The sequence below is a fragment of the Aegilops tauschii genome, chromosome 3 (genome assembly GCF_002575655.3).
Source record: "Aegilops tauschii subsp. strangulata cultivar AL8/78 chromosome 3, Aet v6.0, whole genome shotgun sequence".
Classification (NCBI taxonomy): Eukaryota; Viridiplantae; Streptophyta; class Magnoliopsida; order Poales; family Poaceae; genus Aegilops; species Aegilops tauschii.
This window is the reverse complement of record NC_053037.3, coordinates 615,816,399-615,960,577: the sequence shown is the minus strand read 5'-3', so window position 1 is coordinate 615,960,577 and position 144,179 is coordinate 615,816,399.

Here is a 144,179-nt window from a genome sequence, read left to right as displayed (position 1 = left end):
ACGTGTTGTGCAATGAAACGAAAGAAAAAAAATCAATCAAAACATGTAGCACATATATAGGGCTCAGTTAAGTAACTTTATACGGGTTGAGAGAGAGAGAGAGAGAGAGAGAGAGAGACTTCGTCGCTCAGTTATATAGAGGAAGTTATTAGGAATCGTTGACATGGAGCATCTCAGGAGTCTCCCGTCTTCCCCTAAAAAAAAGGAGTCTCCCGTCTTATTTTTCAAGCTTTATTTAGAGACTTTACATAGTAACAGATAGGGTATCATGCAATGCGCTGTAGTACTCTTCTGGCTGTTAATTAGCAAAGAGCCATTATTCACATCATATGTACCAGATGTCGAGATAGGAATATATGGTATTTGTGCCTGGAGCATCAAGATATCCCTTTGTTTTATTCTCTAATGTTTTGTTTATGTGGTGTGATGGGTGATTCATTGCCTTTGATACCAAACCCCATTATTTACCGTGTATCTTATTCCATCTTAATGAGAGTGACTACTATAGGATCTCTTCTAAGAAATAATCTATTATGTCAATAGTTTTAATACAAAACAAGCCCACATTCTCTATTTCCTCTATAACCATTGGTCGGGTTTCCCCCCAGAAATGTCATTTTTTTAAAGGTATTTCACAATTTGCAGAAAAATTTACCAAGACTACTTTGGCAGGCATCTATGTGCAATAAAACCAAAAATCACCTCTCTTTTTCTATCTCACAAACCAATCAAACAAAGAATCATGTTGGGTAGTAAAAGACACAAATATAGGGCTTAGTTAAGAACTTTGTGCTATGCGCTTGTGAGGCAAATTCAATCGTTTCAATCAAGGTGCAAACGAGAGACACAGAAAAAACATAGTCAATATCGTTAGCATTGCATAATTAAAAGATGTCACGAATATAAATAGTACATCAACATAAGTGGAAAACAAGAGTCGCCATTGTTGGGAATCGTATCATAATTTAAAATTTTCCTACGCTCACCAAGATGCATCTATGGAGTCTACTAGCAACGAAGGGAAAGGAGTGCATCTACATACCCTTGTAGATCGCGAGCGGAAGCATTCCAATGAACGTGGATGACGGAGTCGTACTCGCCGTGATCCAAATCACCGATGACCGAGGGCCGAACGGACGGCACCTCCGCGTTCAACACACGTACGATGCAGCGACGTCTCCTCCTTCTTGATCCAGCAAGGGGGAAGGAGAGGTTGATGGAGATCCAGCAGCACGACGGCGTGGTGGTGGATGTAGCGGGTCTCCGGCAGGGCTTCGCCAAGCTTCTGCGAGAGAGAGAGAGAGGTGTTGCAGGGGAGGAGGGAGGCGCCCAAGGCTGTAGGTTGCTGCCCTCCCTCCCCCCCTTTATATAGGCCCCTGGGGGGGGGGGTGCGCCAGCCCTGGGAGATGGGATCTCCAAGGGGGGGGGCGGCCAAGGGGGGAAGGGGTTGCCTTGCCCCCCAAGGCAAGGGGGAAGCTCCCCCTAGGGTTCCCAACCCTAGGGGCATGGGGGGAGGCCCAAGGGGGGCGCCCCAGCCCACTAAGGGCTGGTTCCCTTCCACTTTCAGCCCACGGGGCCCTCCGGGATAGGTGGCCCCACCCGGTGGACCCCCAGGACCCTTCCGGTGGTCCCAGTACAATACCGGTAACCCCCGAAACTTTCCCGGTGGCCGAAACTTGACTTCCTATATATAATTCTTCACCCCCGGACCATTCCGGAACCTCTCGTGACGTCCGGGATCTCATCCGGGACTCCGAACAACTTTCGGGTTTCCGCATACATATATCTCTACAACCCTAGCGTCACCGGACCTTAAGTGTGTAGACCCTACGGGTTCGGGAGACATGCAGACATGACCGAGACGCCTCTCCGGTCAATAACCAACAGCGGGATCTGGATACCCATGTTGTCTCCCACATGTTCCACGATGATCTCATCGGATGAACCACGGTGTCGAGGATTCAATCAATCCGTATGCAATTCCCTTTGTCAATCGGTATGTTACTTGCCCGAGATTCGATCGTCGGTATCCCAATACCTTGTTCAATCTCGTTACCGGCAAGTCTCTTTACTTGTACCGCAATGCATGATCCCGTGACTAACGCCTTAGTCACATTGAGCTCATTATGATGATGCATTACCGAGTGGGCCCAGAGATACCTCTCCGTCACACGGAGTGACAAATCCCAGTCTCGATCCGTGCCAACCCAACAGACACTTTCGGAGATACCCGTAATGCACCTTTATAGTCACCCAGTTACGTTGTGACGTTTGGCACACCCAAAGCACTCCTACGGTATCCGGGAGTTGCAGGATCTCATGGTCTAAGGAAAAGATACTTGACATTGGAAAAGCTCTAGCAAACGAAACTACACGATCTTTTATGCTATGCTTAGGATTGGGTCTTGTCCATCACATCATTCTCCTAATGATGTGATCCCGTTATCAATGACATCCAATGTCCATAGTCAGGAAACCATGACTATCTGTTGATCAACGAGCTAGTCAACTAGAGGCTTACTAGGGACACGTTGTGGTCTATGTATTCACACATGTATTACGATTTCCGGACAATACAATTATAGCATGAATAATAGACAATTATCATGAACAAAGAAATATAATAATAACAACCATTTATTATTGCCTCTAGGGCATATTTCCAACAGTCTCCCACTTGCACTAGAGTCAATAATCTAGTTACATTGTGATGAATCGAACACCCATTGCGTCCTGGTGTTGATCATGTTTTGCCCTAGGGAGAGGTTTAGTCAACGGATCTGCTACATTCAGGTCCGTATGTACTTTACAAATATCTATGTCTCCATTTTGAACACTTTCACGAATGGAGTTGAAGTGACGCTTGATATGCCTGGTCTTCCTGTGAAACCTGGGCTCCTTCGCAAGGGCAATAGCTCCAGTGTTGTCACAGAAGAGAGTCATCGGGCCCGACGCATTGGGAATCACCCCTAGGTCGGCAATGAACTCCTTCATCCAGACTGCTTCCTGTGCTGCCTCCGAGGCTGCCATGTACTCCGCTTCACATGTAGATCCCGCCACGACGCTTTGCTTGCAACTGCACCAGCTTACTGCTCCTCCATTCAAAATATACACGTATCCGGTTTGTGACTTCGAGTCATCCAGATCTGTGTCGAAGCTAGCGTCGACGTAACCCTTTACGACGAGCTCTTCGTCACCTCCATAAACGAGAAACATATCCTTAGTCCTCTTCAGGTACTTCAGGATATTCTTGACCGCTGTCCAGTGTTCCTTGCCGGGATTACTTTGGTACCTTCCTACCAAACTTACGGCAAGGTTTACATCAGGTCTGGTACACAGCATGGCATACATAATAGACCCTATGGCCGAGGCATAGGGGATGACACTCATCTCTTCTATATCTTCTGCCGTGGTCGGGCATTGAGCCGTGCTCAATTGCACACCTTGCAATACAGGCAAGAACCCCTTCTTGGACTGATCCATACTGAACTTCTTCAATATCTTGTTAAGGTATGTACTCTGTGAAAGACCAATGAGGCGTCTTGATCTATCTCTATAGATTTTGATGCCTAATATATAAGCAGCTTCTCCAAGGTCCTTCATTGAAAAACACTTATTCAAATAGGCCTTTATACTTTCCAAGAATTCTATATCATTTCCCATCAATAGTATGTCATCCACATATAATATGAGAAATGCTACGGAGCTCCCACTCACTTTCTTGTAAACACAGACTTCTCCATAAGTCTGTGTAAACCCAAACGCTTTGATCATCTCATCAAAGCGAATGTTCCAACTCCGAGATGCTTGCACCAGCCCATAGATTGAGCGCTGGAGCTTGCACACTTTGTTAGCATTCTTAGGATCGACAAAACCTTCCGGCTGCATCATATACAACTCTTCCTTAAGGAAGCCGTTAAGGAATGCCGTTTTGACGTCCATCTGCCATATCTCATAATCATAGTATGCGGCAATTGCTAACATGATTCGGACAGACTTCAGCTTCGCTACGGGTGAAAAAGTCTCATCGTAGTCAACCCCTTGAACTTGTCGATAACCCTTAGCGACAAGTCGAGCTTTGTAGATGGTCACATTACCATCCGCGTCCGTCTTCTTCTTAAAGATCCATTTGTTTTCTATGGCTCGCCGTTCATCGGGCAAGTCAGTCAAAGTCCATACTTTGTTTTCATACATGGATTCTATCTCGGATTTCATGGCTTCTAGCCATTTGTCGGAATCCGGGCCCGCCATCGCTTCTTCATAGTTCGAAGGTTCACCGTTGTCTAACAACATGATTTCCAGGACAGGGTTGCCGTACCACTCTGGTGCGGAACGTGTCCTTGTGGACCTACGAAGTTTAGTAACTTGATCTGAAGCTTCATGATCATCATCATTAACTTCCTCCTCAGTCGGTGTAGGCACCACAGGAACATTTTCCCGCGCTGCACTACTTTCCGGTTCGGAAGGGGTGACTATCACCTCATCAAGTTCCACTTTCCTCCCACTCAATTCTTTCGAGAGAAACTCCTTCTCCAGAAAGGACCCGTTCTTGGCAACGAAGATCTTGCCTTCGGATCTGAGGTAGAAGGTGTACCCAATAGTTTCCTTAGGGTATCCTATGAAGACGCATTTTTCCGATTTGGGTTCGAGCTTTTCAGGTTGAAGTTTCTTGACATAAGCATCGCATCCCCAAATTTTTAGAAACGACAGCTTAGGTTTCTTCCCAAACCATAATTCATACGGTGTCGTCTCAACGGATTTCGACGGAGCCCTATTTAAAGTGAATGCGGCAGTCTCTAAAGCATAGCCCCAAAATGAGAGGGTAAATCGGTAAGAGACATCATAGATCGCACCATATCCAATAGAGTGCGATTACGACGTTCGGACACACCATTTCTCTGAGGTGTTCCAGGCGGCGTGAGTTGTGAAACGATTCCACATTTCCTTAAGTGTGTACCAAATTCGTGACTTAAATATTCTCCACCACGATCTGATCGCAAGAATTTTATTTTCCTGTCACGTTGATTCTCAACCTCACTCTGAAATTCCTTGAACTTTTCAAATGTTTCAGACTTGTGTTTCATCAGGTAGACATATCCATATCTACTTGAATCATCAGTGAGAGTGAGAACATAACGATATCCTCCGCGAGCCTCAACACTCATTGGACCACACACATCGGTATGTATGATTTCCAATAAGTTGGTTGCTCGTTCCATTGTTCCGGAGAACGGAGTCTTGGTCATCTTACCCATGAGGCATGGTTCGCACGTGGCAAATGATTTGTAATCAAGAGACTCCAAAAGTCCATCTGCATGGAGCTTCTTCATGCGCTTGACACCAATGTGACCAAGGCGGCAGTGCCACAAGTATGTGGGACTATCGTTATCAACTTTACATCTTTTGGTATTCACACTATGAACATGTGTAACATCACGTTCGAGATTCATCAAAAATAAACCATTGACCAGCGGGGCATGACCATAAAACATATCTCTCAAATAAATAGAACAACCATTATTCTCGGATTTAAATGAGTAGCCATCTCGAATTAAACGAGATCCAGATACAATGTTCATGCTCAAAGCTGGCACTAAATAACAATTATTGAGGTTTAAAACTAATCCCGTGGGTAGATGCAGAGGTAGCGTGCCGACGGCGATCACATCGACCTTGGAACCATTCCCGACGCGCATCGTCACCTCGTCCTTCGCCAGTCTCCGTTTATTCCGTAGTTCCTGTTTTGAGTTACAAATATGAGCAACCGCACCAGTATCAAATACCCAGGAGCTACTACGAGTACTGGTAAGGTACACATCAATTACTTGTATATCACATATACCTTTGGTGTTGCCGGCCTTCTTCTTGTCCGCTAAGTATTTGGGGCAGTTCCGCTTCTAGTGACCACTTCCCTTGCAATAAAAGCACTCAGTCTCGGGCTTGGGTCCATTCTTTGACTTCTTCCCAGTAACTGGTTTACCGGGCGCGGCAACTCCCTTGCCGTCCTTCTTGAAGTTCTTCTTACCCTTGCCCTTCTTGAACTTCGTGGTTTTATTCACCATCAACACTTGATGTTCTTTTCTGATTTCCACCTCCGCTGATTTCAGCATTGAATATACCTCAGGAATGGTCTTTTCCATCCCCTGCATATTGAAGTTCATCACAAAGCTCTTGTAGCTTGGTGGAAGCGACTGGAGGATTCTGTCAATGACCGCGTCATCCGGGAGATTGACTCCCAGCTGAGACAAGCGGTTATGCAACCCAGACATTCTGAGTATGTGCTCACTAACAGAACTGTTCTCCTCCATTTTACAGTTGAAGAACTTGTCGGAGACTTCATATCTCTCGACCCGGGCATGAGCTTGGAAAACCATTTTCAGCTCCTCGAACATCTCATATGCTCCATGTTTCTCAAAACGCTTTTGGAGACCCGGTTCTAAGCTGTAAAGCATGCCGCACTGAACGAGGGAGTAATCATCAGCACGCTGCTGCCAAGCATTCATAACGTCTTGGTTCTCTGGGATTGGTGCTTCACCTAGCGGTGCTTCTAAGACATAATCTTTCTTGGCTGCTATGAGGATGATCCTCAGGTTCCGGACCCAGTCCGTATAGTTGCTGCCATCATCTTTCAGCTTGGTTTTCTCTAGGAACGCGTTGAAATTGAGGACAACGTGGGCCATTTGATCTACAAGACATAGTGTAAAGATTTTAGACTAAGTTCATGATAATTAAGTTCATCTAATCAAATTATTTAATGAACTCCCACTCAGATAGACATCCCTCTAGTCATCTAAGTGAAACATGATCTGAGTTTAACTAGGCCGTGTCCGATCATCACGTGAGATGGACTAGTCAAGATCGGTGAACATCTCCATGTTGATCGTATCTTCTATACGACTCATGCTCGACCTTTCGGTCCTCCATGTTCCGAGGCCATGTCTGTACATGCTAGGCTCGTCAAGTCAACCTAAGTGTATTGCGTGTGTTCCGAGGCCATGTCTGTACATGCTAGGCTCGTCAACACCCGTTGTATTCGAACGTTAGAATCTATCACACCCGATCATCACGTGGTGCTTCGAAACAACGAACCTTCGCAACGGTGCACAGTTAGGGTGAACACTTTCTTGAAATTATTATAAGGGATCATCCTACTTGCTACCGTCATTCTAAGCAAATAAGATGCAAAAACATGATAAACATCACACGCAATCAAATAGTGACATGATATGGCCAATATCATTATGCTCCTTTGATCTCCATCTTCGGGGCACCATGATCATCTTTGTCACCGGCATGACACCATGATCTCCATCATCATGATCTCCATCATTGTGTCTTCATGAAGTCGTCACGCCAATGATTACTTCTACTTCTATGGCTAACGCGTTTAGCGACAAAGTAAAGTAAATTACATGGCGTTATTTAATGACACGCAGGTCATACAAAATAATAAAGACAACTCCTATGGCTCCTGCCGGTTGTCATACTCATCGAAATGCAAGTCGTGATTCCTATTACAAGAATATGATCAATCTCATACGTCACACATATATCATTCATCACATCTTCTGGCCATATCACATCACATAGCACTTGCTGCAAAAACAAGTTAGATGTCCTCTAATTGTTGTTGCAAGTTTTTACGTGGTTTGTAGGTTTCTAGCAAGAACGTTTTCTTACCTACGTATGACCACAACGTGATTTGCCAATTTCTATTTACCCTTCATAAGGACCCTTTTCATCGAATCCGTTCCGACTAAAGTAGGAGAGACAGACACCCGCTAGCCACCTTATGCATCTAGTGCATGTTAGTCGGTGGAACCTGTCTCACGTAAGCGTACGTGTAAGGTCGGTCCGGGCCGCTTCATCCTACAATGCCGCCGAAACAAGAAACGACTAGTAGCGGCAAGAAGAATTGGCAAACTCAACGCCCACAACTGCTTTGTGTTCTACTCGTGCATAGTAACTACGCATAGGCCTGGCTCATGATGCCACTGTTGGGAATCGTAGCATAATTTAAAATTTTCCTACGCTCACCAAGATGCATCTATGGAGTCTACTAGCAACGAAGGGAAAGGAGTGCATCTACATACCCTTGTAGATCGCGAGCGGAAGCGTTCCAATGAACGTGGATGACGGAGTCGTACTCGCCGTGATCCAAATCACCGATGACCGAGGGCCGAACGGACGGCACCTCCGCGTTCAACACACGTACGGTGCAGCGACGTCTCCTCCTTCTTGATCCAGCAAGGGGGAAGGAGAGGTTGATGGAGATCCAGCAGCACGACGGCGTGGTGGTGGATGTAGCGGGTCTCCGGCAGGGCTTCGCCAAGCTTCTGCGAGAGAGAGAGAGGTGTTGCAGGGGAGGAGGGAGGCGCCCAAGGCTGTAGGTTGCTGCCCTCCCTCCCCCCCTTTATATAGGCCCTTGGGGGGGGGGGTGCGCCAGCCCTGGGAGATGGGATCTCCAAGGGGGGGGGGGGGGCGGCCAAGGGGGGAAGGGGTTGCCTTGCCCCCCAAGGCAAGGGGGAAGCTCCCCCCTAGGGTTCCCAACCCTAGGCGCATGGGGGGAGGCCCAAGGGGGGCGCCCCAGCCCACTAAGGGCTGCTTCCCTTCCACTTTCAGCCCACGGGGCCCTCCGGGATAGGTGGCCCCACCCGATGGACCCCCGGGACCCTTCCGGTGGTCCCGGTACAATACCGGTAACCCCCGAAACTTTCCCGGTGGCCGAAACTTGACTTCCTATATATAATTCTTCACCTCCGGACCATTCCGGAACCTCTCGTGACGTCCGGGATCTCATCCGGGACTCCGAACAACTTTCGGGTTTCCGCATACATATATCTCTACAACCCTAGCGTCACCGGACCTTAAGTGTGTAGACCCTACGGGTTCGGGAGACATGCAGACATGACCGAGACGCCTCTCCGGTCAATAACCAACAGCGGGATCTGGATACCCATGTTGGCTCCCACATGTTCCACGATGATCTCATCGGATGAACCACGGTGTCGAGGATTCAATCAATCCGTATGCAATTCCCTTTGTCAATCGGTATGTTACCACGCCACATGTTCAAGCTGGTTATTACCACGCCACATGGTACTGGGCAACCCATGAACTTGTGGCCGGAGACACTGACGCTTCTGATGGGCTTCTTGAATGTCACCTTTGGAGCCTAGATAAAAGTAGGGGCAAAGGTAATTAGTTAAATCGTTATTCAATATTATCGAGATTTTGTCAAAATTGTCGTGACAAATTTACTGCTTGAAAGTTAACATACCTTACTTGCTTTATAAATGGCATCATAAGACCAGCCAGAGCACCGTCACAATAATTCTCGTGATCCTGTCAAGATCATCAATTGCTCCCTTCACAGTTGTATTTATAAGATTTTCTTTAAAATGGTCAATATCAATTAGATGAGTTTTTATAGGGAGAATACGAACAATTCCATGCGTCTCTCTCTAGTTGGCGAAGTTAAGACGCTAACCAATATTCACATTGACAATGGCAGGTCTCCCTGGGTTCTCCAGCAGATTTGCTCTGAAATTTGCACAGTTCATCTCTCCGGTGACCAGAGTGTCGATCTTGACACACTCAACCCTATACATCATAGCTGCCTTGAAGACAGAGTAATGTGACTCCCAAGATGCGTATATAATTCCATCAGGAAAAAGTTCTCTCCTGTTACAATACATCCACGGTTCTTTCACCCTGTGATGTAATAACTCATTATGATGTAAAAACAATCTCTAAATTGCTGTTGTATGAAAACTTGAATAAATGTGTATGAATACAACATGAAATAAAAGTGAAATACGGAATAATAGTAGTAATGCGGGCTGAGAGAAGCGCTACTAGTAATTACCAGTAGCGCTCTTTGGTGAAAGCACTACTACTAAGTCGATATAGCAGTAGCGTGGGTTGACAGACGCTACTGCTAAGCTTTAGCTGTAGCGCCTTACTAGTAGCGCCGCACCCAGCGCTACTGATAGGCATTATTCCCGCGCTACTGCTACGGTTTTCCCTAGTAGTGTAAGGACACTTAGTCCTCGCCCAATCACTCTGGTAAGTCTTCAAGGTAGACTTCCAAACCTTCACAGACTTCGTTCACTGGCAATCCACAATGACTCTTGGATGCTCAGAACGTGACGCCTAACCGGCTGGAGGATTCACAGTCCTCAAGTGTAATAAGGCTTCAGATCACGCGGACAGAAAGCCTTCAGTGATGCCTAACACTCTTTGGCTCTGGGTGTTTTGGGCTTTGTCCTCGCAAGGATCTCTCTCTCTCTCAAATGCTTCGGAGGTGGGTTGCTCTCAAACGACAAAAGTCGTGCACTAACTCTGAGCAGCCACCAATTTATGGTGTAGGGGGTGGGCTATTTATAGCCAGGAGGCAACCCGACCTGATTTGTCCGAAATGACACTGGGTCACTAAGGAACTGACACATGTCCAACGGTCATATTTCAAACACACGCGTCAGCTTGACTTGGGCTACAAGTAAAGCTGACTCATCCAGCTCTGGATAAGATTTGCTCTCATTGTCTTCGCTCGAAGACATAGGATTTGGTTGAGCATCACTTCAGTCACTCTGGCTTTGTTCAATTGGACCCCACTTAACAGTGCGGTGGTTTCTATGACTCAACAAAGAAGAAAAGGAAACTACGAAACAACTATGTCTTCGCACTCCATAGTCTTCATGTGAATGTCTTCTCAAGTCATAATCTTCGTTGTGAATATCTTCACAGACCACCATTGTCTTCAATGTCTTCACACATTTTTAGGGGTCATCTCTGGTAGGAAAACCGAATCAATGAGGGACTACTACCTGTGTTATCTTGCAATTCTCACAAACACATTAGTCCCTCAACCAAGTTTGTCGTCAATACTCCAAAACCAACTAGGGGTGGCACTAGATGCACTTACAATCTCCCCCTTTTTGGTGATTGATGACAAACTGGTTGAAGTTTTCAACGGGGATTAAAGTATGTGAAAGTTTAGGGATTTAAGGCATTGTCTTCATAAGTAGCAAAAGCTCCCCCTGAAGATGTGCATATAAGTAGTTTTGAAGGAAATATGCCCTAGAGGCAATAATAAAGTTATTATTTATTTCCTTATATCATGATAAATGTTTATTATTCATGCTAGAATTGTATTAACCGGAAACTTGATACATGTGTGAATACATAGACAAACAGAGTGTCACTAGTATGCCTCTACTTGACTAGCTCGTTGATCAAAGATGGTTATGTTTCCTAGCCATTGACATGAGTTGTCATTTGATTAATGGGATCACATCATTAGGAGAATGATGTGATTGACTTGACCCATTCCGTTAGCTTAGCACTCAATCGTTTAGTATGTTGCTATTGCTTTCTTCATGACTTATACATGTTCCTATGACTATGAGATTATGCAACTCCCGTTTACCGGAGAACACTTTGTGTGCTACCAAACGTCACAACGTAACTGGGTGATTATAAAGGTGCTCTACAGGTGTCTCCGAAGGTACTTGTTGGGTTGGCGTATTTCGAGATTAGGATTTGTCACTCCGATTGTCGGAGAGGTATCTCTGGGCCCACTCGGTAATGCACATCACTATAAGCCTTGCAAGCATTGTAACTAATGAGTTAGTTGCGGGATGATGTATTACGGAACGAGTAAAGAGACTTGCCGGTAACGAGATTGAACTAGGTATCGAGATACCGACGATCGAATCTCGGGCAAGTAACATACCGATGACAAAGGGAATAACGTATGTTGTTATGCGGTCTGACTGATAAAGATCTTCGTAGAATATGTGGGAGCCAATATGAGCATCCAGGTTCCGCTATTGGTTATTGACCGGAGAGGTGTCTCGGTCATGTCTACATAGTTCTCGAACCCGTAGGGTCCGCACGCTTAACGTTACGATGACGGTTATATTATGAGTTTATGTGTTTTGATGTACCGAAGGAGTTCGGAGTCCCGGATGAGATCGGGGACATGACGAGGAGTCTCGAAATGGCCGAGACGTAAATATCGATATATTGGACGACTATATTCGGACTTCGGAAAGGTTCCGAGTGATTCGGGTATTTTTCGGAGTACCGGAGAGTTACGGGAATTCGTATTGGGCCTTAATGGGCCATACGGGAAAGGAGAGAAAGGCCCCAAAGGGTTGCCGCACCCCTCCCCATGGACTAGTCCGAATTGGACTAGGGAGGGGGGGCGCCCCATTCCTTCCTTCTCCTTCTCCCTTCCCTACTCCTACTCCAACAAGGAAAGGAGGAGTCCTACTCCCGGTGGGAGTAGGACTCCCCCCTTGGCGCGCCCTCCTCCTAGGCCGGCGGCCTCCCCCCTTGCTCCTTTATATACGGGGGCAGGGGGCACCCCATGGACACAACAATTGATCATTGATCTCTTAGCCGTGTGCGGTGCCCCCCTCCATCATATTACACCTCGATAATATCGTAGCGGTGCTTAGGCGAAGCCCTGTGTTGGTAGAACATCATCATCGTCACCATGCCGTCGTGCTGACGAAACTCTCCCCCAACACTCGGCTGGATCGGAGTTCGAGGGACGTCATCGAGCTGAACGTGTGCTGAACTCGGAGGTGCCGTACGTTCGGTACTTGATCGGTCGGATCATGAAGACGTACGACTACATCAACCTCGTTGTGTTAACGCTTCCGCTTTCGGTCTACGAGGGTACGTGGACAACACTCTCCCCTCTCGTTGCTATGCATCACCCTGATCTTGCGTGTGCGTAGGAATTTTTTTGAAATTACTACGTTCCCCAACAGTGGCATCCGAGCCTGGTTTTATGCGTTGATGTTATATGCACGAGTAGAACACAAGTGAGTTGTGGGCGATATAAGTCATACTGCTTACCAGAATGTCATATTTTGATTCGGCGGTATTGTGAGATGAAGCGGCCCGGACCGACATTACGCTTACGCTTACGCGAGACTGGTTTCACCGTTGCGAGCACTCGTTGCTTAAAGGTGACTGGCGGGTGTCTGTCTCTCTCACTTTAGTTGAACTGAGTGTGGCTACGCCTGGTCCTTGCGAATGTTAAAACAGCACCAACTTGACAAACTATCTTGTGGTTTTGATGCGTAGGTAAGAACGGTTCTTGCTAAGCCCGTAGCAGCCACGTAAAACTTGCAACAACAAAGTAGAGGACGTCTAACTTGTTTTTGCAGGGCATGTTGTGATGTGATATGGTCAAGACATGATGCTGAATTATATTGTATGAGATGATCATGTTTTGTAACCGAGTTATCGGCAACTGGCAGGAGCCATATGGTTGTCGCTTTATGTATGCAATACAATCGCCATGTAATTGTTTTACTTTATCACTAAGCGGTAGCGATAGTCGTAGAAGCAATAGTTGGCGAAACGACAACGATGCTACGATGGAGATCAAGGTGTCGCGCCGGTGAAGATGGTGATCATGACGGTGCTTCGGAGATGGAGATCACAAGCACAAGATGATGATGGCCATATCATATCACTTATATTGATTGCATGTGATGTTTATCTTTTATGCATCTTATCTTGCTTTGATTGACGGTAGCATTATAAGATGATCTCTCACTAAATTTCAAGATCAAAGTGTTCTCCCTGAGTATGCACCGTTGCCAAAGTTCGTCGTGCCCGGACACCACGTGATGATCGGGTGTGATAAGCTCTACGTCCATCTACAATGGGTGCAAGCCAGTTTTGCACACGCAGAATACTCAGGTTAAACTTGACGAGCCTAGCATATGCAGATATGGCCTCGGAACACTAAGACCGAAAGGTCGAGCGTGAATCATATAGTAGATATGATCAACATAGTGATGTTCACCATTGAAAGCTACTCCATTTCACGTGATGATCGGTTATGGTTTAGTTGATATGGATCACGTGATCACTTAGATGATTAGAGGGATGTCTATCTAAGTGGGAGTTCTTAAGTAATATGATTAATTGAACTTAAATTTATCATGAACTTAGTCCTGATAGTATTTTGCAAATTATGTTGTAGATCAATAGCTCGCGTTGTTGCTTCCCTGTGTTTATTTTTGATATGTTCCTAGAGAAAAATTATGTTGAAAGATGTTAGTAGCAAAGATGCGGATTGGATCCGTGATCTGAGGATTATCCTCATTGCTGCACAGAAGAATTATGTCCTTGATGCACCGCTAGGTGACAGACCTATTACAGGAGCTGATGCAGACGTTACGAATGTTTGGCTAGCTCAATATAATGACTACTTGATAGTTTAGTGCACCATGCTTAACGGCTTAGAATCGGGACTTCAAAGACGTTTTGAACGTCATGGACCATATGAGATGTTCCAGGAGTTGAAGTTAATATTTCAAGAAAATACCCGAGTTGAGAGATATGAAGTCTCCAACAAGTTCTATAGCTAAAAGATGGAGGAGAATAGCTCAAGCAGTGAGCATGTGCTCAGATTGTCTGGGTACTACAATCGCTTGAATCAAGTGGGAGTTAATCTTCCAGATAAAATAGTGATTGACAGAATTCTCTAGTCACCATCACCAAGTTAGTAGAACTTCGTGATGAACTATAGTATGCAAGGGATGACGAAAGTAATTCCCGAGCTCTTCATGATGCTGAAATCGACGAAGGTAGAAATCAAGAAAAACATCAAGTGTTGATGGTTGACGAGACCACTAGTTTCAAGAAAAGGGCAAAGGGAAGAAGGGGAACTTCAAGAAGAACGGCAAGCAAGTTGCTGCTCAAGTGAAGAAGCCTAAGTCTGGTCGTAAGCCTGAGACTAAGTGCTTCTACTGCAAAGGGACTGGTCACTGGAAGCGGAACTACCCCAACTATTTGGTGGATAAGAAGGATGGCAAAGTGAACAAAGGTATATTGGATATACATGTTATTGATGTGTACTTTACTAGTGTTTATAGCAACCCCTCGGTATTTGATACTGGTTCAGTTGCTAAGAGTAGTAACTCGAAACGGGAGTTGCAGAATAAACAGAGACTAGTAAAAGGCGAGGTGACAATGTGTGTTGGAAGTAGTTCCAAGATTGATATGATCATCATCGGACACTCCCTATACTTTTGGGATTAGTGTTGAAACTAAATAAGTGTTATTTGGTGTTTGCGTTGAGCATGAATATGATTTGATCATGTTTGTTGCAATACGGTTATTCATTTAAATTAGAGAATAATTGTTGTTCTGTTTACATGAATAAAACCTTCTATGGTCATACACCCAATAAAATGGTTTGTTGGATCTCGATCGTAGTGATACACATATTCATAATAATGAAGCCAAAAGATGCAAAGTTAATAATGATAGTGCAACTTATTTGTGGCACTGCCGTTTAGGTCATACTGGTGTAAAGCGCATGAAGAAACTCTATACTGATGGGATTTTGGAATCACTTGATTATGAATCACTTGATGCTTGCGAACCGTGCCTCATGGGCAAGATGACTAAAATGCCGTTCTCCGGAACTATGGAGAGAGCAACAGATTTGTTGGAAATCATACATATAGATGTATGTGGTCCGATGAATATTGAGGCTCGTAGCAGGTATCATTATTTTCTGACCTTCATAGATGATTTGAGCATATATGGGTATATCTACTTAATGAAACAGAAGTCTGAAACATTTGAAAAGTTCATATAATTTCAGAGTGAAGCGGAAAATCATCGTAACAAGAAAATAAAGTTTCTACGATCTGATCGTGGAGAAGAGTATTTGAGTTACGAGTTTGGCCTTCAGTTAAAACAATGTGAAATAGTTTCACTACTCACGCCACCTGGAACACCACGGTGTAATGGTGTGTCCGAACATCGTAACCGTACTTTATTAGATATGGTGCAATATATGATGTCTCTTACCGATCTACCACTATCGTTTTGGGGTTATGCATTAGAGACAGCTGTATTCACGTTAAATAGGGTACCATCTAAATCCGTTGAGACGACATCTTATGAACTGTGGTTTGGCAAGAAACCAAAGTTGTCGTTTCTTAAAGTTTGGGGTTGTGATGCTTACATGAAAAGTTTCATCCTGATAAGCTCAAACCCAAATCGGAGAAATATGTCTTCATAGGATACCCAAAGGAGACTGTTGGGTACACCTTCTATCACAGATCCGAAGGCAAGACATTCGTTGCTAAGAATGGATCCTTTCTAGAGAAGGAGTTTCTCTTGAAAGAAGTGAGTGGGAGGAAAGTAGAGCTTGATGAGGTAATTGTACCTGCTCCCTTATTGGAAAGTAGTTCATCACTGAAATCAGTTCCAGTGATGCTTACACCAATTAGTGAGGAAGTTAATGATGATGATCATGAAGCTTCGGATCAATTTACTACCGAACCTCGTAGGTCAACCAGAGTGAGATCCGCACCAGAGTGGTACGGTAATTCAGTTCTGGAGGTCATGTTACTTGACCATGATGAACCTACGAACTATGAGGAAGCAATGATGAGCCCAGATTCTGCAAAATGGCTTGAGGCCATGAAATCTGAGATGGGATCCACGTATGAAAACAAAGTGTGGACTTTGGTTGACTTGCCCGATGATCGGCAAGCCATAGAAAATAAATGGATCTTCAAGAGGAAGATGGACGCTGATAGTAGTGATACTATCTACAAAGCTAGACTTGTCGGAAAAAGGTTTTTGACAAAGTTCAAGGTGTTGACTACGATGATATTTTCTCACTCGCAGCGATGCTTAAGTCTGTCCGAATCATGTTAGCAATTTCCGCATTTTATGAAATCTGGCAAATGGATAAACAAAACTGCATTCCTTAATGGATTTATTAAAGAAGAGTTGTATATGATGCAACCAGAAGATTTTGTCAATCCTAAAGGTGCTAACAAAATATGCAAACTCCAGCGATCCATCTATGGACTGGTGCAAGCATCTCGGAGTTGGAATATACGCTTTGATAAGTTGATCAAAGCATATAGTTTTATACATACTTGCGGTGAAGCCTGTATTTACAAGAAAGTGAGTGGGAGCACTACAACATTTCTGATAAGTATATGTGAATGACATATTGTTGATCGGAAATAATTCTGCAAAGCATAAAGGAGTGTTTGAAAGGAGTTTTTCAAAGAAAGACCTCGGTGAATCTGCTTACATATTGAGCATCAAGATCTATAGAGATAGATCAAGACGCTTGATAAGTTTTTTCAATGAGTACATACCTTAACAAGATTTTGAAGTAGTTCAAAATGGAACAGTCAAAGAAAGAGTTTCTTGCCTGTGTTACAAGGTGTGAAATTGAGTAAGACTCAAAGCCCGACCACGGCAGAAGATAGAAAAAGAATGAAAGTCATTCCCTATGCCTCGGCCATAGGTTCTATAAAGTATGCCATGCTGTGTACCAGATCTATTGTATACCCTACACTGATTTTGGCAAGGGAGTAATAGTGATCTAGGAGTAGACCACTGGACAGCGGTCAAAATTATCCTGACTGGAATAAGGATATGTTTCTCGATTATGGAAGTGACAAAAGGCTCGTCGTAAAGAGTTACGTTGATGCAAGTTTTGACACTAATCTAGATGACTCTAAGTCTCGGTCTAGATACATATTGAAAGTGGGAGCAATTAGCTAGAGTAGCTCCATGCAGAGCATTGTAGACATAGAAATTTGCAAAATACTTACGGATCTGAATGTGACAGACCCGTTGACTAAAATTATCTCACAAGCAAAACATGATCACACCTTAGTACTCTTTGGGTGTTAATCACATAGCGATGTGAACTAGATTACTGACTCTAGTAAACCCTTTGGGTAATGGTCACATGACGATGTGAACTATGGGTGTTAATCACATGGTGATGTGAACTATTGATGTTAAATCACATGGCGATGTGAACTAGATTATTGACTCTAGTGCAAGTGGGAGACTGAAGGAAATATGCCCTAGAGGCAATAATAAAGTTATTATTTATTTCCTTATATCATGATAAATGTTTATTATTCATGCTAGAATTGTATTAACCGGAAACTTGATACATGTGTGAATACATAGACAAACAGAGTGTCACTAGTATGCCTCTACTTGACTAGCTCGTTGATCAAAGATGGTTATGTTTCCTAGACATTGACATGAGTTGTCATTTGATTAATGGGATCACATCATTAGGAGAATGATGTGATTGACTTGACCCATTTCGTTAGCTTAGCACTCGATCGTTTAGTATGTTGCTATTGCTTTCTTCATGACTTATACATGTTCCTATGACTATGAGATTATGCAACTCCCGTTTACCGGAGGAACACTTTGTGTGCTACCAAACGTCACAACGTAACTGGGTGATTATAAAGGTGCTCTACAGGTGTCTCCGAAGGTACTTGTTGGGTTGGCGTATTTCGAGATTATGATTTGTCACTCCGATTGTCGGAGAGGTATCTCTGGGCCCACTCGGTAATGCACATCATTATAAGCCTTGCAAGCATTGTAACTAATGAGTTAGTTGCGGGATGATGTATTACGGAACGAGTAAAGAGACTTCCCGGTAACGAGATTGAACTAGGTATCGAGATACCGACGATCGAATCTCGGGCAAGTAACATACCGATGACAAAGGGAATAACGTATGTTGTTATGCGGTCTGACCGATAAAGATCTTCGTAGAATATGTGGGAGCCAATATGAGCATCCAGGTTCCGCTATTGGTTATTGACCGGAGAGGTGTCTTGGTCATGTCTACATAGTTCTCGAACCCGTAGGGTCCGCACGCTTAACGTTACGATGACGGTTATATTATGAGTTTATGTGTTTTGATGTACCGAAGGAGTTCGGAGTCCCGGATGAGATCGGGGACATGACGAGGAGTCTCGAAATGGCCGAGACGTAAAGATCGATATATTGGACGACTATATTCGGATTTCGGAAAGGTTCCGAGTGGTTCGGGTATTTTTCGGAGTACCGGAGAGTTACGGGAATTCGTATTGGGCCTTAATGGGCCATACGGGAAAGGAGAGAAAGGCCCCAAAGGGTGGCCTCACCCCTCCCCATGGACTAGTCCGAATTGGACTAGGGAGGGGGGGGGGCGCCCCATTCCTTCCTTCTCCTTCTCCCTTCCCTACTCCTACTCCAACAAGGAAAGGAGGAGTCCTACTCCCGGTGGGAGTAGGACTCCCCCCTTGGCGTGCCCTCCTCCTAGGCCAGCGGCCTCCCCCCTTGCTCCTTTATATACGGGGGCAGGGGGCACCCCATAGACACAACAATTGATCATTGATCTCTTAGCCGTGTGCGGTGCCCCCCTCGACCATATTACACCTCGATAATATCGTAGCGGTGCTTAGGCGAAGCCCTGCGTCGGTAGAACATCATCATCGTCACCACGCCGTCGTGCTGACGAAACTCTCCCTCAACACTCGGCTGGATCGGAGTTCGAGGGACGTCATCGAGCTGAACGTGTGCTGAACTCGGAGGTGCCGTACGTTCGGTACTTGATCGGTCGGATCGTGAAGACGTACGACTACATCAACCGCGTTGTGTTAACGCTTCCGCTTTCGGTCTACGAGGGTACGTGGACAACACTCTCCCCTCTCGTTGCTATGCATCACCATGATCTTGCGTGTGCGTAGGATTTTTTTTGAAATTACTACGTTCCCCAACAAGTTTGCTCTTGAATGCAAATGCACATGGCAGGTTTTACTTGTGGAGATCCTCTTCAACCTATGAAGACAATTCATCATGCATATAAAGATATAACAAAGATAATGACATGCATAATGAAAAATGGACGTCTGCGGAATGACTTCATGCGTAATTTATCATCGCATCATAGAGTAGCAGAAAACGTAGCAGACGGCCATCAAGTTTATGTGTTACAACCTAGAGAACCAAATGTATCAAAAACGAGAGTTGTAACCACTTGGCAAAAAATATAGCAACCACCCATATGGACCCGCTTGAAGACTATCAACTCATATGCTTCTCCCCCTTTTGTTAGTAAGGACCAAAAAAGGTTTGAAGACATAGAGCATCTACTCGTTCCCATCAGGAGTAGATGAAGGTGCAGGGTCGACGTTGGAGTTCGGTGGTGCAGAGGGGCCTGGTGCAGTGTCAAGACGCGGCAAAGCCATGGTTGGTGAAGTGGCATCGTCTTATTCATCGAGGACTCTCGCAACAACAGTTGTAGCCGAAGATGAATACTCGGAGTCATCTATGGAAGGAGTCCGACGCAAGATTGCATTCTGGGGAGGCTTGGAATCAAATTTGAAGCCCTCTATGAAGCCATCTTCGCGAAGATCGTCTTTAGAGCATAGCAATGCGAGACTCTTCCAAGACCGCCGACAGGCTTCATGAGCTACGAATGAGTTCTTGGTGGCAAGGTTGCGAATGCGATTGACATCCCCCAAGAGGCTCTGCATCTGACGCTTTAGCCAGTCATGGTGTCTATCTTGTTTCTGATGTAAGGCCACAAGAAGCTCTCGGTCATTGAGTACTCGAGATTGTTGGAAATATGCCCTAGAGGCAATAATAAATGGTTATTATTATATTTCTGTGTTCATGATAATAGTCTTTTATTCATGCTATAATTGTATTGTCTGGAAATCGTAATACATGTGTGAATACATAGACCACAACCTGTCCCTAGTAAGCCTCTAGTTGACTAGCTCGTTGATCAACAGATAGTCATGGTTTCCTGACTATGGACATAGGATGTCACTGATAACGGGATCACATCATTAGGAGAATGATGTGATGGACAAGACCCAACCTAAGCATAGCATAAAAGATCGTGTAGTTTCGTTTGCTAGAGCTTTTCCAATGTCAAGTATCTTTTCCTTAGACCATGAGATCGTGCAACTCCCGGATACCGTAGGAGTGCTTTGGGTGTGCCAAACGTCACAACGTAACTGGGTGACTATAAAGGTGCATTACGGGTATCTCCGAAAGTGTCTGTTGGGTTGGCACGGATCGAGACTGGGATTTGTCACTCCGTGTAAACGGAGAGGTATCTCTGGGCCCACTCGGTAATGCATCATCATAATGAGCTCAATGTGACCAAGGCGTTGGTCACGGGATCATGCATTGCGGTACGAGTAAAGAGACTTGCCGGTAACGAGATTGAACAAGGTATTGGGATACCGACGATCGAATCTCGGGCAAGTAACATACCGATTGACAAAGGGAATTGCATACGGATTGATTGAATCCTCGACACCGTGGTTCACCCGATGATATCATCGTGGAACATGTGGGAGCCAACATGGGTATCCAGATCCCGCTGTTGGTTATTGACCGGAGAGGCGTCTCGGTCATGTCTGCATGTCTCCCGAACCCGTAGGGTCTACACACTTAAGGTCCGGTGACGCTAGGGTTGTAGAGATATATGTATGCGGAAACCCGAAAGTTGTTCGGAGTCCCGGATGAGATCCCGGACGTCACGAGAGGTTCCGGAATGGTCCGGAGGTGAAGAATTATATATAGGAAGTCCAGTTTTGGCCACCGGGAAAGTTTCGGGGGTTATCGGTATTGTACCGGGACCACCGGAAGGGTCCCGGGGGTCCACCGGGTGGGGCCACCTGTCCCGGAGGGCCCCGTGGGCTGAAAGTGGAGGGGAACCAGCCCCTAATGGGCTGGGGAGCCACTTTGGGCCTCCCCCCATGCGCCTAGGGTTGGGAACCCTAGGGGGGGGAGTTCCCCCTTGCCTTGGGGGGCAAGGCAACCCCTTCCCCCCTTGGCCGCCGCCCCCTCCCCTTGGAGATCCCATCTCCAAGGGCTGCGCACCCCCCTTGGGGGCCTATATAAAGGGGGGGGGGGAGGGAGGGCAGCACACTACAGCCTTTGGCGCCTCCCTCCTCCCCTGCAACACCTCTCTCTCTCGCGCAGAAGCTCGGCGAAGCCCTGCCGGAGAGCCGCTACATCCACCACCACGCCGTCGTGCTGTTGGATCTCCATCAACCTCTCCTCCCCCCTTGCTGGATCAAGAAAGGAGGAGACGTCGCTGCACCGTACGTGTGTTGAACGCGGAGGTGCCGTACGTTCGGCACTCGGTCATCGGTGATTTGGATCACGGCGAGTACGACTCCGTCATCCACGTTCATTGGAACGCTTCCGCTCGCGATCTACAACGGTATGTAGATGCACTCCCTTCCCTCGTTGCTAGTAGACTCCATAGATGCATCTTGGTGAGCGTAGGAAATTTTTTAAAATTATGCTACGATTCCCAACAATGGCATCATGAGCCAGGCCTATGCGTAGTTACTATGCACGAGTAGAACACAAAGAAGTTGTGGGCGTTGATGTTGCCAATTCTTCTTGCCGCTACTAGTCGTTTCTTGTTTCGGCGGCATTGTAGGATGAAGCGGCCCGGACCGACCTTACACGTACGCTTACGTGAGACAGGTTCCACCGACTGACATGCACTAGTTGCATAAGGTGGCTAGCGGGTGTCTGTCTCTCCTACTTTAGTCGGAACGGATTCGATGAAAAGGGTCCTTATGAAGGGTAAATAGAAATTGGCAAATCACGTGGTGGTCATACGTAGGTAAGAAATCGTTCTTGCTAGAAACCTACAAACCACGTAAAAACTTGCAACAACAATTAGAGGACGTCTAACTTGTTTTTGCAGCAAGTGATATATGTGATATGATATGGCCAGAAGATGTGATGAATGATATATGTGATGTATGAGATTGATCATATTCTTGTAATAGGAATCACGACTTGCATGTCGATGAGTATGACAACCGGCAGGAGCCATAGGAGTTGTCTTTAATATTTTGCATGACCTGCGTGTCATTGAATAACCCATGTAATTTACTTTACTTTGTTGCTAAACGGTTAGCCATAGAAGTAGAAGTAATCATTGGCGTGACAACTTCATGAAGACACAATGATGGAGATCATGGTGTCATGCCGGTGACGAAGATGATCATGGTGCCCCGAAGATGGAGATCAAAGGAGCATGATGATATTGGCCATATCATGTCACTATTTGATTGCATGTGATGTTTATCATGTTTTTGCATCTTATTTGCTTAGAACGACGGTAGCAAATAGGATGATCCCTTATAATAATTTCAAGAAAGTGTTCACCCTAACTGTGCACCGTTGCGAAGGTTCGTCGTTTCGAAGCACCACGTGATGATCGGGTGTGATAGATTCTTACGTTCGAATACAACGGGTGTTGACGAGCCTAGCATGTACAGACATGGCCTCGGAACACACGCAATACACTTAGGTTGACTTGACGAGCCTAGCATGTACAGACATGGCCTCGGAACACGGAGGACCGAAAGGTCGAGCATGAGTCGTATAGAAGATACGATCAACATGGAGATGTTCACCGATCTTGACTAGTCCGTCTCACGTGATGATCGGACACGGCCTAGTTGAGTTCGGATCATGTTTCACTTAGATAACTAGAGGGATGTCTATCTGAGTGGGAGTTCATTAAATAATTTGATTATATGAACTTAGTCTAAAAATCTTTACACTATGTATTGTAGATCAAATGGCCCACGTTGTCCTCAATTTCAACGCGTTCCTAGAGAAAACCAAGCTGAAAGATGATGGCAGCAACTATACGGACTGGGTCCGGAACCTGAGGATCATCCTCATAGCAGCCAAGAAAGATTATGTCTTAGAAGCACCGCTAGGTGAAGCACCAATCCCTGAGAACCAAGACGTTATGAACGCTTGGCAGCAGCGTGCTGATGATTACTCCCTCGTTCAGTGCGGCATGCTTTACAGCTTAGAACCGGGTCTCCAAAAGCGTTTTGAGAAACATGGAGCATATGAGATGTTCGAGGAGCTGAAACTGGTTTTTCAAGCTCATGCCCGGGTCGAGAGATATGATGTCTCCGACAAGTTCTTCAGCTGTAAAATGGAGGAGAACAGTTCTGTTAGTGAGCACATACTCAGAATGTCTGGGTTGCACAACCGCTTGTCTCAGCTGGGAGTTAATCTCCCGGATGACGCGGTCATTGACAGAATCCTCCAGTCGCTTCCACCAAGCTACAAGAGCTTTGTGATGAACTACAATATGCAGGGGATGGAAAAGACCATTCCCGAGGTATATTCAATGCTGAAATCAGCTGAGGTAGAGATCAGAAAAGAACATCAAGTGTTGATGGTGAATAAAACCACTAAGTTCAAGAAGGGCAAGGGTAAGAAGAACTTCAAGAAGGACGGCAAGGGAGTTGCCGCGCACGGTAAGCCAGTTACCGGGAAGAAGTCAAAGAATGGACCCAAGCCCGAGACTGAGTGCTTTTATTGCAAGGGAAGTGGTCACTGGAAGCGGAACTGCCCCAAATATTTAGCGGACAAGAAGAAGGCCGGCAACACCCAAGGTATATGTGATATACAAGTAATTGATGTGTACCTTACCAGTACTCGTAGTAGCTCCTGGGTATTTGATACCGGTGCGGTTGCTCATATTTGTAACTCAAATCAGGAACTACGGAATAAACGGAGACTGGCAAAAGACGAGGTGACGATGCGCGTCGGGAATGGTTCCAAGGTCGATGTGATCGCTGTCGGCACGCTACCTCTGCATCTACCCACGGGATTAGTTATAAACCTCAATAATTGTTATTTAGTGCCAGCTTTGAGCATGAACATTGTATCTGGATCTCGTTTAATTCGAGATGGCTACTCATTTAAATCTGAGAATAATGGTTGTTCTATTTATTTGAGAGATATGTTTTATGGTCATGCCCCGCTGGTCAATGGTTTATTCTTGATGAATCTCGAACGTGATGCTACACATGTTCATAGTGTGAATACCAAAAGATGTAAAGTTGATAACGATAGTCCCACATACTTGTGGCACTGCCGCCTTGGTCACATTGGTGTCAAGCGCATGAAGAAGCTCCATGCAGATGGACTTTTGGAGTCTCTTGATTACGAATCATTTGACACGTGCGAACCATGCCTCATGGGTAAGATGACCAAGACTCCGTTCTCCGGAACAATGGAGCGAGCAACCAACTTATTGGAAATCATACATACCGATGTGTGCGGTCCAATGAGTGTTGAGGCTCGCGGAGGATATCGTTATGTTCTCACTCTCACTGATGATTTAAGTAGATATGGGTATGTCTACCTAATGAAACACAAGTCTGAAACCTTTGAAAAGTTCAAGGAATTTCAGAGTGAAGTCGAGAATCAACGTGACAGGAAAATAAAATTCTTACGATCAGATCGTGGTGGAGAATATTTAAGTCACGAATTTGGTACACACTTAAGGAAATGTGGAATAGTTTCACAACTCACGCCGCCTGGAACACCTCAGAGAAATGGTGTGTCCGAACGTCGTAATCGCACTCTATTGGATATGGTGCGATCTATGATGTCTCTTACCGACTTACCGCTCTCATTTTGGGGTTATGCTTTAGAGACTGCCGCATTCACTTTAAATAGGGCACCGTCTAAATCCGTTGAGACGACACCGTATGAATTATGGTTTGGGAAGAAACCTAAGCTGTCGTTTCTAAAAGTTTGGGGATGCGATGCTTATGTCAAGAAACTTCAACCTGAAAAGCTCGAACCCAAATCGGAAAAATGCGTCTTCATAGGATACCCTAAGGAAACTATTGGGTATACCTTCTACCTCAGATCCGAAGGCAAGATCTTCGTTGCCAAGAACTGGTCCTTTCTAGAGAAGGAGTTTCTCTCGAAAGAATTGAGTGGGAGGAAAGTGGAACTTGATGAGGTGATAGTCACCCCTTCCGAACCGGAAAGTAGCGCAGCGCGGGAAAATGTTCCTGTGGTGCCTACACCGACTGGGGAGGAAGTTAATGATGATGATCATGAAGCTTCAGATCAAGTTACTGAACTTCGTAGGTCCACAAGGACACGTTCCGCACCAGAGTGGTACGGCAACCCTGTCCTGGAAATCATGTTGTTAGACAACGGTGAACCTTCGAACTATGAAGAAGCGATGGCGGGCCCGGATTCCGACAAATGGCTAGAAGCCATGAAATCCGAGATAGAATCCATGTATGAAAACAAAGTATGGACTTTGACTGACTTGCCCGATGAGCGGCAAGCCATAGAAAACAAATGGATCTTTAAGAAGAAGACGGACGCAGATGGTAATGTGACCATCTACAAAGCTCGACTTGTCGCTAAGGGTTATCGGCAAGTTCAAGGGGTTGACTACGATGAGACTTTCTCACCCGTAGCGAAGCTGAAGTCCGTCCGAATCATGTTAGCAATTGCCGCATACTATGATTATGAGATATGGCAGATGGACGTCAAAACGGCATTCCTTAACGGCTTCCTTAAGGAAGAGTTGTATATGATGCAGCGGGAAGGTTTTGTCGATCCTAAAAATGCTAACAAAGTATGCAAGCTCCAGCGCTCAATCTATGGGCTGGTGCAAGCATCTCGGAGTTGGAACATTCGCTTTGATGAGATGATCAAAGCGTTTGGGTTTACACAGACTTATGGAGAAGCCTGTGTTTACAAGAAAGTGAGTGGGATCTCTGTAGCATTTCTCATATTATATGTGGATGACATATTATTGATGGGAAATGATATAGAATTCTTGGAAAGTATAAAGGCCTATTTGAATAAATGTTTTTCAATGAAGGACCTTGGAGAAGCTGCTTATATATTAGGCATCAAGATCTATAGAGATAGATCAAGACGCCTCATTGGTCTTTCACAGAGTACATACCTTGACAAGATATTGAAGAAGTTCAGTATGGATCGGTCCAAGAAGGGGTTCTTGCCTGTATTGCAAGGTGTGCAATTGAGCACGGCTCAATGCCCGACCACGGCAGAAGATATAGAAGAGATGAGTGTCATCCCCTATGCCTCGGCCATAGGGTCTATTATGTATGCCATGCTGTGTACCAGACCTGATGTAAACCTTGCCGTAAGTTTGGTAGGAAGGTACCAAAGTAATCCCGGCAAGGAACACTGGACAGCGGTCAAGAATATCCTGAAGTACCTGAAGAGGACTAAGGATATGTTTCTCGTTTATGGAGGTGACGAAGAGCTCGTCGTAAAGGGTTACGTCGACGCTAGCTTCGACACAGATCCGGATGACTCGAAGTCACAGACCGGATACGTGTATATTTTGAATAGAGGAGCAGTAAGCTGGTGCAGTTGCAAGCAAAGCGTCGTGGCGGGATCTACATGTGAAGCGGAATACATGGCAGCCTCGGAGGCAGCACAGGAAGCAGTCTGGATGAAGGAGTTCATTACCGACCTAGGGGTGATTCCCAATGCGTCGGGCCCAATGACTCTCTTCTGTGATAACACTGGAGCTATTGCCCTTGCGAAGGAGCCCAGGTTTCACAGGAAGACCAGGCATATCAAGCGTCGCTTCAACTCCATTCGTGAAAGTGTTCAAAATGGAGACATAGATATTTGTAAAGTACACACGGACCTGAATGTAGCAGATCCGTTGACTAAACCTCTCCCTAGGGCAAAACATGATCAACACCAGTACGCAATGGGTGTTCGATTCATCACAATGTAACTAGATTATTGACTCTAGTGCAAGTGGGAGACTGTTGGAAATATGCCCTAGAGGCAATAATAAATGGTTATTATTATATTTCTGTGTTCATGATAATAGTCTTTTATTCATGCTATAATTGTATTGTCTGGAAATCGTAATACATGTGCGAATACATAGACCACAACCTGTCCCTAGTAAGCCTCTAGTTGACTAGCTCGTTGATCAACAGATAGTCATGGTTTCCTGACTATGGACATAGGTTGTCACTGATAACGGGATCACATCATTAGGAGAATGATGTGATGGACAAGACCCAACCTAAGCATAGCATAAAAGATCGTGTAGTTTCGTTTGCTAGAGCTTTTCCAATGTCAAGTATCTTTTCCTTAGACCATGAGATCGTGCAACTCCCGGATACCGTAGGAGTGCTTTGGGTGTGCCAAACGTCACAACGTATCTGGGTGACTATAAAGGTGCATTACGGGTATCTCCGAAAGTGTCTGTTGGGTTGGCACGGATCGAGACTGGGATTTGTCACTCCGTGTAAACGGAGAGGTATCTCTGGGCCCACTCGGTAATGCATCATCATAATGAGCTCAATGTGACCAAGGCGTTGGTCACGGGATCATGCATTGCGGTACGAGTAAAGAGACTTGCCGGTAACGAGATTGAACAAGGTATTGGGATACCGACGATCGAATCTCGGGCAAGTAACATACCGATTGACAAAGGGAATTGCATACGGATTGATTGAATCCTCGACACCGTGGTTCACCCGATGATATCATCGTGGAACATGTGGGAGCCAACATGGGTATCCAGATCCCGCTGTTGGTTATTGACCGGAGAGGCGTCTCGGTCATGTCTGCATGTCTCCCGAACCCGTAGGGTCTACACACTTAAGGTCCGGTGACGCTAGGGTTGTAGAGATATATGTATGCGGAAACCCGAAAGTTGTTCGGAGTCCCGGATGAGATCCCGGACGTCACGAGAGGTTCCGGAATGGTCCGGAGGTGAAGAATTATATATAGGAAGTCCAGTTTTGGCCACCGGGAAAGTTTCGGGGGTTATCGGTATTGTACCGGGACCACCGGAAGGGTCCCGGGGGTCCACCGGGTGGGGCCACCTGTCCAGGAGGGCCCCGTGGGCTGAAAGTGGAGGGGAACCAGCCCCTAATGGGCTGGGGCGCCACTTTGGGCCTCCCCCCATGCGCCTAGGGTTGGGAACCCTAGGCGGGGGAGTTCCCCCTTGCCTTGGGGGGCAAGGCAACCCCTTCCCCCCTTGGCCGCCGCCCCCCCCCCCCTTGGAGATCCCATCTCCAAGGGCTGCGCACCCCCCTTGGGGGCCTATATAAAGGGGGGAGGGAGGGCAGCACACTACAGCCTTTGGCGCCTCCCTCCTCCCCTGCAACACCTCTCTCTCTCGCGCAGAAGCTCGGCGAAGCCCTGCCGGAGAGCCGCTACATCCACCACCACGCCGTCGTGCTGTTGGATCTCCATCAACCTCTCCTCCCCCCTTGCTGGATCAAGAAAGGAGGAGACGTCGCTGCACCGTACGTGTGTTGAACGCGGAGGTGCCGTACGTTCGGCACTCGGTCATCGGTGATTTGGATCACGGCGAGTACGACTCCGTCATCCACGTTCATTGGAACGCTTCCGCTCGCGATCTACAACGGTATGTAGATGCACTCCCTTCCCTCGTTGCTAGTAGACTCCATAGATGCATCTTGGTGAGCGTAGGAAATTTTTTAAAATTATGCTACGATTCCCAACAGAGATCGCTTCCGAGGCCTTTGAGCAATGGTGCTTTCAGTGGCTTCAGTGTTTGCACGATGAGGCGCACGCATATTTCCAGCCAGAGGATAGACTCGAGTTGCAGCAAGAACACCCTCCATTGGTTGCGAGAAGCTTTGGTGATCAGCATTATGAAGATAAAGGGGCTCCTTGGCTGGCTCAGGGTAGATGGCTTCGATGGACATATCAACCTCAGGCAAGAAGACAAGATGGTTGCACACTGAGAGCTGATAGTCGACAGAAGAGTGAAGCTTGATTAAGCACATCACCCATGGAGCATAAAACTTCAAGCCAAATAGATCAATTCCAGATGCAGCAAGTTGTCTGATGAAGAAATCCTAAGAATTGAATCTGATGCCATTGCCAGTATAGAACACTAAAGTCTTCATGGCTCCTTCAAGTTTGGCTTCAGCTGAGTGTCCCTTGATGGGCCAGAGAGTACGCCTCAGAATATGATAGATTGTACGGGGAAGGTACTCAAGGTCCTTGACGAAGAATTCCTTGGGATAATCAGCATCTTGAGGCAATGGCTTCATCATGCTGAGCATCTGACTCATATTTGGTTCAGGCCGCTGGAAGGTACTCTGCAGTTCATTTTGGTGTAGCTGACAACCAGGCTCATAGAGTTCACCTAGAGTGGGCAGGGAAGTAAGCTCAATAATGTCTCTAGCTTTGGCTTCATGGTGCACATCACCTGTCATCCACTCAAGGATCCAAGTCTTCGGATCCCTGTTGTAGCCACGAATGTGAAGAGTGGCATAGAACTACAGTAGAAGCTCTTCACTCGAGTGTTCTTTGTCAGTGACGAACTGTAGAAGACCAACCTCTCTGAAACAGTCCAGAGCTTCTTCCAGGCAGGGCAGACCAGCAATGGCTTCACAATCCAGACGCATGTGAGGAAAGATTCACTCTTGATTGTATAAGACAAATGAATAATAGCTACACTGCTGATAGCTCCAGAAGCGATCAGATGAGATCTTTGGCTTTGAGTATGGATTCTTGGCGCTATCGAAGAAGGTGTTGTGGGCTCTGAAGCTGTTGACACTAAAGGATCCTGGTGAAGTAGCAATACCTGGAAGCCTTGGTAGCCTGGGCTTTGGCTTCTGAACTTGTGGCCTCTGCTCCACATGATAGTCATATTGAGGTCCGGGAGTAGTGGGAGGCACCATGATGGGCCACCGAACTGTGACAAGTTCACCACGATTATAGGTCTGTTCAATTGTGTGAGGCCTTGGGGCTGGAACAGTGGCATCGACATCCACATGGGCTTCAGGTTGCACAAGAGCTTCAGGCACAACATTGGCTTCAGGCTCCACATTATCTTCAGCCATGACAACGTCATTGGCTTCAATATCATTGTTGGTGGCAGCCTTAGTGTTCTCAACCTCCGTGTCTTTGATGACAGGAGGGTCGGGCACAGTCACGTTCTCCTCGAGAACGACTTCTTGAGTGACAGGGGGTGTGGCAACTCTTTCTTCTTCTTGTCTTGGTTCTTGTTTGTCATCGGCTGATGCAGCCGGAATGTCTTCAGCAGCTTTTGCTTCAGACTCAGAGACATTCGCAGTAGGAGTGGCTTCAGGAAACACTTCGCGTGCAACTGAGCTTTGTTGCACTTCTCCTTCTGGAATGCTCGACATGGTGACCTGTGGCCTAGGGCCTTTGCGAAGCCTGCGGAATGCGGGCGACGCCTTTGGTGATGGAGTGGTCTGCACCATGTAGTCGTCGTCAAGCACCGGAGTGGTGACTTGAGGTGTTGGTGTTGTGGGAGTTTCATCATGGGCAGGGGTGTCTTGCTGGGGCGATCAGCCCATGAATCATCCTGAGCAATTGGCATCAAAGGACGACCAATGCTGATGAGTTCGCTGTTTGTAAGAACAGGCGATGATACCGGTTGGTGCTCGATTTGAGGAAGGACTTCATCATCTTCTACATTGTCTTCACGACCAACGTCTTCAGCTGTGATGGGGTCAACAGCTGGTACTTCTTCATTTTCAGGAGCCTCTGTGAAAGCAGGCTTGTGGATCACAAGTTGACGCTCTTGGTTGGTGGAGGCAGGACGAGCAACAGAAATGGGCTCGACAACAAAAGGCTCAGAGGCCGCAGCACGCTCTTTCTTTGAAACCATTTTCTGTTTCTTCTTTGATGGAGCATCATCAGAAACATTCTTGTGCTTGCGCTTCTTGGCTTCGGCTTCAGCTGCCCTTGTCTTCTTGAGTTCTGAAGCTACTGTGGGGACCTTAGGCTTCGAGCCTGTCATGCTGGCAGGGAAGACAATGTGAGGTGCTTCCTATCTTGATGCTTCTGCTTGGGCCACAGCAGGCTTCTTCTTCTGTTTGGCAGCCATCTTGGGGTTGATGCCTGGACGCCCAAGAGCCTTGCGCTTTTCTGCCTCATTGTGTGCTTGACATTTCTCTACGAAGTATTTCATCCGCTCTCTTGAACCTTTTGCTTCTTCATGTTTCATGTGAAACTGTTATTTGAGCGCATGCAGCGTTTCCTTGAAGCTTTGAACATTAGCCACACTGAGCTTGGCCATGTTCTTCTTGAATTGAGCCTTTTCATAATCAATTTTGTTCTTCAGCTCGACAATCTTCTGAGCCAAGGCCAACTCATTAGCTATGGCTCCATGGAAGGTGACGCTGATGTCAACTGGCAGCTGGAGATCATCAATGTTGAGGCTCGGGTTGTCAAACCACTCATCGATGAAGTTGTTCAGAATATCCACATCAAAGAGGGGCAGATCGTTGAAGATCTCTGCCTCTTGCTTGCTCTTGATCAGTAGCTCAAGGGCATCATCACCAAGATCTTCGTCGCTTGACAGATCAATGGTTTCATCTTCGTTCCGCAGAACGGCAGCTGGAGTAAGTTCATGCCCAGAAATCTTCATGGGCTTCTTCTTCTTGGGCTTCTCCGTCTTCTTGGAGATACGAGAAAGATCTTCAGATTACACACTGAGTTCAGGAGTGCAGTTGCCAATGGCTTCGCACGCGAAGCTTTTGGTGCGACAGAGGGCTTTGAATCCTTTGATTTCTTCTGCTTCTGCGGCTTAGGTGGAGCTGGCGCTTCATCAGAATCTGCGTCATCAGCTGAGTGCTCCACGGCGGCCCCCTGTATAGCTATGTGAGTGAGAAGGCCGTCGAGTTTATAGAAGGGGCCGATGACATTTGGATTTGCATCGCGGGTGCAATCAGCCCTTGGAGCAGATGGACCAGGGTTGAAGTCGAGTCCAAATTCTTTCTTGTTCTTAGCTACAGACTCCTTTGCAAACTGAAAATTGCGCTTGAAGAGATTGTCTTCACGACACCATAACAGAGATGATGGGTCGGCATTGTCTGGTTGCGGTCCACGGACCATGCAAGGGTAGAAGCCTTGAGTAATGGCTTTAGACTGGGACTTGGGCTGCAGACCTCTGTATATAATATCTCCCCATGGTCGCTTGATGGCGTTCTTTTGAGCATATTCAGCAGTGACAAATCTGTACTTGAACCATTCCTCTGCCCAATATCTTCGAATCCATTGGATTCGAGTCTTGCGCTGATTGTAATTCTCTTCAGGATCTGTCTTCTACATTTCAAAGAGATCTGGTGGCAAGTCCTTGGCTGTATCCCCACAGTGCTGCCTGCCGCCCTTTCTAGCTGATTTCTAAGTGGCCATTATATTCAAGCTGAAAGGCTTCTAGACTGTGAATGGCTCCCGTCTGCTGGTCAGACAGGAACTGGCTTCAGGAGAGTTGATGTGTCGCTATAAGAACTCTGCAAATGAATGCAGACTATGAGAACCAAGGGATTCTCCCACGGACATGTACCTGTGACAGCATTAGAGGTGCGAGGGAAGGGGAAGAGGTCATATGCATTCTCAGAAGATTTTAAAGATAAATCAGTTTGAAGACATTGACCTCATAGTGCAAAGACATTCACTTATTTGGAGAGAGTTGGTTCCAGATTTGTACGAATCCATGAATAAGTACAAGTGAGGAATCTAACTAGTTGTGAAGCATAAGTGAATCTACTTGGCATGATATGAGATGCAGAACAAGATAGATCCAGATTTGGAAGTTTAGAAACCACTTTTGGTTGAAGTGGATGGATCTGACGGATCAAAAAGGCAGTAAAAAGTAAGTTTTAATTACCCTTGACGAACTGCTAGACGAGGCCAAGAGGGAGGCCGAGCAGTTCAATCTCCTGCGCCCTAACTTGGCGACGGAAGACACCTACGGTGGTAGCGGAGAGGACGAGGTCCGCGGCCGGCGTGAGGACGGCGTCGAAGAAGTCGCGGCAGCTAAGCGCTTTGTCTCCGGCGTCGACGTGAGCTAGCGGAGGCGCTAGGGTTTGTGCGAGGTGGCGAGGTGGAAGAAGAGATTGTGACCGCGGTGAGTTGTGTATTTATAAGGAAAGGGACAACACAACGTAATTACGCAGGTGCCCCTGGCAGTTCACATCTGAAGAACATGTGGCACGCATGCAACTCATTGAAAGTTGTTCCATGTTCCCACGCACGCCTGGATTGTCGGGTGGTCGTTCCGGCTTCTCCGGGTTTCAGGCAATAATGATATAGCATTAAAACAGATTCAATTTTTGTCTCTGTGTCTTCTGCTGACAAGGACTCAGAGAAGACAATCGACTTTTTCAATAGAATGCATATGATTTGGAGAGATAGAATCTGAGGTATAAGCATAGAGGGGGTTAGGGTCCGATCACATTCACTTAGATCAAAAGATTCAAACATGAAGACATAGCTATAAGTGAGTGTTGTAGAGGACAGAACACAAATATATGAATATATCGGTATGATACCAAATCAACATTGTGTAGATAAACATGAAGTCAAATCAATGTTGAAGACAAACCAAATGCAAAGATTATGCAAATGTGACGCTAATTAAAACACTTCAAACAAGAGTTTGGTGGTGGCGTTACCCACCGTATAGGAAGTATTAGACCCAGACACAGCACAAAATTATCATGGCGCTCCGAAGTCAAATTTCGCGTTAATGTATTCACACTTAGAGTGTATGTCTTCATTTATTGAAGAGATACTTTACTTCGTGTGTTGCACATCTAAGTCATCAACATGCATAAGCGTTAGGATGCGTGTCCAATCACAGGACATTCGAGGATTCTAAGATATTTAGCTCACACCTCAACTTGCAAAACCTTTTCTCATCCAAGGGCTTTGTGAAGATATCAGCCAATTGATCTTCAGTGTTGACGTGAATGATATCAATATCTTCCTTCATGACATGATCTCTGAGAAAGTGATGACGGATCTGAATGTGCTTTGTCTTCGAATGCTGAACTGGGTTGTTGGCATTCTTGATGGCGCTTTCATTGTCGCGGTATAGTGGCACTTGCTTCAGATGGATGCCATAGTCCTTGAGAGTTTGCTTCATCCATAGAAGCTGAGCGCAACAAGATCCTGCAGCAATGTATTCAGATTCAGCAGTGGAGAGAGACACACAGTTCTGCTTCTTTGAAGACCAACAGACAAGAGATCGTCCAAGAAAGTGACATGTGCCTGATGTGGACTTGTGATGAACCTTGTCAGCAGCATAATCAGCATGTGAGAATCCAGCTGGATCAAACTCTGAGCCCTTTGGATACCATAATCCTAGTGTTGGGGTGTAAGCCAAATATCAAAGAATTCGCTTCACAGCTAAGTGATGCGATTCCTTTGGTGCCGCTTGGAATCGGGCACACATGCAAACGCTAAGCATGATATCTGGCCTAGATGCACATAAATAGAGTAAAGAACCAATCATGGAGCGGTATACCTTTTGATCAAACTCTTTACCATTGTCGTTGGGACCCAATTGACCTTTGGTTGGCATTGGCGTCGTGTACCCTTTGCAGTCTTGCATTCCAAACTTCTTCAGGCAATCTTTGAGGTATTTCTCTTGAGATATGAAGATGCCGTTGCTCTGCTGACGGATTTGAAGACCAAGGAAGAACTTCAGCTCACCCATCATGGACATCTGATATTGCTCTTGCATCATGTGCCCAAACTCATCACTGTATTTTTTGTTAGTGCAGCCGAAGATAATGTCATCCACATAGATCTGGCACACAAATAGTTCACCATCGTATGTCTTCGTGAAGAGAGTGGGATCCAGGGAACCAGGTTTGAAGCCTTTGCTCTTCAGGAAGTCTTTTGAGTGTGTCATACCAAGCACGAGGGGCTTGTTTGAGGCTATACAGTGCCTTGTTGAGCTTGTATACCATATCAGGATGTTTTGGATCTTCAAAGCCAGGTGGTTGTGCAACATACACTTCTTCTTCAATCTTGCCATTGAGAAAGGCACTCTTCACATCCATTTGGTAGAGGAGGATATTGTGATGGTTGGCATAGGCTAGCAGTATGCGAATGGCTTCAAGCCTAGCCACCGGAGCAAATGTTTCATCAAAGTCAATCCCTTCAACTTGAGTGTATCCTTGAGCAACGAGACGAGCCTTGTTTCTGACAACTTGACCATGCTCATCTTGTTTGTTGCGATAGATCCATTTGGTGCCAATGATATTGTGCTTGCGAGGGTCAGGACGCTTGACTAATTCCCACACATTGTTCAGCTCGAACTGTTGAAGCTCTTCTTGCATGGCTTGAATCCATTCAGGTTCCATGAAAGCTTCAGCAACTTTCTTGGGTTCAGATATAGAGTCAAATGCAAAGTGCCCACAGAAATTTGCTAGATGTGTTGCTCTTGAACGAGTGAGTGGACCAGGTGCATTGATGCTATCAATTACCTTCTCAATCTGTACTTCATTTGCAACATGAGGATGAACTGGACGAAGATTTTGCCCTTGCTGACCATTGTCTTCTTCTTCAGCATTGGCTTCAGGCTGAGCAGTGTCTTCAGGTTGATTAGGCGCAGAAATGATAAGTTCCTCTTCAGCCTCAGCCTCTGAAGGTATGATTTCTCCAGTACCCATAAGCTTAATCGATTCACTAGGAGGGACTTCATCTAGCACATTTGGCAGGTGCTCTCTTTGCGAGCCGTTAGTCTCATCGAACCGCATATCCACAGGTTCAACCACTTTATAGTGAAAGAGGTTGAAGACTCTGTAGTTGTGCGAATCCTTTCCGTAACCAAGCATAAAACCTTCATGTGCTTTCGGTGCAAATTTTGAAGTGTGATGTGGATCCTTGATCCAGCACCTAGCACCAAATACTCTGAAGTAACTGACATTTGGCTTCTTACTAGTTAGAAGCTCATAGGATGTCTTCTTTAGAAGCTTGTGAAGATATACACGGTTGATGACGTGGCATGCAGTATCAATGGTTTCAGGCCAGAACTTCCTTGGAGTCTTGTACTCATCAAGCATCGTCCGAGCCATCTCAATGAGTGTTCTGTTCTTGTGTTCCACGATGCCATTTTGCTGAGGTGTGTATGGTGCAGAGAACTCATGAGTGATGCCCAATGTATCAAGATAAGTGTCGAGGCCTGTGTTCTTGAACTCGGTGCCGTTGTCACTTCTGATGCCATAGTTTGTCATGGCATGATTGGCGAATCGTCTGAAGACATCCTGCACTTCATTCTTGTAAAGGATTATATGCACCCATGTGTATCTTGAATAATCATCAACAATGACGAAGCCATATAGGCAAGCAGTGGTAGTAAGAGTAGAGTAGTGAGTAGGGCCAAATAAGTCCATGTGAAGCAGCTCGAAGGGTTGAGATGTTGTCATGATCGTCTTCGAGGGATGCTTGGCCCTTGTCATCTTTCCAGCTTCGCAGGCACCACATAGATGATCCTTCTTGAACTTGACGCCCTCGATGCCTACGACGTGTTTCTTCTTCGCGAGAGTGTACAAGTTCCTCATGCCAACATGCCCTAGCCTCCGATGCCAGAGCCAGCACTCTGAAGCTTTTGCTAGAAGACATACGACCAACCGTGGTCCTGTTGAGAAATCTACCATGTACAAATCGCCCTTTCGATATCCTTCAAAGACTAGATATTTGTCAGACTCCATAAGCACAAGGCAACGATATTTTCCAAATATCACAATCATGTTCAAATCACAAAGCATTGATACAGACATTAAGTTGAAACCAAGGGATTCAACAAGCATCACTTTATCGATGTGCTGATCCTTTGAGATTGCAACTCTACCTAGACTCAATACCTTGCTTTTACCAATGTCAGCAAATGTGATGTGACTCTTGTCAGATGGACGTAAGATTGAGTCCATGAGAAACTTCGATCACCAGTCATGTGGTTAGTGCATCCACTATCCATAATCCACTCAGAAGCCTTTGGTATAGTACCCTACAGTGCAGTTAGGGGGATAGGCTTCACCAAGGGAAATGTGAAGCATAAACATTTGTCGGACAAGCATATTATCAAAGTTCAGATCCTGGTTAGGGTAGATAGGATGAATGTCAAGGAAACCAGGAACAAAATACATAGTAAGACCATTTGGGCATTTTATCTTGCGCCCCACAAGATGTTTTAGGTCCCCAGCAATAGCATCTGACTCCTTTGATTTCCGGCTAGAGACCATTCCCTACAAAGGTGAGTTAATTTTTCTTAACCACCCACATTTTTAGGGGTGGCTTCGAAGCAATGAGTCTAAGTGCAGCATCTGAGAACTTTGGCTTTGGAGCCCTAGCAAATAGCCTTGCAGGAGGTGAATAATACTCATATGAATAAGCAGAATAGTTTTTGGTCTTATGAGCATAGCGGTTTGACGAAACACGCTCATATTCATAAGTCTGAGTATGATTTCCCTGCAAAACATTGGCGTTAGGGTGATTCCGTTGAGTCCTCTGTCTGTATGAAGCCTTTGGACCATATGAAGCCTTTGGTCTGGGGTTTGTCTTCTTCCCTGGTGGTGTCATGATGACATTCACCTGAAGATTCTCAAGACAACTTTTGGGCACCCAGATCTTCTTCAAAGGTGGCCCATTCCTGCAGTTAGTACCAATATACCTGGCAAACACTTCAACATTCTGATTCTTAAATAGTTCAAAGTTTGCATCAAAGGATTCATCAATGATAATCGGGTTAGCACAAGTGAAGCCAGACAAGGTAGACGAATCCACTGAAGGTTCCTTTGCAGCAACCCATGTGGTTTTGGGGTACTACTCAGGCTTCCAGTAGGAACCATCAACATTCATTTTTCTCTCGAACCCAACACCCTCTTTCCTAGGGTTTTGGTTCAGAATCTGCTTTTTGAGGACATCACATAGTGTTTGATGCCCTTTGAGACTTTTGTACATTCCTGTCTCAAGCAATGTCTTCAACCTGGCGTTCTCATCAGCAATAGTAGTGGTATCCTTAGTAGAGGGGTTAGTTACCACATCAATAGTTGAAGATATTGCAACAGAAGCAGCAGTAGAACATTCAGCAATAGAGACAGCGTTATCACGCTCAAGACATTTTAGACATGGTTGTTCAAATCCTTCTTGAGCGGAACTGATCTGTTCAGCATGGAGTGACTCATTCTCTTTTTGAAGATCTTCATGAGCCATTCTCAAGTTCTCAAGTTCTTGCTTCCTTTGAAGATAATCGTAGGAAAGCTTTTCATGAGTTGTTGAGAGCGTTTCATGACGACTTTCATGTTCCTCATACTTAACATGAAGATTTTTGATGTCTTCAATTAAGGACTGAGATCAGGTCATTTCCGCGTCCAACAGGTCATCGCTTTTGTCTAGCAATTTTTGAATATGTTCCATGGCATTCTGTTGTTCAGTTGCAATTTTAGCAAGTGTTTTGTAGCTAGGTTTAGATTCACATTCAGAGTCATCTACACTTGATGTTTGAAAGTAAGCATCGCGTGAGTTTACCTTGGCACCACGTGCCATGAAGTAGTAGGTGGGAGCAGAGTTGTCCTTGTCATTAGCATCAGCGTTGGTGACGGAGCCATTGTCTTCAGTGTTGAAGATGGACTTGGCAACGTAGGCTGTAGCTAAAGCCAGACATGCAACACCAGAGTTGGACTCCTCCTCAGACTCCACCTCTGCCTCCTTAGCAGCAGACTCCTCCTCTGAATCCATCTCCTTGCCAACAAAAGCACGAGCCTTGCCAGATGAGCTCTTCTTGTATGATGAAGACTTGGACGAAGACTTGGAAGAAGACTTTGAGGATTTCTTCTTCTTCTTGTCATCGGAATCATATTCCTTGCTCTTCTTCTTATTCTTGGTCTCATTGTCCACTGTGGACACTTAGAGATGTAGTGACCAGATTTCTTGCACTTGTGGCATGTTCTCTTCTTGTGATCACGAGTGGAAGCTTCATCATTTCTTGAGCTGGATCTTGAAGACTTTCTGAAGCCTTTCTTCTTGGTGAACTTCTAGAACTTCTTCACAAGCATAACAAGCTCCTTTCCAATGTCTTCAGGATCTTCAGAACTGCTGTCAGATTCTTCTTCAGAAGAGGAAACAACCTTTGCCTTCAAAGCGCGAGTTCGGCCATAGTTGGGACCATAGATATCTCTTTTCTCAAATTGCTGGAACTCATGTGTGTTGAGCCTCTCAAGTATGTCAGACGGATCGAGAGTCTTGAAGTCAGGGCGTTCTTGAATCATCAGGTCCAGGGTGTTGAATGAGCTGTCATGCGATCTCAGAAGTGTCTTGACGATTTCATGCTTGGTGATCTCAGTGGCGCCGAGTGCGCGAAGCTCATTTGTGATATCAGTGAGGCGATCAAATGTGAGCTGGACATTCTCATTGTCATTTCTCTCGAAGCGGTTGAAGAGGTTGCGAAGAACACTGATCCTTGAGTATCTCTGGGTTGAGATGCCTTCGTTGACCTTGGAGAGCCAGTCCCAGACTAGCTTCGAAGTTTCCAGAGCACTCTGTAGCGATCCGACCTCAGCGGTCAAATCTATGTGTTCAAGTGTCATCCCTGGATCGGTAATGCTGACACACATAGTACTTGAAGGATTTATAACAGAGTAGCAATCACACACTTATTACATCGATAGTCTCAAGAGAGAACTTATTACAATAAATATGGCTTAAGGCCATCTAAATAAGATAACAGCGGAAGGCTTGGAAGATAAAGTGAGTCCATCAACTCCAATGGCATAGCTGAGTGCACGACAACGACCTAGCGCACCTTACTCTTCGTCTGAAAAGTCTGCAACATGATATGTTGCATCCCGAAACGGGTCAGCACATGGAATATGCTGGCAATGTAACACAATAGAACAATGAACAAGGTAAATGCTATCACTACATGCATATATGACTGGTGGAGGCTCTACGGTTATAATGTTTTGCAAAAGGCCAATTTCCCTACAACAAAGGAATATATTTGGTTTAACTATCATGGTAGTTGAAACATTGAGAAGGTTCCTCCAACTCAATCCCAATTAAAAAGTAATTAACAACCCGACAAATTAATTTAGAGTGATGAGATCAAATCAATTATTCGAGTACTAGATACTCAAGATGTCCATAACCGGGGACACGTCTAACCATGATTAGTTTATACACTCTGCAGAGGTTTGCGCACTTTTCCCCACAAGACTCGATCTCCTCCGTTGGATTTCTCGCACTACATGGTGTTTGAGAAACGGATGACCGAGATACAGTCTTTTAGAAGCATTAACTCTAACTCTGGGTAGACAGTACCAACCTACATCCCCTACATCTGCTAGCCTACCACTGGAAGAGGTCATACAACATACTCAACTATGCTAGAGCCCATAATAGCTTGTGGCTGCACACAGAAGTTTCTAGCATGAATAATCTTATGATCCCTTTGAGCCTCGGTGGCGAACCATAGGATGATCACACGGGTCCTCTGGGATATCCTAGGACAACACTGGATTCTCCAGGTGCCCGCAACCAATCCACCTAGATGTGTATTTAAGTAGCCACCTTAAGTAAACCATTAATTAACAATCTCATATCTGTCATGGATACACTCAAACCCAATCCACGTCTACGAGCATAGCATGTCAATATAAGCATAGCGTATAAATAACTCCCAAGGGTTTGATAATAAAAGGGCAATAGGTTCTACCTCATCATCTACTTCCCAATACCCACAAGTTAATCACATCCTAATCATGCAGTGTTTGAGGATTGTAACTAATGCATAAAAACTGGGTATGAAAAGAGTATGATCAATGTGTTACTTGCCTTGCTGACGATCCGCAAACCCTAGAGACTCGTAGTAGCATGCTTCGCACTCCGGGAATTCTATCGCAAACAAACAATAGCATACATAGGCAATCAAGCAAAGATGCACGGGTAAAACTCAAATAAGAAGATTGAATCTGGAAACCCAACTGAAGAGATTCGATCCACAAAAAGAATCAACCGAATCGGAGCTACGGAACTGAAACTACGGTCAAAACAACTTCGAATTCAAATCTGCTTGAAACCAAATGTTAAATTGTCAAACCCATGTTCAAGTTGATTAAACAGAAAGAGGGGCTCGAGACAAAGATTTTGGTGTTGGTTTCACTAGATTTGGACAAACGGTTGAAAAGTTATGAGGGTTTGAAGATCAGGGGCTAATCTACGATAAAAATAATCGCGGATAGGTCCCTGGCCGAAAATGAAAATAAAAAGAAAAACTACGGCGCGAACGTTCGTTAACAGAGACGAACGGGCGGATTCGTTCGTTAAAACGAATGAACGGACGAACGTTCGCAAACGAACTAAACCGAGAAAAACCGAACCGATCTAAATAAATAAACCGATCTAGGGTTTTGAAGAAAACCGGGCGGTTTTTACCAGCGGCGGATCGGATCAGATCCGCGGCGGCTCCGGTGAGGCGGGGGGGGGGGGGGGGGGGGTGGGGCGGCGCGGCGGGACGACGGCGGCTCGGGCGGCGGGGCGCGGCGGCGGCTGCGGCGTTGGGTGGCGGGGTGGTGTGGGGATCGAGGCGGCGGCGGCTCCGGCCTTTAAAGGCCCGAGGGGGTCGTGGTGGCATGCAGGAGGGGGCGGTGCGGCGCGGCTTGGGGTCGGACTCCCGAGTCCGTCGCGAGCGCGACGACGGGAGGCAGTGCGGGGTGATGGGCCAGCTGGGCTTCGGCCCGGCTCGGTCCGAAACAATTTTTTAAAAAAAAATAAGATTCCGCCGAGAAAAATTCTAAATAAATGGAAATAAAAATCTAAAAATGCCAAAAACAATTTTCACCATCTAAATAAAATATTTAGAACATAGTGAACATTTTCTTTGCCTAAAAATGCAATTTTGAAAAATGCATATTTTTTCTAATTCAAATAAAATAGCAAAAAAAAAATCCAAATAAAATTTATTTATTTGATTTTAATATTTTCCTCCAATATTTCTTTTATTTTGGAGAAGTTATATTATCTCCTCTCATATATTTTAAATTTGAAATATTTTTGGAGAGAAAAATAATTAAAACCAAAATGATCCTCTTTTCAATATTTGAGAAAATTCAAATATGAAAATAATAAAATCCCCAACTCTCTCCGTGGGTCCTTGCATTGCTTAGGATTTTTAGGATCACACCCAAAATGCAAATAAAATATGATATGCATATGAGGTCCTATGTATAACATTCCATATTGAAAATTTGGGATGTTACAAAACCTACCCCCCTTAAGATTCGGGTTGGCTAGAAAACAGGTGTGGGTGGTCTTTCCGTAGATCATCCTCTCGTTCCCAGGTGGCTTCATACTCGGTATGGTGGATCCACTGAACTTTGCAAAACTTGATAACCTTGCTGCGGGTAACTCGGCTGGCAAACTCGAGAATCTTGACTGGTTTCTCCTCGTAGGTCAGATCACTATCCAACTGAATTGCTTCCAGGGGCACTGTATCTCGTGGAGGAATATCGGCCATCTCAGCATGGAACTTCTTCAACTGGGAAACGTGGAACACATCATGAACTCCTGACAGTCCTTCAGGTAACTCCAACTTGTAGGCCACTTCTCCCATACGTTCTAGAACTCGGTATGGTCCTACAAATCTCGGGGCTAACTTTCCCTTAACTCCAAATCATTTTACTCCTCGCAGAGGTGACACACGAAGATATGCTCCATCTCCAATTTCATAGATTACCTCCTTGCGTTTTGAGTCTGCATAACTCTTCTGCCTGGACTAAGCCACCTTCAGTCTATCTCGAATCAACTTAACCTTCTCTTCTGACTCTTTGATCAAATCTGGTCCAAAAAATTGACGGTCTCCAACTTCATCCCACATCAACGGTGTCCTGCACCTCCTTCCATACAAAGCTTCGAAAGGTGCCATCTTCAAACTGGCTTGATAACTGTTGTTGTATGAGAACTCCGCGTAAGGTAAATTATCATCCCAACTAGATCCATAATCTAGCGCACAAGCTCTAAACATATCCTCCAGAATCTGATTGACTCTCTCGGTCTGTCCATCTGTCTGCGGATGAAAGGCTGTACTGAACTCTAGCCCGGTGCCCAAAGTCTGGTGCAACTGGTGCCAAAACTTCGAGGTAAACTGCGTTCCTCTATCTGATACGATGGTCCTTGGAACTCCATGCAGACATACGATCCTGGTCATATATATCTTAGCCAACTTTGCACTCGTATATGTGGTCTTCACTGGGATAAAGTGAGCCACTTTGGTCAAACGATCCACTACTACTCAGATAGAATCATATCCTGATCGGTTCCTGGGTAATCCGGTGATGAAATCCATGCCAAGCTTGTCCCACTTCCATTCGGGTATCGGCATAGGCTGCAGTAATCCTCCTGGCTTCTGATGTTCTTCCTTCACTCTCTGACATACATCACACACGGCTACATACTAGGCTATGTCCTTCTTCATTCCAGTCCACCAGAAACGCTCCTTCAAATCCAAATACATCTTGGTGTTCCTGGGGTGTATCGAGTATGGCGAGTCATGAGCTTCCTGAAGTATCAGTTTCCTGATCTCTGCATTATTGGGTACATAAACTCGGTCCTCAAACCACAAGGTGTCGTGCTCATCCTCACGAAAACCTTTGGCCTTTCCTGTACTCATTTTCTTCTTTATCTCGGTAATCTCTTTGTCATCCTTCTGAGCTTCACGAATCTTTCCCAATAATGTCGACTGAACCTCCATTGCTGCGACAAAACCTCTAGGGACTATCTCCAAACGAAGCTCCCTGAGATCCTCGGCTAACTCCTTTGGCAATCCTCCGCTTACGACGGTATTGATATAACTCTTCCAGCTCAAAGCGTCTGCTACGACATTGGCCTTTCCTGGATGATAATGCAGCTTCATATCATAACCCTTTATAAGCTCCAACCATCTCCTCTGCCGGAGATTCAGCTCCTTCTGTGTGAAAATGTACTTCAAACTCTTATGATCCGTGTACACATCACAACGATTTTCGATAAGAAAATGTCTCCAGGTTTTGAGTGCATGCACTACGGCTGCTAACTCCAAATCATGCGTGGCATAATTTAACTCATGCTGTCGAAGTTGACGCAAGGCATATGAAACAGCTCTTATGTCTTTCATAAGTACACCTCCAAGTCCAAAGCGAGAAGTGTCGCAGTACACTTGGAAATCCTTGCGTATATCCGGCAGAATCAGCACTAGGGCTGTAACCAAACATTTCTTCAACTCGTGGAAACTTGCCTCGCATTCTTCAGTCCATTTGAATTTGGTGTCCTTCTTCAACAACTCCGTCATGGGCTTTGCAATCTTAGAGAAATTCTCAATGAATCTCCGATAATATCCCACGAGTCCAAGAAAACTACGGATCTCTCCTACTGAGGTGGGTGCTAGCCAATCAGTGACTGACTGAACCTTGGTAGGATCTACTACTATACCTTCTCCTGATATAACATGTCCAAGAAATCCTACTTCCTTCAACCAAAACTCGCATTTGCTGAACTTGGCATATAACTGATGTTCCCTGAGCTTCTCGAGAACTAAACGCAAATGCTCCTTGTGCTCCTCTTCATTCTTCGAGTATACCAAGATATCATCAATGAACAGCACGACAAACTTATCCAAGAACTCCATGAATACCTTATTCATCATACTCATGAAATACGCAGGGGCGTTTGTCAATCCAAATGACATAACTGTGTACTCATATAGGCCGTACCTTATGGTGAAGGCTATCGTAGGTATATCCTGTTCTCGGATCTTCAGCTGGTGGTATCCTGATCGTAGATCAAACTTGGAGAATACTTTAGCTCCTTGCAGCTGGTCAAACAAGTCATTGATCATCGGTAGTGGGTACTTATTCTTGATCGTCACTTCATTCAACGCACGATAATAAACAACCATTCTGAATGATCCATCCTTCTTCTCAACCAAGAGCACTGGGGCTCCCCATGGTGATGAACTTCGTCGAATGTAACCTTTCTCCAATAACTCCTTAATCTGCTTCTTGATCTCTTCCAGATCATTTGCAGGCATCCGGTATGGTCTCTTCGATATTGGTCCGGTGCCTGGCAACATCTCTATCAAAAACTCAATGTCTCGATCCGTCGGCATGCCTGGTAGTTACTCTGGAAATACGTCTGGGTAATCCTTCACTATAGGCACTTCCTCCTGAACAACTCCCATGAGAGAATTTACTTGGGTCCTCCTCGGCGCATGCCTGGATACATACTTGATCCTGTTTCCCTCCGGGGTGGTGAGCAGAATTGACCTACTAGCACAGTCAATGTTTCCTCCATACTTCGATAGCCAATCCATGCCTAGTATCACATCCAATCCTTGCGACTCCAAAATTATTAGATCTGAGGGGAAAATATGGCTTCCAATGGTTAAGGGTATCCGGTCGCACCATCGAATGGCCATATACTCTGCTCCTGGTAAGCTTACTAACAAGGGCGTCCTAAGGGCCAAGGTGGGTAACTTAAACTTGTCCACAAATCCCCTTGATATGTATGAATGCGATGCACCAGTATAAAAAAGAACGAGAGCGGTAAATGACTTAACCAAAAACTTACCGATAACTGCATCTGGCTGCTCTTCAACCTCTTCCACGTTCACGTGGTTCACCTGTCCCCTGTTGAAAGGGCTGGGCTTCTTCCCAGAGCTTCCATTGCCATTACCATTTTTTGCTTCAGAACACTCAGTGGCATAATGTCCAGTCTTCCCGCACTTGAAACAAGTAATGTGACTTAGATCCTTCTTGGCCGGCGTTGCTGGGTTAGAGCGGTTCTGATTGCTGCCTGCTCCATTCCCGTTTCCATTCTTGGGGCCACTGTGGTTATGCGAACTTACTCCATTGTGGGTATGGCCTCCATGGTTATGGGTAAATCCTCTCGAGTTCGGGGTGAAACGAGGCTTCTGCTGAGCTCCTGAATTGTACTTCCCTTGTCCATACTTCCTCTTGCGGCTCTCAATTTGCCGCTGCTTCCCTTCAATCATAAGAGCCCTATCTACCAACTCCTGATAGTTAGCGAATTTCGCTACCATCAACTGCATGCTCATCTCATCATTCAACCCTTCCATAAACTTTTCCTACTTCGTGGCATCGGTGGCCACATCATCCGGGGCATAGTGAGCTAACTTACTGAACTCATCCACGTACTGCCCCACAGTACGGTTTTCTTGGCGCAAGTTGTGAAACTCACGCTTCTTCATGCTCATAGCTCCAGTTGAGACATGTGCAGTGCGGAACGCTTGCTGAAACTGATCCCAAGTGACATTGGCTATAGGGAAAGTGGTCGTATAATTCTCCCACCATGCGGCTGCGGGTCCATCCAATTGATGTGCGGCAAAACGCACCTTCTCAGCATCTGTGCAACCTGCGTTGGTCAACTCCCTTCCAATCCTGTGTAGCCAGTCATCAGCAACTATTGGCTCGGTGCTACTGTAAACAGCGGCGGCTGCAACCTCAGAAAACGAGCTAAGTTGTCAACTGGAGGTGGTGGCGGCGTGTTGTTGTTGTTGTTGTTGTTGTTGTTGTTGTTGCCTTGGTTCTGGACTAGTTGCTGTATCAAGGCATTTTGCTGCTGGATCAACTGAGTGATCTCCGGTGGGAAGACAAATCCGGTGTCACGTCTCGGAGGCATCTGATGGGTTTAGAGGGGAGAGATTAGAATAGAATGAGTGATACGTCTTCGTCGTATCTACTTTCCAAAACACTTTTGCCCTTGTTTTGGACTAACTTGCATGATTTGAATGGAACTAACCCGGACTGACGCTGTTTTCAGCAGACTTTCCATGGTGTTATTTATGTGCAGAAACAAAAGTTCTCGGAATGACCTGAAACTCCACGGAACATATTTTTGGAAAATATTAAAGATACTGGAAGAAGAATCCATGTCAGGGGGCCCACACCCTGTCCACGAGGGTGGGGGGCGCGCCCCTACCTCGTGGGCCCCCTGACGCTCCACCGACCTCAACTCCAACTCCATATATTCGTATTCGAGGAGAAAAAAATCAGAGAGAAGGATTCATCGCGTTTTACGATACGGAGCCGCCGCCAAGCCCTAAAACCTCTTGGGAGGGCTGATCTAGAGTCCGTTCGGGGCTCCGGAGAGAGGAATCCGTCGCCGTCGTCATCATCAACCATCCTCCATCACCAATTTCATGATGCTCACCGCCGTGCGTGAGTAATTCCATCGTAGGCTTGCTGGACGGTGATGGGTTGGATGAGATCTATCATGTAATCGAGTTAGTTTTGTTAGGGTTTGATCCCTAGTATCCACTATGTTCTGAGATTGATGTTGCTATGACTTTGCTATGCTTAATGCTTGTCACTAGGGCCCGAGTGCCATGATTCCAGATCTGAACCTATTATGTTTTCATGAATATATGTGAGTTCTTGATCCTATCTTGCAAGTCTATAGTCACCTACTATGTGTTATGATCCGGCAACCCCGAAGTGGCAATAATCGGGACCACTCCCGGTGATGACCATAGTTTGAGGAGTTCATGTATTCACTATGTGTTAATGCTTTGGTCCGGTACTATATTAAAAGGAGGCCTTAATATCCCTTAGTTTCCGCTAGGTCCCCGCTGCCACGGGAGGGTAGGACAAAAGATGTCATGCAAGTTCTTTTCCATAAGCACGTATGACTATATTCGGAATACATGCCTACATTACATTGATGAATTGGAGCTAGTTCTGTGTCACCCTATGTTATGACTGTTACATGATGAACCACATCTGGCATAATTCTCCATCACCGATCCAATGCCTACGAGTTTTTCACATATTGTTCTTCGCTTATTTACTTTTCCGTTGCTACTGTTACAATCACTACAAAACCCAAAAATATTACTTTTGCTATCGTTACCGTTACTTCCATATTACTTTGCTACTAAATACTTTGCTGCAGATACTAAGTTATCCAGGTGTGGTTGAATTGACAACTCAACTGCTAATACTTGAGAATATTCTTTGGCTCCCCTTGTGTCGAATCAATAAATTTGGGTTGAATACTCTACCCTCGAAAACTGTTGCGATCCCCCTATACTTGTGGGTTATCAAGACTATTTTCTGGCGCCGTTGCCGGGGAGCATAGCTCTATTCTTTGAGTCACTTGGGATTTATATCTGCTGGTCACTATGAAGAACTTGAAAGACGAGAAAACAAAAATGTATCCCTCAACTACGAGGGGATGTAAGGAACTGCCATCTAGCTTTGCACTTGATTCACCTTCTGTTTTGAGTAAGCTTGCGACACCTAAACCTGCTTTTGCTATTCATTCTGATATGTCGCATGTTATTGATGATGCCACTTCTGCTATGCATGATACTTATGATGAAACTACTTCTATGCTTGATACTACTGTGCCACTTGGTGAATTTCTTGATGAACAACTTGCTAGGGCTAGAGAGAATGAAATTATTGAAACTGATAATATTGATTAAAGTGATGATGAAGACTCTCCCCCTAATAAATATGAATTGCCTGTTGTGCCTGAGGGTTATGTTCTGGAAGAAGAAGCTGCTAGAGCTATTTTAGCTTGCAATGATAGATATGATCTAAAGAGGTTATTAGCTAAATGGAAGCAGAAATCTCTTAATGCTAGAATGAAACATGACCCTGCTTTTGCTACTTCAACTATCTGTGTTACCGATAAGGATTATGAATTCTCTGTTGATCCTGATATAATTACTTTGGTTGAATCTGATCCTCTTTATGGCTATGAATCTGAAACCATTGTGGCACATCTTACTAAATTAAATGATATAGCCACCCTGTTCACTAATGATGAGAAATCTCGCTATCTTTATATCCTTAACATATTTCCGTTCTCATTAAAGGGTGATGCTAAGATATGGTTTAATTCTCTTGATCCTGGTTGTGTGCGTAGTCCCCAGGATATGATTTATTACTTCTCTGCTAAATATTTCCCTGCTCATAAGAAACAAGCTGCTTTAAGGGATATATACAATTTTGTGCAAATTGAAGTAGAGAGTCTCCCACAAGCTTGGGGGAGGCTTCTCCAATTACTTAATGCTTTGCCTGATCATCCTCTTAAGAAAAATGAAATACTTGATATCTTTTATAATGGACTAACCGATGCTTCTAGAGATTACCTGGATAGTTATGCTGGTTCTGTTTTCAGGGAAAGAACACCGGATGAAGCTGAAGTTCTATTTAATAATATGTTGACAAATGAAAATAATTGGACACTTCCTGAGCCAATTCCTGAGCCTATTCCTAAACCAACTCTGAAGAAGAGGGGTGTTCTATTTCTCAGTCCTGAAGATATGCAAGAGGCAAAGAAATCTATGAAAGAAAAGGGTATTAAAGCTGAAGATGTTAAGAATTTACCTCCTATTGAAGAAATACATGGTCTTAATTTACCGCCTGATGAAGAAAATTATGGTCTTAATCCATCACCTATTGAAGAAACTCATGGTCTTGATAACCCGACACAGGTAGTAAAGGTAAATTCTCTCTATAGATTTGATGAAGGTGATATTCCTCACTATAAGTCTGCTAGACAATGCTTAGAAGAGTTTGATAATTTTATTGTCAAACAAGAAAACTTCAATGCTTATTTTGGTAGACAATTGAAATATAATTCCGATACACTTGAACACTTGGGTGATTATATGTCTAGAGTTAAAGGTGAACTTAAACTCATTAGTAAACATGCTTCTATGGTTACCACTCAAGTAGAACAAGTACTTAAAGTTCAAAATGATTTGCTCAATGAATTGAATAGTAAGAATAATGACTATGCTATTAGAGTGGCTACTAGAACTGGTAAAATGACTCAGGAACCTTTGTATCCTGAAGGCCACCCTAAGAGAATTGAGCAAGATTCTCAGAGAAATAATATAGATACACCTAGTTCTTCTAAAAGGAAGAAAAAGAAAAATGATAGGACTTTGCATGCTTCTAGTGAACCTATTGCTGAACCACCAGAGAATCCAAATGATATCTCTATTTCCGATGCTAAAACACAATCTGGTAATGAACATGAACCTAGTAATAATGTTAACGATGATGTTCATGATGATGCTCAACCTAGTAATGATAATGATGTAGAAATTGAACCTGCTGTTGATCTTGATAACCCACAATCAAGGAATCAACGTTATGATAAGAGAGACTTTGTTGCTAGGAAACACGGTAAAGAAAGAGAACCATGGGTTCAGAAACCCATGCCTTTTCCTCCCAAACCATCCAAGAAAAAGGATGATGAGGATTTTGAGCACTTTGCTGAAATGATTAGACCTATCTTTTTGCGTATGCTACTAACTGATATGCTCAAAATGAATCCTTATGCTAAGTACATGAAAGAAATTGTTACTAATAAGAGAAAGATACCGGAAGCTGAAATTTCCACCATGCTTGCTAATTACACTTTCAAGGGTGGAATACCTAAGAAACTAGGAGATCCAGGAGTACCAACCATACCATGCTCCATTAAAAGAAACTATGTTAAAACTGCTTTATGTGATCTTGGAGCCGGTGTTAGTGTTATGCCTCTTTCTTTATATCATAGACTTGACTTGAATAAGTTGACACCTACTGAAATATCTTTGCAAATGGCTGATAAATCAACTGCTATACCTGTCGGTATTTGTGAGGATGTGCCTGTTGTGGTTGCAAAGGTTACTATTTTAAAGGACTTTGTTATTCTTGATATTCCCGAGGACGATAGTATGTCTATTATTCTTGGAAGACCCTTTTTGAATACTGCAGGGGCTGTTATTGATTGCAATAAAGGCAATGTCACTTTTCATGTTACTGGCAATGAGCATACGGTACACTTTCCGAGGAAACAACCTCAAGTTCATAGTATCAACTCTATTGGAAAATTCCATTGATTATTTTTGGAGGTTTTGAATTTCCTCTTCCTGCTGTCAAGAAGACATATGATATTCTTATTATTGGGGATGTGCATATCCCCGTTGAGGTTCGAAATTTCTCCGGTTCCATTTTATCCGAAAAGAGTTTGTTAACAAGACTTGATCAACCTTGTTAGTGGATTCCTTTTGATGAGCATGAGACGGATGAAGTTAGAAAGCACAACCTTCTGTACCCTTCCTTTTACCTTCTATTATTTAGTTGAAATAAAGCAAAAATCGTATTTTTCTGTCTGTTTGCTGAATTATTCATGCAATATAAAAATACCCCGAAAATAAAAGTTCTCCAAATGCCCCGCCAATTTAATATGTTTTTTCTGGAATATTTGAGAATATCTGGCACTGAGAACACAACAGGGGGAGCAAGCACCTGGACACGAGGGTCCAGGGCGCGCCCACCCCTACAGGGCACGCCCCCTGCCTCGTGGGCCCATGGTGGCCCCCTCCACTTATTCCTGCACCCACACACTTCTTCTTCCTCCCAAAAAAATCACCATCCAGCTCAAGCACGAGTTCTAGCTCATTTTGCTGCGATTTTCGATCTCCTTGCTCAAAGCACCTCTCACAAAACTGCTTGGGGGGATTGTTCCTTGGTAACTCCTCCATTGGTCCAATTAGTTTTTGTTCTAGTGCTTTATTCATTGCAAATTTGTGCTGCCTAGGTGACCATGTTCTTGAGCTTGCATGTCAAATTTATATGGTTCCAAATAGTTCTAATGCATGATATAGGCTCTAGGCACTTGTAGGAGTGGTTGCTATCAATTTTGTTGAGCTTGGTTCACTTTCATTTGAAGTTACTAAAAATTTCAGAATTTTTCAGAAAATAATGAAGAGATTTTTGAGGGGCTCATCGAGCCGAAGCTCGAAGGAAAAGCAGAGTGAAGAAGCATAGATGCCCAAATATAATTTTCCTCGCACCGCGGAGGTTCGGCCGTGTGAATGGCCTTCCGATGATTTCTTTAGAGCAGCCGGGATATATAAAGATTTTTATGAATTGGCTGAGAATGCAGGCCTCACCGACTTCCTCCACGACCAACGCGAACAGTATCTCTTACTCACCAATAGTTTTGTGCAAAACTTCTACTATTATCCTAAGGAAACACCTCCTTCAGTAGAGTTTCATTTATATGATGTGGCTAAGAAGATGCCACTAGATGAATTTTGCAAGGTTTGCAAAATACCTTTCGAGGGTAGTTTAGAGGAACCACATCGTAAAGATGTGGACGGGTTTATTGACACTATTACTGTAGGGGAAACTAGGAAGGTTTCCGATGCAAGAATAACTAGCATACATTTTCCTGTTTTACGCTACTTTGCAATATTTGCTAGTCGTTGTTTAATTGGTCGCGAAAACTGTGGAAATCTTAGTGTTCCTCATATTATCATTTTGTTCCATGGTTTATTCTGCGATAACACTGTTAGTATGGGCGGTATTATTGCTAAACGGTTAAGTTTGAACCGTACAAAGGGCCCCATCTTTGGAGGTATTTACGCTTCACGCCTTGCTGCACATTATAACATACCTATTAGGCACTATGAAAAAGAAGAAAAATTGCTGTCCACTGCTTTTTAGATTATAAGAGTATGGTAGCGCATGACTTTATTGTTAAGAACAGGGAAGGGGCGCTTAAATACAAATTGTTCTTTGATAAACATCACCCTGAGACTATTACCTTGCCTGCTCCACTACAAAAAAATACACTTCCATGATGATACGTGTTTGTCACAGTAGGTCGCGTTTTTTGTCATGCATGTACATCCATGACGATTTTATGACAGAATCAAGATAGTCATACCTGTGCTGTCGTAGAAGTGTTCCATGACATTACCAAAATTATCATCACGGAAGTGTCCACTTCCATGATGATAAATTGCGCGTCACAGAAGTGCTTTCGTCAAGGGTGACCGACACATGGCATCCACCGTAACAGAACGCCGCTAAGCTATCGGGTCGGGTTTTGGATCCGATAACCTGTTAGCAGCCCCGACCAATGGGGATTTTCCACGTGTAAAATCATCATTGGCTGGAGGAAACACGTGTCGGCTCACCGTTGGGACAGATGTCATCCGCTCATTGGACCGAAGGCGCCTATGATACGGCGACACGTGGCACGGCCCAACAGAGGCCCATTCCTATGAAAAGGCTGGCCCGTTTGACTTGGTCAAAAGGTGGCGGGCCAGCCCACGGAAAGCCTGTTAACGGCCTGTTCGCATATAGCCCATTTACAGCCCGCTAACCCAGGGCCCGTTACGCCCTATCCGAATTAGGCCCAGTAGCGTCATCTGGGCCGTCCAATATGATTCAGCCCGTTTTAACTTCCGGCCCATGTGTGGCCCATGACTTCTTTCGGCCCATATGAGGACCTTTGTAACTCTTGGCCCATTAACGGCCCGTGGTGAAACTGGCCCGTAATGAATAGTGTATCACTTTATACCCATTAACGGCCCGTTATTCCATTGGGCCGTTTCCAGCCCAAGTTATCTTTCGGCCTTCTCAGGGCCCATTGATTCTTGGGCTCATTTGCAGAATTCGGTTACATACGGCCCGTTACTGTCATTTTCTGCTTGTGGGCCAAATTCAGCCTGTCGTTACAGTCGGCCCATTTGCGGACCGTTAATACGTTGGGCCATTTTCATGTAAAAAAACCCGTTGGGATGTTTTCATAGAGTTATCAAATACGGCCTATTAATGGCCCGTTATGGTCCACGAATAGTATGGCCCATGATTGGCGAAATGATGATACGCCCCGTAGAAGGCCCATGGATCCTACGGCCCGTATGAGGCCCATGGATAGTACGGCCCGTAGAAGGCCCATGGATCGTACGGCCCGTAGAAGGCCCATGGACCCTATGGCCCGTAGAAGGCCCATGGACCCTAAGGCCCGTATAGAAGGCTGATGGATCCTACGGCCGGACGAAGGCCCATGGATCATACGGCCTGCAGGAGGCCCATGGTTACAACAGTCCGTGTGTTGCCATGATTATTTTGGCCTAGTTACCAAAAATAGGCTATTGTGGCCACTAGAAAAGAAAAGAAAAAGAACTGCAGTGACTACAAGCAAACAACTAAACATGACAATAAGGAAATAAATAAGCAAGCAATTAACGCTAGCCTATTACCGGTATTACACATATTACATCCACCGGGCATCAAAGTTCGCCACCAGTGCAAATATACGGAACAAAGCAGCACATTACATACACTGGCCGTGAAAATTGGCCACCAGTGCATATAAATGCGGCAGCAAAACAAGAGCATAACTGAAACAACTTCAGAAGAGCTCAAGAAACGTTATCCTGGGTATCCACCATGCTGGCAATAAGCTTAGCAAGCTGATTAGCTTTGTCCTGTTTGGCGCTAAAATCCTCCAACGCTTGCTGTTGCACCAGAAAGTATGCATCTGAATGCTTCAGGGACTTCCGCAGTCCTTTCGCTTCTTGTCGCAGCACAGCTGATCGATGTCTTTCAGCTTGTAGTTGAGACTCAAGAAACCGAACTGATTCAGACAGTGAGTTTGAATAGCTTGTGCAAGCGGTAGTGGCCAGTAACTCGAACACTAAACCAAGACATGACTTTGGGGTTGTGTCGATGTCTTAAAGATAGTCTTCCTTAGCTGTTTTATCAGCTTTGTTGGAGACCAACAAGGATGTGTCACTATCCTGAACCTTATCTGCATTACTTCCTTTACCATTGCTTAATAAGGCACTCTTCCCCAATATTCTGTCAGCATTCTAAAAGAAGAAACAAGCAGACACATAACAAGTTTAGCATGTACTAGTATATGAAACTCATTTCGGTGAACCAGTTCATTAGTAAGGACAGGATTAAACTACCAAGTCTTCTATTGCCAAGTACTAGTACATAATAAAAGCATCAAACAAACATATATCTATGTCCTATGGTCACTGGATTGTCTTGCCAAATCAAAATAGAGACACAGTTCAAATCATATCAGGTCAAGACAAAGCAGCAGTGAAAGAATACAAAGCGTGGGAAACTACACGGCACAACAAGATTTCAGATGGGTACCACGGGTCTACATGTACAACAACACTATTGGCTCTGTTGTGATGCTAGTAATGTGCATGATATGAAAGTAAACTGTATACACAATTGAAATTGAAATCAACAGAGCTATTGATATGAGCAAACCTGTTAAAGAAACATGCGTGAACATACCTGCTGTGCCATTGGAGTTTTGATTGGATCCTTCAATTTAAAAATAAGTTTGTATGAGTAAATACAGTGATACAAGAGCAAAGCAATCATAGTTAAAAAAGGCGCGCCTAAGCGAGCGCTTAAGCGCGCCTAGGCTCTAGGCGTTGGCAAAACGCATTGCGCATAACTACGCATAATCTGTGCATAACTGCGCATAAGCATGCGCTTTGGTCAGTAAAGCGCAAGGCGGTGGCAAAACGCACAGTTAACGCCTAGCGCTTTTTGAACTATGATAGCAATGGAATCTTAAATTAGAACAGTTGTTCTTCAGGTTTAGGCACTTGTTCTACATGAACAGAGTACAGTAAGACGCAAGAATATAATACTTAAAAATAGAAAATGAGCTCATAGACCTTACCACATTCTTGGTTCGGGACCAGTACAGAACGAGGCGTCCCAGTCATCGTCCAGTAAATGTGTCTCAGGAGAACGTAAGGGAATTTTATGAGTTTCTTTGCCGGTGAAGTACGTTTTCTTCAGGTAATTCCGATACTGCCACCAAGCATTCTTGAAGATAGCAGAGGTATTAGCACAGGTTACCTCATCCTGAGTTTCCAAATCGGTCCTTCTCTATAGAGAAAAATGGGAAAATTTGCTGTATTATAACCATCATGGAGGTAGGATGTATGGGACGAAGCAAAGTAATTGCCATGAATAACATTACTTACACATAACTCCTGGACAAACACCTGCAACTGGCATTTTCCATCATCTTCAGTATAATATTTCCAAGATGGGAAGATACGCACATACGATTTAACAACATCAAATGCGATAGATGCTAAACTACGACTAGTTGGTTGTGCTTCCTCCACAGGAATAGGCGTACTAACTGGTGGAGTTGGGGTTCGCCGTGATAGTACTGGACCTTTGGGCACTGGAGCTGCCTTACTAACTGCTCTTGTTTGGGAGCTCTGTGGTGGAGATGGTGCTGTGTCAACAGGAACTGGGTTACTATCGGCTGGGGTTGGGGTTAGATTGGGTGAAGCTGGTTCTCTGTCCATCGCAGTAAGGGTACAATCTGCGAGAGTTTGGGTTATGGGTGGTAGGGCTGGTTCTTGTGCATGTACAACTGGGGTGCTATCTCCACCAAGAGGTAGCACTATTTTATTTGAAGACCGTGTTTTTAGTCTGCTAGATACTGGCATCACCCGCTCCAATTCAAATGGTTGAATGTACAGACATTGTATGAGAGACAGATGCAATAGATACTTTGGAAAAAAGAGGGCATGAAATAGTTGACATGTATATTGTTTAACTAAAACGGATAGCATGACATAATTTCACATATATGATGTCTATCTAAACTGGATAGCATAGCATAACATAATTCAAAGATATGATGAATAACTAAACAGGATCGCATGACATAATTCACCTACATGTTATCTAAGTAATCAGGATCACATCATTTAATTCACATATGTGATTTATATGCTAAACAGAGGGCATTCGACATGATGTCTGAACTAAGAACATGGTGTTGAATATTGTGTATATGATGTCTAGACTATGCAATGCAAGACACCGTATGCATGATATGAGCAGTATAACCGTGCCAAGTTAGAGCATACACCTCAGTGGGGGAATAGGACTGGTCATTTGTCTCTGAATCCATCTCTGAGGAGCTATCGGGGCCCAACAAGAGATCTGCTTCGACAGGTAGCACTGTCTGCTCTGAAGGCCTTGTTTTCACTCCAGATTTTTCCATCTCCCACCCAAATGGCTGATTCACAGGAAGAGTAGTTTAATGTACAAACATTGTCAACAAATGGAAATGTAATGAAGAAAAGGATGGGCAAGATATCATTCAAATATATGATGCCTGGTTAAACAGGATGGCATTGCACATTTCACATATATTATGGCTGGCTAAAAGATATGAGACTGCATAATTCCCATATATGATATAGAAACTAAACAGGTGGCATTACAGAACATGTCTAAACTAAGCAGATGACATATATGATGTCAAAAGTAGGCACTGCAAGGCAACATATGCATGATATGACTAACATCATCATGCCAAGGTAGAGAAAACACCTTGGGTGGTAAATAGGAGTGGTCAGCTGTGTCTGAACCCGCCTCAGAACAGATATCTTCCTCTGGATTACAATCTGGAGAGGGGTGGGGAGGGTTTGCCATTGAAACCACCATGGAGCGATGTCTGCATGACATTGTATTGCCGCGCAAAACTCTTCTCTTTTTCTCTACATGTTCAGCATGACTGTATACAATATCTGACATGCATACGAAAAAAATATGGTGAGATTATGTAAGGAGAGCATGCAGAAATTTAGAGTGATGGTAACAACCAGTGGATCGACGTTTTTCCGTTGAACCAAAATAGCCCTAATGGATCGACGTGAATGTATAGTAATAAGTGATGCAACAAGTGTACAACCTCTTTGCCATAGCCGTGTCGACCTCAGCATCATTGGGTTGGTCGCTGAAGCAGTTGAGGCAGAGGTGGCTGTCGGAGGTGTGGAGGAAGATCTGAGGAATCTGTAGATGGCGTCCAGGGCACTGCTCTGTTTTGATGGATCGTTCTGTCGTTGGAGCAGCTCCGGTGAGCCGTAAGACCTCAAGGCTGAAGCAGCACAAGATAGATATCGTCAATCTCAAGTGGGATTCTAATAGCATCTCCAATAGATGATGTAAAATGGATGTAAAATTAACATCACCAAAAACCACCTGACTACAACAGATGAGGTAAAAACTGTTGACTCTGAACTTAACTGTTGAAACTGAAATTTACTGTGGAATCTGAATGCTACTGTCGAAACTGAACGCAATGGTAGCAGAGAGGCACTTGACATGTAGTTTAGGGAGGGCCTGCAGTTCATCTTCAACCTGCACCCCCCTGAGCCGCCAGGCACCACCGGCCGAACCGCTGGCGCCAGCGCCGCCTCGCCGCCCCGAAACAACTCGCCACCGCCGCCCCGGCCAGCCCTCTAGGCCCCCCGTCCCCACCCTGAACCCTAAGATAGATAGTGGGGTACCTCTCCGGCGAGCCCCCATCCCCGCTGCGGGTGGTTCTTCCTTAACTCCGGCGAGCCCCCAACCCCTGAAAATCGACTGACCCAAAAGTCGATTCAGTCGACTGAAGTGTGGCTTAATCGGAGCAGAGCAGCAGCACGAGCGAGGGGGAGAGCAGCAGCAGCAGCTGGGCGAGCGAGCGATCGAGCGAGAGCCGGAGCAGCAGCAGCAGCAGTGCGAGCGAGCGAGCGAGAGCCAGAGCAGCAGCAGCAGCGCGAGCGAGCGAGAGCCGGAGCAGCAGCAGCAGATCCGGCTGGTATGGACACCGCCGCCGAAGGAGCCTCGCACTGGGGGAGAGCCGCCGTGGAGATGTCGCCCGCGGTGCCGGCTTCAAGGTAGCCGCTCCATGGGGGTGCGGGATGGAGCACCGTCGGCGCTGGGAGGTCGAGTTAAGGAGAAGGTGTGATGTGATGAGTGTACAACCTCTTTGGTGGCGCCGAGTAGGCCTCGGCTTCGTCTGAGGAGTCGGTGAGGATGCTGCGGTTCTGGTGGAGCAGGTTAAGGCGGCGCTGTGGGGATGGAGCAGCCGCGATAGACGAGGCGATCGTCAGAGCAGCTCCTTGGAGGTGGAGGACGGGGCGGCTGAACCGGCGGGATGGCGAGATGGATGACGGATCCTCATCCGGGGAGGTGGACGAGGGACGTCGAGCTGTTGCGGTGGACGACATCGTCGGGGAAGAGGCTTCGGCTGGGCAGCGGTGACGTGGCGGACGGAGGAGGGTGGGGTTTCGCGGCTGGAGCGGAGAGGTTATGGCGGCCTGGGATTTCGAATGGCGAAAAGGGGGCGATGGGAGGGGGTGAAGCATGACTTAGGGACGCGCTTGTCCAAAATATAGGGTGTATTACAAAAGTACCCCCCACCGATTTGAACTAGCGGCCCTTTCGGCTCAGGGTTAGAAGGGGGATTTCGCGTGTCGGGATTTGGCTGCTGGAGGGAGTTTTCGCGCGCGTTATAATTTCGGGATAGCAAGGCGCGGGTTGTGAAGGCGCCAGTTTTGGGAGCACGATATCTGAATTTTCGGGATATAACAAGATGCGGGTTGAATTTTAGGGACAAGCCTAACGTGTAGTAATATTGTACTTGTACGTACCAAATCAATTCGCACTTCCCTCAACCAAAAAGAAAACAAAGAAAATAAAACTATTCACACCACACAAAGAGAGAGTCTTGCCCCGTTTTACTATACAAATGCTATTCAAAGCTACTCCCTCCTTCCATCTATATAGGGCCTAATGCGTTTTTCGATGCTAACTTTGACCAAATATTAGAGCAATGATATATGACATGCAACTTACACAAAGCACACCGTTAAATTCGTCTGTGAAAGGTTCTTTCAATGATATAATTTTCACATTGTGCATGTCATGTACTATTAATCTTGTCAATAGTCAAAGGTGGTCTTAAAAATATCATTACGCCCTATATAGATGGAAGGAGGGAGTATGAATCCATGTTATGGCTGATTAAATTTTTTCGCTTGCTGTATAATGCATGTAACCTACTCATACCAACATTTTAGTGCATTCCAAATGTCTATACTACCGCTGCAATTCGAACTAAATTTGAATTCGTTTCTCTATTTCAATAAGAATCTACAATCATGATTGTTGCCAACTTCAACCATCATAGTTTCCTTGCTATCCGCCAGATATAAATCGGACGGCCTATAATGCAGGATGGCAGGCACACCATCATCAACAACTCCGTTTTTTATAAGAGTAGAGATAAAATATATTAAATGTAGTATAACATGTTCATAACCACACCATGTGTATCACCGTTATATATATTCACACATGCGTCGGTTTGAAACACTATGATAAATTCTTCAAATATCCGAATTCACTTTTTATAATGAAGTATATATGATCTCTATTCGTCTTTTACACCCACACAACCCTCTTATCTTTGTAGCTAGTGCTAACTTTCTCTTGTGCATGCACACACCCGCATCCCTCTCACCCTCCCTCAGCATTCTCTAGCTCCATCTCGCAAATTCGTCTTTTCACTTTAGGTCGTTCACCCACAGTGTGTGTAGGCCCCCCAACTCCTTCTTTACGGCACACATCGGTCGATATGCCTCTCTAGCCAGGTGTGCCTAGCACAAACACAAGCTTCCCCTCTTCTCTTGTCACCGTCCATGCCTCACTCCCACCACTCTTTTCATCGTTCTCGTACTCGCACACTCCTCCCCCTCGATATAGTATGCCTTTCGCACCACCTCCTACATGCATCCCTCTCTCTCTATCCTTCTCCTCGTGCCTCATTTGCTTCTAACACACACATGCATGTATACCGATCGATCTCCCAACATATACCTAGATCGACTTTAACTACCCCCCCATCGATCGACGTACCTCACAAGTTATGTCTCTCCTTTCTCTAACAAAGGGCAATTGATCTTCCTATGTAGTTACGTCTGGTTACCACAGCCACATCGTCCCCCTCATCATTCGTGCATGCCTCCTGGCCCGTCTCTCACACGCACGTGCACAGACAACAAGCAGCCATCTCCTCTCTTATTGATATTGCGGGCATGCCCTCCGTTTGTCTAGCAAGCCTATCCCACCATTTGTTAGAAGCAACTTCACTACCACCCCCTCCAACACTCTAGCTCTGTCTCTCTCCCAACCTTATTCCTCTCCTGCACATATGCATGGATGCTGATCGATCTCCCTTAATACATGAGGCAGATCGATCTCCTTAATACATGAGGTAGGCCTCTCTCCTCCTCCACACATATACCAGCCATTGTACCTCTATAGTTAATTGGGCCTCCCTCTTCCTCCACCACACACCGATAGTCGAGCGCTGCAGGTAGGTATCCATGCCACAGAGACAAACTGCACATGTCCCATCTCACGTTCTAGTAGGCCAGCCACTCTATATCTTTGACGTGGGCACACACAAATTCGATGGCACTCTTTATCGATCGCGCGCGCAAACACACACACACATCATCCCTCTCTTCGATTCTATGGACACCTCAAGCCGATGATACCTCCACTCTCTTCTCGTGGATCGCCCCCTCTATATATATGTTATATCCAGGACTCTATTTCACACACATTGCATATGTGACATTTTTTGATTGACCCCCCCAAAAAAAACTCTCAAGAACCCACAACTATATCTCTCTAGGTTTGTATCTCTCTCACACAACCCCACGTAGGTGGTGTACGTATACAAGAAGAGAATAGGTGCACCGTGCACGTACTCACGCTTCGTGCCCAGCCACACCCGCGCGGGTACACGGTGGAGCTCATTTCTTTACGAAATGGCAGCCCACGTGCTAATTTGAACGCCTGTAGTGGTTGTTTACCTAGGGAGGTCGTGTACCACGCGTGCACGAAACAAAGTTCGACTTGACGCGTTGCCGCGTTATTTTTAAATAAAGTTATAGCGCTCAATGGCACGTACACAGAATATAAAACGATTTTTATGGAGAAAAAGGTAGTCCGCTCACTATATACAATGGAGCCTGCCTGCCTGGTTTGTCGCTCTTTAGAGTATCTCACACAAGGCTGCGGTGGCCTCTCTCTCTCTCTCACCGTTGGTCACTGATCCGGCCGCATCCCGTCCGCCGGGGGAAAGGGAGTCCGGTGGCCTCTCTCTCTCTCACCGTTGGTCACTGAACCGGCCGCATCCCGTCCGCCGGGGGAAGGGAGGAAGTGCATCGTTTCTCCGTTTGACGGCGCCGAGGCAGACGTCCCGATCTGCGGTACACGCCGTTCTCTGTAACCAAGCTCCGGCGCGGCAGGGCCTACGCCACCTGCTCGCAGATTCCGCCCGCCGCCGCTCACCTAGTTACATCCCGACGACCTCCAGGTATCCCCTCCGGCCTTGCTCCACTGCCCGTCTTCCCACGTCGCTGCATGTGGATCTTCCATAGTTCTTTGCCCAAAACGTAGCTCGTCCGGCGTACTTTCCATATTGCATTCTCGTCCTCACACCGTTTTAGACAAACACAACTGTGTTGTTATCTTCCCTTAGGACAAGGAATATGCTTCTTTTTTGTCGTCGCATGTGTCATCAACTGTTATTGGCCAGTAATTGTTTCCTTTCTACTCGTTGCTATTGCGACCTTTTGGTGAACTACACAAATCACTTTTTTCTTAAGAGTGTTTTGTTCAGTTGTACTAAAATGTCACACGGGCAACGTCTCTACATTTCAGTGCGACTGCACAAAGGGAGATTGGTTTTGCTCTATCCTCCTCATCCAACTCCGAGCCTAATCTTCTCCAACTAGTTAGTCTTAAGAGAGACTGCAAAGGTGACCGGCTTCTATTCATGTGTTTATTGTTTCATCGCAGTCCTCTATTATCGTAATCACACTTAATATCTTTGGAACAGGGGCGCTCAGCTCTATTTTAGTGGAACTGCACAAAATGATCAGAATGTTGCATGCTCCAAACAGCTCTTTTTTTCCCAACATGCCTTGTTGATTTAGACAGAGCTGGGGGGACGTTGCTGCCAATGAAAGCATGGATCAATTTTAATTTAACACCTTCTCACAACTCTGTCTTCAGTTGTGATGTAATTATTAGCTCTCATCTGCTAATAATTGACATGCATTAGCATGGAAGTTAGTTTTTTATTGTTTCCGAAAGAGCATCGATGGCAAGACACGCGAAACAAAAGCTGAAAGCTCACACCATTGTACAATTTCATGTCGCTGGAAAATTATTTGTATAGTACGTCAATTATGTAAACAAATGATGGAAGCTTGATAGCATTGCCAGAAGCCTCTTCATCATCCGGGTCCATGTGCCATGCACAAAATTATACTCCTTCGTTCCTAAATATTTGTCTTTTTACAAATTTCAAACGGGCATATTTTAGAGTGTAGATTCACTCTTTTTCTTCGTATGTGTACTCCCTCCGTTCCTAAATATTCTATTCGTCTTTCTAGAGATTTCAACAAGTGACTACATACGGAGCAAAATGAGTGAATCTACACTCTAAAATATGTCTATATACATCCGTATGTGCCAGTCCATTTGAAATCTCTAAAAAGACAAATATTTGAGTAGTCACGCGTTGAAATCTCTAGAAAGACAAATACTCCGGAGTATATTTAAGAACCGAGGGGGTAGTGCACAACCGCATGGGAGACTCAGCCCGGTCGTTGCGCCGCATTAATAGTGAGTAATGAGCAGTCAAATCATAAGCCCCACCTTTCCCACTGTAAGTTGCTCTGAAGAAGCAACCATCAATACGCTCTTCTTTGAATCCGCTCATACTACTCCATTCGTCACTGTTTATACAGCGCGCTTCAGAAAAAATAAAAAAAAATAAGTGGGACCAAGGCGACTAGTGATCGGCCTGAAAAATAGCATTGGTAGTTATAGCACGGCGTCTATTACTAGAGGGAATAATGCGTACACACATGCATGCAGTGCTTCCACCCCGGGTACACACATGCATGCACTTACTCCACTCCGTAGGAGTACAATACATGGAGAGAAAATTGTGGACTTGATTGCGGTTACCACGCCCTAATTAATTGAGCATTAAACCAAACGCGTCTAAAGTCTCTCTGGTGGTGGAAATGCATTGAGAGAAATGCATCATAATGAAGCGCACCCTGTAAACTGTGATGGAGGGAGGAGTAGTATGAAGGTGCAAAACCAAGTACGCGTATGGCCAGTCGGTCAACGCACCTCCTCTTGGCATATCACTGACATGCGGGACAGGAGTGTGAGCAAACCGATCTCAATTGATGGCAAAGAGCCAACCCGCCGTTCCTTGAGAGAGACGAGGAGCGAGAACACACAGACGGGCTCGCACGGAGGCCAAGATATATTCGAGCATGGTTGGTTGATCGATATCATTCATTACATGTTGGGCTGCCGTTTTCCGCCCTTCTCCGGAATAAACGTGTACTTTATCAGAGATAAAAATAAGAGTACAGACGCTCCACCATGCGGTTCTAGTAGTAGTACTACCCGTACTACTGCGCTTGGCACTTCGCCTCTTCGTGAAGTCGAACAATGATGGTACTCCGCATGTTGGGTACTACAGTGTATGCCTCTGACAATCTGACACCGAATGGACTGATGCATGTCCACCGAGGGTAGGTTGCATTAGTCAAAAGGCGTAAGCGAGCTTCACCTTGTCCTGCAAGCTTCTCCTCGTTCCGCGAGTTGACGAGACACACCAAAAAGTAGTGCTAGTCCATACTCCCTCCTTTCCGGTTAATATGGCTTACTCTTTTTTGCGGGTAAATGAGAGAGCTTTATTCACATATAAGCATTCTTAGGACGATCAGCCAAGACACTGGTCACTAGGAAGCGAGGTACCCCGTAAAAAAAGAAGTAGGAAGCGAGGTGTTTCATCAAGCCAGCTCCCGGCCACATTCAAAGTGCAGCAAGCACGGTTCGCACGAAGATGCGCCGCAAGGTTTGCTGACTTGTTTACATGCTGAATAAAAAAAAAGAGGAAATATTACCGAGCGCTACTATTTGTAACAGGATATGAGCCAGAATTAAGCGAGAATTGTGGCGAGTGTTTCATGCAATCAACTTGCATTATCACATGCGAGAACCCTTGAAGAGAACCAAATGTGTTGACGATTGCTTTATCACATTTTAAAATTATAATAAGAGTGCAGACGTCCTCCATCTGGTTCCTAGTACTAGTATAGTACGTACCTTTATAGACTATAGTAGTAGTACTAGTAAACTTTGCGCTTGGCTGTTCACCTATTCGGGAAGTTGAACAATAATAACACTAGTAGTATAGTGTATGCTTCTGGCAATCTGACACCGAATTAACTGTTGCACGTCCACCGCCTGAGCGAGGGAGAGCTTGCATTAGTCAAAAGTTTCTCCTTGTCCTGCGAGCCACGGCGCGCAAACTTCTCCCGTCCTGCAACCTTCTCCTCGTTCGGCAAGTTGACGAGACACAACAAAGTAATGCTAGTCCATACTGCCTCCCCTCCGGTTAATATGGCTTAATTTCAAACGAGATAAATACACTGTTTGTCACTGTATATTTGTAAAAATACGGTCAGTGAACTTCATAATACGCTCATTGCGCTCAATATATATATTTTCCGGTGTTTATACGGTCACTAGCTCACCCTGACTGAGTATGTGTGTGCATGCACGTGTAGGTTGAGCACTTGAGCGTGACCGTGTGTGTTCCGTCGTGTGCTCGGACATGCATGCATTAGGGCGTCGCGCGCGTTTTTGCGTCCATGTGTACGTGTGACTGTTGCATACACGTAGGGGGAGTACGTGTAGGGGCCACTAAGGAGCAGTCAAATCACACAGTAAGTTAGTCGGAAGAAGCAACCATCATTTCACTCTTGAATGACACGTACGCAATATAAAATGGTTGATATGGAGAGAAAAAGAAAACCACTATATATACACTAGCAGGAGCCTAAGCTACAAGCCTGCTTGCTTAGGTTGCTCTCTTCACAAGCATAGAACGACGGGCCTGATCCTGCAGCTGGGGGAAGGGAACAATGTTCTGCGTAGACGCGGTCGACATCGGCGAGGGAGAAAACCCACAGTCGGTGCGTTCCAATTGGGGGTCACCGCGGTATGGGCCGATGCCGCGTCCCAACCGCCCTTCTAGCTACAGCCCGACGTCCCAGGTAGTCCATCTTCCTTTTGGAGCCGACTTGCTCCACTGCCGTAGCTCCATCTCCATGTCAATCTTTCTCTACTTCTACCGGCTTCTACTTGTGATGAGTTTATGTCTCATGAACTAGTGCCAGTACTATTATTCTAATCACACTTCTTCAATATCTTTGCCATCAGGGATGCTCAGGTCGATTTTAGTGGAACTGCACAAAAGCATCGTATGATCCGAGGGTGCCAGCCGTCTTTCCTTCGACAGTTTCTACCTGGCCAGGAAATTAAATCATGTTTAGGGTTTAGGGTTTAAGTCGTAGTGACCCCATTAGTAGTTTTTCTTTCGTACACGCTCTCACAACTTTTTTCTTTAGTTGTGAAGTAAATATTGGCTATGATCTGTGAATCATTGAGATGCATCAGCATGCGTGTTAGTTTTCCTTTGTATTTGATGGAATGTTGTAACGGGGCAACCTTGGAATAGGAATGAAAATGGAGTGGAAAGTTTTCGTTTTTCCGGAGAAAAATGGAAATGGAGAGAAACCAACGTTTCGTTTCACTGGATCGCGCCATCGAGCAAAACCAACGTTTAAATCACATCTGTCGTGTTCGTGTCTCACCCTCCTCCACGGCTCGACCCCACACGGTCGCTCGGCATGCCACTCACCGCAAACCGAGTATACGATAACTTTCCCGCCTGCTTGTCGATGGATCGCGCCATGGAGTACTAGCACTACTGGAAGAGATTGACGAGTTGGGGGAGGACAGCTAGCTATAGCACGGACTCCCAAGAACTTTTTACATGCATGTTGTAGCCGGCTATTGCGACCTTTGAACGCGGAGCAGCCGCGTGCACCCGGAAGCGGCGCGGGCGACGCTCTCTCGGCCGGCGCGCTGCTTCAATGCCGGCGCCAGTGAGAGGTCGCGTCCGCTCTGGCCGGGCATGAATGCGGCACTGACCGTTTCGGGCGGGAAGCATGCGCGGGTGATGAAGAGGGTTCGGGTTGGTCAGGACCGGCCGTGGCAGCGGTCCGGACGTGCGCAAACAAGAGATGATGTATGTTAATATTGCTGCATATATAATTAACAACGTAAATAATGTGCCAGTTGGACAAATATGATTGGAGATGGAGATGGAAATGGAATTTTACGTAAACACGGATATGCATGTCTATGTCTATGTGTGTGTGCGCGATGACTCTCGCGACCTGGAAGCGGGGGCATGTTTTTGATCGAGTTTTCTTTCTTGGTACGTTAGAAAATCAGTTTGTCTAATTCACATCTAGATGTTATTTAAGGATATCACATCTAAGCTCCCACAAGTATATAATGTAGCAACAAGAAACAAAAAAACTAGGAAAAAATAGACCACAAACAGAGTGGACATCAACTTAGATGTGACATAACTATGTCACATCTAGATGTGTCCTAGACAGACCCTTAAAAAATTGTCCGCCAGTTTTCGTTTCATTTTTCCGGGAAAACGCGTATTCTATTTAAAACAACTGCTATGGAGAGATTTTTTTTACTCCATTATAGCCTCTTGTTTGATAGAGTTTCTCGCGTCTCGCTCTCTCACCCTCTCCATATACGTTACACACTGGAGGCCCAGCGTTCATTTGCTAGGGTTTGCTATATTCACAGTCTCTCACCCTCTCTTCACCAGATCTAAAAAAGACTGCGTTGGCCTCTTGTCTCTCTCTCCCCCCTCCAGCTGGTGAAGGAGGCGTCCGTATCCCGTCGCACCGGGAAGGGGAGGAGGTGCAGCGTTCACTCTATCGCCTTCGGCGAGGGAGGCAATCCACTGCCGGCTGCGCTGTTCTCTTTCACCCAGCGCCTGTGCGGGAGGGCCACCGACCCCTTCTTCCTCGCTGCCATATGTAGTGTGGGCATATCCGGCCTCCCGCCGCATGCCTTGCCACATCCCGACGACCCTAAGGTATAAGTTTCTTTGAAACCGTCGTTGCTCTAGCTGCATGTGGATCTTTTTCGATTTGTAGTTGAATCTAGGTCTTGGTTCAAAGAGGAAAGAAGGGTGCGGTGGGCTGGAGCAAGAATCTAGGACGTGGTTCAATGAGGAAAGGTGGGGCGGAAAGTAGTATAGACTGGCTATCCAGCCGCTTTGTAGGTCGAAAAGGGAAAAAGGGGGTAACCCAGTACACACATCTGTAAGGAGCCGATCTCTTTGTTGAAAAGGGAAAGAAACTGGGGGGGGGGGGTCGGGTAGTTTGTGCAGGACTAGATTTGCTGCCCTCACATAGGAAGAAGGTTCAAAGAGAACAAATATGGGACCAGCGCATATATGCTGCTTGGCTACATACTCTGCATCACCCATTTATACGTGTGGACGCACATGGTGCTGGCATGTCCCATACAACTATTTTGCTGTTGTTAATCTAAGAATGCCGCCGAAAAATTGAAGCAATGCCACTGTTAAAAATAAATTACATTTTTTAACGAATGTTGTTTCAAGAGAATGTCTCTGTTAATACGAATCAATGCAACCGTTTTAGAAATGCTACTGTCCTACTTTGTTTTCCATCCAAGATAAGTTAGATGCTTCTTTCTGCCACCGTTTGTTTCATCCTCCTTTATCGGCAAGTAATTGTTTCCTTTTTTGCCTCTGTTAAAACAGGGCTATCGATTCAACTTGTTGCTATTGCGACATTTTGCTTCGCTACTCGAAACACTTATGTTTTAAGAGTGTTTTGTGCAGTTCAACTTGAATGTCACACCGGTGACTTTGCTTAATTTTGGTGGAACTGCACAAAAGGAGATCGAGATTTGTTTCCAGTCTTTGTGACGAGTTGTTTCAAATCTTGGTCTCAACCACATGATGTGCACTGTGCTTTGAGATGTTGTGCTACTTGTTTTGGTACTGTTTTAAATAAATGTTGAATTGAAGCTATTGTATTGCTGTCTTTTCCCATTAAGTAGTGAACAAAAATGGGACCAACCCAGACATGATGCTTGTTGCTTTGTTACAACAAATTCAGCATCACCCCCTTTATAAGCCAGTAATTGATGCCACTCTCAGAATTAACTACAGAATCTTATTTCAAAACTACAACACTTGTTAGGGATTGGCGGGATTACCATTTTTGTGGCCGCATGTTTCATCCTCCTTTATTAGCCAGTAATTGATTCCTTTTTTGCCTCTGTTTAAACAGGGATATCTATTCAACTTGTTGCTATTGCGACATTTTGCTTCGCTACGCGAAACACTTTGCTTGATTTCAATGCAACTGCACAAACCGAGATTGGATTTCCTATTCGTGTTGGCAGATTCGTATTTTATCTTGTCCGTCTCATGAAAGGTTAGTACAGGCCTTCGTCCACATGATTGTGCAGTGTGCTTTGAGATGTTGTGCTACTTGAATTGAAGCTATTGTATTGCTGTCTTTTCCCATTAAGTAGTGAACAAAAATGGGACCAACCCAGACATGATGCTTGTTGCTTTGTTACAACAAACTCTGCATCACCCCCTTTATAAGTAGATGGAAGCACATACTGTTGTTGCGCCCACTCTCCCCTGAAACTGTTTATGCTTTTCGTTAATCTAATGCCACTGGTAAAATTAAGCAATGCCACTCTCAGAATTAATTAACTACTGAATCTTAGTTCAAAACTGCAACACTTGTTAGGAATGGTACTATCCTGCTTTGTAGTTCTTTCTACATGTTTAACCAAGGTATTGTTAAGATAATGTCTCTGTTAAAATGAATCAGTTGCATTGTTTTAGGAATGGTACCTTTCTGCTTTGTCGTTCTTTATACATGTTGAAACAAGGCATTGTTAAGATAATGTCTCGGTCAATATGAATGAATCACACTGATGGAGAATTGCTACTCTCCTGCTTTGTTTCCCATTAAGATAAAGTAGATCAGTAGATGCTTTTCTTCTGGGAGTACAAGTCATCAACCGTTATTTCTCAGTAATTGTTTCCCTTATACCTATTGTTGCTTACAGGGATATCAAAATTAAAGCTCGGTTTTATTCCGACTTCGATTTTAGTTGAACTGCACAAAAGGAGCCAATGTGTCCAAGGCAAACTGCTGCATTACTGGGTCCAGTTGGTCGTTCCACTTTGCAGAAAGAAGCATTCACTGTTTGCGCTACATTACAGAAGGAATGACCGAGAAGCTTTACAGAGTATTATTAGACACCGATGACATGACTAGTCTGCAGAGACCATTGGCAATTTAACAACACGTGGAGTGCCCTGGGCAAAAAGTGCCCAAACAAGTACAAGAAGCTACGACAGGACTCCACGATCATAGGCATTACATATTTTGAATGGGAAAAGCTTGTCAAAGTTTAATCATTGATGTTAGCAAGAAGACGTTAGTTTAATATATGGAATTGGAAAACCTTGTCAAAATTTGCTCATTGATGTTAGCCAGAAGACATGCATTTGATATTTTTGAGTGGGACGCCCTTGCTGTGAGCAGCGTCGAGTGTTTTTTCCTATTCCTGTGTTCAGTTTAGAAGTAAATAGTTAATCTGCTGAGATATTCCTGTGTTAAGAGTTTGTTTGAATATTTTCTATGTAATGCCAGGCCTTGTGTTTGATTGCAAAGTTGAGCTTGGAATGTTGTGGTATGCGGCATCACGAGCTGCTCACCGTGGCTCCTGAGAATAATGATTCATATTGTTTTGCATGTCCATCTAATGCCAGTGATTTGCTTGTTAAGAAGATCATCCTCTTCTGTTGTTTCCGTGCTTAAGAAGTTCATCGTCTGATGTTTCATTCATAGCCTATACGACAAGTCGGGTAGGTTAGACGTGAAACCATATGATCTTCCGACCAACTCATGATATTAGGCCGTGATTGGATCGTCGTTTTCCAACCAAAACCGCATGTAAAACTGACGCTTGTAAATTAAAGCAGATGGTCTTGGGCGAAGGCGCTTGGTTGGTCGATTTCGACTAGTAAATTATCAGAAGTACTTCACACACGATAAAAATGTTCAACGACACTCGGACGATTGCTAATCCAGCCGTTAGCTGCTGTTTCAGCCTTGCCCATGGATGGCATGATATGCACGTCGTGCATGTATCGTCTGGTAATGTCGTCCATATAGCAGTGCTCGTAAAATATACACTGGTCTCTCAAATTACACGCGTAACCCGCCGGTTTTACTTACAGACCTCGGGCCCTCGGTTTCATTACGCCTGTATTTTACGCGTTGTTTCCGATGACGAGTAAATTACACTTGTATGTTAATACAGGTTTGAAATAAACCAGAGCTCCCAAGCGCGGCCTTACCGTTTCATGCTGTCTCAGTTTCTCGAAGGTGCTCATAGGTGTCCGATGATCCTGGCTTCCTGAATGAGCAGCGGGCGCTGTATCAGACCATCTGTAGGGCCCGTGAGGCCCTCTCCATTGTCCTTCGAGTTGTTGCGCTCGCCGTGGCGCCGAGCATTGTTAACATCGTCAACGAACATGAGGATTCAGGAGATGACTTTATTTTGACTGGATGACACTAGGGACCCACTAGGGCCATAGCCATACATACGCAAGTGCCTCCTTATTATGTAATACAAATTTATATTTAATCTGACTAGAAATTTTGGGACCAAATTATTTCGGATCCCATCAAAATGTGGGAAATTTTATTGAATTCTGTCTTCAACGGTTGGTTGAAATTATTAATCGTTGTCCTAGCTAGAAAATGGGCTGTACTTTTAACAAACTGTAAATGGGCTGTTGTAAATTCCACTAGAATTCAAAAATGGGTTGTACATTCTTACAAAACGCAAATGGGCTATAAGTTCTCTGCCACACACTTGTGGGCCTACTAAGTGACGCGTCCCCTAAAAAAAATAAGTTGACGCGTATGCAAGGCTTTGTCAACTTATTATAGTCAACACACGCTTCTAGCAGCAGTGGCCGTTGGAAGTCTATCCAACGGATGTCGTGCTTCTTCTTCAATCTCGGATATTCTTAGCTTCGGCCGCCCAAAAAATGATTCCTCCCCCTGACATCTGGGGCGAACCGTTTCGGAGGCTGACCTGTGGGCCTACTAAGTTGGAGCGTACCAAGGGCTTTGTCAACTTAGTCAATATAAACGATTCTAGCTTCAATGACCATACAATGTCCATCCAACGGCCGTAGTGCTTCTTCAACCTCTGGTCTTCTTAGTCCAGCCGCCCAAAGCAGCGTCGGTCGTGCCGCCTGCTCCTGCCTCCCATGGTCGGCTGTGCTGCCGCGGAGGCCTCACCGCCCCCATACTACTCCCACCGCTGGCCAGGCCATCCCTCCACTCACCCACACCCCCTGTTATTCTGCGACAACGGCAGCCTCACACCCCAGCCGAACCAGTGAACCCTCGTACTCCTCTCCGCGCGGGCTTCCACTGCTGCGTCTTCCCCGGCTCCGCGTCGTCCCCTTCCTAGGCCTCGCCGTCGTCCACCGCCCTGGTGCTCTCGGCGCGGCGTGGTCAACGTGGTCAACGACCGACTTCCATCGGAAGAGTACTGTACGTGGAGAGGCTGACAGCTGGGTCCACGGCGGCCACAAGGAAGTGCCTCCTTATTACGCGCAAAATAATTATTCCTCCACCTGACAGCGGGGACCCACCGGACGGGACACCTTATTTCGCGAAAAAAATGTTTCCCCCTGACTGCTGGGACCCACCGGACGGGCCACCGTATTTCGCGAAAAAAACGTTCCCCCCGCTGTCAGCTTGGACCCACCGGAAGTGCCTCCTTATTACGCACAAAAAAATGAATACTCGCCCTGCTAGCTGGGACCCACCTTGGTGGGAGGCTGACTTGTGGGCCTACTAAGTTGACGGGGACGGAGGGCTTTGTCAACTTAGTCAATATGAACGATTCTAGCTCCAATGATCGTACGATGTCCATCCAACGGCCGTAGTGCTTCTTCAACCTCTGGTCTTCTTGCTCCAGCCGCCCAAAGCAGCGCCGGTCGTGCCGCCTGCTCCTGCCTCCCATGGCCGGCTGTGCTGCCGCGGAGGCCTCACCGCCCCCTACTATTCCCACCGCTGGCCAGGCCCTGCGGCGACAGCAGCCTCACACCGCAGCCGAACGAGTGAACCCTCATACTCCTCTCCACGTGGGCATCCACTGCCGCGTCTTCACCGGCTCCGCGTCGTCCCCTTCCTAGGCCTCGCCGTCGTCCACCGCCCTGGTGCTCTCGGCGCGGCGTGGTCAACGTGGTCAAGGAGCGACTTCCATCGGACGTGGACTGTACGTGGAGAGGATGACAGCTGGGTCCACGGCGGCAGCAAGGAAGTGCCTCCTTATTACGCGGAAATAATGATTCCTCCACCTGACAGCAGGGACCCACCGGACGGGCCACCGTATTTCGTGAAAAAACGTTTCCCCCCTGACTGCTGGGACCCACCAGCTACACCTTCGCACGCAAGGAAGTGCGTCCTGGCAAAAATAACGATTCGCCCCTGACTGCTGGGACCTACCAGCTACATCTTCGCACGCAAGGAAGTGCGTCCGGGCAAAAAAAACCAAAAGGATTCGCCCCCCTGACTGCTGGGACCCACCAGCTACATCTTCGCAGGCAAGGAAGTGCCTGACAGTCGGGACCCACCTGGTCGAAGCGTACTTAGCGTTGTCATTCTGGTCGCGAACGTGTACGTACATATATACTGGTCGATGTAGAGGTGCGCACGTGTCGTAGTAGAGGCGCGTATGTGTCGTAGTAGAGGCGCGCACGTAGCATGTACACGTACGTACAGCGGCAGGGTGCAAGAAAGAAAATACGGCTACGTACGTACATACGGGCAGGGTCTCGAACGCCTACTCGCGCATACGTACGGCCAGGGCTCGTGTACATGGCTGGGTCGGAACGGAGAAACAGCGTCGTCGTCGTGTTCATGGGGAGGCAACGGAATGCGTCGTGTTCATGGGGAGGCAACAGAATGCGTCGTGTTCATGGGGAGGGGTGTGGCGTACCGCAAAACGGAGGAAACGGACTTCCTACGGTCGAAACGGGGGTCCTGTTGATCGGGAGGAGTGTGGCGTACCGCAAAACGGAGGAAACGGACCTCCTACGGTCGAAACGGGGGTCCTGTTAATCGGGAGGGGTGTGGCGTACCACAAAACGGAGGAAACGGACCTCCTACGTTCGGAACGGGGGTCCTGGTTATCGGGAGTGGTGTGGCGTACCGCAAAACGGACGAAACGGACCTCCTACCGTCGAAACGGGGGTCCTATTAATCGGGAGGGGTGTGGCGTACCGCAAAACGGATGAAACAGACCTCCTACGGTCGAAACGGGGGTCCTGTTCATCGGGAGGCGTGTGGCGTACCGCAAAACGGGACTCCACGGGATACTGTTCATCTCCACCGTCGACCTCCTCCAGCCTCCACGGGCTACCGTCGACCTCCTCCAGCCTCCACGAGCTCCTGTTCATCCAGCCTCCACCGCGCGCTACTCCGCCGGCTACTGTTCAACCAACCCTCCGCGGGCACCCCTCCACCGTCTACTGTTCATCCAGCCCTCCACACCACGGGGTCCTGTTCAACCACCCCTCCACGGGCACCCCTCCATCGTCTACTGTTCATCCAGCCCTCCACCACACCACGGGGTCCTGTTCATCCAGAGGCAACGCCACCGCTCACTGTTCATCCAACCCCCCTGCAACGCTCACTGTTCATCCAATCGACCGGCTTCAGTTAGCAGCAGTAGCGAAGGAATCGCTCGATCGGGTTCAATTAACAGCCATCGATCGATCGCTCGGGTTCAGTAACGCGTAGCCTGCAGTGCAATCGCTCGAGTTCAGTTAGAGCCCAACGCCTCGCTCGGGTTCAGTTAGAGCCAACGCCTCGCACACACGCGCGTACGTGTACGAGAGAAACGCGCATCGCTCGGCCCCCGACCTCCCACCGTAACCGGGAACTCCCCAAAATTTTCCTCCCCCTCGCTTCTACCACGGTTTTTTCCATCATGGACTGCCCAAAGAATGTCATGCAGCTGCGTCTCCGGCCCGCGCAGGACGAAAAGCCCATTTTCTGTCATGATTTTTTGTCATAGAAGTAGGAGCCCACCACATCTATGATGATACCGGGTTTTGTCACAATTATCGTCATAGAAGTGTCATATGTATGACAGGAAAAAAATTCGTTCGGCCCAAAATGTCACGGATGTGTCTTTTTTTTGTAGTGCTCCATCCTTGTTTAATTTATCTGCAGGTCCGTATCTCGTTCCGCTGGCGGCCATTCACGCCTACCGGAACCCTACACCAGCCACGGAGCCGGAACCACAATTTGAACCTCCACAACAGTCTAATTACCAGTGGGACCCGGAGACGATTGCCAACCAGTGGCAATCAGGGTCTTCTTCATCGCAGTACGACCCCAACTACAACTATGGATATCCGCCAGGCCATCCATGGCAATAAACCAACTTAGGCCAAAAGCCTAAGCTTGGGGGAGTACGTATTTCCCACCGACATTACATTCATGTTCACACACACTCATTGCTAGATGTCGGTGCTCACACTTTTTCACTGTAATATCCATGCTAATTTATTTTCTTTTTTTGCTTTCTTCTTGTGTGTTTGAAAAACCTTAAGAAAAACAAAAAAAATTAGTGTAGCTTTTAGTTAGTTTACTTTTCTCGCTGTAGTAGTAATAATTAAAAAGAAAACCCAAAAAGATTTCCCGTTCTTCTTTTGCTTGTTGGGAGCTTTCCCGTGTAAATAGTTTTATTTCTTTTCTTTTCTTTGGGGGTCGATAGGAGAAGACCATGATTAAATTGTTGAAGTGGCTCTTATATGCATTGTTGTTGATTTAACCAAGAGCCCATATTGCCTTGTCTTCTCCTGTTTATTGAATGCTCGCAGATTCCAGCTTAGTCCAATGCACGTGCACTCTTATTATTTTCACATCGTTCGGTCGTGCAAGTGAAAGGCAACTATGACGATATATGATGGACTGACTGAGATGAGAGAAGCTGGTATGAACTCGACCTCTCTTGTTTTTGTAGATATGATTAGTTCATCGTTCTTGATTCAGCCTATTATGGATAAACATGTTTGCAATGACAATTAGAGATCATAGTTGCTCGTGCCATGCTTGATTAGCTATGAGTTAAAATGGTTTACCTTGCGTGTCAACATGCTATTAAAATGGTTGTGATGTGGTATAGTGGGGTGGTATCCTCCTCTGAATGATTTAAGTGACTCGACTTGGCACATGTTCACACATGTAGTTGAAACAAATCAACATAGCCTTACGATATTTATGTTCATGGTGGATTATATCCTACTCATGCTTGCACTCAATGTTTATTAATTTTAATGCATGTTCCTGACTGTTGTCGCTCTCTAGTTGGTCGCTTCCCAGTCTTTTTCTAGCCTCCACTTGTACTAAGTGGGAATACTGCTTGTGCATCCAATCCCTTAAACCCCAAAGTTGTTCCATATGAGTCCACTATACCTTCCTATATGCGGTATCTACCTGCCGTTCCAAGTAGATTTGTATGTGCCAAACTCTAAACCTTCAAATGAAATTCTATTTTGTATGCTCGAATAGCTCATGTATCAACTAGGGTTGTCCGTATCTTCCATGTTAGGCGGGTTATTCTCAAGAGGAGTGGACTCCGCTCCTCACTCACGAGAAAATGGCTGGTCAGCGGGATGCCCAGTCCCATGCTTTATGAAAACTAAATCAAAATAATTGCAAACAAAACTCCCCCTGGGACTGTTGCTAGTTGGAGGCACTCGTTGTTTCGAGAAAGCCATGGATTGATGCTTGTTGGTGGAGGGGAGTATAAACTTTACCATTCTGTTTGGGAACCGCCTATAATGTGTGTAGCATGGAAGATATCGCCATCTCTTGGTTGTTATGTTGACAATGGAAGTATGCCGCTCAAAATATTATTTATCTCTGCTTTAAAATCGAGCTCTGGCACCTCTACAAATCCACGCTTCCCTCTGCGAAGGGCTTATCTATTTACTTTCATGTTAAGTCATCACCCTCTTATCATAAGCACTAGCTGGAGAGCGCTGCTGTCATTTACATCCATTACTATTAATTTATATTGGGTATGACTATGACTGGATCTCTTTTACCATGAATTACAATGTCTAGTCAGTCCTTGATCTTTAAAGGTGCTCTGCATTTATGTTTTGCGGTCTCAGAAAGGGCTAGCGAGATACCATTTTATTATATCATATTATGATTGTTTTGAGAAAGTGTTGTCATCCGAGATTTATCATTATGGCTGATACGTCTCCAACGTATCTATAATTTTTGATTGCTCCATGCTATATTATCTTCTGTTTTGGACATTATTGGGCTTTATTATTCACTTCTATATTATTTTTGGGACTAACCTATTAACCGGAGGCCCAGCCTAGAATTGCTATTTTTTGCCTATTTCAGAGTTTCGCAAAAAAGGAATATCAAACGGAGTCCAAACGGAATGAAACCTTCGGGAACGTGATTTTTGGAACGAACATGATCCAGGAGACTTGGACCCTACGTCAAGAAACAAAGGAAGAGGCCACGAGGTAGGGGGGCGCGCCTACCCCCCTCCCCCAGGGCGTGCCCTCCACCCTCGTGGGCCCCCTGTTGCTCCACCGACGTACTCCTTCCTCCTATATATACCTACGTACCCCCAAACGATCAGATACGGAGCCAAAAACCTAATTCCACCATCGCAACCTTCTGTACCCACGAGATCCCATCTTGGGGCCTGTTCCGGAGCTCCGCCGGAGGGGGCATCCATCACGGAGGGCTTCTACATCAACACCATAGCCTCTTCGATGAAGTGTGAGTAGTTTACCTCAGACCTTCGTGTCCATAGTTATTAGCTAGATGGCTTCTTCTCTCTTTTTGGATCTCAATACAATGTTCTCCCCCTCTCTCGTGGAGATCTATTCGATGTAATCTTCTATTTGCGGTGTGTTTGTTGAGACCGATGAATTGTGGGTTTATGATCAAGTTTATCTATGAACAATATTTGAATCATCTCTGAATTCTTTTATGTATGATTGGTTATCTTTGCAAGTCTCTTCGAATTATCAGTTTGGTTTGGCCTACTAGATTGATCTTTCTTGCAATGGGAGAAGTGCTTAGCTTTGGGTTCAATCTTGCGGTGTCCTTTCCCAGTGACAGTAGGGGCAGCAAGGCACGTATTGTATTGTTGCCATCGAGGATAACAAGATGGGTTTTTTATCATATTGCATGAATTTATCCCTCTACATCGTGTCATCTTGCTTAAGGCGTTACTCTGTTCTTATGAACTTAATACTCTAGATGCATGCTGGATAGCGGTCGATGTGTGGAGTAATAGTAGTAGATGCAGGCAGGAGTCGGTCCACTTGTCTCGGACGTGATGCCTATATACATGATCATACCTAGATATTCTCATAACTATGCTCAATTCTGTCAATTGCTCAATAGTAATTTGTTCACCCACCGTAAAATACTTATGCTCATGAGAGAAGCCACTAGTGAAACCTATGGCCCCCAGGTCTATCTTTATGATATTAATCTTCCAACACTTAGTTATTTCCGTTGCTTTTTACTTTGCTTTTATTTTACTTTGCATCTCTATAACAAAAATACCAAAAATATAATCCTATCATATCTATCAGATCTCACTCTCGTAAGTGACCGTGTAGGGATTGACAACCCCTTATCGCGTTGGTTGCGAGGATTTATTTGTTTTGTGTAGGTGCGAGGGACTCGTGCGTAGCCTCCTACTGGATTGATACCTTGGTTCTCAAAAACTGGAGGAAATACTTACGCTACTTTGCTGCATCACCCTTTCCTCTTTAAGGGAAAACCAACGCAGTGCTCAAGAGGTAGCAAGAAGGATTTCTGGCGCCGTTGCCGGGGAGGTCTACGCAAAAGTCAACATACCAAGTACCCATCACAAACCCTTATCTCCCGCATTACATTATTTGCCATTTGCCTCTCGTTTTCCTCTCCCGCACTTCACCCTTGCCGTTTTATTCGCCCTCTCTTTTCCGTTTGCCTCTTTTTGCCCGTCTCTTGTTTGCGCGTGTGTTGGGTTGCTTGCTTTCCACGATGGCTCAAGATAATATCAAATTATGTGACTTTACCAATACCAACAATAATGATTTCCTTAGCACTCCGATTGCTCCTCTTACCGATACTGAATCTTGTGAAATCAATGCTGCTTTGTTGAATCTTGTCATGAAAGATCAATTCGCCGGCCTTCCTAGTGAAGATGCCGCTACTCATCTAAATAGCTTCGTTGATTTATGTGATATGCAAAAGAAGAAAGATGTGTACAATGACATTGTTAAATTGAAGCTATTTCCTTTTTCTCTTAGAGATCGTGCTAAAGCTTGGTTTTCGTCTTTGCCTAAAAATAGTATTGATTCTTGGAATAAGTGCAAAGATGCTTTTATCTCTAAGTATTTTCCTCCCGCTAAGATTATCTCCCTTAGAAACGATATTATGAATTTTAAGCAACTTGATCATGAACATGTTGCACAAGCTTGGGAGAGGATGAAATTAATGATACGTAATTTCCCTACTCATGGTTTGAACTTGTGGATGATTATACAAAAAATTTATGCCGGATTGAATTTTGCTTCTACAAATCTTTTAGTTTCGGCTGCGGGAGGCACTTTTATGGAAATCACTTTAGGAGAAGCTACTATATATTATGGTTAATTATTCTCAATGGCACACTGAAAGATCTACTAATAAAAAGGTGCATGCGATAGAAGAAATTAATGTTTTGAGTGGAAAGATGGATGAACTTATGAAATTATTTGCTACTAAGAGTGTTTCTTCTGATCCTAATGATATGCCTTTGTCTACTTTGATTGAGAATAATAATGAATCTATGGATGTGAATTTTGTTGGTAGGAATAATTTTGGTAACAACGCGTATAGAGGAAACTTTAGTCCTAGGCCTTATCCTAGCAATTCCTCTAATAATTATGGTATTCCTACAACAATTCTTATGGAAATTTTAATAAGATGCCTTCTGAATTTGAGACTAGTGTTAAGGAATTTATGAATTCGCAAAAGAATTTCAATGCCTTGCTTGAAGAAAAATTGCTTAAAGTTGATGAATTGGCTAGGAACGTTGATAGAATTTCTCTTGATGTTGAGTCTTTGAATCTTAGATCTATTCCTCCTAAGCATGATATCAATGAGTCTCTCAAAGCCATGAGAATTTCCATTGATGAGCGCAAAGAAAGAACCGCTAGGATGCGTGCTAAGAAAGATTGCTTTATAAAAGCGTGTTCTTCTAATTTTTATGAAAACAAAGATGAAGATCTAAAAGTTATTGATGTGTCCCCTATTAAATCTTTGTTTTGCAACATGAATCTTGATAATGATGGGACTTAATATGATCCACCTTTACTTAGAAGGCGTTCCAAAAATTCGGAGTTTTTAGATCTTGATGCTAAAATTGATAAAAGTGGGATTGAAGAAATCAAAACATTAGATAAACCCACTATTTTGGATTTCAAGGAATTTAATTATGATAATTGCTCTTTGATAGATTGTATTTCCTTGTTGCAATCCGTGCTAAATTCTCCTCATGCTTATAGTCAGAATAAAGCTTTTACTAAACATATCGTTGATGCTTTGATGCAATCTTATGAAGAAAAACTTGAGTTGAGAGTTTCTATCCCTAGAAAACTTTATGATGAATGGGAACCTACTATTAAAATTAAAATTAAAGATCATGAATGCTATGCTTTGTGTTATTTGGGTGCTAGTGTTTCCATGATTCCAAAAACTTTGTGCGATTTGCTAGGTTTCCATGATTTTGATGATTGCTCTTTAAACTTGCATCTTGCGGATTCCACTATTAAGAAACCTATGGGCATAGGGCACCGCGAATCGAAGACGAGTGAGCGCCTCATACGCAGCAGCTTCTATAGCCATATCCGGAGTCGGCATGGATTTCCCCACGAAGGAGACTTCCATTGGGTCTTGGTTTGGGTATGCGGGAGGGATGTGCACCACTGCCCAATATTTCGAGGTGGAGGGGGTGATCCTCGATTTGAGCAACTCGTACTGGGGTGGATGGGTGGCACTCATGGTACTGCAGGTAAAGTCCCACAATAGTTTGACAAAACTGCCCGGGGTTGCGTCTGGGGTTCTCAGATAAATACTGGGGGTCGGCATGGCAAAGGAATGGCTGTGAGTGCTGCGCACAATGGTGAGGGGTACTTGGCAAGGTCACGAGGTGGCCTTTATATAGCACCGGGGCTGGGTTATCCACCGGGGAGAAGGGTAACTGGTTGTCGATCCTGTTCTCGGGTCAAAGCCACAGATATACATATCACATAAATGTGACGCATTACTGTGGGTGCCGTCGGGGTTGGTCTTAGTAGCTGCGCCTGAATTAAAAAAAAGCAACTGTACGCTAACGTACACATGCATAGCTACCACTCCAACAATAAGGGCGCTCAAGCAGACAGCATGTAATAAAAACGATACAAGATCACACCATTACAAAGCGTAGGAAAACTAAGGCTCGATACAACTCGAGCGACTTAGTCCACTTCGTTAATGTCTAAGTGGGCTGGCCTGGCGGGTGCCGAGGCTTCTCCACGGGTTTCTCCGTCAGGATTTGCCGACTGAGGTTGAGGGGCTGCAGGGTCGGGGTAGTGGTGATGACCATCGCGGGGGTTGTTGGCCACAATCCCGTTGGAATGGGTTCCCAAAAGGCGACAAAGCGCTTCTGGGGACACCAAAGCACTCTGGTTGACGGCTGGGGCAGACCTCAAGGGATCGATCGGGTGTCCGAACAGCACGACTGGGTTGTCGGCGTCGGGCTCTACTTCTCTTCTCGCCGGGGCTCGGCGAACCAGTTCTCCACGAGTTGCGATCAGATCAAGGGTGACCTGATCGAACAGTTGCTCTAGTGCGCTTACATAGCGCACCAGATGTAACAGTGTCGGATCCGTCTCGTGATCTCCGTTGGCAACCTGGGGCGGTCTACCATACCCGTCACGACTGGGGTAGTAGTAGAACGAGCGACAGTTAACTCTGGGCGACAAGTGCCGGAGTTGAACTATAGCTTCTCGGGCTGCCAGTTGGATGGCTTGTGGCTCAAAGGAAGTTGTTCTTCCAGTGAACCTGTAGGGGCGTTCTGGCGACAGACCCCTACCGTAGATGTGCACAGTGGCCCAGTACTAACGGCTCTCACCGTACATGGGTCCCTGGTACACAACATATTCAGGAGGCTCTTCTAACGCATAGGCACGGCGGGTGAGGTTTGCGAGCACGGTCACAAAACCTCCGAGGTTGGTTGCGGTGGTCTCGTTGTGAACAATGGGGCCAGGCATCGTGGCTTGGTTTTGGGGAAAGAGGCTGTGTCGTGCTGTGTCGGGGCTAGCGTGCCCTTTTTATAGGAAAAGGGGATGGAGTCTTCCTCCGCACGCCTGCGAATGAGACGGGTTGGGTGTCGGTCACTGGCGCGTGATCGACGGGCTAGGCTGATAGGTTGAGCACCGTCCGCCGAAAGGCGTCGGGTCACTGTGGAGCTATCTTACGCGGGAAGCTTGACCGGGGTTAGGCTAAGGTCTGGTGGTTTGGTTATCCTAAGTTTATTGACCTGGCTAAGATAGGATTAGCCAATGGTCAGCCTGGCTCTGATACCAAGTCTGTCAGGACCGGATTTTTGGGATAATAACTTCCCAGAAACGGTCTTTGTGCTCACCAGCCCCAGGATTACTGTTAACTGATGAGGCACCAACTTGATACAAGAATTCCAAGCAAAGCACAAAAAAATATGTAGTACAAGACCATTGTGGCCTATGAGTACAACACTTGGTTTCTAATGGTTTGGTGGCGGAAGCGGTTTGTGGTTCATCTGCGTCTATGGGACTCCATTTCCCACAAGAACAGCTGACCAGGATAACTCCTATCTTCGCGAGGCTGCACTTCGTAGGTTCCGGGGCCGTCGTCGTAACACTCTTCTCCGCGCAAGAAATCTGGCCAAGACAATAGCCAGGGACAAGCCAGTGAGTACGTTTGAATGTACTCGCAAACATCAGGAACACGGGTATAATATATCAAACATGCTCCGGATATTTTATGATCACAACGTCTGTCACGAAATATACGAAAAGCCATGATGCACACATGTGGGTAAAAATAACCAAAAATAAAATACTGGGTGCCAAACGAGGGTCTGAATGACTCCTCGAGAGGAAACTGCAAGAATAATAATGCCGCAGTCGGGCGTCGGGGCGACACCACATAAAGGGCTTATAAATAAAAGAAATAACAAGCGTGCCACAGTCGGGCGGCGTCTGAGCGACACCACATAAAGGGCTTATAAATAAAAGAAATAACAAGCGTGCCACAGTCGGGCGTCTGAGCGACACCTCATAAAGGGCTTATATATATATTTATCACAGTGAATATCCAGGAGGTAGAACCATCCCAGGGATACTCAATAATTCAAATAAAATAAATGATTAGTCCATAATAATAATGATCATAATCCACATATGTCACAGTTCATAGTCAAGGTTCTGGTTTAACCGTTTTTCCCTCCGAAGACCGACACTAAGACCGACACTTGACCTATCCCAAACTATAGTCCTTAACCATGGACATGGCTATTCGAATAGATGTATAATCTCTGCAGAGGGTGTACTCTTTACCCACGGGTAACGGATTTTTTTAGTCCATCGGGACTAATTCCGTCTACGGTCTTTTAGTTGAAAACACGCCTGACCTGCACACACCAGCTTAACTTACCGGTGTCTGGAATCACCCACGACACCTGTCAAGCGAAACTCTAAGTGGGGAGGCTACAACCTCGACGTAGCATGGGATCACAAAATTTATACCGCGCGCAAACTAGGGGAGCTACCCCTCCGGCTACAACCGAAACACCCATGCCCCCGGACCGGATGACTGGCTTTAATCCATGGCCATGGGACCCTCATCACGGCCTCTCTGTACGGTGTGTGCTAGAAAGGGGTTGACAACTTACTGAACCGTACCCTACCTAAGGCAGGGACAAGTGGTAGTACCAGGCAAGTATGGGGGTTACTGGACAAGACTCGATCTAAGGCCGACTCAGGAGGTTCAAGTGTTCGCTGCATGATTATCATAACAAAAATATTTCCATCAACAGATAAGTTTACCACTCATCAAGCCTCACCATGCCATACCGGACATTCTCGTCTCAACGAGGAACTAGGGACAAGCTCGCGTCTACCCAAGACCGCGACTTTCCCGACTTTCTTCCGGTATGCATGAGGAGCTTACGAGGAAGATTACTATCATCAACATAACCATTTTTAACAGCAAAGAAAATTCCACTATGCACTCATGCATATGATTTTTACCGTCACGCAAAATAGCGTATGTTCTAAGTCAAGGTGACGTTGTAACCGTATCACAACATCCAAAATATTAAGCCAGGGTTCAGGATGCTTGCCTTCAATTGTATGCATGTGGGGGTGCACTTTTTGAAGGTTGCCTTTTCTCCAAAAATCCTATTTTGAGAAATATTCAAACAACACACATTTCAAAAACAGTACAAAAATTTGCCTCAAATATTTTTGAAATAAATCTTAAAATAAACTAGATGAAATTTGAGAGAGGTAGGAAAAAGAATCAACTCATTTGGAGTTTTATTTTAAAAGTTATAGCCAGCCAAAGATCAGTCAAAGTTCTGTTTTAATAAAATCAGAAAAAGGAAAACGCTTCGGGGAAAATACGCTTTCAAAGCAGAGGTGACGTACTCCGGTCTTTGCGCTTTCACTTAAACAGAGAGGACGGCCGCGCGTGTCACTGACAGTGGGTCCAGCGGGCCCACTAGTCAGGTTTGACTGGTCTACCTCTCCCTCCTTTCTCTCTGCCCGAACGGGGCGGGGCTCCGGCGATCGCCGGCGACGAACGGCGGCTCCCCAAGGGGTCCCGAGGGCGGGGATGGATCCGTCAGACCGAGGCGGTCCTCCCGGTGGGTGCTAGGCAGGCGGGGACGGAGGAGGTCACCGGCGGCGAGCTTCGCGGCGGGCGGTGGTTCGGGAGCAAAGTGCGTTTTGGGCTCCGGTGGTCTCCGATCGAGGCGGAGGTGCTGGGCAGCTGCGCAAGAGCAAGAGGAAGCGACTGGTGGCGTTGGATTGGCGGGGGGAGGGCCTGGCTGTGACGCATGGCACCGGAGCTCGGCGGCGGCCGAACTGGCCGGAGACGAGGAAGAAAGCCCCTCCTCGTCGATTGCTGGCTACGGGGGTACTGTGGAGGTGGCCTGGGGTTGCCTGAGTGCTCGGTTGAGCTCGGGGTCCCCCTTTTATAGCGCGACGGGGCTGGCTCCGTGGCGGGGGATAAGATCGACGACGAGTCGCCGTTGCTGTAGCTGCAGGGCATCGTGGCGGCGACGAGCGCGTGCCGACGAGCATGAGGATAAGCACGGGCTGTTCCCCGGGGCAGCTGGCGCGCGCGGGTGACTTGGGCGGCGCCGTCCACGGCAGAGCCCGCTGCCGACGCCGGCGTGCCGCCAAGGGAGCTCTGCCGGCGACGCTGTAGGGCGCCAGTGTGGCTTGGAGGTTTGCGGCGAGGGGGCGAGTGTATGGCGCGGCTCTGCAGGCGAGCTGGGGCCAGGGACGGGACGCGTCGAGGGTGGCAGTGCGGCGCGGCGACTCAGTGCGCGCGCGTGCAAAACGTGCGCTCTGGGCGCGCCCAGAGCACGCACGGCAGGTGTTCGACGGAATGCCAGCGCACTCTAGAGAGCTTGGGTGATGCGGGTAGCTAACAGGCCAGGGTTAGAGATAGCTAGGAGGTTAGTGGACATGCTGGATGGGTCAGGGGCTCAAGTCCACAATGCAAGCTAGGAGACATGCCAAAACTGTCCCTGCACACAGGGTGTTCGACAGAATGCCATGGGCATCTAGGCAACTCTTGGGATAGCCAAACTCTTCAGATCCTAGTCTCTTTAGGAGCTCAAGAAGGTGCCAAGGTTTGATTGGCAAAAACAGAAAGTTGATAGTGCAAGATTTTGAGGAAACCAGATTTGGGCAGAAACTAAAGGCTATCATTGCATGCACCAAAAATACTCCAATGGGTCCAATCTCCTGGACTTAAGAGTTTGGTAGGGAGGACTATAGGTAGGAAAAAGCTCAAAGGTACTAGAGCAAAATAAAATGGGGTTGCAGTACAAATCACCAAACTGGACCAGAATGGAAATGAAGATGATTCACTCAAATTTTTCAAAGAACATCACTGGGTTTTTGCATGAAGTTGCATTATATGCATCAACTGACATCTCCAAACACTTGGAATAATTTTTAGAAGAATATATAAATAGGTTGTAGTGCAAAAACACCCACTGGACCAGATTTGAAAAATTTATGTAGAGCTCAAAATCTCCAATAACCAAAAGATATTTTTGCATAAAAGTGATGGGGAAACCTCACATGACAACCCCAAATTTTGGTGAAATTTTTAAAAGCATTTATCAAATGGTTGCAGTGCAAAAGGGGCTCCAAACTTATGAAAGATCCTTTTAGAAGAATAAAGTTCATGGAAAATAATTATGCAAATAAATCCACTGATAAAGAATTGATTTTATAAAGAGGGCCCACAAGTCCAATAATACTTTTGGAAAGTTTCCACTTGAGGGGAAAAAACCCAATATTAAAGAGAAGAGGGGTTCTGAAATCAAAGGGGAAATCCAGAAAAAATAAAAAATTTATTTCCTGGCAAAATTTTAATTAATAAAACAAGGTCAAAATTTTGGGGTGTTACAACATCTCTACGCTGAACAATATTATAGAGAGAAGGATATTGGAGAGCTAGAGGCGTCTCCCCTAACCACGTATCCTCCCAGATTCTCGTAGAAGTACCATTACCAACAATGAATTTTGTCCTTTGGAAGAAGGCTGATTTCACTCTCATCAGTCCTTTCCAAAAGAGTTATTTATTCAAAACCACCACACTTGGGGCTAGGGTAACAACTTGATACTACATTTGAGGCAGGGCACAAGAAACCACCATTTTTGTGCCTAACGAGTAACACAGAGCACTAATAGTCAGATAACCTCACGAAAACAGCCAAACTGACCGGTTGGGCCCACCTGTAAGGCTGATGTGGCATGCCTGTGGAAATTTTGCTGACTTGGGACGAGGGTCCCACATGTCATCCACACATTGCCTTCTTCCTCCTCATCACTTCAACAGGTCACGCAGAGGATGGGAGTGGCAGGGAAGGTGGAGTGGAGCTCGCCGGCGGCGGCCAGGAGCGGTGCTGGCCACCACGCTCGCGTAAGAGAAAAAGGAGGCCACCATGCTCTGGTGGTGGAGAGGTGCTCGTCCTCGTCACCCGCCCTACTTGGCCCAGTAGAGAAAAAAGGAGGGCAGGCGCATGGCGGCGGCGCTCTGATTACTGAACGGCGGCAGCGAATGGTGTTGGCGGCGTGGAGCTTCGCGACAGCGCGGGAAGACGTCAGCGGCACTTGTGACTGGGAGCAACGAGGCGGGGTCGCACGGCGGGGGGAGCGGAGCAGGCCGTGCGGCCTGCTGCCGCCGGTGGTCCCGCTCGATGCCTTCCTGCCTCCTCCCTTCATTCCCTACCGCGGCGCCATTGACTACGAACCGGGGATTTGCGGCGCCTTCGTGTTGATGTCCGCGCCAAGTGGGGCCGCGGGCAGAGCTCCAGCGAGATCCCGCGCCGGCCATGTCCGCGTCCACCTTTGACGGACAACCACTTCTACAACGCGGCCCGCAGACGCGAGCTGGTCTCCCGGCGCGATGACCTGGCCTGGCATTGCCGCTGCGCATGTCCTTTGTGGTGGCGGCGCCAGTGATGTCCGTGGTTCAGCGCTCACAACCTGTTCGGTTAAATGCCTACGGGGAGAAAGAGAGAGAAATAAAAGAGAAAAGATGAAAAAACACACTTCAGTCATTGACATGTGGGACCATCGTCCAAGTCAGCAAAATTTCCACATAGGCATGCCACGTCAGCCTTACAGGTGGGCCCAACCGGTCAGTTTTGCTGTTTTCGCGAGGTTATCCGACTATCAGTACTCTGTGTTACTCGTTAGGCAAAAAAATGGTGGTTTCTTGTGCCTTGCCTCAAATATGGTATTAAGTTGTTACCCTAGCCGCAAATATGGTGGTTTTGGGTAAATACCTCTTTCCAGAACGGCGGATCGGTCGGTCTGACCATCACCTGAGATAAGGTTCTAGACTGAAGGTACTTATTACGCAGGATCTGGGCCCATGTGGCATCAGTCCCTCCGGATAGCTTGTACGGCCACTTGCTGAGAAGACATCTGTTCTTCATATCTAAATTTTCAATGCCAAGACCACTTTGGCCTTTTGGCCTACATATAATATCTCATTTAGCAAGTCTGTATTTTATTTTTAAATCATCATTCTGCCAGAAAAAACATGATCGATAGATGTCTAGTCTTTTCCGAACCTCAATTGGTACTTCGAAGAAGGACAATTAGAAACATTCGCATGCTCGTGAGCACCGAATTAATGAGAATAAGTCGGCCTCCATATGACATAAGTTTACCCTTCCAGCAGCTTAGTTTCTTTTCAAATCGATCCTCAGTGCTCTTCCATTCGCTGTTAGATAGCTTGCGATGGTGAATCGGTATGCCCAAATATGTAAACGGCATCGACCCTAATTCACATCCAAACAGTTGTTTGTAAGCTTCTTGTTCGTCTTTAGCTCTCCCAAAGCAGAACAATTCACTTGCAAATGATAAAAGAGCACTTCTTGGCAGCCCTGATGTAATCATAGAAGATAGAACGTTGTTGAACCGAAACACATTTAGAAATATTAGACGAAGCTGAAAGGCCATGATGAGATGTCCAAGAACACATCGACCGACGACAAGGCGTAATTGAAGGCTCCTCTTATGGTCGGCACTTTGTCAAGGCAAACGTGCTAGACCAAGTAAACAATCTATCGAGAAGTGGTAACTCATTGAGATTTAGGTGGCTTAAAGTGGTGGAGAAGAGAGATTCGACCAAGTTTGGTTAAAGTTATGGTAGCAAATATTCTCAGTTCATTGCTGGACTGCATAATTATCCATTTTAGCTGCTTGGGCTGCTGCTTTCTCAGTTGATTACTGGACTGCAAACTTCTCAGAAGCAGGTGCTATCAATCACTATTTCAGTAGACCGTGTCATTGCAGGAGTTGACTCAATCAAGCAAGCTCAGAATTTACCTTGCAGTAACAAAAAATGTTCAGAGATTCCGTGCTTTGTAAATGGTCAGTACCAAAAAGGTCAGAAACTGGAATGCACTTCGAATAAATTGTACGCCAGGACACATACATCATGGTTTCTGATGTTTTTTTTTTGAAATGGAGGTATACCCCCGGCCTCTGCATCATGATGATGCATGCGGCCCTTTTATTAAAAATCCAGAAAGTATCATCACAAAGGTCTTACAGCTCGCAAACAGAGCAAAACAAAGCACATAAAACTGAAAAATACAATCGGACAAAGACAACCGGTACGGTGATAATAAGGACAAGCTCTCTAGACTCCTATCCTGTTATGCGAACGCCATCCGAACCAGTTGAATATAGCCCGAGCCACCATCTCCCATTGGTTGCACCTAGTAACCAAAGGCTCCCTGGAGTCCATAGGAGTGAGTAAGGACCACGTACGGATCCAAGCTGTAGCTCTGAAGATAACCTGCAAAAAAGTTAAGTTGTGTTGTCTGGTAAAAATCATATCATTTCTGCAGTTCCATATAGCCCATAATAACGCACATATTCCAATCCGAATACGAGCTGCCGTGATCTGTTCAACCCCAGCTAACCACGTCCCAAACAAAGACGCAATATCCACTGGGGAATGATATTAAAAGCTATATGAATCGTTCTCCAAAGTAACTTGGCAAGTGGGCATTCGATAAATAAATGTTGTATTGTCTCATCTTGAGCACAAAAACAACACCGCGAGTTACCTATCCATCGCCTCTTAAGTAAGTTGTCCTTTGTGAGTATTACTTGCTTGTGGACAAACCACATGAAAATTTTAATCCGCAAAGGAACCTTAACCTTCCATATATGAAGTGACCTTGAGATGGGGCCAGAATTAATCAAATCCATATAAAATGATTTCACCGTAAATATCCCGTTTTTAGTTAACTTCCATTGTGTGGAGTCCGGCACGTCGGAGAGTCGAACTTCAATCAATCTCCGAACCAAGTGCATCCAGGTTGTCCATCTCTCACCCACTAACGTACGTCTGAACTGGATGTTCAAGGGAATAGTTTGAAGGACGATACCTACGTAATCTTCCTTACGTTGCACAATATTGTAAAGGGTAGGATATTGTAAGGCCAGAGGTGTCTCTCCTAGCCACGTATCCTCCCAAAATCTTGTTGACATCCCGTTGCCAATCAAGAATTTGACCCTACGAAAGAACATATCCTTCGTTCTCATAAGTCCCTTCCAGAACGGTGAATCAGTCGGTCTGATGGTAACCTGGGCTAGCGTTTTCGAGTGCAAATACTTATTGCGCAGGATTTGAGACCACATGCCCTCCGGCTCTGTCTCTAACCTGTACAACCATTTGCTCATAAGGCATTTATTCTTAATCTCCAAGTTCTCAATACCGAGGCCCCCTTGGTCTTTAGGTCGACAAAGGATATCCCATCGCGCGAGACGGTATTTCCTCTTGGCCTCATCAGACTGCCAAAAGAAACGAGATCTAAAGAAATCAAGTCGCTTTCGGACCCCTTTCGGAATTTCGAAGAACGAAAGTAAAAACATTGGCATGCTAGTCAATACTGAGTTAATCAAAACTAGTCGACCTCCATATGACATCAGCTTGCCCTTCCAGCAGCTGAGTTTTTTTTCAATTCGTTCTTCAATACATTTCCATTCCTTATTGGATAGTTTACGGTGATGAATCGGAATACCCAATTAACTGAATGGTAAAGCACCTAATTCACATCCAAACAATTGTCTGTAAGTATGTTCCTCGTCTTTGGCCTTCCCAAAACAGAACACCTCGCTCTTATGAAAATTGATTTTTAATCCAGACAATTGTTCGAATAGACATAAAATAAGTTTCATGTTACGTGCCTTAGCCATGTCATGTTCCATGAAAAGGATAGTGTTATCAGCATATTGTAGAATGGACACCCCTCCATCAACCAGATGAGGAACTAGACCCTCTACATGGCCATGTTGCTTGGCCCTGCCAATAATGACGGCCAACATATCTGCCACAATATTGAACAGAAGAGGTGACATGGAATCCCCTTGTCTCAACCCCTTATGCGTCTGGAAGTAGTGACCGATGTCATCGTTCACCTTAATTCCGACACTACCTTTCTGGACTTGAGTATCCACCTGGTGCCTCCAGGTTTCACTAAAACCCTTCATACGCATTGCCTGCTGAAGAAAAGGCCATTTTACTTTATCATAAGCCTTCTCGAAATCCACTTTTAAGATAACCCCGTCTAGTTTCTTCGAGTGAATCTCATGAAGTGTTTCATGTAAGACAACCACTCCTTCGAGTATGTGTCGTCCAGGCATGAAAGCTGTCTGACTAGGTTGAACCACTGAGTGAGCAATTTGTGTCAATCTATTGGTTCCTACCTTTGTGAAGATTTTAAAACTCACATTCAGCAGGCAAATGGGTCGGAATTGTTCTATCCGGACCGCCTCATTCTTCTTCGGTAATAACGTTATCGTACCAAAGTTGAGGTGAAACAACTCCAAATGGCCATCGAAAAAATCGTGAAACATAGGCATAAGATCATCTTTAATGATATGCCAACATTTCTTATAGAATTCAGCTGAAAACCCATCTGGTCCCGGTGCTTTATTCGGCTTCATTTGAGTTATGGCCAGATGAACTTCTTTTTCAGTAAACGGTGCAGAGAGAACATCGTTCTCCGCTGCCTGTAATTGAGGTATATCATCAATCACAGACTCATCAAGAGACACCGTGGAAGTATTCGGAGGTCCAAAAAGGCTTTTATAATAGTTGGAAATATACGCTCCGCCGCGCCCGATGGTTGGCGTGCGAGACGTCGCGACAAGCCGTGCCGTTTCCAGCTCCGACTTGTTTCCGGCTTGGCCTCGCTTGTGGCCGTACACCTCATTGCCGCTCGCCGCGGCGCCCCAGGCGGTGTTGCAAAATAACTATTACTAAGAAAAAGGCCGTGTGTTGCAACGGGAGAATAAACTATCACACACACCTAGCCTAATAAGCATGGATTAATGGCTAAGGATAACCCCCTCCCCGTGCAATCCTGCTCCTGCATTCTCTATTTTAACACGACATCCCATTTGTGTCACTTATCCTCCTTTTCACCGTCGCCAATGGTGTCCAACTATTTGATCACAAGGCATGGTCAATCCCAAGATGATGATCTCTGATTCTTTTGGTATACTCAGTCGAGTAATCCATTCGTGTTAACCAAACGGACTTGTTAGGATTTAGGTCTGAGGAATCACAAAAGGGAATGTTAGTATTTTGAACTTCAATTGTTTATTTTATAGGACATTGGTTTTGCTAATACACTCCATCCATTTGATCACAAAGTGTGGCCTGTTACCACATAATATTATATCGATTTACCCTACTAAATATAAGTTTTAGTATAAACGGTGGACAAAGAAACAATCATATACTCCTATATCTGAGCCTATAGTTGTATTTGTAGCAGGCACCCTGAATGAAGAAAACAAAGTGGTTGCCTCTGTCTATTTCTCCTTTTTTTAGAAAAGGAGGATGACCCCCGGCCTCTGCATCTGGGCGATGCATACGGCCACTTTATTAATTATTCTCACAAGACCTTACAAAGTAATACCACAGTAAGACTAAAGCCGCCGTCTAAGCAACAAACTGTCGCTACACCTATCCAGTTGATGAAGGGGCGCAGATAGCCTGGGCCTAATACCAAACAGACATCGCAGCCAAACCTAACATCTAAGACCTGAGGACCCATCCAGGACGCCTGCCGGGCATGGGTCTTGCCGGTCCGGCGTGCTCTCAGAGGCCGCCGCCGCCAACTGCCACCGCTCCATCTTCAGAACTGTACTGATGCATCAACCTTGCTCGGTCTAGCTATCGTCGACGCCACCACGGCGCCCAACGGCACCCCCTCCCTGCGCGCAAACAGCTGTGCACATCGCGGTCGCCACTGATACACCTCAGCACCATGCTGCCAAGTACCACCAGCCAACACAGTTTGAAGTCTTTGAAAGATCTGTCGTGCGTAGCACCTGCCGACCAGGCATGACAAAGGGTAGCACCTGTCGGTCAGGCATGACTTAACATCTCCACCGAAGCTCCGTGCAAGACGAACCCGCTCCACCTCCTACCTCTGACTTCCAGCGCTGCTCCACAAACGATGCTCCCAAGAGAGAAACGACATCGCAGTGCCGCCGTCGTCCGATCTGGAACACCAGATCCTAGGGTTTCCCCCATAGCAGCACGAGTGGGTCGACAGTAGTTACACGACGATGCCTCCATCAAGGTAACGGCGTAGAACGCCGCCATCGCCTGCCAACGGCTCGATTTTCACCAGCAACCATGTTTCCCCAACTCGCAGCCGGGACTGGATGATGGATCTCTAGATCCGATCACCAAGCCTCTGGTCGGCCATCTCTAACGAAGAAGATGACCACCACCATTGGCCAGCGAGATGAGCAAGATGAAGTAAGACGCTGCCAGCGTGCGTCCTGGCCAGCACCACCGGTGCTCGGCCCGTCCTGGACCACGCCTCATGGCCGAGGGCAACGGCAAGCGCTGCCACGACGAGGACGCAGACCGGAAGCCTAGATCCGGCCCACTAGCGCGCCGCCATGTGGCCACCACCAAGAGCCGTTCAGGGGCCGCCCCGCCACCGTGAGGGACGCCACCCCACGGGCAGCAGGCGCCAGCCACCGGCGGAACACCGCCGCGCGCCACCGGCCGCCGCGAGGTCTGCGCGAGAACGACGAGGACGCCCCGCCGCCACCTTCCCTGGGGACCACGCGGACTTCGCCGGTGTCCCCTCCAGCGGCGGCGAAGCGGGGGAGGAGCTGGGAGGGGCGGCTGGCGGCGCGGTTAGGGTTTCCCCCGTGCGCTAGAGGCGACGCGCGGGGGACGAGGGGAGGAACGCGTGAGTCAGGTCGCGTGAGTTCTGTCTATTTCTCCTTGTAAACCACATTCGTCACTTGATGCATCATGGCCTGCAGCACACACACAAAGATTTAGCTAAGCCAAACATGATGTGAGAAGCCCAACTAAAAAGTTGGCCTAGCAATCTTGCTCGTCAGCACCTGTCCTAGCCCATCATATATACCAACTCCAGCGCTGCTTCCGTCGTGTTTGCCTTGCCTGCAGGTTAGCGACCGTCGTCCATCATACCCATATTGTGATTGTGACACTCCAATCTGTCTAGTGGGACCTTTGGCTACTCAAATGTTTTAGTTCGCTAAGTTTGAAAAGTACACAACATCGAGATGGAGCCACCTCGGCTGCCAATTCCTCCTTGTATCACTTTGCTTAGTTACAAGGTGGAGTCACACTCACACCAAATAAAAAACTTCCAGCGGTTCAGTAAATTAAGAGTTGACTAACAGAACATGTATACACCTACACTACATGTACATAGAGTCATATATATGAACCAAGGCTGATGGATAGGCAAAAATTATCGCGAACTTTGTTGAGTAAGTAGCACCGGATCGGATCGCCGGAGAATAATATCACTATGGACTGTATGAGGACTACATGTATTTTCACCTGGGAAACTAACAACATCACGCTATTTGCCGGATAGAAGTCATCAAGATATTAGCAAACCCACGTTAAACCGCACAGATATTGCTCGATCAAAGTCACACAAACAGCTCGAGCCTTTGGGCATCAAAGTCTTTACAATTTCCTTGAAAGAGTAACAGACTAAATATCCTGCCTGAAGAACAAGATCACTTGAAAATGCGCAGATCATCTCAGGGGTAGCTAGTTGGTCAGGTTGTTCAACATGAACTACTCAAAATTGAATCGGGCTGCTGCCATTCTTGTTTGAAATAACATAACCACTACACCTTTTTTTCCTGGCTAATTCAAGCAGATCCCGAAAGAAATATGTTGTGCAAACTCCATGAACCAATTGTGCATTTAGACGGAAGTTTCTATAGAGAGTTGAGATTCCAGTGGACCTACTGCCAAGTGCCAAATTCTTAATGCACTGCGATTTTTTTCACCAAACTGAACTGACTATAACTTGATAACATGGCACTTTGATCTGCTTCGGCACGATGCGGTAGCAAGATCAACATGATGACTTTCCAAACACGAAGGCCATTGCATAGTTGCCACAGAATTCAGGTCGACCGGGTCCCAGGTCGCCACCCCTTAGGAACAAGGTGCGACAGGAGTACAGTTCTTCAAGACGCTCATTGAGGACGTGGATCGTGATCCAAAGAATTTTGGGTAGATGACCCCGATACAATACATTGGGTTGTGGTACGCGATCGAAAGATCTGGACATTCCCTCCAAAAAATACAATTTGTGTCGATATAGTTGCCAATATTGCAGGGAGGGAATAATCCTGCCTGAAAATTTTACATTTAATTTTGTTTAGATTAAATTGTCCTCCATCTCGTACTGATGATGAGTATGTCGTGATTTTAGCATATGCCTTTATCTCTCACACCAAGCGATTCTGCTCCAGGAAGTATCCCAAATCATCTCAAAATAGAAAAGAATTATCCCCTCCCCTCCCCTCTGCCTCCCCTCCTGCCGCCGCCGGATCCCGGCTGGGCAAAGCTCGTGCGGAGGGATGATTGCGGCGGCGGGGCGTCCCTCCGTTGCGGCTTGAAGGCGTGGCTGTGACAGTGGATCTTGAGCGGGCGCCTCGGGACGATGTGTGTGTGGCCATGGCGCCAGTCACGCAGCGATGTGACCTCCTCTACCTTTGGCTGTCTTCATCGTCGGTCCAAAGGGATCTGGTCGGCGGGTGTTGCCTCGCGATGGCTTCCCGGTGGCGGATTAACTGGAGGAGGAGATGGTGGCCTAGCTGTTGAAGTGGGTGAGGATGTCACCATCGTCGACGACGCCCGTGGGTGTCGTTTTCCTCGTTGGAGGCGATGGTGAGGCGTCCCTTGCTCCATTATTTCCAGGGGAAACCTCAGATCTAGAGGAGGCTACCATTGAAGGCGGCGCCCGCCGGCGTCGTAGCCCTCGTTGGAGGCGTTGAGGGGCCTCCTAGATTGGATGATGGCGACGTCTTCATCGTCACCCCCATGTGGGCATCATCTTTGGAGTCATTCATCGCCTGGATGGACACGTGGACGGCTTGGTGGTTGGGCGTCGGTAGGTGGTGGAGCGGTGCTTTGCTACCTCTTGAGCACTGCGTTGGTTTTCCCTTGAAGAGAAAAGAGTGATGCAGTATAGCAGCGTAAGTATTTCCCTCTGTTTTTGAGAACCAAGGTATCAATCCAGTAGGAGGCCACGCACGATTCGGTATCGGTAAGAGGAGCAATCGGAGTGCTAAGAAAATCTTTGTTGTTGGTATTGGTAAAGTCACACAATTTAGTATTGTCTTGATCCATAGTGACAAGCAAGCAATCCAACACACGAGCAAACAAGAAGCAAGCGAAAAAGAGGCGAACGGAAAAGAGAGGGCGAATAAAACGGCAAGGGTGAAGTGGGGGAGAGGAAAACGAGAGGCAAATGGCAAATAATGTAATGCGGGAGATAAGAGTTTGTGATGGGTACTTGGTATATTGACTTTTGCGTAGACTCCCCGGCAACGGCGCCAGAAATCCTTCTTGCTACCTCTTGAGCACTGCGTTGGTTTTCCCTTGAAGAGGAATGGATGATGCAGTAAAGCAGCGTAAGTATTTCCCTCAGTTTTTGAGAACTAAGGTATCAATCCAGTAGGAGGCCACGCACGAGTCCCTCGCACCTACACAAACAAATAAAAACCTCGCAACCAACGCAATAAAGGGGTTGTCAATCCCTTCACGATCACTTACGAAAGTGAGATCTGAAAAATATGATAAGATAATATTTTTTGGTATTTTTATAATAAAGATGCAAAGTAAAATAAAAGTCAATAAAATAGCTAAGTGTTGGAAGATTAATATGATGCAAAATAGACCCGGGGGTCATAGGTTTCACTAGTGGCTTCTCTCGAGAGCATAAGTATTATGGTGGGTGAACAAATTACTGTTGAGCAATTTATAGAATTGAGCACAGTTATGAGAATATCTAGGTATGATCATGTATATAGGCATCACGTCCGTGACAAGTAGACCGACTCCTGCCTGCATCTACTACTATTACTCCACACATCGACCGCTATCCAGCATGCATCTAGAGTATTAAGTTCATAAGAACAGAGTAACGCTTTAAGCAAGATGACATGATGTAGAGGGATAAACTCATGCAATATGAAATAAACCTCATCTCGTTATCCTCGATGGCAACAATACAATACGTGCCTTGCTGCCCCTGCTGTCACTGGGAAAGGACACCGCAAGATTGAACCCAAAGCTAAGCACTTCTTCCGTTGCAAGAAAGATCAATCTAGTAGGCCAAACCAAACTGATAATTCGAAGGGACTTGCAAAGGTAACCAATCATACATAAAATAATTCAGAGAAGATTCAAATATTGTTCATAGATAAACTTGATCATAAACCCACAATTCATTGGTCTCAACAAACACACTGCAAAAGAAGATTACATCGAATAGATCTCCACGAGAATCGTGGAGAACTTTGTATTGAGATCCAAAGAGAGAGAAGAAGCCATCTAGCTAATAACTATGGACCCGAAGTTCTGAGGTAAACTACTCACACATCATCGGAGAGCCTATGGTGTTGATGTAGAAGCCCTCCGTGATCAATGCCCCTCCGGCAGGACGCCGGAAAAGGCCCCAAGATGGGATCTCACGGGTACAGAAGGTTGCGGCGGTGAAATTAGGTTTTCGTGGATGGTTCTGTTGGTTTGGGGGTACGTAGGTATATATAGGAGGAAGAAGTACGTCGGTGGAGCAACGTGGGCCCCACGAGGGTGGAGGGCGCGCCCGGGGGTAGGCGCGCCCCCCTACTTCGTGCCCTCCTGGTTGCTTTCTTGACGTAGGGTCCAAGTCCTCTGGATCACGTTTGTTCCGAAAATCACGTTCCCGAAGGTTTCATTCCGTTTGGACTCCGTTTGATATTCTTTTTCTGCGAAACACTGAAATAGGCAAAAAACAGCAATTCTGGGCTGGGCCTCCGGTTAATAGGTTAGTCCCAAAAATAATATAAAAGTGTATAACAAAGCCCATTAATCATCCAAAACAGAATATAATATAGCATGAAGCAATCAAAAATTATAGATACGTTGGAGACGTATCATGCTTCATCCTACACATCGATGGCGGCGGATCTCGGCGGCGTGGCGCAGTGAAGACTCGGCGTCCGATGCGTGGCGATGGACTCGCGCAGGAGGACGACGTTGTCTGGCGTCGTGGTGGCGTCGATGGCAGAGAGGCCTGACAAGGTCGATGCGTCAGTATCTGATCTGAGGATGGATCGATGGATGAAGGAGGCGACGGCCCTTGCAGTGTGTGCATGTGGTGCCCAATGAACATGGGTCGGACCAGCGTGTAACCCAGTCCAAATATTGTGGCTTGGATGGGGCATCTGGCACTAGATGTTAGGTGTTGGTGTGATGTCTGTTTGGTATTACGCTCGAACATTTGGCACCACTTCATCACGTGGATAGAAGTAGCGACAGTACGGTGATACTGACTTCAGGCTTACTATGTATTACCTTGTAAGGATTTTGTGAATAATTAATAAAAGGGCGCTGATACGCGCCGGTGCGCCGGCCCAAATTTGGGCCAGTCCGCACCCAGGCATCCGATTTACACGAATCAAACGGATGTGATTCCCCCCCCCCCCCCCCGATCCAGGTCATTTTCCTCCTTCTGGACTTGCGCGACGAAAAAAATGAAATCTGCTGGTCAGCCTCCTCGCGCGCGCCCTTGGCCACCCCGTCGTAGCTCGCCGCGCCTGCTCGACCGCCCCGTCGCACCTCGCCGGGCCTGCTCGACGTCGCAGCTCACCGGGGCCGGTCGACGTCGCAAATCATCGAGGCTGCCGCAGATCGCCGGATGCAGCTCTGCCTTGCATCTCGACGTGTCTCACACCCCCTGGTTTCAGCACCACCGGATGAGGGTTCCAGCGTCGCCACCGGCCTGCTGTCGTAACTCGCCATGCGCCCATCGCAGCACCGCCACGCAACACCGTCGTCGCCGGTCGCCATTGTTATCTAGTTGTTTTCAGTTTGAAGCTTTTTTAGAAGCGGGTTGTAGCTATTCTCGACACCGGTTGCAGCTTCTTTCGGCTGCGCGGTGGCTGACCTCCAGCTACCCCGTATCGAGTTGAAGCTCTTTTCAAAACCGGATGTAGCTTTTTTGTTGCCAGACGTAGCATTTTTCATTATGGTTGCAGCTCTGACGCATGTCCGTCGAAGCCTATTCTTTCTCTGGTTCCAGCAAAAAATGCCACCGGTCGTAGCATTTTGGGTTGACGGTTGTAGCTCCGATGTGCACCGGTTGTAACACCTGCTTCTCTCTTGTCCCTGCAAAAAAGAATGACGCATGTAGCAATTTCCGTCGCTGCTTGTAGCTTCGTCGAGTGCCGTTAACAGTTTTTCCATAGATGGTTGAAGCATCCCTTTGCAGCACGTCGGCGCCTGCAGGTTCGCCGGGTTATGGCGCCCTCTTGCAGCACCGGCCATGGCGTGGGCAACATCGTGTGCACTCCTCAAAAGGCAGTCGCTCGTAGCAAAACCGGCATGCAAAAGCGCCGCCGTGGGCGCTCAACATCTACTAGAATCAGCGGCGCAGTTCCGGGCAGGTGTGCGACGCGCCGGTGGCCATGGCCGTCAGGCGGCAGGGGATGAAGCAGTAGCTCGCGGGCCGTGGCCGAGGCCTTCGAGAAGCTGGTGCGCGGGATGAAGGCCGACGGCGGCGAGCTCCGCCTGGCGCCCTTCAGCGACGACTGCGCGAGACGAAGAGATAACATATGTGGGCCCGCGGCCCCTCGTGTCGCAACTTGAGTCGCCTATATCATGCGTGCGTGGATGCATCCAGCGCAATGTTCGGACGGCGGCCGCGCACAAACGATTCCCTTAATAAAAATAGATGCATTCATCGCCCAGATGCTGAGACTGAAGGTACATCTCCTTTTCATAAAAGAAAAGAACTGTCCCAAATCCCTCGAGCGGACCAGTCGCCGTGGATCCATCTCGAGGACCAAGCGTCCAGAGCTCTCCTCGCTCCAGCGTCGGATTCATAAGCGGCGCTCGCGTACGCCATATCGTCAGACGGAAGTGGGACGGAGCTGAAGAGGCCACATGCCGCAGCGGACAGCTCGACGGGTGGCCGCCGACAGGCGAGTGGCAGATGGCGGAAGGACGGACAGAAGCAGTCCCGTGGTGGAGCACGATTTCCTGGTGCTCAGGTGTTCTTGCATACCAATCTGGGTCAGCACCTGGCCGCCAGACGCATCTCCTCTACCCAGCCCACTCCTCACCGCGTCCCTGCCTTTCACTCTACCTCATCAAGCGCCGCCAAGCCGAGCCAAGCCCCATAACGCAAGGTCGCAAGCGGCCAACCTAGCTTCAGCAGGCCCGCCGGAAGCCCAGCCCCACGACGCGCGCCCGCAGAACGCATGATCTGCTCCCTGCTCGCTGTTGGAAAGGAGAGAGGGATTTGGTGGAATAGTTTGATGTATTACTTGAGTCACGTGGGCATATATATAGGAGTACATGATCTACCTGAAGTACAAGGCAAGCCAGGATATTTCCTAGTCTAACCTATGTTTCCTAATACAATCACGTTACTCAACATTTCCGCAGTCACAACGGTAGCGACGCAGACAGTGAGACTGGAGAAGAATCCGAAGGCAAGCCGACGGATACCCTCCCCCCCTCCCTCACAGTCGACGCATCGCGGAGTCGTGGCTGGAGTGGAAACCAACGAGGTTGCTCAAGCAGGCGGTAGCCCTTTGTGCCGTTTGTCGATGTAGCCGAAAGCATGGGTGGTGGAGCCGTGGTCGAGGTAGCCGTGCGAAGAATGCCGTGGTCGATGTCGAGTTGGGGTAGCCGGTGTCGAGGAAGTCGCCGTGGAGCCACGGGCACAAGGGGACGCCGAGTTAGCATGGGTGCAGTGGTGTCGAAGTAGGGGTGCGCCGGGAATAAAATGTTGTTGACGACGCGTCGCGGCGGGTTTGCCAAGCCCAGGGACACATCGTGGACGAAGGAACGCACCGGTGTTGCCAGCACCGGGCATGCGTAGACGAAGTTGACGAAGCGCCGACCAGGCTTGCCAGGCCAGGGACACGTCGTGGATGAAGGCACGCATCGGTGTTGCCAGCACCGGGCATGCGTACACGAGGGACCTACACGAGCTGTACGCCATGTCGGAGAAGTCGGAGGGGCCAGCAGAGAAGAACTCGACGACGATTGTGGCGTCCATCGGCGCGGGGCCAACGTCACCAACGGTGGTCGGAGTAGACGAAGTGGTCGGGGTAGATGACGGCGACGCTGGCGACGGGCTGGTGCCTAGACGAAGACGAAGGGGGTGGACGGGCGGCGGCGGCGGCTACGGAGGTAGCAGCGGCGGCGGCCAAAGAAGAGCGGCGGCGGCAGCCTGATGGCGGCGGCTAGGTTAGGAGTGCGGCGGCGATGCTCGAAGTAGGTGAAGAACCCTGACAGCGTGACGAAGACCGGCGCGGACGGTGGCGTTCCCGCGCCAAGGGAGACGGCGCGGCGCATACCACAGGAGGTCGACGCGCGGTGACAGCGGAGTGGACCGCGGGCCGCGGCGCTAAGGCCCGAAGGGGCGACGAAGCGGTGGCAGGCGGGTCGGGGCGACGGCAGGAAGACCTCAGGGCGGCGGCGGGGGACCGCGGGCTGCGATGATGCGGCCCGAAGGGGCGACGCAACGGCGGTTCACGAGTCGGTGCAGCTGCGGGGACGGCCTCGGGGCGGCGGCGGGGACTGCGTATCGCGACACTACGGCCCGAAGGGGCGACGCAGTGGCGACGCACGAGTCGATGCAGCCGCGAGGAGAACCACGGGGCGGCGGCGCTGCGGCCCGACGGGGCGACGCAGCGGCAGCCCGATGCTCGATCGGTGGAGAGGCGCGCTGAACTCGGGGACGATCTTCACGGGACCTGCGGAGGCGCGCGTAACCGACGGGCCAGGTCGGTCGCGCAGCGTAGATGTGGCGGATCGCGGCGGCGAGTGGGTGATCAAGTCGATCGTGCGCGAGGTCGGGGACGCCGCTCGGTGAAGGCGTGGTGGCGGCGGAGTCCGAGATGAAGCCGGCAACGACGGACGGCGTGGGACGTCGTGCGGATGAGCTTGTCAGCACCGGCACCCAGGCTGCCAAAGCAACGCCGGCGCCCGTGCAGCGAGGCCCGAGCGATCAACGGAGCTGCGGCGCCCGAGTTGAGGCAGTCGACGAGCCTGATGCAGCTGTCCCGACGCAGCCGAGGACGAGGCCGGCGAGGTAGACTGCCGGACCGTCGTGCAGACGCGGCGGAGGCGGGTGATGTGGATTGATGGGCGGGCCGGCGCGCGAGCGACGGCTATGATTGGCCGTCGCATGGCGTGAAGCCGCCGGGTCGGGGCGATGCAGGTGTTCCGGTCGGAGCAGGGCGGCGACGGCCGGCGCAGGGCGACGGGCAGACCGACGCGCGGACGGCGGCTGGCCCTGACGAGCCGCCTCGGCGCGTGTGGCCGCCGGGTCGGAGGAGAGGCCGGCTGGTCGTGCTGGGGTCGGAGTAGAGGCGCTCGGAGTCGACGGCGGCAGTGGGCGACGCAAACCGATCAAGAATAGATCGGAAAACCAAAAAGAAACCGCGCGATCAAGATGACCGGCGGGAGAGAGAAAACCACGGAGCAAGGCTCGGGAAAAAGACTCTCTAGGGCAGCCGGTTAACACGACCGGCGAACGAATCCTAGGTACGGACGGCGCGGCCCCTGGCGGCGGTCATGGAGGCCGACCGCCCCGGGGGCGGCGCGCGGGTGAGGAAACGGCGGCGGCTAAGGTTTAGAATCGACTTGCGATAGATACCATATTAGAAGGAAGAAAGGGATTTGGTGAAATAGTTTGATGTATTGCTTAAGCCTCATGGACATATATATATAGGAGTACATGATTTATTTGAATTACAAGGCAAGTCAAAATATTTCCTAGTCTAACCTATGTTTCCTAATACAATCACGTTACTCAACACTCGCGCCTCAACTCTAACGACGGGACCGGAGTCTTATGAGCTCATCTCGTGGATCCATCCACCCACTCGCTCGACGCCGTCTCTCTCATCCCTGTGTGCTGGTTCGGCGGCGGGGCTGGCTTTCGTGGTGTGCCTTATGAGCTGGCCCGCTGACATCCTGTAGGTCACCGGCGGCGCGCGGAGCGACGGCCACTCCCTAGTGGCGACGGCGGTGTTGAATCGATGGCTAAAGGATGACGCGTACAGGAGGGAACCATGGGCGCTGAAGAAATCACATATGCGGACTACGCGGAAGTCCCCCGCTTCTTTTTGTCTGCCATAGAATTCGCTTGAAGCACGCCGGCGTTGCCGAGTCGGTCGAGGATTCGCTCGAGCCATAAGAGGAAGGCGAATGACATGTGCGTGCAAGACTCTGCGTCCTGACAGAAGAGGAGGGCGAACGACTCCTGTGCGCGCAACTTCGTTCGAGATCGATGCCTTTTTATTTTCGAGATCGAGACTTCCACCCCTAACTGTTTCGATCGATATATGGATCTCTCCGAGCTTCGGCTCGTGCGTATTCGACGAGGACACGGGAAGGTTTCCTGATCTGACCGGAATCCATCATGAAAGGTTTGGGCCTCATGGGCTAGAATATCGTAAAGCGGATTGCACGGGCTTAATTTTTAGGGCGTTGATAGGCGCCGGCGCGCCGGCCCAAAGTTTCGGCCGGTTGCTGCGCAGCCACACGATTCGTGCGTCCCAGACCACACGATTCAGTCCCCCCGCGTCTCCTCCTTCCTCCTCGCGTCACTTCCCTCGTTGCCCTCATGCTTGCTCGTCGCCCTCCCGCGCCCTCCCACTCGAAGCTTAGTGGCCGCCGGCTTGCCGGGGCCTCCGCTCGCTGGCTCGCTGAGGCCGCTCGCCGGCTGGATGGTTGCAACAAAAATCAATTGCAAAAAAAGAATGACTCCAAGTCTGCTTCAGGCGGTTCCAGCAAAATCAAGAGCTAGTTCCAGCAAAAAACACAAATGCAACAAAAAATCAAAACGGTCCTCGTCACCACAACTCCTGAAGAAATTTGGTTCCAGCAAAAAAATCATTGGGTTCCAGCAAACTGAATCACTGGTCGTAGCATATTGCTCGTCGAGCCTGTTGCAGCGAAGGAAGAAAGGCCGGTTCCAGCAAAAAAGATTGCTGGTTCCAGCATCCTCGATCCATGCTCGTGCGCCGCATGCTTGTGGTAGCAATTCTCAAAGCAGGTTGCAGCACGCCACACCGGTTGCAGCACGACATGCCAGTTCATGGCGTGCGGACGGCTGCCTATTCCAGCTCGTCGGGCGCGCCATTGCAGCATCCCACAGCGCGGTTCCAACTCGCCGTTCACAGGGGCAACTCAGCGCGGCCGTTGCCAAAGTCGTGTTTCCCTTCGTCAAAGGGGAAAGAGGAGGTGGTGGTGGCCACGGCCATAGCAGGATAGAAGAAGATGATGAAAAAAGGGCGGCAGCCATGGCCGGCCGGCACCGCCTGTCGCCGGTGGTAGAGGGCAAGCACAGATGAAGGAAGTGAGGGGGGGGGGGGGGGGGGCTCGCGTGGCAGAAGAGATGGTGTTCGTGGCGAGGAAGAACGAGTGGATCTGGTTCATGTGCAGAGATAAGATAAGAGGGGGGCGGTGGGCGAGGAGCCGGTCTGACGCATGTGCCCTGTAGTGCGTGCGTGGCTAGCGAGGGGACCGGCCCAAGTTTGGGCCGGCTTGCCGGCTGCAAACATTTACCTAATTTTTAACGCGTGATTGAATGACGTATGAAAAACTATGAAAGCCTCCGTCATTTATTAGTAAGGTAATAGATATAGCCAAAATGAGAAATAAAGGCTGAGAAAAAATCTTACTAGTAGGCCCCACCAGGATGAAAGGAAGAAGGTGTGTGTGTGAGAGAGAGAGTAAATGGGCACCACTAGCCATCAGACTACTGATGGATTGCTACCCATCAGACTAGTTGATTGCCGTATGATTAGAAGCATTTCAGTCGTCAGATCTGTTGGCTAGTTTCCTTCCTTAAATGCCTGATTAGGTGAGTACCAATTCCATGAGTTTTGCTCCTTCCTAACCGTTGTGCCCATGATCAGCAATTTGTTTCCTAAAGTTGTTCCTAAAATGACTCCAAATCCCCTTATTTGCGGATAAAAATGATTATTCCTCAGAAGAAAATCGTGCAATTAATTACGATTTTGTCAGATGTGTAACATGATTTTAATACCATAGAAGCATTCTTCTTGATGAAAGGAAGAATTGTCTCCTGGTGAATTATACTTGCTTCCTCCTACCAATCTATTGGCTTCCATGGCGAATTAAACCTGCTTCCTCCTACCAATCAATTGGCTTCCATAGAGAATTAAACTTATTGTAGTAGTATATGAATTTGTATGTAAGTGATGATTTGTTTTTACTTCAGAAACATTGAAATCATGTTTCCATCAACTAGAAAATTGTTTCTAAGCAAACAAGACATTTTCGTAGAAATAATCATTATCATCAGTACAATTGTTTTTGCTTCATGCACATCAGGTATGTGTTTCCCAGAAATGCAAATATGCTCAGTTTGTTTCCATTAATAAAATATGTTGCTTCCATGAATTCAGGATCCGGCTTGCCTGCTCCCTCTCCATGCTCCCATCCGTGCTCCCACTTCATCCTACGGCTGTTCTTTTCTCTTTTTCTTTTCTAATCTAATCATCTCCCCCCCTGATTTTCAGGGGGTGGGGCCAGGCCTTATTTTCTTCCAATCAAATCAAGCCACGTATGCGGGAGCACGGATGGGAGTATGGAAGAGAGCAGGCAAGTCTCGTCCATGAATTCATGGACAAACAACTCTTCTTCCATGACAAATAATTTACATCAAATCGTTGACGTGGCTCCTCAAGGCAAGAATTGGATATTGCTTCTACTGGTTTCCCAACTTGCTTCTGTATGGGAGGTGATAATGCGGCCCTCAGCCTTTAGTGCGGCTACTCAAGGCAAGAATTATCTTGGCACCGGTGACACACTAGGAGTTGCATGTCGGTTTGCCTCCGCCAGCATGAAGAAGTAACTCGTCAATGCGGCGGTGCTTCAAACAGTGCTTCCAAGGCTGTCAAAATCACCTGAAGCAAAACATCATTCCAACTGAAGCAATGAAAGGCTTGAATGGAAGCATATAAGCATGGTATGTTTGGCGAACTAGTGTGGAAAAACATAGGTATCACCGAAGCATAGAATTTAGTATTTGCAAACAATAATAAGAAAGATGGAAGCACACATGTACAATTACATGAAATAGAAAATGGATTAGCAATTGTGTCGTCATAATTGTTTTAGGCATGAGAGCATAGGGTTACAAACGGCGACGGAGGCAGCCCGAGGAGACATATGCCATGAAATACAAATATATAATATACGTATTATTACTAGAATGAAAAGGCGAATTACACAACCTGAAGTGGCGATGCAAGAAAAGGAAATTGTATAAGTTATGAGAAATATAATGTAGCATGTTTGTTGAAAATGAAATAAAAATCCGCACACATTGGAAACACATATACTAACTCAGGAAGCATGATTGCAGTTCTATCTGTACATAAAAGCATGGATGCTCTGAACCGTACATCTGTACATCTAGGAAACATGGCAAGACACTGAAGTTCCATTGCATGAAAGAGGTATATGTACATGTACATAAGACTTTGAGGAAGTATAGATGCTAAAACTATGATGAAATAATATGTATACGAAGGAAGCATGGCAATAAATTGAAATTCCAAACGTACATATGAAGGATAGTAGATGCAGCAACACTAGTAGAAAACAGGGCTTTGGTTCAGGCCTGGCCAGCCCATTAGTCCCGGTTCACTCACGAACCGGGACCAATGGGGGCATATGTCCCGGTTCGTGTGCCCAGGGGGCCGGCCGGGCCTCGTGGGGCATTGGTCCCAGTTCGTCTGGACCCTTTTGTCCCGGTTCCAGACACGAACCAGGACAAATGGGCCTTGCTCCTGGCCCACATCCATTGGTCCCGGTTCATGGCTGGAACCGGGACCAAAGAGGTGCCTATATATACCCCCTCGCCCGTGAGCAGAGCACTCCACTGCTCTGTTTTTTTGGCCGGTGAAGGGAGGGCTTTTTGGTGCTCTAGCTCACCTCCTATGCACATGAGGTGTTCGATGAAATGCCCGAGCCACACTAGTTAAGCTTTCTCCTCTCCAAACTCGACCTCCAAGCTCCATTTTCCTCAAGATTTGTCTAGATTTAGCGGTCCGTCATGTCCCGTCCTCGTCTTCACCGTCGTCGATAGCCCGCGTTGATCTTGTCTCCGGCACCACCGTGGTGAGCCTCTTGTTCTTATCTTCTTTCTGAAAGGAAAAAATTCTTACTTGTATGATTAGATAGATACTTGTCTAATTTTCTTACTTTTATTATTGCTTGTTATTATATAGTGCGATGGTTTTGGTATCCGCCCCCGTCGGCCCTCGTCCTGTCTATGATTCGGATGTGGTATATATTATCTTTTATAACTATTTGGTTCATTTATTGTTTATGACAATTATGCCGACCAACGTGACATAGATTTTATTTATCTAGGACGTATGTGAACCGGAAATTCCAACCAACCCTATTGTCGAGAGGTTAAATTTAGTTGAAGAAGAAAACAATTACTTGAAGGAAAAAGTAAAAAGAATTGAGGAGGAGAAGATGATATTGGAGTTGCATGTTGCGGATGTCGTCGATGATCACAAGATCAAGATGGATGCAATGCCCTTGAAGATTAGAAAGATTAGAAAATATGACATACATACCGAGGCTTGGTATCATTATGCCGTTGCATCAATTGTTACCTTGGTTGCGATTATGATCGCACTTGTTGTTGCATTGAAATGTTTTACATAGTTTCAATGTATGGTTTAATTAGATGCTCTGGAGAGCTATATGTTGTTCAATGAGAACTATGTATGTACTTTAGTTTTAATGTGATGATGAACTTCTATTAATTTGGTCACTTATCTATTCATGATGTTCTGTAATGGTTTTTGACACACTTATTTATATATAATGCACGCAGATGAACCGGCAATGGATGTACGGTGACAGACACACCTCCGAGTACATTAAGGGCGTGCATAATTTTCTCGAAGTGGCTGAGGCAAACAAGCAGAATGGTTTTATGTGTTGTCCATGCCCTATATGTGGGAATACGAAGTCTTACTCTGACTTGAAAACCCTTCACACCCACCTGCTTTATAAGGGTTTCATGCCACACTATAATGTTTGGACCAAGCACGGCGAAATAGGGGTTATGATGGAAGACAGCGAAGAAGAAGAGGACGATGATAACTATGTGCCCCTTGAATACGGTGATGCTGCAGCGGGGGAAGCTGCTGAAGATCAAGAGGAACCAGACGATGTGCCCGATGATGATCTCCGCCGGGTCATTGTTGATGCAAGGAGACTGTGCGAAAATCAAAAGGAGAAGCTGAAGTTCGATCGCATGTTAGAGGATCACAAAAAAGGGTTGTACCCCAATTGTGAAGATGGCAACACAAAGCTCGGTACCGTACTGGAATTACTGCAGTGGAAGGCAGAGAATCATGTGCCTGACAAAGGATTTGAGAAGCTATTGAAAATATTGAAGAAGAAGCTTCCAAAGGATAATGAAATGCCCGACAGTACGTAAGCAGCAAAGAAGGCCGTATGCCCTCTAGGATTGGAGGTGCTGAAGATATATGCATGCCCTAATGACTGCATCCTCTACCGCGGTGCGTACGAGGATTTGAACGCATGCTCAGTATGCGGTGCATTGCGGTATAAGATCAGACGAGATGACCCTGGTGATGTTGACGGCGAGCGCCCCAGGAAGAGGGTTCCTGCCAAGGTGATGTGGTATGCTCCTATAATATCACGGTTGAAACGTCTGTTCAGAAACAAAGAGCATGCCAAGTTGATGCGATGGCACAGAGAGGCCCGTAAGGAAGACGGGAAGTTGAGAGCACCCGCTGACGGGTCGCAGTGGAGAAAAATCAAGAGAAAGTACCGGGCTGAGTTTGCAGATGACCCAAGGAACGTATGGTTTGGTTTAAGCACGGATGGCATTAATCCTTTCGGGGAGCAGAGCAGCAATCACAGCACCTGGCCCGTGACTCTATCTATCTATAACCTTCCTCCTTGGCTGTGCATGAAGCGGAAGTTCATTATGATGACAGTTCTCATCCAAGGCCCTAAGCAACCCGGCAACGACATTGATGTGTACCTAAGGCCATTAGTTGAAGAACTTTTACAGCTGTGGAATGGAAAAGGTGTACGTGTGTGGGATGAGCACAAAACAGGAGGAATTTGACCTGCATGCGTTGCTGTTTGTAACCATCAATGATTGGCCTGCTCTCAGTAACCTTTCAGGACAGACAAACAAGGGATACCACGCATGCACGCACTGTTTAGATGACACCCAAAGTATATACCTGGACAAATGCAGGAAGAATGTGTACCTGGGGCATCGTCGATTTCTTCCGACCAACCATCAATGTCGAAAGAAAGGCAAGCATTTCAAAGGCGAGGCAGATCACCGGAAGAAGCCCGCCATGCGTACCGGTGATCACGTGCTTGCTTTACAGGTAATCTTTGGAAAGGGTCTCGGTGGACTATCTGTTCCGAATGACGCTGAGGGACGCGCACCCATGTGGAAAAAGAAATCTATATTTTGGGACCTACCCTACTGGAAAGACCTAGAGGTCCGCTCTTCAATCGACGTGATGCACGTGACGAAGAACCTTTGCGTGAACCTGCTAGGCTTCTTGGGCGTGTATGGGAAGACAAAAGATACACCGGAGGCACGGGAGGACCTGCAACGTTGGCACGAAAAAGATGGCATGCCTCCAAAGCAGTATGAAGGTCGTGCGAGCTACGCTCTTACCAAAGAAGAGAAGGAAATCTTCTTTGAATGTCTGCTCAGTATGAAGGTCCCGTCTGGCTTCTCGTCGAATATAAAGGGAATAATAAATATCCCAGAGAAAAAGTTGCAGAACCTAAAGTCTCATGACTGCCACATGATTATGACGCAACTTCTTTCGGTTGCATTGAGGGGGCTTCTACCGGAAAATGTATTAGCCATTGTGAAGCTATGTGCATTCCTCAATGCAATCTCTCAGAAGGTGATCGGTCCAGAAATCATACCAAGGCTAGGGAGTGATGTGGCGCAATGTCTTGTCAGTTTCGAGCTGGTGTTTCCACCATCCTTCTTCAATGTCATGACGCATGTCCTAGTTCATCTAGTCGACGAGATTGTCATTCTGGGCCCCGTATTTCTACACAATATGTTCCCCTCTGAGAGGTTCATGGGAGTCCTAAAGAAATATGTCCGTAACCGCGCTAGGCCAGAAGGAAGCATCTCCATGGGCCATCAAACAGAGGATGTCATTGGGTTTTGTGTTGACTTCATTCCTGGCCTTAAGAAGATTGGTCTCCCTCAATCGCGGTATGAGGGGAGACTGGCTGGAAAAGGCACGCTTGGAGGGGACTCAATAATATGTAGGGACGGGCATTCTTGGTCTCAAGCACACTACACAGTTCTACATAACTCTACCTTGGTGATCCCGTATGTCGATGAACACAAGAACAGTTTGCGCTCCAAACCCTCGGAGCAGTGTGACGACTGGATTACATGTGAACACATCAAGACTTTCGGCATTTGGTTGGAAACACGTCTCAGAGGTGACAACATTGTTTCTGATGAGTTGTACTCGTTGTCCAGGGGACCATCTTCGATTGTATTGACTTACAAAGGATACGAGATAAATGGGAATACATTTTACACGATCGCCCAAGGTCAAAAGAGCACCAACCAAAACAGCGGTATCCGCTTTGATGCAGCAACCAAGAGGGGAAAGGACACATATTATGGTTACATAGTGGACATATGGGAACTTGACTACGGACATGATTTTAAGGTCCCTTTGTTTCAGTGCAAATGGGTCAATCTCTCAGGAGGCGGGGTACAGGTAGACCCATAGTATGGAATGACAACAGTGGATCTGAACAATCTTTGGTACACAGACGAACCATTCGTCCTAGCCAATGATGTGGCGCAGGTTTTCTATGTGAAGGACATGTCTACCAAACCGAGAAAAAGAAAAGATAAGGAAGCGAATACATCATACGATGAGCCAAAGCGCCACATAGTTCTTTCAGGAAAAAGAGACATCGTGGGATTGGAGGGCAAGACAGACATGTCGGAAGATTATGAAAAGTTTCATGAAATTCCTCCCTTCAAAGTCAAGGCTGACCCAAGCATCCTGTTAAACGATGAAGATTATCCATGGTTACGGCGCAATAAGCAAAGGACACAAGCGAAGAAAAACTGAAGACTTTCTCTCCACAACTATTATGATGATGCCTTTGATCTAGAATATCACTGCAGTTAAATGTGAAGAAATGAAATGACTTTTGTAACAGATGAGTTTCCTCCGAAACCCTGATACTTCGAAAGAGATTGTCCATTTTGTACACGAAGTGCATCCAGTTTTTGCCGTAACCCTCTCAACTTTTTAGCACATGCTATGTGGGTGAGATGATGATACCATGCCAACTTTCAACCTTTTCAGAGTTCATTTGTAGTAATTTTCAATTTCAAGGTCATATAGCTCAAAAAAAAGTAAATGCATGAAAAATAACAAATGAAGTCAGAAAGGGTTGAAAATTGATGATGTGGCTTTGAATGGTGAATTTTGAACACACAAAAAGTCTGGAGTTCAAATAAGTTCAAAAAATGAAATCCCTTCGTAATAGATGAGCTTTTGTCCGAAACCCTAATAATTCGAAAGAGATTGTCCATTTTGTACACGAAGTGCATCCAGTTTTTGCCATAACCCTCTCAACTTTTTAGCACATGCTATGTGGGTGAAATGATGATATCATGCCAATTTTCAACCTCTTAAGAGTTCATTTGAAGTGCTTTTCAATTTCAGAGTCATTTAGCTCAAAAAATCAGTAAATGCATGAAAAATAACAGATGAAGTCAGAAAGGGTTGAAAATTGATGGTGTGACTTTGAATGGTTCATTTTGAACACACAAAAAGTCTGGAGTTCAAATAAGTTCAAAAAATGAAATCCCTTTGTAACAGATGAGTTTTCGTCTGAAACCCTGATACTTCGGAAGAGATTGTCCATTTTGATCCATTTTTTGCCGTAACCCGCTCAATTTTTTAGCACATGCTATGTGGGTGAAATGATGATACCATGCCAATTTTCAACCTCTTCAGAGTTCATCTGAAGTGCTTTTCAATTTCAGGGTCATTTAGCTCAAATAATGAACTAATATAAAAAAGAATGAACTGAAAAACTTTTATGAAACTCTAATAGCAAAAATAATAAACTAAAAGAATGAACTAGAAAACTGTAATGAAACTCTAATAGAAAAAAGAATGAACTAGAAAACTTTAATGAAACACTAATAGCAAAAGGAATCAACTAAGAAGCTTTTAAAAACCTCTAGTATTATTGAAACTAAAATTATATAAAATTTATGCAACTAAAATTATCAAAGTATTTTCTGTTCCAAACATTAAAAGCAAAACGAATTTTCAGAAAATAAATTAAAAAAGCAAAATAGAAAATAAAATAAATAATTAGAAACAAAATAAAATAAATAAGTAGAAACAAAATAAACTTTAATAAATAAGTAGAAACAAAATAAAATAAATAAGTAGAAACAAAATAAAATAAATAAAGCAAAAAAGAAAAAATTAAAAAAAATTAAAAAAAATGCCACCTAGTGGGCCACCAAGGCGTGAATACGACTAGAAACTCAACCATGGGCCAGGATTCAGGACCGCAGCAGGCCTAGTAGGCCCATGGGCAAGGGGTGAAAGAGTAGGCCCGAAAGCCTGCAGCTGAGAGGAGCTCGAGAGGGTGGGCACAGCAGCGCATATAAACCACTCTCGAGCTCTCTCAACTAGCGAGGTGGGACTAAACATCCCACCGCACCGCGCCAGCGCAAGGCCTTTGGTCCCGGTTGGTGGCACCAACCGGGACTAAAGGAGTGCATTGGTCCCGGTTCGTGCCGCCAACCGAGACTAATGCCACCCTTTAGTCCCCGTTGCTGGCACCAACTGGGACCAAAGGTCTCTGTTTCCCGCCCTTTGGGCTGCTGAAAAGAGACCTTTGGTCCCGGTTGGTGGGACCAACCGGGACTAAAGGTGGGCATTGTTCCCGGTTGGTGCCACGAATTGGGACCAATGCTCAGTCTATATAAGCAACACTTAGCAAATTTTCATAATTTCATCGTCAGTTCGTGCCCGACGCCCCAGCGCTGCTCCTCGTCGCCGTCACCGTCGTCGGCCCTCCCTCCGACGCCATCGCCGCGCCGCCCCCCCTCCCACGCCGTCGCCGCGCTGCCCCTGCCCCCGACCACGCCGTTGCCGCGCCGGCCCCTGCCCCGCGCCCGAGCCCCTGCCCGCGTCCCGCCCCCGCACGTTGGCGCCCTCGCCGCCCCTGCCGTCGCGGTCGCCATCGCCGTCACCGTCGCCAGCCGCCCCCGCCCCCGACCACGCCGTCGCCGCGTCGGCCCCTGCCCCGCGCCCGAGCCCCTGCCCGCGGCCCGCCCCCGCGCGCCGGCGCCCTCGGCGCCCCCGCCGTAGTCGTCGCCAGCCGCCCCCGCTGTGAGCCGCCGCGCCGCCCCGGCTCTGTTTATTTTTTATTTTTTATTCATATGTATATAATGTATATATGTATGTATGTGGCTATATGTATGTTCAGAGCATGTTTTTTATTAGATTATTTTTTTATTAGATTTATTAGATTAAGTATTTTGTTCAGAGCATGTTTTTGTTCATATATGTATTTTTTTGTTCATATATGTATTAAAGTTTTTGTTACATATATGTAATTTTTTTCAATGTATATATGTATGTGGTAGCTATATATGCATGATGAGGGGGGTGGGGCTCGATATACCCCCTCCCTGATAACTTCGACATGAGGGTGGGGGCGTCGATATACCCCCTCCCCGATAACCTCGACATGAGGGGGGTCGAAGAAGGGAAAAAAGGAGAGGAAAAAGGGAGAAAAAAGGGAAGAAAAAAGAGAAGAAGAGGAGAAAAAAATAAGAAGAGAAAGAAGGAGAAGAAGAAGAGAAGAAGAGGAGAGGAAGAAGAGGAGAAAAAATAAGAAGGGGAAAGAAGAAGAAAAAAAGAGGATAAGAAGAAAAAATAGATTTAGTCTATTTTTTCTTCTTCTCCTCTTTTTTTTTCTTCTTCATCCTCTTCTTAATTTTTATCGGGAACGAGGGTGTTGAGGATCGCCAAGCGGTCGAGGGTCGGGAATTAGGGTAGAGGGTCGAGCGTCACCGAGGTGTCGAGGATCGCCGAGGGTTCGAGCGGTCGAGGGTCGGGAACTAGGGTAGAGGGTCGAGGGTCACCGAAGGGTCGAGGGTCACCGAAGGGTCGAGGGTCGCCGAAGGGTCGAGGGTCGCCGAGGGGTCGAGGGGCGAGGGTCGTCGAGGGGTCGAGGGTCGAGGAACATCGAGGGGGGTGGGGGTCGCCGAGGGTTCGAGGGGTCGAGGGTCGAGGATCGCCGAGGGGTCGAGAGGTTGCCTTGTGTCAAAGTATTGAAGAAATCCATGGCTTCATCATTAGCCGGAAGTAACCGGTGCATGATGGTACGAAGTTCTCCAAAGTTATTTTGGAACGGAGTCCCGGATAGGATAATTCGTCTTTTGGTACGAATTTCAGCAAAGGCCTTCTTAGTAGCGATATTCGGAAGGCTCTTGCTGAACTTTGTACCAAAAATCGAATTATCCTATCTAGGACTCCGTTCCAAAATAACTTTGGAGAGCTTCGTACCATCATGCGCCTGTTACTTTCGCCTAATGATAAAGACATGATTTTGTTGAAGCCTTTGACACTAGACAAACGTGACATGAGGGGCTCGAGGGTCAGGAACTAGGGTAGAGGGTCGTGGATCGCCGAGCGGTCGAGGGTCGTGAACTAGGGTAGAGGGTCGAGGGTCGCCGAGGGGTTGAGGGTCGAGGGTCGTCCAGGGGTCGAGGGTCCAGATTTATCAAGAATGCCCCCATTATGGATGTGCACTAGTTGATCCAATTTTTTCCTGATCTCATATATATATATATATATATATATATATATATATATATATATATATATATTCTTCTATATGTCACGTTGTCTGTCAAAGTATTGAAGAAATCCATGGGTTCATCATTTGCTGGAAGTAACAAGCGTATGATGCTACAAAGCTCTTCAAAGTTGTTTTGGAACGGAGTTCCTGATAGAATAATTCGCCTTTTGGTACGAATTTCAGCAAAGGCCTTCCAAATAGCGATATTCGGAAAGCTCTTGCTGAACTTTGTACCAAAAAGTGAATTATTCTATCAGGAACTCCGTTCGAAAACAACTTTGAAGATCTTCATACCATTATGCGCCTGTCATTTCCGGCTAATGATGAAGTCATGGTTTTCTTGAATTATTTGACATTAGACAACGTGACATATAGAAGGGTAGATGAGATCAGGAAAAATATGGACCATTTTTTGCACATCCAGAATGGCGGCATTTTGTTAAATCCCTTGTCGGTCTGGACGTCGGACAATCATGAGAGAGGCGGTCCGGCCCAAACCCTAGAAGCGTTGCCGAGGCCACCCAAATTTACCAAGTTAAAAGAGCGTTGTCCTCGAGGCCACCCCAAACCCTAGAAGCGTTGCCGAGGCCACCCCAAACCGTAGAAGCATCGAGGCCAGTAATATGATTCCTTGTTGTGATTAGCTAGCTAGGTCTACCTTTGCCACTAATATATCCATCTGTCATGTTTGTATATTAATTGTCATGTTGTAATATTTGCAGAAACTACGGAGCATCGAGACTTGGAAGCAGAACAGGTGTTGGGGGCATAATCCTCGGCGGAGATGATGTCTTGTCGTATCTCAACGACACCGATGGTCTAGAAGGAGAGGGTGAAGCGGGCTACAGTGATCAAACAATGGAGGAGGAAGGACATGATTATGATGGCTCCGGTGACCGAATGTCGGTGGAAGGAGGAGACTGTGATGACGTCTCCGGTGACCGAACGGAGTCCGGCCAGGTATAGATATTAATTAAGCCTGTGCTGACTAGCTAATTGATGCATTAATTGTTTTGGTATGTACACGTATTAACTCTCTTCTTTCTTCTTTTCTAGCCATCCGGATCGAGCCAAACTTCGGTAACGAGACGAGGCCCGAAGAAAAGGTTGCGCCAGGATGAAAGGTTCACGATCACAGCAATCGCGCATGATGGCCAACCGATTGAACCCATCCGGACCAAGGAAGCATTTTCTGCTCAGTGCGGGGTTCTTGTTAGGGACATGATCCCGATCAGCATCCACCAATGGTATAAGCCTAAGAACGAAGACCCTCAGGTGTCTTATGTCAACGATAGGCAGAAAGATGATCTTTGGACTGCGCTGAAGGAAAATTTCACCCTACCGCCAGAGGAGGATCCGAAGAAGCCAGTTATAGAGCCATTGGTCAAGGCTCATGCTCTTAAGAAGATGGCAGATCTATTCAGGAGGTGGAAGAATAAGTTGAAAACAACGTTTGTCGACAAAGACAAGACTCCAGAATTCACCAGCCGATTTGAGAAGACAAGAGATCGGAGAAGAGTAAGAAGATGTCAGCGACAAACAAGAAAAATGCTGCAAAGAAGGAGCTTCACCATCGCACGGGGTCAGGTGGCTACCTCAAAGCCCGGTCGTTGTGGGACAAGGCTGAGAATGACCTGCTTGATAAAGGGGTCAAACCGTAGACATTGCACTGGCCAGACCGTTCAAGGACTTGGTTCTTCGGGGTTGGGGGAACGTTGGACCCTGAAATAGGGAAGTGCGTTTGGACGGACGACCAACTTGACATACCTGTCAAGAAACTTCAGTAGTATATCGCCGCAGCGCAGCAAGGGACATTCATTCCCGACAAAGAGAACGACAAGCTCACACAGGCCCTCAGCAATCCTGAGCACCCAGGGCGAACACGAGGCACGGCAGGCTCCGTTGCGTGGAAGGTTGGGTTTCCCAGCGCGAGCGGTTAAAAACCCGGGAGAGGAGGAGGAAAGTGGAGCTGACCCAACTGCAGAACCTGAATGCAAGGGTACGAGCGCTAGAGGAACAACAAGCACTAGTTCAGAGCCAGCGACCTGCCGGAGCTACCCCAAAAGCTACCCCGCCATCTCAGCGGAGAAGCAGTGTGGCTTCCACCGAGCTCTTTCAGCAGCCTGACTTCACGGCTCCCAGCTACCCCGTGGATGCTATCACGGAGGCTCAAGATTGCCACCTTATGATGCAATGGGGGCACCTCAAAGTCAAGGCGGCTGTCGGCTCTGTTGCACCTCCTGAACCCAGCACAACTTTTCACTGCCTTCCGATTCCACAAGGTTATGCTGTTGTGATGGTCGATGAAATAACGGAGGGATTTGAGGAGCTCGAGCTTGACCACCCTACCGATGAAGGGGAGACTCAGCTGGGTCTTGCTCTGAAGACTCCATGTCTATGGCGGAAGGAGCTCATCAACCTTCCGAACTGGACGCCTCCGCCTCCTCCTCCTCCTCCTCCGGCGAGTCAGGGCACTCCGCCTCCTCCTTCGCCTCCTTCTCCGGTTGCTCAGGCGCGTGGCGGCACTCCGCCTCCTTCTCCGCCTGCGCCGGCGTGTCCGAGCAGCCCGCCTCCTCCTCCGCCTTGTCAGCAACAACGGAAGACAGCCGCCGCCGCTCCGGTTGCTCCGGCGCGTCGTAGCACTCCGCCTCCTTCTTCTCCGCCTCGTAAGCAACAAAAGAAGACAGCCGCAGCCGCTCCGGCTGCTCCGGCATCTAGCAGTACATCTAGAGGCGGGAGGCAATACAGATTCGGTCCATCTTTCAAGCCTCTAGAGAAGTTACCATACGAGATGACCGAACAGGAAAACGCAGAGATCTGTCAAGCCTATGTGAAGGAATTTTTCCAAAGAAACAACCACCTCCGGAGGAGAAGATAGATAAGGTGAAAGTTCAGCGCACTTTCGATGCCCTGAAGCGACCACAACCTTCTCTGCCGCAAACCAACTATGATCACATTATTGAAAGGTCATATAAGGAAGCGTCCCGGTCGGGAAGTACTTGCAGTGATCTAAGGTTAGCAGAACAAAGAAGTGGGAAAAATTCCCCAGCTCGGCGAACAAGCGAACCAATCGTGCCCCCCGCTCAAGGTGTCTAGCGATATCATCGCTAATCATCTGGGGATGGTGCCCGGTACCAATCCTGGAGATTACCTACCCGACGATGCACATTTTGATACAATGGAGGTGGACGAATTCAAATACCGGCACGGGAAGCCTCTCGTCAAACCTGGTCATCCTCCTCTAACAACGATGATGCGAAGATTCCATGAGTGGTAGATGGACACCTGCGGCAAGTCTGGGAAGGGTACTTTGACGCTGCGAGTTAAAGAGGAGCACGACCTCGTTGGAATTGATCTGTTGTATGTTCTATTTGAGGAGTTATTCTAGTTTTTCAATCAAAAGGCCCTCAATAAAACAATCGTCACTTGCTACTGTCTATAAGTACTACTTCTGTAAATAAGTCTCTATATATAGCTCAGCTCTTTCATTGCATGTATATATAATTATCCTCACTATATTATGCAGATTGAAGATCGCCAAATGCAAGAAAAGACAAATCGGTGATATTGGGTTCATTAACACAAATCTCATAGATGAATGGAATGTTAAACATGATGCCAAACAAACCGAGGCCAACTTGCTACGATCGTTGCTTCAAAATCAAAACAAAGATAAAATACTCTTTCCTTACAACTTCAAGTGAGTGTTACTATGTTGTGCATATTCGGTTTCCCTTATTACTCGAGGTTATAGTAATATAATTGATGAGTTATGCATGCGTGCGCAGCTTCCACTTTATTATGCTAGAGATTAAGCTTGAGCAGGGACTAGTAACCGTCATAGACTCGAGACGAAAAGATCCCGAGGAGTATGCGGCCATGACTAAAATACTCGAGCTGTAAGTTCAATCAATCATTATCGCGCCATATCGGCAACTTTGTTCATTTGTGATATCAAGTAATTGCTTTCTTTGTCTGGCAGGGTTTGAAAAAAGTTCACCGCAGAAGCTCCGGGACTGCCTGGGGAGCTGCGATTTACACACCCGAAAGTAAGTACTAGCTACTAGCTAGTTCCGCGCATCTCCCATTGATTCTAGCTAGTTTCATCAATACCATTTAGCATGCTTGCTTATCAGTTTGATTGACCTCTATTTCTTGTGAAGTGGTTGTGGCAGGAACCCGGGAATAATTACTGTGGATACTATGTTTGTGAGATCATCCACCACACGACCTGTGAGCGGGGCTACTCTAAAAAACAATTAGAAGTGCGTAAGCAATAATATTCACAATTTTATTTTATTACCATCATGTGTGTTGAGTTTCATTCATATATATGTATTGACCCCCTTCTTCAAATTAGATGTTTCATATGCGGGATGTCCTACCACAAGATCGCATACGAGCAATTCAAGAGGAATTGGCTGGATTCTTTCTTGACCACGTCATCGATAAAGACGGAGAATACCATGTGGAACTTGAGTTCAGATGTTAGGGGATTATAAGAGATCTTATATTGTATATATGTAGCCAATAGCATCGGATAGATATACGAAAACTTGTTGTTCGACCAATCTCTCGGAGAAGGAGAGGTCGATCACTTCTCTCTGTATATGTTCATGACGATCTTCTGTACTTAATGGTTTCCTTCATTTGCTTACTAGCTAGCTAGCGTGTCGAGTCCTCTCTATACGTATAGTACGTAGCGTCGACCAAGCACGGAGATAAGAGAGGACACTTCTCTCTATTAGCTAGCTAACACAATATATGAAACCCCTAAATTAACCCTACAAAACTCCCAAAACCCCCAACCCCTCCCCCCTTCAAAAAAAACGAAAACCCCAGCCCCTGAACTGCTGACGCGTGGATGCCTTTTGGTCCCGGTTGGTGCTACCAACCGGGACAAAAGGCCCTCCTGCCTGGGCAAGCCGCAGCGGCCACGTGGAGCCCCATCTATCCCGGTTCGTATAAGAACCAGGACTAAAGGTATTGGGCTTTAGTACCGACCCTTTAATCCCGGTTCCGGAACCGGGACAAATGGGCCTTATGAACTGGGATAAATGGGCCTTTTTCTACTAGTGCAATAACCTGGAAGCATGGAAATATATTGAAATTCCACTACCTAGGAAGCACAAATGCTTGAAGCGTAAGAAAACTACTATCATTCGAAGCACCGAGTATTGAAATTGCGGAATAGCCACGATTGTCTACATACATAGCTATGGGTTATCGCGTTATCAACTAAGCTTGACATACAAAAAAGATTGATGGTAAATGACGTCATGCATGACCAGAACAATACTAGTCAGCCAATGAACATACAAACCAAAGGACTACTCGACTATCGGATGAAATACAGAGAAAATTGCATAGCAGAAACTGCAAAGTGAATAGACAATAGTCTGATAGAAATCAGGGGCGGTAGATGCGATTTCAAGATGGGCGGGTGTAATTTTGGGGGTGGGGGATTGCTCCGCAGTAGGTTCTCGGGCCGGCTAGTGCTACTCTGTTAGCCGACTCAGTCGATGGCGCCCCGTATTTGACCTGTCGAAGCACGAGTCATGGATGAGGGCACACCAGCGTTGTCATCAGTGGAGAAGATGATGAGTTCAAGGGGGCGGAGCTAGCCAGTTGGGTGGCCGTGCTGCTCGACAGTGGGGAGAGCAAGAGGCGCGGGGGAAGGGAGATCTGGGCGAGGCGCTCCGGGCGGTGCGTGCGAGCTGGAGGAGCTCAGGCAGGTGCGGGTACGATTGAAATAGGGAGAGAATTAGGGGAGTGGTTTATGCAGGGGCCACAAGCAATTATGTCCCTGCCAATGTTTTTTTTAACAAAAGGAACACAATTCGTGAGGTGTTGGATTTCTTGAATCGACGGCGTTGGAATGGTCTGACGCTGGACTTCTTATCAGACTATAGATAAGAAGCGTTTCCCATTTGTTTACCATGCTACTTGTTGTTTCGAGAGAGATGCCACTAGTGAACCTATGGCTACCTGGGTCTATTTTTCCATTACTTGATTCTTCTACACAATTTCTTCTTTTATTTGTCGTGCTACTTTGCTACTATCTATCTCTATTATTTGTGTTTAATCTTGTAACTAGCAAGACAGGTGGCTTCACAACCCTCTTGATCATACAAGAAATTCATTGATTGATTACCCCCTATTTTGGTCGTAAATTGATTTTTTTTTCATTTATGATCTTTTTATGACCAAATACAAAAGATCAACAGTTGACCGTCAAGAATAAACAAAGACGACCTTCCTGTAAAATTTAGACATAAACGTCTACAACCAAAATTATGGTCATTAGCCATCTATTTGATCCACATAGGATGTGACATGGTTGAGCTGATGTGACATGGAAAAACTGATGACGTGGACACCACATAGGATCTAACATGGATAAATGGGCCAAGCCCGTTAACTCAACCCACTAATTTATTAGTGTCCAGTTTATTAGGCCAAAATGGTATGGGGAGGCATTGGGCCATGGGACTTCTGGTATTATTTTCGCTCATGTTGCTATCTTGGGAGACTCCTACTGAATTGATAATCTTTATTCTTAACTGAGAGAGATAGTTTGTTGATCTTCTGCTTCACCCTTCCTTTTTGGGTAATCCCATCAACTCCTACGGGAGTAAGTAAACTCCATCGGGTTTGAGCCCATGTGTTTAGGACCTCTCCTAGGGTGTACCCACATGTCATATGTATATGCTACTATAGGAGTCCACATATTACAAAAATAGGATAAAACTATATTGCTTTCTGCAAATGAAACTCAAACCGTCACTTATCCTTAAATGTTTTCACAATATTGACCCTTGTGGCTGCAACTTATCATGCAACAATATTTATGCACAACAAGTAAGTGTATAAAGGAGTGCTATTCAGGTACCAAGTGATTCATAATATATCCGCTATTCAGATTGCATTATGTCAATTTCTTGTTTGTTCTTTGGTTGCATGTAGGAATTGATCTTCCTGATCGGGTTCATTGTGTTTCTGAAACCATTAGTAACCATTCGGAGGTTGGTTTAGCGATTAATAAGACGCAAAGTATTTGGTGTAACCAGGTCGTCAAAGGCAACTCCACCAAAATTGATAGCATCTCATCGAGAAATCCGGCCACATTGTACCATCGGATCTTTTAGTTTACCCTTTAGACTGTGGTTTGTGTTAAAGACATCTCGATGGTTCCCTTTATGAAATCAGAGAGAAATCCCAATCCTAAAATTATAACAATAACTCCGCGCATCCGGCCGTGCCTACACAATTGGTATCTGAAATGCCAAGATCGACCCATGTCACTTGTAGCAGTTGTCTCGTAGACGCTTCGATTCCGACCGGTTGATAGTAGCGAGCACACAAATCCTCCCGCATGCACACGAACCCTATTGGGCTAGCCCAAGTTGGGTTTTTTAATTTGTTTTATTTTTTAGAACATTGTAGAACTTTTCCTGGCCATTATTTTATATTTTAATTGTTTTTTTGGTTTCTCATTTACATTTTTTAGGCTTAAATTTGCAAACATTTCTTGAAGTCGCGAACATTTTTCTAATTACGAAACATTTTATGAAATTAATGAACACTTTTTTAATTCATAACATTTCTAGAATTTGGGGACATTTTTCAAAATGATGAATATTTTACAAATTCACATGTTTTTCGAAAAATACACATATAATTGTTTATATCAGAACATCTAAAATTCATGAAAGAAGTCAAAATTATATAAAAAAATCTCAAACCTATTTTAAATATAACAAACATTTTTTAAAACATGTAGCATTTTTCAAATTCAAGATCATTCTTCAAAATTCTTGAACATTTTTAAATTTAGCGACATTATTTAAAATGTACGATCTTTTTCAAATGGAAAAAATAGTATTCGAGATTATTTTTCAAACTAGTGAACATTTTTTAATTTATATGAATGTTCTACAACTCATAAACCTTTTTGAATTCATGAACATTTTTTAATTGTGGATTTAAAAAATGATATTTTTTTTCCTAAATTCACCAACATTTTTTTAATTTGAAGAGTACTTCTAAAATTTATGAACATTTTCCGAAGGTAATTGGATTAGCAGCCCTCTTCTAGCCTTGAGTTCACTCCTTCACGTACAAGATAACGACAGTACCTATGCTCGCGCTCGGAAACGTAATATCCATTTATGATAAACTTTTTTATTTAGCTATTACTTATAAATTCAGTGTACAATTTGTTATACACTTTTAGCGATTATCATCGAAAATACTATTTTATTAAATTTATGCTATATTTTCCAATAATATTTTCTATTTTGTATTCCATGCATTGAATATTCTAAAATTTCGTTCAGTTGAGTATCCCAAGATCCAAGAAAGGGGTGCAAGCCTATATAGATTAATTTGGAGAATTTGAAACTAAGTCATTGTGTATATGTATGTCTTATGTTCTGTTTGAGCATCATAAATATCTAATTTTGTGGGGTGCATCACAAATGTCCTTGTTAAGACCTTGAAAAGCATGTTATCTAGATATGAATTTCTAGAATATATGATTGTCTATTGGTACCCATGTTTTGTACCACAATAATAGTTGAAAAATATAAATTTTGTTTGTGAATCGAGCTATTTTCATGGATATGTTATCAAATTAGTTTATCTTTGTAATCATGTCACTCAGGTTTTGTACCGGGTGATAAAAATCCAGAGCAGATTCGATAAGAGTTGGAGCTTAGTCGAGGAGGAGAGCTCCTACAGCAACTTGCTAAGAGGTGCATAAGTGCCACATCGAGGCTTAGGCCCCGTTCGGATCTTCTCCAGGACGCCTGCCGGGCATGGGTCTTGCCGGTCCGGCGTGCTCTCAGAGGCCGCCGCCGCCAACTGCCACCGCTCCATCTTCAGAACTGTACTGATGCATCAACCTTGCTCGGTCTAGCTATCGTCGACGCCACCACGGCGCCCAACGGCACCCCCTCCCTGCGCGCAAACAGCTGTGCACATCGCGGTCGCCACTGATACACCTCAGCACCATGCTGCCAAGTACCACCAGCCAACACAGTTTGAAGTCTTTGAAAGATCTGTCGTGCGTAGCACCTGCCGACCAGGCATGACAAAGGGTAGCACCTGTCGGTCAGGCATGACTTAACATCTCCACCGAAGCTCCGTGCAAGACGAACCCGCTCCACCTCCTACCTCTGACTTCCAGCGCTGCTCCACAAACGATGCTCCCAAGAGAGAAACGACATCGCAGTGCCGCCGTCGTCCGATCTGGAACACCAGATCCTAGGGTTTCCCCCATAGCAGCACGAGTGGGTCGACAGTAGTTACACGACGATGCCTCCATCAAGGTAACGGCGTAGAACGCCGCCATCGCCTGCCAACGGCTCGATTTTCACCAGCAACCATGTTTCCCCAACTCGCAGCCGGGACTGGATGATGGATCTCTAGATCCGATCACCAAGCCTCTGGTCGGCCATCTCTAACGAAGAAGATGACCACCACCATTGGCCAGCGAGATGAGCGAGATGAAGTAAGACGCTGCCAGCGTGCGTCCTGGCCAGCACCACCGGTGCTCGGCCCGTCCTGGACCACGCCTCATGGCCGAGGGCAACGGCAAGCGCTGCCACGACGAGGACGCAGACCGGAAGCCTAGATCCGGCCCACTAGCGCGCCGCCATGTGGCCACCACCAAGAGCCGTTCAGGGGCCGCCCCGCCACCGTGAGGGACGCCACCCCACGGGCAGCAGGCGCCAGCCACCGGCGGAACACCGCCGCGCGCCACCGGCCGCCGCGAGGTCTGCGCGAGAACGACGAGGACGCCCCGCCGCCACCTTCCCTGGGGACCACGCGGACTTCGCCGGTGTCCCCTCCAGCGGCGGCGAAGCGGGGGAGGAGCTGGGAGGGGCGGCTGGCGGCGCGGTTAGGGTTTCCCCCGTGCGCTAGAGGCGACGCGCGGGGGACGAGGGGAGGAACGCGTGAGTCAGGTCGCGTGAGTTCTGTCTATTTCTCCTTGTAAACCACATTCGTCACTTGATGCATCATGGCCTGCAGCACACACACAAAGATTTAGCTAAGCCAAACATGATGTGAGAAGCCCAACTAAAAAGTTGGCCTAGCAATCTTGCTCGTCAGCACCTGTCCTAGCCCATCATATATACCAACTCCAGCGCTGCTTCCGTCGTGTTTGCCTTGCCTGCAGGTTAGCGACCGTCGTCCATCATACCCATATTGTGATTGTGACACTCCAATCTGTCTAGTGGGACCTTTGGCTACTCAAATGTTTTAGTTCGCTAAGTTTGAAAAGTACACAACATCGAGATGGAGCCACCTCGGCTGCCAATTCCTCCTTGTATCACTTTGCTTAGTTACAAGGTGGAGTCACACTCACACCAAATAAAAAACTTCCAGCGGTTCAGTAAATTAAGAGTTGACTAACAGAACATGTATACACCTACACTACATGTACATAGAGTCATATATATGAACCAAGGCTGATGGATAGGCAAAAATTATCGCGAACTTTGTTGAGTAAGTAGCACCGGATCGGATCGCCGGAGAATAATATCACTATGGACTGTATGAGGACTACATGTATTTTCACCTGGGAAACTAACAACATCACGCTATTTGCCGGATAGAAGTCATCAAGATATTAGCAAACCCACGTTAAACCGCACAGATATTGCTCGATCAAAGTCACACAAACAGCTCGAGCCTTTGGGCATCAAAGTCTTTACAATTTCCTTGAAAGAGTAACAGACTAAATATCCTGCCTGAAGAACAAGATCACTTGAAAATGCGCAGATCATCTCAGGGGTAGCTAGTTGGTCAGGTTGTTCAACATGAACTACTCAAAATTGAATCGGGCTGCTGCCATTCTTGTTTGAAATAACATAACCACTACACCTTTTTTTCCTGGCTAATTCAAGCAGATCCCGAAAGAAATATGTTGTGCAAACTCCATGAACCAATTGTGCATTTAGACGGAAGTTTCTATAGAGAGTTGAGATTCCAGTGGACCTACTGCCAAGTGCCAAATTCTTAATGCACTGCGATTTTTTTCACCAAACTGAACTGACTATAACTTGATAACATGGCACTTTGATCTGCTTCGGCACGATGCGGTAGCAAGATCAACATGATGACTTTCCAAACACGAAGGCCATTGCATAGTTGCCACAGAATTCAGGTCGACCGGGTCCCAGGTCGCCACCCCTTAGGAACAAGGTGCGACAGGAGTACAGTTCTTCAAGACGCTCATTGAGGACGTGGATCGTGATCCAAAGAATTTTGGGTAGATGACCCCGATACAATACATTGGGTTGTGGTACGCGATCGAAAGATCTGGACATTCCCTCCAAAAAATACAATTTGTGTCGATATAGTTGCCAATATTGCAGGGAGGGAATAATCCTGCCTGAAAATTTTACATTTAATTTTGTTTAGATTAAATTGTCCTCCATCTCGTACTGATGATGAGTATGTCGTGATTTTAGCATATGCCTTTATCTCTCACACCAAGCGATTCTGCTCCAGGAAGTATCCCAAATCATCTCAAAATAGAAAAGAATTATCCCCTCCCCTCCCCTCTGCCTCCCCTCCTGCCGCCGCCGGATCCCGGCTGGGCAAAGCTCGTGCGGAGGGATGATTGCGGCGGCGGGGCGTCCCTCCGTTGCGGCTTGAAGGCGTGGCTGTGACAGTGGATCTTGAGCGGGCGCCTCGGGACGATGTGTGTGTGGCCATGGCGCCAGTCACGCAGCGATGTGACCTCCTCTACCTTTGGCTGTCTTCATCGTCGGTCCAAAGGGATCTGGTCGGCGGGTGTTGCCTCGCGATGGCTTCCCGGTGGAGGATTAACTGGAGGAGGAGATGGTGGCCTAGCTGTTGAAGTGGGTGAGGATGTCACCATCGTCGACGACGCCCGTGGGTGTCGTTTTCCTCGTTGGAGGCGATGGTGAGGCGTCCCTTGCTCCATTATTTCCAGGGGAAACCTCAGATCTAGAGGAGGCTACCATTGAAGGCGGCGCCCGCCGGCGTCGTAGCCCTCGTTGGAGGCGTTGAGGGGCCTCCTAGATCGGATGATGGCGACGTCTTCATCGTCACCCCCATGTGGGCATCATCTTTGGAGTCATTCATCGCCTGGATGGACACGTGGACGGCTTGGTGGTTCGGCGTCGGTAGGTGGTGGAGCGGTGCTTTGCTACCTCTTGAGCACTGCGTTGGTTTTCCCTTGAAGAGAAAAGAGTGATGCAGTATAGCAGCGTAAGTATTTCCCTCTGTTTTTGAGAACCAAGGTATCAATCCAGTAGGAGGCCACGCACGATTCGGTATCGGTAAGAGGAGCAATCGGAGTGCTAAGAAAATCTTTGTTGTTGGTATTGGTAAAGTCACACAATTTAGTATTGTCTTGATCCATAGTGACAAGCAAGCAATCCAACACACGAGCAAACAAGAAGCAAGCGAAAAAGAGGCGAACGGAAAAGAGAGGGCGAATAAAACGGCAAGGGTGAAGTGGGGGAGAGGAAAACGAGAGGCAAATGGCAAATAATGTAATGCGGGAGATAAGAGTTTGTGATGGGTACTTGGTATATTGACTTTTGCGTAGACTCCCCGGCAACGGCGCCAGAAATCCTTCTTGCTACCTCTTGAGCACTGCGTTGGTTTTCCCTTGAAGAGGAATGGATGATGCAGTAAAGCAGCGTAAGTATTTCCCTCAGTTTTTGAGAACTAAGGTATCAATCCAGTAGGAGGCCACGCACGAGTCCCTCGCACCTACACAAACAAATAAAAACCTCGCAACCAACGCAATAAAGGGGTTGTCAATCCCTTCACGATCACTTACGAAAGTGAGATCTGAAAAATATGATAAGATAATATTTTTTGGTATTTTTATAATAAAGATGCAAAGTAAAATAAAAGTCAATAAAATAGCTAAGTGTTGGAAGATTAATATGATGCAAAATAGACCCGGGGGTCATAGGTTTCACTAGTGGCTTCTCTCGAGAGCATAAGTATTATGGTGGGTGAACAAATTACTGTTGAGCAATTTATAGAATTGAGCACAGTTATGAGAATATCTAGGTATGATCATGTATATAGGCATCACGTCCGTGACAAGTAGACCGACTCCTGCCTGCATCTACTACTATTACTCCACACATCGACCGCTATCCAGCATGCATCTAGAGTATTAAGTTCATAAGAACAGAGTAACGCTTTAAGCAAGATGACATGATGTAGAGGGATAAACTCATGCAATATGAAATAAACCTCATCTCGTTATCCTCGATGGCAACAATACAATACGTGCCTTGCTGCCCCTGTTGTCACTGGGAAAGGACACCGCAAGATTGAACCCAAAGCTAAGCACTTCTTCCGTTGCAAGAAAGATCAATCTAGTAGGCCAAACCAAACTGATAATTCGAAGGGACTTGCAAAGGTAACCAATCATACATAAAATAATTCAGAGAAGATTCAAATATTGTTCATAGATAAACTTGATCATAAACCCACAATTCATTGGTCTCAACAAACACACTGCAAAAGAAGATTACATCGAATAGATCTCCACGAGAATCGTGGAGAACTTTGTATTGAGATCCAAAGAGAGAGAAGAAGCCATCTAGCTAATAACTATGGACCCGAAGTTCTGAGGTAAACTACTCACACATCATCGGAGAGCCTATGGTGTTGATGTAGAAGCCCTCCGTGATCAATGCCCCTCCGGCAGGACGCCGGAAAAGGCCCCAAGATGGGATCTCACGGGTACAGAAGGTTGCGGCGGTGAAATTAGGTTTTCGTGGATGGTTCTGTTGGTTTGGGGGTACGTAGGTATATATAGGAGGAAGAAGTACGTCGGTGGAGCAACGTGGGCCCCACGAGGGTGGAGGGCGCGCCCGGGGGTAGGCGCGCCCCCCTACTTCGTGCCCTCCTGGTTGCTTTCTTGACGTAGGGTCCAAGTCCTCTGGATCACGTTTGTTCCGAAAATCACGTTCCCGAAGGTTTCATTCCGTTTGGACTCCGTTTGATATTCTTTTTCTGCGAAACACTGAAATAGGCAAAAAACAGCAATTCTGGGCTGGGCCTCCGGTTAATAGGTTAGTCCCAAAAATAATATAAAAGTGTATAACAAAGCCCATTAATCATCCAAAACAGAATATAATATAGCATGAAGCAATCAAAAATTATAGATACGTTGGAGACGTATCATGCTTCATCCTACACATCGATGGCGGCGGATCTCGGCGGCGTGGCGCAGTGAAGACTCGGCGTCCGATGCGTGGCGATGGACTCGCGCAGGAGGACGACGTTGTCTGGCGTCGTGGTGGCGTCGATGGCAGAGAGGCCTGACAAGGTCGATGCGTCAGTATCTGATCTGAGGATGGATCGATGGATGAAGGAGGCGACGGCCCTTGCAGTGTGTGCATGTGGTGCCCAATGAACATGGGTCGGACCAGCGTGTAACCCAGTCCAAATATTGTGGCTTGGATGGGGCATCTGGCACTAGATGTTAGGTGTTGGTGTGATGTCTGTTTGGTATTACGCTCGAACATTTGGCACCACTTCATCACGTGGATAGAAGTAGCGACAGTACGGTGATACTGACTTCAGGCTTACTATGTATTACCTTGTAAGGATTTTGTGAATAATTAATAAAAGGGCGCTGATACGCGCCGGTGCGCCGGCCCAAATTTGGGCCAGTCCGCACCCAGGCATCCGATTTACACGAATCAAACGGATGTGATTCCCCCCCCCCCCCCCCCGATCCAGGTCATTTTCCTCCTTCTGGACTTGCGCGACGAAAAAAATGAAATCTGCTGGTCAGCCTCCTCGCGCGCGCCCTTGGCCACCCCGTCGTAGCTCGCCGCGCCTGCTCGACCGCCCCGTCGCACCTCGCCGGGCCTGCTCGACGTCGCAGCTCACCGGGGCCGGTCGACGTCGCAAATCATCGAGGCTGCCGCAGATCGCCGGATGCAGCTCTGCCTTGCATCTCGACGTGTCTCACACCCCCTGGTTTCAGCACCACCGGATGAGGGTTCCAGCGTCGCCACCGGCCTGCTGTCGTAACTCGCCATGCGCCCATCGCAGCACCGCCACGCAACACCGTCGTCGCCGGTCGCCATTGTTATCTAGTTGTTTTCAGTTTGAAGCTTTTTTAGAAGCGGGTTGTAGCTATTCTCGACACCGGTTGCAGCTTCTTTCGGCTGCGCGGTGGCTGACCTCCAGCTACCCCGTATCGAGTTGAAGCTCTTTTCAAAACCGGATGTAGCTTTTTTGTTGCCAGACGTAGCATTTTTCATTATGGTTGCAGCTCTGACGCATGTCCGTCGAAGCCTATTCTTTCTCTGGTTCCAGCAAAAAATGCCACCGGTCGTAGCATTTTGGGTTGACGGTTGTAGCTCCGATGTGCACCGGTTGTAACACCTGCTTCTCTCTTGTCCCTGCAAAAAAGAATGACGCATGTAGCAATTTCCGTCGCTGCTTGTAGCTTCGTCGAGTGCCGTTAACAGTTTTTCCATAGATGGTTGAAGCATCCCTTTGCAGCACGTCGGCGCCTGCAGGTTCGCCGGGTTATGGCGCCCTCTTGCAGCACCGGCCATGGCGTGGGCAACATCGTGTGCACTCCTCAAAAGGCAGTCGCTCGTAGCAAAACCGGCATGCAAAAGCGCCGCCGTGGGCGCTCAACATCTACTAGAATCAGCGGCGCAGTTCCGGGCAGGTGTGCGACGCGCCGGTGGCCATGGCCGTCAGGCGGCAGGGGATGAAGCAGTAGCTCGCGGGCCGTGGCCGAGGCCTTCGAGAAGCTGGTGCGCGGGATGAAGGCCGACGGCGGCGAGCTCCGCCTGGCGCCCTTCAGCGACGACTGCGCGAGACGAAGAGATAACATATGTGGGCCCGCGGCCCCTCGTGTCGCAACTTGAGTCGCCTATATCATGCGTGCGTGGATGCATCCAGCGCAATGTTCGGACGGCGGCCGCGCACAAACGATTCCCTTAATAAAAATAGATGCATTCATCGCCCAGATGCTGAGACTGAAGGTACATCTCCTTTTCATAAAAGAAAAGAACTGTCCCAAATCCCTCGAGCGGACCAGTCGCCGTGGATCCATCTCGAGGACCAAGCGTCCAGAGCTCTCCTCGCTCCAGCGTCGGATTCATAAGCGGCGCTCGCGTACGCCATATCGTCAGACGGAAGTGGGACGGAGCTGAAGAGGCCACATGCCGCAGCGGACAGCTCGACGGGTGGCCGCCGACAGGCGAGTGGCAGATGGCGGAAGGACGGACAGAAGCAGTCCCGTGGTGGAGCACGATTTCCTGGTGCTCAGGTGTTCTTGCATACCAATCTGGGTCAGCACCTGGCCGCCAGACGCATCTCCTCTACCCAGCCCACTCCTCACCGCGTCCCTGCCTTTCACTCTACCTCATCAAGCGCCGCCAAGCCGAGCCAAGCCCCATAACGCAAGGTCGCAAGCGGCCAACCTAGCTTCAGCAGGCCCGCCGGAAGCCCAGCCCCACGACGCGCGCCCGCAGAACGCATGATCTGCTCCCTGCTCGCTGTTGGAAAGGAGAGAGGGATTTGGTGGAATAGTTTGATGTATTACTTGAGTCACATGATCTACCTGAAGTACAAGGCAAGCCAGGATATTTTCTAGTCTAACCTATGTTTCCTAATACAATCACGTTACTCAACATTTCCGCAGTCACAACGGTAGCGACGCAGACAGTGAGACTGGAGAAGAATCCGAAGGCAAGCCGACGGATACCCTCCCCCCCTCCCTCACAGTCGACGCATCGCGGAGTCGTGGCTGGAGTGGAAACCAACGAGGTTGCTCAAGCAGGCGGTAGCCCTTTGTGCCGTTTGTCGATGTAGCCGAAAGCATGGGTGGTGGAGCCGTGGTCGAGGTAGCCGTGCGAAGAATGCCGTGGTCGATGTCGAGTTGGGGTAGCCGGTGTCGAGGAAGTCGCCGTGGAGCCACGGGCACAAGGGGACGCCGAGTTAGCATGGGTGCAGTGGTGTCGAAGTAGGGGTGCGCCGGGAATAAAATGTTGTTGACGACGCGTCGCGGCGGGTTTGCCAAGCCCAGGGACACATCGTGGACGAAGGAACGCACCGGTGTTGCCAGCACCGGGCATGCGTAGACGAAGTTGACGAAGCGCCGACCAGGCTTGCCAGGCCAGGGACACGTCGTGGATGAAGGCACGCATCGGTGTTGCCAGCACCGGGCATGCGTACACGAGGGACCTACACGAGCTGTACGCCATGTCGGAGAAGTCGGAGGGGCCAGCAGAGAAGAACTCGACGACGATTGTGGCGTCCATCGGCGCGGGGCCAACGTCACCAACGGTGGTCGGAGTAGACGAAGTGGTCGGGGTAGATGACGGCGACGCTGGCGACGGGCTGGTGCCTAGACGAAGACGAAGGGGGTGGACGGGCGGCGGCGGCGGCTACGGAGGTAGCAGCGGCGGCGGCCAAAGAAGAGCGGCGGCGGCAGCCTGATGGCGGCGGCTAGGTTAGGAGTGCGGCGGCGATGCTCGAAGTAGGTGAAGAACCCTGACAGCGTGACGAAGACCGGCGCGGACGGTGGCGTTCCCGCGCCAAGGGAGACGGCGCGGCGCATACCACAGGAGGTCGACGCGCGGTGACAGCGGAGTGGACCGCGGGCCGCGGCGCTAAGGCCCGAAGGGGCGACGAAGCGGTGGCAGGCGGGTCGGGGCGACGGCAGGAAGACCTCAGGGCGGCGGCGGGGGACCGCGGGCTGCGATGATGCGGCCCGAAGGGGCGACGCAACGGCGGTTCACGAGTCGGTGCAGCTGCGGGGACGGCCTCGGGGCGGCGGCGGGGACTGCGTATCGCGACACTACGGCCCGAAGGGGCGACGCAGTGGCGACGCACGAGTCGATGCAGCCGCGAGGAGAACCACGGGGCGGCGGCGCTGCGGCCCGACGGGGCGACGCAGCGGCAGCCCGATGCTCGATCGGTGGAGAGGCGCGCTGAACTCGGGGACGATCTTCACGGGACCTGCGGAGGCGCGCGTAACCGACGGGCCAGGTCGGTCGCGCAGCGTAGATGTGGCGGATCGCGGCGGCGAGTGGGTGATCAAGTCGATCGTGCGCGAGGTCGGGGACGCCGCTCGGTGAAGGCGTGGTGGCGGCGGAGTCCGAGATGAAGCCGGCAACGACGGACGGCGTGGGACGTCGTGCGGATGAGCTTGTCAGCACCGGCACCCAGGCTGCCAAAGCAACGCCGGCGCCCGTGCAGCGAGGCCCGAGCGATCAACGGAGCTGCGGCGCCCGAGTTGAGGCAGTCGACGAGCCTGATGCAGCTGTCCCGACGCAGCCGAGGACGAGGCCGGCGAGGTAGACTGCCGGACCGTCGTGCAGACGCGGCGGAGGCGGGTGATGTGGATTGATGGGCGGGCCGGCGCGCGAGCGACGGCTATGATTGGCCGTCGCATGGCGTGAAGCCGCCGGGTCGGGGCGATGCAGGTGTTCCGGTCGGAGCAGGGCGGCGACGGCCGGCGCAGGGCGACGGGCAGACCGACGCGCGGACGGCGGCTGGCCCTGACGAGCCGCCTCGGCGCGTGTGGCCGCCGGGTCGGAGGAGAGGCCGGCTGGTCGTGCTGGGGTCGGAGTAGAGGCGCTCGGAGTCGACGGCGGCGGTGGGCGACGCAAACCGATCAAGAATAGATCGGAAAACCAAAAAGAAACCGCGCGATCAAGATGACCGGCGGGAGAGAGAAAACCACGGAGCAAGGCTCGGGAAAAAGACTCTCTAGGGCAGCCGGTTAACACGACCGGCGGACGAATCCTAGGTACGGACGGCGCGGCCCCTGGCGGCGGTCATGGAGGCCGACCGCCCCGGGGGCGGCGCGCGGGTGAGGAAACGGCGGCGGCTAAGGTTTAGAATCGACTTGCGATAGATACCATATTAGAAGGAAGAAAGGGATTTGGTGAAATAGTTTGATGTATTGCTTAAGCCTCATGGACATATATATATAGGAGTACATGATTTATTTGAATTACAAGGCAAGTTAAAATATTTCCTAGTCTAACCTATGTTTCCTAATACAATCACGTTACTCAACACTCGCGCCTCAACTCTAACGACGGGACCGGAGTCTTATGAGCTCATCTCGTGGATCCATCCACCCACTCGCTCGACGCCGTCTCTCTCATCCCTGTGTGCTGGTTCGGCGGCGGGGCTGGCTTTCGTGGTGTGCCTTATGAGCTGGCCCGCTGACATCCTGTAGGTCACCGGCGGCGCGCGGAGCGACGGCCACTCCCTAGTGGCGACGGCGGTGTTGAATCGATGGCTAAAGGATGACGCGTACAGGAGGGAACCATGGGCGCTGAAGAAATCACATATGCGGACTACGCGGAAGTCCCCCGCTTCTTTTTGTCTGCCATAGAATTCGCTTGAAGCACGCCGGCGTTGCCGAGTCGGTCGAGGATTCGCTCGAGCCATAAGAGGAAGGCGAATGACATGTGCGTGCAAGACTCTGCGTCCTGACAGAAGAGGAGGGCGAACGACTCCTGTGCGCGCAACTTCGTTCGAGATCGATGCCTTTTTATTTTCGAGATCGAGACTTCCACCCCTAACTGTTTCGATCGATATATGGATCTCTCCGAGCTTCGGCTCGTGCGTATTCGACGAGGACACGGGAAGGTTTCCTGATCTGACCGGAATCCATCATGAAAGGTTTGGGCCTCATGGGCTAGAATATCGTAAAGCGGATTGCACGGGCTTAATTTTTAGGGCGTTGATAGGCGCCGGCGCGCCGGCCCAAAGTTTCGGCCGGTTGCTGCGCAGCCACACGATTCGTGCGTCCCAGACCACACGATTCAGTCCCCCCGCGTCTCCTCCTTCCTCCTCGCGTCACTTCCCTCGTTGCCCTCATGCTTGCTCGTCGCCCTCCCGCGCCCTCCCACTCGAAGCTTAGTGGCCGCCGGCTTGCCGGGGCCTCCGCTCGCTGGCTCGCTGAGGCCGCTCGCCGGCTGGATGGTTGCAACAAAAATCAATTGCAAAAAAAGAATGACTCCAAGTCTGCTTCAGGCGGTTCCAGCAAAATCAAGAGCTAGTTCCAGCAAAAAACACAAATGCAACAAAAAATCAAAACGGTCCTCGTCACCACAACTCCTGAAGAAATTTGGTTCCAGCAAAAAAATCATTGGGTTCCAGCAAACTGAATCACTGGTCGTAGCATATTGCTCGTCGAGCCTGTTGCAGCGAAGGAAGAAAGGCCGGTTCCAGCAAAAAAGATTGCTGGTTCCAGCATCCTCGATCCATGCTCGTGCGCCGCATGCTTGTGGTAGCAATTCTCAAAGCAGGTTGCAGCACGCCACACCGGTTGCAGCACGACATGCCAGTTCATGGCGTGGGGACGGCTGCCTATTCCAGCTCGTCGGGCGCGCCATTGCAGCATCCCACAGCGCGGTTCCAACTCGCCGTTCACAGGGGCAACTCAGCGCGGCCGTTGCCAAAGTCGTGTTTCCCTTCGTCAAAGGGGAAAGAGGAGGTGGTGGTGGCCACGGCCATAGCAGGATAGAAGAAGATGATGAAAAAAGGGCGGCAGCCATGGCCGGCCGGCACCGCCTGTCGCCGGTGGTAGAGGGCAAGCACAGATGAAGGAAGTGAGGGGGGGGGGCTCGCGTGGCAGAAGAGATGGTGTTCGTGGCGAGGAAGAACGAGTGGATCTGGTTCATGTGCAGAGATAAGATAAGAGGGGGGCGGTGGGCGAGGAGCCGGTCTGACGCATGTGCCCTGTAGTGCGTGCGTGGCTAGCGAGGGGACCGGCCCAAGTTTGGGCCGGCTTGCCGGCTGCAAACATTTACCTAATTTTTAACGCGTGATTGAATGACGTATGAAAAACTATGAAAGCCTCCGTCATTTATTAGTAAGGTAATAGATATAGCCAAAATGAGAAATAAAGGCTGAGAAAAAATCTTACTAGTAGGCCCCACCAGGATGAAAGGAAGAAGGTGTGTGTGTGTGAGAGAGAGTAAATGGGCACCACTAGCCATCAGACTACTGATGGATTGCTACCCATCAGACTAGTTGATTGCCGTATGATTAGAAGCATTTCAGTCGTCAGATCTGTTGGCTAGTTTCCTTCCTTAAATGCCTGATTAGGTGAGTACCAATTCCATGAGTTTTGCTCCTTCCTAACCGTTGTGCCCATGATCAGCAATTTGTTTCCTAAAGTTGTTCCTAAAATGACTCCAAATCCCCTTATTTGCGGATAAAAATGATTATTCCTCAGAAGAAAATCGTGCAATTAATTACGATTTTGTCAGATGTGTAACATGATTTTAATACCATAGAAGCATTCTTCTTGATGAAAGGAAGAATTGTCTCCTGGTGAATTATACTTGCTTCCTCCTACCAATCTATTGGCTTCCATGGCGAATTAAACCTGCTTCCTCCTACCAATCAATTGGCTTCCATAGAGAATTAAACTTATTGTAGTAGTATATGAATTTGTATGTAAGTGATGATTTGTTTTTACTTCAGAAACATTGAAATCATGTTTCCATCAACTAGAAAATTGTTTCTAAGCAAACAAGACATTTTCGTAGAAATAATCATTATCATCAGTACAATTGTTTTTGCTTCATGCACATCAGGTATGTGTTTCCCAGAAATGCAAATATGCTCAGTTTGTTTCCATTAATAAAATATGTTGCTTCCATGAATTCAGGATCCGGCTTGCCTGCTCCCTCTCCATGCTCCCATCCGTGCTCCCACTTCATCCTACGGCTGTTCTTTTCTCTTTTTCTTTTCTAATCTAATCATCTCCCCCCCTGATTTTCAGGGGGTGGGGCCAGGCCTTATTTTCTTCCAATCAAATCAAGCCACGTATGCGGGAGCACGGATGGGAGTATGGAAGAGAGCAGGCAAGTCTCGTCCATGAATTCATGGACAAACAACTCTTCTTCCATGACAAATAATTTACATCAAATCGTTGACGTGGCTCCTCAAGGCAAGAATTGGATATTGCTTCTACTGGTTTCCCAACTTGCTTCTGTATGGGAGGTGATAATGCGGCCCTCAGCCTTTAGTGCGGCTACTCAAGGCAAGAATTATCTTGGCACCGGTGACACACTAGGAGTTGCATGTCGGTTTGCCTCCGCCAGCATGAAGAAGTAACTCGTCAATGCGGCGGTGCTTCAAACAGTGCTTCCAAGGCTGTCAAAATCACCTGAAGCAAAACATCATTCCAACTGAAGCAATGAAAGGCTTGAATGGAAGCATATAAGCATGGTATGTTTGGCGAACTAGTGTGGAAAAACATAGGTATCACCGAAGCATAGAATTTAGTATTTGCAAACAATAATAAGAAAGATGGAAGCACACATGTACAATTACATGAAATAGAAAATGGATTAGCAATTGTGTCGTCATAATTGTTTTAGGCATGAGAGCATAGGGTTACAAACGGCGACGGAGGCAGCCCGAGGAGACATATGCCATGAAATACAAATATATAATATACGTATTATTACTAGAATGAAAAGGCGAATTACACAACCTGAAGTGGCGATGCAAGAAAAGGAAATTGTATAAGTTATGAGAAATATAATGTAGCATGTTTGTTGAAAATGAAATAAAAATCCGCACACATTGGAAACACATATACTAACTCAGGAAGCATGATTGCAGTTCTATCTGTACATAAAAGCATGGATGCTCTGAACCGTACATCTGTACATCTAGGAAACATGGCAAGACACTGAAGTTCCATTGCATGAAAGAGGTATATGTACATGTACATAAGACTTTGAGGAAGTATAGATGCTAAAACTATGATGAAATAATATGTATACGAAGGAAGCATGGCAATAAATTGAAATTCCAAACGTACATATGAAGGATAGTAGATGCAGCAACACTAGTAGAAAACAGGGCTTTGGTTCAGGCCTGGCCAGCCCATTAGTCCCGGTTCACTCACGAACCGGGACCAATGGGGGCATATGTCCCGGTTCGTGTGCCCAGGGGGCCGGCCGGGCCTCGTGGGGCATTGGTCCCAGTTCGTCTGGACCCTTTTGTCCCGGTTCCAGACACGAACCAGGACAAATGGGCCTTGCTCCTGGCCCACATCCATTGGTCCCGGTTCATGGCTGGAACCGGGACCAAAGAGGTGCCTATATATACCCCCTCGCCCGTGAGCAGAGCACTCCACTGCTCTGTTTTTTTGGCCGGTGAAGGGAGGGCTTTTTGGTGCTCTAGCTCACCTCCTATGCACATGAGGTGTTCGATGAAATGCCCGAGCCACACTAGTTAAGCTTTCTCCTCTCCAAACTCGACCTCCAAGCTCCATTTTCCTCAAGATTTGTCTAGATTTAGCGGTCCGTCATGTCCCGTCCTCGTCTTCACCGTCGTCGATAGCCCGCGTTGATCTTGTCTCCGGCACCACCGTGGTGAGCCTCTTGTTCTTATCTTCTTTCTGAAAGGAAAAAATTCTTACTTGTATGATTAGATAGATACTTGTCTAATTTTCTTACTTTTATTATTGCTTGTTATTATATAGTGCGATGGTTTTGGTATCCGCCCCCGTCGGCCCTCGTCCTGTCTATGATTCGGATGTGGTATATATTATCTTTTATAACTATTTGGTTCATTTATTGTTTATGACAATTATGCCGACCAACGTGACATAGATTTTATTTATCTAGGACGTATGTGAACCGGAAATTCCAACCAACCCTATTGTCGAGAGGTTAAATTTAGTTGAAGAAGAAAACAATTACTTGAAGGAAAAAGTAAAAAGAATTGAGGAGGAGAAGATGATATTGGAGTTGCATGTTGCGGATGTCGTCGATGATCACAAGATCAAGATGGATGCAATGCCCTTGAAGATTAGAAAGATTAGAAAATATGACATACATACCGAGGCTTGGTATCATTATGCCGTTGCATCAATTGTTACCTTGGTTGCGATTATGATCGCACTTGTTGTTGCATTGAAATGTTTTACATAGTTTCAATGTATGGTTTAATTAGATGCTCTGGAGAGCTATATGTTGTTCAATGAGAACTATGTATGTACTTTAGTTTTAATGTGATGATGAACTTCTATTAATTTGGTCACTTATCTATTCATGATGTTCTGTAATGGTTTTTGACACACTTATTTATATATAATGCACGCAGATGAACCGGCAATGGATGTACGGTGACAGACACACCTCCGAGTACATTAAGGGCGTGCATAATTTTCTCGAAGTGGCTGAGGCAAACAAGCAGAATGGTTTTATGTGTTGTCCATGCCCTATATGTGGGAATACGAAGTCTTACTCTGACTTGAAAACCCTTCACACCCACCTGCTTTATAAGGGTTTCATGCCACACTATAATGTTTGGACCAAGCACGGCGAAATAGGGGTTATGATGGAAGACAGCGAAGAAGAAGAGGACGATGATAACTATGTGCCCCTTGAATACGGTGATGCTGCAGCGGGGGAAGCTGCTGAAGATCAAGAGGAACCAGACGATGTGCCCGATGATGATCTCCGCCGGGTCATTGTTGATGCAAGGAGACTGTGCGAAAATCAAAAGGAGAAGCTGAAGTTCGATCGCATGTTAGAGGATCACAAAAAAGGGTTGTACCCCAATTGTGAAGATGGCAACACAAAGCTCGGTACCGTACTGGAATTACTGCAGTGGAAGGCAGAGAATCATGTGCCTGACAAAGGATTTGAGAAGCTATTGAAAATATTGAAGAAGAAGCTTCCAAAGGATAATGAAATGCCCGACAGTACGTAAGCAGCAAAGAAGGCCGTATGCCCTCTAGGATTGGAGGTGCTGAAGATATATGCATGCCCTAATGACTGCATCCTCTACCGCGGTGCGTACGAGGATTTGAACGCATGCTCAGTATGCGGTGCATTGCGGTATAAGATCAGACGAGATGACCCTGGTGATGTTGACGGCGAGCGTCCCAGGAAGAGGGTTCCTGCCAAGGTGATGTGGTATGCTCCTATAATATCACGGTTGAAACGTCTGTTCAGAAACAAAGAGCATGCCAAGTTGATGCGATGGCACAGAGAGGCCCGTAAGGAAGACGGGAAGTTGAGAGCACCCGCTGACGGGTCGCAGTGGAGAAAAATCAAGAGAAAGTACCAGGCTGAGTTTGCAGATGACCCAAGGAACGTATGGTTTGGTTTAAGCACGGATGGCATTAATCCTTTCGGGGAGCAGAGCAGCAATCACAGCACCTGGCCCGTGACTCTATCTATCTATAACCTTCCTCCTTGGCTGTGCATGAAGCGGAAGTTCATTATGATGACAGTTCTCATCCAAGGCCCTAAGCAACCCGGCAACGACATTGATGTGTACCTAAGGCCATTAGTTGAAGAACTTTTACAGCTGTGGAATGGAAAAGGTGTACGTGTGTGGGATGAGCACAAAACAGGAGGAATTTGACCTGCATGCGTTGCTGTTTGTAACCATCAATGATTGGCCTGCTCTCAGTAACCTTTCAGGACAGACAAACAAGGGATACCACGCATGCACGCACTGTTTAGATGACACCCAAAGTATATACCTGGACAAATGCAGGAAGAATGTGTACCTGGGGCATCGTCGATTTCTTCCGACCAACCATCAATGTCGAAAGAAAGGCAAGCATTTCAAAGGCGAGGCAGATCACCGGAAGAAGCCCGCCATGCGTACCGGTGATCACGTGCTTGCTTTACAGGTAATCTTTGGAAAGGGTCTCGGTGGACTATCTGTTCCGAATGACGCTGAGGGACGCGCACCCATGTGGAAAAAGAAATCTATATTTTGGGACCTACCCTACTGGAAAGACCTAGAGGTCCGCTCTTCAATCGACGTGATGCACGTGACGAAGAACCTTTGCGTGAACCTGCTAGGCTTCTTGGGCGTGTATGGGAAGACAAAAGATACACCGGAGGCACGGGAGGACCTGCAACGTTGGCACGAAAAAGATGGCATGCCTCCAAAGCAGTATGAAGGTCGTGCGAGCTACGCTCTTACCAAAGAAGAGAAGGAAATCTTCTTTGAATGTCTGCTCAGTATGAAGGTCCCGTCTGGCTTCTCGTCGAATATAAAGGGAATAATAAATATCCCAGAGAAAAAGTTGCAGAACCTAAAGTCTCATGACTGCCACATGATTATGACGCAACTTCTTTCGGTTGCATTGAGGGGGCTTCTACCGGAAAATGTATTAGCCATTGTGAAGCTATGTGCATTCCTCAATGCAATCTCTCAGAAGGTGATCGGTCCAGAAATCATACCAAGGCTAGGGAGTGATGTGGCGCAATGTCTTGTCAGTTTCGAGCTGGTGTTTCCACCATCCTTCTTCAATGTCATGACGCATGTCCTAGTTCATCTAGTCGACGAGATTGTCATTCTGGGCCCCGTATTTCTACACAATATGTTCCCCTCTGAGAGGTTCATGGGAGTCCTAAAGAAATATGTCCGTAACCGCGCTAGGCCAGAAGGAAGCATCTCCATGGGCCATCAAACAGAGGATGTCATTGGGTTTTGTGTTGACTTCATTCCTGGCCTTAAGAAGATTGGTCTCCCTCAATCGCGGTATGAGGGGAGACTGGCTGGAAAAGGCACGCTTGGAGGGGACTCAATAATATGTAGGGACGGGCATTCTTGGTCTCAAGCACACTACACAGTTCTACATAACTCTACCTTGGTGATCCCGTATGTCGATGAACACAAGAACAGTTTGCGCTCCAAACCCTCGGAGCAGTGTGACGACTGGATTACATGTGAACACATCAAGACTTTCGGCATTTGGTTGGAAACACGTCTCAGAGGTGACAACATTGTTTCTGATGAGTTGTACTCGTTGTCCAGGGGACCATCTTCGATTGTATTGACTTACAAAGGATACGAGATAAATGGGAATACATTTTACACGATCGCCCAAGGTCAAAAGAGCACCAACCAAAACAGCGGTATCCGCTTTGATGCAGCAACCAAGAGGGGAAAGGACACATATTATGGTTACATAGTGGACATATGGGAACTTGACTACGGACATGATTTTAAGGTCCCTTTGTTTCAGTGCAAATGGGTCAATCTCTCAGGAGGCGGGGTACAGGTAGACCCATAGTATGGAATGACAACAGTGGATCTGAACAATCTTTGGTACACAGACGAACCATTCGTCCTAGCCAATGATGTGGCGCAGGTTTTCTATGTGAAGGACATGTCTACCAAACCGAGAAAAAGAAAAGATAAGGAAGCGAATACATCATACGATGAGCCAAAGCGCCACATAGTTCTTTCAGGAAAAAGAGACATCGTGGGATTGGAGGGCAAGACAGACATGTCGGAAGATTATGAAAAGTTTCATGAAATTCCTCCCTTCAAAGTCAAGGCTGACCCAAGCATCCTGTTAAATGATGAAGATTATCCATGGTTACGGCGCAATAAGCAAAGGACACAAGCGAAGAAAAACTGAAGACTTTCTCTCCACAACTATTATGATGATGCCTTTGATCTAGAATATCACTGCAGTTAAATGTGAAGAAATGAAATGACTTTTGTAACAGATGAGTTTCCTCCGAAACCCTGATACTTCGAAAGAGATTGTCCATTTTGTACACGAAGTGCATCCAGTTTTTGCCGTAACCCTCTCAACTTTTTAGCACATGCTATGTGGGTGAGATGATGATACCATGCCAACTTTCAACCTTTTCAGAGTTCATTTGTAGTAATTTTCAATTTCAAGGTCATATAGCTCAAAAAAAAGTAAATGCATGAAAAATAACAAATGAAGTCAGAAAGGGTTGAAAATTGATGATGTGGCTTTGAATGGTGAATTTTGAACACACAAAAAGTCTGGAGTTCAAATAAGTTCAAAAAATGAAATCCCTTCGTAATAGATGAGCTTTTGTCCGAAACCCTAATAATTCGAAAGAGATTGTCCATTTTGTACACGAAGTGCATCCAGTTTTTGCCATAACCCTCTCAACTTTTTAGCACATGCTATGTGGGTGAAATGATGATATCATGCCAATTTTCAACCTCTTAAGAGTTCATTTGAAGTGCTTTTCAATTTCAGAGTCATTTAGCTCAAAAAATCAGTAAATGCATGAAAAATAACAGATGAAGTCAGAAAGGGTTGAAAATTGATGGTGTGACTTTGAATGGTTCATTTTGAACACACAAAAAGTCTGGAGTTCAAATAAGTTCAAAAAATGAAATCCCTTTGTAACAGATGAGTTTTCGTCTGAAACCCTGATACTTCGGAAGAGATTGTCCATTTTGATCCATTTTTTGCCGTAACCCGCTCAATTTTTTAGCACATGCTATGTGGGTGAAATGATGATACCATGCCAATTTTCAACCTCTTCAGAGTTCATCTGAAGTGCTTTTCAATTTCAGGGTCATTTAGCTCAAATAATGAACTAATATAAAAAAGAATGAACTGAAAAACTTTTATGAAACTCTAATAGCAAAAATAATAAACTAAAAGAATGAACTAGAAAACTGTAATGAAACTCTAATAGAAAAAAGAATGAACTAGAAAACTTTAATGAAACACTAATAGCAAAAGGAATCAACTAAGAAGCTTTTAAAAACCTCTAGTATTATTGAAACTAAAATTATATAAAATTTATGCAACTAAAATTATCAAAGTATTTTCTGTTCCAAACATTAAAAG